The following is a 133,484-nucleotide window of genomic DNA, read 5'->3' on the forward strand; positions in this document are numbered from 1 at the left end:
TTTACAGTTAGAGCAGTTGATGCAGCTCCAAGGTGTAATTACATCTCTACAGTAATTGGGTCATTTGATACCTTGTCAACATGATAATCCATCAATAAGCAAAAGGAAACTCACATAAGGCACAGACAATGCCACAAAAGGAGGACACTTGTGTTTAGGGACGAAGCCCGTGGTTCCTAGGTACCGTACTGTGGATGGCTTATATAGTGTAGGCTTGACGCTATACTGGGAACTCCACCCATCACAAATACTCTCCTGTCTGTTAGAGATCACCACCATCTGGGCCAGAGATTTTTTAATATAAACAGGAGGTCTGCCTGATCACCCCTAAACACTTCCTTAAAGATGGCAGCCACACCCTGCTTAAGATTGCTTTTCTCGACTGCATTTTTTGCCTTGAAACCTCCTTCCACTTTAAAATTAGTTGACTAACAAAGCCAACCCCCAAATTTACCTATACCTTGAAGCTTCCAAATCTCTAATTTTGACCGCTTGCCCTCTGATTTTAGCTCGAAAGAATGATAACCGCCCAAAAGTCCCATCAAGCCGAGTCAGCCCTGCCAGAAACTGTGTCCATTCCCTCCCTCACTAAGATGACACTGAAATGCAGCTGAAGGATGTATTTGTCTACCGTGCAGTTACTGGCTAAAGCCTTTCTCCAACACTCCAGTGTGCCATTAGACAACCAGCACTGATCATGCAAAACCCTAAGCTCCACCTCCCCCACACCACTCTGTTTTCCCAGCTCAGTTGGCTGGGCATTTAGTACAAGGCATCCAACTTATTTGACTGCACAAGATAATTTCCCTTTCCGTTTCTCAGACAGCACCTCCCGAAAACCAGAAATGATCTATTTTAGAGGGGAAGTTACAGTCAAGTTACACAGAGATCCCTGAGATACAACTGACCGCTCCACGTCTTTCAAGGCTTCTGTGCCTTCCCACCATAGGAACTCTGACCTGCTCACAAGAGCAGGAAAACTCCAGTGGATTCCCATCCATTGGAGATTGACTAAAGCAAGGCCACATAGCAAACATGGGCTGGAAGAGTGACAGCTTAAGTATTAACCCGCCCGTAGTCACATCTATCCATTAGCATCACCTCCAAAATGGGAAACAAATCCAAGCTGGTTTGACCTGTGATTTTGTAGCCAATAACATCAGTTCTTGATTACACCACCTGCCAAAGAAAACCTGGGTGCTGCAGGGAGCAGTGATGGGAGCCTCAGCTGATGGCAAGCTCCGTGAGCAATGAATGCACAGCCCTATGTCAGCACTGCAAGGAGACAGCACAATCAAGCAAGTTATTTTTTGGCTGACAGATCCTGACCGCTTGTGGTCACTGAAGAGTCTGCTGCACTTTATAGAAGGCTATGGGTGTTAACCCTAGTGTCCTGGCTAAATTCCAGCTCAGGTGATCGTAATCCATCTACCTAGATTTCCACTGCACTTAAACACTGGAAAGTTATCTTCACTTCCTGCTGTGTTGCAAGGGCAGCACTGTGTCATTTTCTACTGCTGAGATACCGGGGCTTCACCAGGAAGCAGAGGGATCTACAAAGCTGCAGTTTTTCTAGAAGAAGAGATGCTAACAGAACAGTAAAACATTAGTCACTGAGGTACCGAATGCAGGAAGCCTTCGGTCACTGCCACTTCACACACCTTTAATATTCAGATGCCATCTTGCCATTGTTAGGCCTAGTCTAGGCTTAAAAATTAGGTAGACGTAGTTACAACACTCAGGATCTGAAAAATCCACACCTAAACACCGTAGCTATGCAGACCTAACCCCCAGCATACATGCAGCTAGGTGGATAGTAAGAATGCTTCTGTCAACATAGCTACAGTTGCTCAGGGAGGTGGCGCTCCTACAGTAACAGAAAAACCTCTTCTGCATAGTTGGAAAGGTATCTACACCATAGGTGTTACAGCGCTGCAGCTGTGCCACTGTGGTGTCCATAATGTAGACATGGCCTTAGGATCATAGCTCCGTGTATCCTATAAGCCTTGCTTGAGTCCAGTCACAACACAGAAAAAACCTGACAGAGTGGGGTCTTATGGTGCAGAGTTGACTAAACTGTGGTCCCAAATTGCACCTACAGCACTTTAGACGCCAAGGCTGTGGCACACTTCAGGATGATTAAGCCACAGAGCCAGTGTCCATGACAAGGCCATGTTGAAATCAGGTCCAAAAGCCCCCTGGATTTTGACAATGTCAACAGGACCAAAAAGCGTACACATATACAGTATTAACAGTCAACTACTGTCCAGCAACCTAGCCAACTGGTGATCAGCACTAAAATCATGGATGCTCTGGTTGAACAGCAAGTTGGACCCAAAGCTTAAAAAAAAATTGGTCTTGTCAGTTTCCTTGTAAACTACATTAAGCAGAAGAAATGGACAGTAATACATTCCTCCTCTAGCTCCATTCAGCCAGGTATGCTCCATACTATGCTTTGGCAAAACACATGCAGCTAATTAAGCATGGCCACAAGATTCCAGACCAGGGGTAGGCAACCCATGGCACGCGTGCCGAAGGCAGCATGCGAGTTGATTTTCAGTGGCACTCACACTGCCTGGATCCTGGCCACCAGGCCGGGGGGGGGGGGGGGGGTTCTGCATTTTAATTTAATTTTAAATGAAGCTTCTTAAACATTTTAAAAACCTTATTTACTTTACATACAACAATAGTTTAGTTATATATTATAGACTTATAGAAAGAGACCTTCTAAAAAGGTTAAAATGTATGACTGGCACGCGAAACCTTAAATCAGAGTGAATAAATGAAGACTCGGCACAGCACTGCTGAAAGGTTGCCGACCCCTGTTCCAGACCATCACATTTTCATCTGCACAATGAAGAACTCACTTGTCCATGGACTAGTTAACTTGGAAAAAACCCTCCACATTCTCTACTTTAGGCCTGAATGATGCTCACCATGTATAAAGATGGCCAGACTGCCCATTAATACAGAAACTTAAATGCACATCTAAGTGCTCCACAGTATATGGGGAACCAGAATAGCACCATGCACACGAATATTCTGATTTAAATTCATAAGAGCAATGTCCGCTAAGCAAACATCGCGCAAAGCAGGGTATTTTAACAGTAAGAAATGCAATGGATTTTCAGCTCTTCCTGTCAATCAAATCAAGTGCAAACCCATGAGCACACAAAAGGATAAAGGGTCCTTACCTTGCTAACATTGAGTGAAGCTAAAGGAGGAGGGGTTTCCGTGCGGTCATTAATTATTTCCACTTCTGAAACATACTGTAAGTTTACGAGCAGGATATCTGCGTGGTTGGGCTTTCCACTGGAAGAGGGACATTCTGGAGGAAAACAGCATTAAGGAAAACAAATCCAGGCAGACATACTTAACAAGTCTAAAAAGATGAAGTTTAGAGAACAAGTCAATAGAAAGAGTTAGATTTTCAGCAGATAAGTTCTTCTACCACACTAAACCCTATAACAATGAAACAATTGGTCAGCAGTAAAAACCAGAAACAGTGCTAGCAACCACTATTTAAACTCAGCTGCTGCTAGCCTGGTTTCCCTGACCATGGGACAGGATCTTTTCTTTTGCTAATAATTGTTATAACTACATTGTAGACAACTTAGGATGCTGTGTGATCTACAGCATGCTTTTCAGGGGTTCATACAACCTTGCCTATTCTAGTCAAGGTAGCTTAGAGGGGTTCATGTCACGGTTTTGACTGTGGTGGGGACAAGGCTTTGCTGATCAGCATGGATATCAGTCAATAAGCCTTTGCTTATCTACATGGAGAAACTGACCAAAATAAGCCACTGCTGAATAAGCTACTCTAGAACAGCTCTGGGTGGGCACTCATTCTGGAATAAAAGTGTGCGCATGGATAGTTATTGCAGGATAGCTATTGCGCTTTCATTTCATGCCCTACCTTATTCCAAATTACTTCCTCATGTAGACTAGACCTAGTGTGTGTCTGTTAAGGTTTGAGTCTCTACCAAGATCATTCCCTTACTGCAGATGCCACCTGATGCAACCTGAACACAGGTTACTCTATTAATGCTTTCACCTAGATAATAACCGGGTGACAAGCTCTAAAGATTCATAGAAGAGACTTTCCCATTCATTACCACATTTTCAACATAAACCTTACATGCATTTGATGTAGTTTGACACTTCTAGAATGACAGAAAAGTGTAAATTAGACACCAGTTAGCCACCCCCAGAAAAACCTTTATAGAACTGACATTAATTCCTGCGCAATCTGTTCCCGATGAAGAGGGGTAGTTAGTCCTCCTCTCCTTCATCTGTCTGCTAGAGTAAGCAGAGAAGAACATATCAAGGCAGAGAGAGATGGTGGGTTTATTAGTGTGAGGAGACTGCATTAGACATATGGATCTGTGCATTGCCTCTCCACTCCTAGGAGGGGAGGGAGGCTGGTCTCATCCATATAAATGAGACACCTGCAGCTTAAAAGCAAAGAACAATCAGATCTCCCTCCCACCAGACTAAGTTAATACTACAGCTGATATGAAACCCTCACCTGCAGAAACTCACATAAAAAGGGGAGAAACTTAGGAGAGAGAAAACTGGGGAAAGTACATCACTCCCCAGAGCACTGTGTCCAGATCACATACTTTTCTCTGGAAAAGGATCAAAACCTGGCCCACAAGCTAGACCATCTGACCCTACTTCTCAACCTCCCTTTGCTGTTCACATCCACATTCTCCTCAAACCCAGATAGCACTGCCTCCTCCATCAAGCCAGAGAGGGAGGAACCATTGTAACATCCCACAAAGCAACCTACTCAGATTGCCGGCACTTCCTTTTGAAGGGTTCAAGGCAGCACTCCCCAGGCCAGCTCAAACACTGTCCTGACACTGGCTAGCAGCGCCCAGAGGTGGGGAGGCTGGAGACAGAGCTCGCAGAGGCAGTGGTATGGACTTTGAGTCTGGAGTTTCTCTCTCTCACAGACCTGAGGAGCCTGAGCACACCGACCTTTGGGGCATCTTGCAAGGCCTTTCCTGAGCATGTGGCGAGAGGCCTGCATGGCCCCTTTTAGGCTAACTTTTTAAGTGTGTCCAGAGCCGAACGATGGGCTCATGTATTGCCAGTGTCTCCATTCCCCACTTCTACCTCTATGTAGCCAACAGTGTGCCACCCAGAGAAGCAAGCACGTATCACACTTTCTGCACGCAATCTTCCCAGAGCATCTACCTCTTGCCCTTAAACCCGCCCCCCCAACACACACACACACAAACACGTGTCCCCAGGCACGATCAGAGTCAACCTCCCCCACCCAGCAGCTCCATTTTCCCTCCAAAGCCGGCCAGCATTGCCACCCCCAGGCTCCTCTCCCCCCACTGCAGTGCCCCAGGTAGATCAGACACCACACAACACACACACACACACACGGGGTGTGAGATCACAGCCCCTCCTCCCACCCCCCCAAAACCAGCCCCCACCCTGCCCACACACCAGCCTCCCCCCCCACGCTGCTCTCCCCGCTCCGCCAGGCAACTCCCAGGCCGCAACAGAGCCCCGGACCTCCCCCCTTCCCGGCCACAGGGGCCCCCAGCCAGTGACCCCACCAGAGCAGGTTCCCTCCCCCCCCGCCCGGCCCCCACCTAGGCCCGCTCCCAGCCCCGGGCTCTCCCCACCTCGCCCCGGGCACCTGGCCCGGCAGCCCCGCTCCGGCTCCCCCCCGGCCCGGCCCCGGTCGGATACTGAGCGCCAGCATCTTGCTGGGGTAGTCGAAGGCCACCACCTCGCCCTGCAGCCGCTGCTCCTGGCAGGTCCGGCACGACACCTGGCTCCCCACACTGAAGTACTCGCCCGGGGCCGCCATCTTGTCTCAGCAGCGGCCGCCGCGGCTCGGCTCGGCTCAGCCACAGGGAGCCCCACGCCAGGCACGGGGGGGCGGGGCGCTGCCGCGTCGCCCCGCGCGGCGTCTGGCGTCACGACGCAAAGGAGGCGGGGCCGGGGATCGGAGGAGAGAGGTGGGGCCTGAGAGGCAGGAGATGGGGAGGGGCGGAGCCGGCTAGGCGAGGCGGAAATGTGACCCGGTGGGTGGGCGTGGTCAGGAGGCGTGGGTGGGGCCATCTGGAGGGAGGAGGCGTGGCCAGCCGTGCGAGGTGGGATTGTGTGACCTTGGGAAGGGATTTCTGTGTAGGATGCGGCAAAGGTTCCACACTCATTCACCCTATACACACACACACACACACACCCTCCTTACATAAATGTAGGTATATTATATATATATATATATATATCTGTACACACCCACTTACAGAAATGCATGTATATTATACACACACCCTTACAGAAATGCATGTATATTATATATATATATATATATACACACACACACTTACAGAATTGCATGTATATTATACACACACACACCCTTACAGAAATGCATGTATATTATACACACACACACTTACAGAAATGCATGTATATTATATACACACACATACACACACACACACTTACAGAAATGCATGTATATTATACACACACACACACTCTTACAGAAATGCATGTATATTATTTATATATATACACACACACTTACAGAATTGCATGTATGTTATACACACACACACCCTTACAGAAATGCATGTATATTATATACACACACACACACACCCTTACAGAAATGCATGTATATTATATACACACACACTTACAGAAATGCATGTATATTATACACACACACACCCTTTCAGAAATGCTACATTAAATACATCCTAAAGTTGGTTAATGCAAATTAACAACAAAAAATACATTCTGCATTTATTATTTGCCACCTTTTCTGCAGCTCTCCCAAGTGAGTCAAGCACTTTACTGACAGTTCCCCAGCCCAGAAGTGCGTACAGCCTAAACAGAGATCCCATTCAGGCATCCTGCAATGTGGAATGCATATGATGCAAATAAAGGCCCCAATCCCTGCACGGGGATTAGATTCCCGCACTTGAGCAAATCTCACTTTAGGATCCAGGCTAAAGTTTGCTGTGTGGCATGTGTGCAAACAAACAAACAAGCCCACAACCAACCAAAACCCAGCACACCCAAAAAAAATGACTCTGAGCCTTAAAAAGATGCTATGATGCAGAATAAAAGGATCAGCTCCCACACAGTTTCCTTATCCCTGGTGAAGCATTTTGTACATCATCATTCCAAAGTAGCCAGGTCTGCAGCAATCTGGGAGAAGCAAATTGCACCATGACAGGATGGATCCCAAACTCAATTGTTTTCTAGATTCTCGTGAAAGTCCCTTGAGGAAGCACCAGGCATCTTCCTTACTTTTCCGTAAAGGGTTTTATTTATTCTCCCTTTGTATGCAGCAGTTTAGCAAAAAGAGGAATAGTTTGTTACCACTGATGAAATTAAAGATGACCTACAAATAATTTTTTGTTTTAAATTGGGCGTGCTCCTTTTTGCTTCTTAATCATGGAGAAAGACAGCCAAAAAGGGTGGAAGGTTTACTCCCCTACTCCCCCCTCCCCGTTTAGCAATATCAAATATTGTCTAGTTTGCCAGTCATCCACAGTGTTTTCCAGGGTAGGAAATACTTACATTTTTAACATCAAGAAGCAGCTGGGAGGACTTATTTTTTTTGTTTTGTAAAAAGAGGTGGAACCCCCCCAAAAAACTTCTTTAAAAATCCCAGTCCAGAGCAGCAAACAATGGCATAAACCCACTTCCCTCCCACCCCTTTGCAGGTCACCTTTAACAGTAAACTTCCCATTGGGGCTACTATGCACTATAGCGATACATAAATAATAGCATAGACATGCACTTCACACAAGGTTTCTAGGATCTCCCAGTGGCTTTACAGGTTTCAGAGTGGTAGCCACATTAGTCTGTATCAGCAAAAACAACGAGGAGTCCTTGGGGCACCTTAGAGTCTAACAAAATTATTTGGGTTTTACGTTAACACATTTTACTGTTAACACGTTGGTTAACTCCCCTTCACAAAAAATCTTGTTTAGATTTAATCTACTGCTTTACTGGGTTTGAACCAGCGGTCAGCAACAGGTCCGTGGTAATGTTTCAAGAAACGTTGACTAACTCCGAATGACATAACCCTCCCACACCCAATGTCCGTCTCTAAGTATGGTAATTTTGCCAAGGTGCCGACCCCTGGTTTGAACAAGGTGAAACTGAAGGCACATAGTCTCAGGCATGGGAGTAACTAGGGTGACCAGATATCCCGATTTTATAGGGACAGTCCTGATTTTTGGGTCTTTTTCTTCTATAGGTTCCTATTGCCCCCACCCCCGGCCTAATTTTTTCACATTTGCTGTCTGGTCACCCTAGGAGTAACAGCGGGATATATGGGATTGAGGGCCCAGATTAGAGCATGAGATTACACGTGCAGGAGGTGCATGGTGAGGGATTGGAGATATGGGGGAGGAGGGAGGATGGGGGTGGGGCACAGGAGGATATAGGGGCAGGGTTGGGGTGTAGGGAGGGAGCCAGGGTGGGGAGGGGTGAGATTTGGGACACAAGTAGCAGGAGAAAGAGGCCTGCGGGATCTGCGCCAATTTAGGGGATGCATCTGGAAGGAGGGGGGGCTACAGGGTGGGATGGATGAGTGCTGGGGGGCTACAGGTGGAACTGGGGGGGCAGGCGTTGGATTTGGGGCCAGGAGCTGACTTAGGGGGCGTGGGACGCGACATCGGGGGCACAGGAGCAGCGGCCAGGACGGGGCGTGGCGTGGCAAGGGGAAGCCGCAACCCCCAGCTGGGCTGGGGCGAGGCCGGCCACACAGCCGGGCCCGGGGGTCAGGGGAGCAGAGAGAGCGCGTGGCGCGCCGGCGTGTCCCCGCCTCCTCCCCGTAGGGCCGCGGCGGCCGCTGAGGCCTCTGGGAAATGTAGGCGGGGAGGGGGCGCTGTCGGAGGGGAAGGGCGGGAGGAAGGGAGCGTCGTCATCCGGGAGCTGCCGGTAACGGGGCGGCGGGGGAGGGCTGGCGCGCGGGCCGAGGGAGGGGGGGAAGCGCGGTAGAATGGCCCAGCGCGAGCGCGGGGGGGCTCGGGAGAGCTGGGTTCGAGTCCTGCGCCAGCCTCACGCTGCTGGGGGGGGGGAGGCCGGGGGAGAGCCCCGGGGGGGGTATCAGTGATGGGGGGGCAGGATCCCCTGCCCTTCAGGTGCCCCCTGCATTAAAGGGGAGAGGTATTAGGATCCCCTGCCCTTCAGGGGGCACCTGTTTTTCCATCAGCCTCTTGTTCTGCCTCAGCCCAGACCCCCCCCCCCCAGTCATGCAAACTGGGGGTGGGTTTAAAGTTGTGCCCGAGGCCACGGCAGGTGCAGCCGTGCAGCTCCTGCACCCGATCGCAGGTCCAGGCCCCTCTAACGCTCTCCTCTGTCCTTTCAGCCTGGCCGCCATGGACGCCTTGTACAGCCGCGGAGTCCTGTTTGCCCAGATGCTGCAGACCGGGCCGCCCTGGCTGGAGCGGTTCTGGCTTTCAGTGACCTTCCTGGCCGATCCCAAATGTATCTTCGTCATCGTCTTCCCCCTGGCTTATTTTCTGGACCGGAAGGTTGGGGTGGCAGTGCTGTGGATCGGTTTAGTCTGCGAGTGGCTCAATATAGTGGCTAAATGGTGAGAAAAGGTCTCTTCCGAGACATTGGGATAGACACATACACAGCTCAGAGGCTGAATCCCCTCTACTGCCCCAGGTAGCAGACTCACTGGACCAAGAAACCCATGTGCTCCGGATGGTATTACTAATGAAACCCATCTTCCCAGTGATCTGGTTTTATGGTGTTCTAGGAAAACGCATTAAGGCACACGCGGGCTTGCCCAGCATCGCCGCCTTTACGTGAAGCGTGAGTCACTACTCCTGCAAGAAGGAAGCAGCGTGAGACAAAGCCACTCCCTCCCAAATCATGTGCTTCCCCTTAGACATAAAATCTGCTCACTGCGTGGTTTCTTCTTCTGAAGCAGCCAGAATTGGCCACCGTCCGAGGGGGGAAACTGAGCGGGATGGATCCACCAGTCTGATCCATTGTAGCAGTTCCTACACTCCTATGTTCTATTGACACTTAAAAGTACCCACTCCCATTAGCCCAACTGTGGGAGAGTGAGCCGGAGCCTGTTTCTGCCTCACGACAGATGCATCAGCTAAATCCCAGCTATGAGATCTTTATTACTAGCGACAACGGCAGAGGCAGAAAGATCCCAGCGTGGCTCCAGATCCCAGGTGGAAAGTGCAGCAACAGCAGCTAGAAAAGTCAGCGTGATTCCAGGGCCCTGCTCCTGCCACCTCACCCCACTTTAATACTCATGGACAGGTGTGTGCTAGCCAAGGAGCAAAGAGTGTGGAGATCCACACCCAGTGCTGCCAAGAGCCATGGAAGCTCTGAAGTATGCTCCTCTCCACTTTATACACGCTCTGAGAACTGACTCAAAGCCCACAGGAATCAATGGGAGGCTGTCCATTGACTCTACTGAGCACGATCCTATGCCCATCAAAGTCAATGAGACACTCCATTGACTTCAGTGGGCTATGGGTCAGGCCCACACAGCCCATAAATGTCACCTAACTCGCCTCTACTTACCTGCGTTCTCTCTTTTCTACTCTCTCTCTTTCTGCCTCTTCCTCTGCTTGCCTCCCTTCTCTTCCTACTCCTTTTTTAACCTTCAGGCGTTCTCTTAATAACCCAGCAAATAGCAATCGCAGGCCCGCCGAGCCAGATCCTGATCTCATTTACACTGGTGCAGACCCAGCGTCGCAGTTACTCAGGCGTCACTCGAAGCAGACTGGCTCACATGCTGGACAGTGTGCTGCTGGGAGATCCCTGTGCAGTGGTCACAGGCCTGCTGACTGGGCAGACTTATCAAAACCAGGAACCAGAATCAGCTGACCCACTTCCTCAGCCATCTGGAGGGAGAAAAGGACCTGGCTGGCATTGAGGTCATATGTCAGCCCTGATGCACCCTAAGTCAGTGATCCCCAACCTTTTTCGTCTGGCGGGCGCCAGATGACGAGCCACGGAGGACCGTGGCGGCGGACGAGCATCCACCGAAATTCCGCCGACAAGTGGCAACGTCAATAGGCGTCGCCGCCGCCGAAATGCCGCCGACAAGCAGTATCGTCCAGAGACGTCGCCACCAAAATACTGCCAAAAATCGCCGGCATTTCGGCGGATGCTCGTCCGCTGGTCAGTACGCGGGCGCACTTAGATGCCCCAGCGGGCGCCATGGCACCCACGGGCACCAAATTGGAGACCGCAGCCCTAAGTCATGGATCAGGCTTTGCCCTCAACTGTGTCCCACGGGGCTATTGGCTCCAGAGAAGATGTGGCTTCTGGGAGACTTGGGCTTTTTGTTTTTTAGCCTTCACAGTTCTGTCTCCTCTTTCTGTCCCTAGGCTCTTGTTTGGTGAACGGCCATTCTGGTGGGTCTATGAATCTGGACTCTTCAGCAAGGAAAAAGTCCTGCTTCGCCAGTTCCCTGTCTCCTGTGAAACAGGGCCAGGTTGGTTATTAAGATGGCTAAAGTTTCAGCTTGTATGTCTTCAGAAAGTACCACAACGGTGTCCTATATTCCCATAGCACTTTCCTCCCAAAGGATTGCAAAGTGCTCTTCAGCACGTGAACATACACAGGAATCACGTTACCAACCACTGACGTGCAGTCCCCTCTGAGGGGGGGGACGTGGCTGATTAACAGTGCATAGCATTGCTACATAAGAGTTCAGGATGGGAAGTGACGCATGTGGTACTGAATTGAAACTGCAGAAGGAATTTAGGGAAGCAGAAGGCAACACTCAGCATTGGAATTTGGCCAGGACAGCTGATTGACACCCCTGTACCATCACTGGAAGCCGAGTCCCCTCATTACAGAAGGCCTGCCCACTTAAGCTCCTGGTGCGTCAGTTTCCCCATCTGTAAAATGGCCGTGAGGATTCCTACTCTCCTTTTGTAAAGTGCCTTGAGATCCACAGATGAAGAGGGCAATAGAGGAGGGCATTGTTGATGGTTGTATAACAGGCGACCCTAAAGGGAGGCCAGAGGGGATTTCTAATGGGACATTCACAAGCTCCTTCCCTTCTGGTCTCTCGGTTGGCTAGTTACACAAAGGCAGCCTCAGATCCACCTCGATTTCTGAGGACTAAGCGGAAATGGGCTCTCGGGGCCTGATCCGACTCCCACTTGTCATGAAAGGGAAGTGGCCTGATGCCGTCCGTGAGGAGGACATTACCGGGCCCTGGGCATTTATAGAATTTGGCCGTCTGCAGGCCCTGGCTGCGCTGCTGGACTGACTGTGCTCAGCCCACTTTGTCCGGACAGTGCCTCAGCCTTAAGTAACCAGTCAGCTGGGGTCCTGGCACGGGAGAGACAGCTCAGCTGTAAGGCCATTAATTAGCCTGCGATTCTCAGCAGAACACATTAGTGAACGGTGGGAAGTGAAGTCTGTGCCACCGACCTTGGCAAGTAATAAATATCACTGCCTGCTTCTAGGCCAGGAAATCCCTGGGAAGGTCGGCTTTCTGACAGCAGGCAGTGGGATGAAGGGGAATCTTGCTTGGCCTTTCCAGCCTGGCTTCTCCCTTACCCTAAAAGTCCAGCCTCTAGCTCCTTTTCCTGGGATCACCATTCCTTCCCCTCTGCCCTGTGAAGCCCCAGTCTCCTGCCCCGGTGGCTGAGTGCCAGCCCCCGAGGGCAGATGGCTCTAAGGAAGGTTCTGTTTCCTCTCCCTGCATCTGGGGTGTGGATACTCCTGCAGTGAGAACCTTGAGTGCCAGCAGCCGGAAGAGCGGGAGACCACCCGCCTCCCATGACATTATAGTGACGGGGGACGCAGGGTAATACACAAGCCACAGAACCCAGCAGTCTGCCCAGAGCGGAGTCCTAGAAACAAGGCAACTTGAATGCAGCGTCTTATAGTACCGTAATCTCCTGGATACTGCCGCCCTTCTCTGGGCTCAGTTCCCCTCTCATGCCAGGGTAACGCTAGCCACTTCCCTGAAGCTACTCCCCGTTTACACTGGTGTTAAGTGAACAGAGAATCGGACTGTGAGGGCCAGCCCCTCTGTTGGGGAGCTACTCCAGGATTCACCAGCTGAGGATCTGGCCAGGAGGCCCTAGTAGGGGTGGTTTCAGCACAGGCTGGTGGATCTTCCTGGGGGCCAGCCTCGCTGTGTGACTTTTGGTTACGAACACTCTTGCCAAACGGGTCAGTAACCCTTCCTTCATAGCAAGCAGCCAACTAACACTTAGCTCTTTCCTGGCACATTTCATCAATAGATCTCACAGCACCTTACAAAGGAGGTCAGTGTCATTCCCTCTTGTTTCATAGATGGGGAAACTGAGGCACGCACTTCTCTCCCCCCCCGCATGGTCCCCCTGCAGGCCAGTGGCAGAGCTGGAAATAGAATCCAGATCTCCTGGTTCTCAGTGCCCTACCCGCTAGGCCATGCTATCTCCAGATCCTAAGTATCCTCTCACAGAGACAGGCAGGAACAATATTTAACCCCTCGTGTTCCCTTTATGCAGGTAGCCCCTCCGGCCATTGCATGATCACAGGGGCAGCCTTGTGGCCTATCGTCACTGCTCTCACGGCACTGGCATCCCGACACTCCACTAGGTAGGTACTGCAGGGGTCCTGGGACAGGCAGTTCCCCGACACCCCATTGCTGGCAGGGTGGGCATTTGCATGGAGGCTGTCGTAACACAGCCGAGCCACCCTGCACAGATATAGCCTGCGGCATGTCCTATTCCAATGGGTACAACTATTACGCTATTGGTTATACTTCTATTTATATAGTAGTGCCCTGAGACCCTCCGATCAGGATCAGCCCCCCAGGGCCTGAGGCTTCATTGTCCCCAATGTTGTGTCATCATTTACATATAAGTGCAAAGCAGGTCGAAAGCACGGCCATTCAGGTCTGGTAGCATCTCATACCCAGCTTGTGCTGTGCAGGCCAGCGAAGAATCGGCCCCCCGGGTGGCTAAAAAATGCCATTGCTGGGGTGAGCGATGCAATGCGTCGGAAGCACAGAATGTTCAAAGAGGATTATATTGAGACGCTACGGACATAGGGAATATTCCGAGACTATCGTGTATCTTTATCGGCTGCCTAGCGATTGTTTTCCTGGCCTAATGGGAGAGCGATCGTGCTATAGTCCGTGCCTCCGAAGCATTGCATCTGTCACAGCTAGTTGTAGTCAAACCCAACATGTCTGAAAGGTGTTAAACCTTGTCTCTACTCGGTACGAGGAGGGGCTTAATACCATGTTAGCTAATTGTATTATTCAACTAAGCCCCGATTCAGCTGGCGGTCCCTATTCAGCAAAGCATTTATACATGTGCCTAGCTGTTCACTGAGCACTTAAATCTCCTTAAACGTGCATCTACAGCTAAGCATGTGCATAGGAGCATTGCTGAGCAGGGATGGACTTAACCAAGGGCTTCAAGCCCAGATATTTAAAGGTATTTAGGCCTTGCTGCGCTCAGTGTTGCGCTGCCCAACTGATTTAGGAGCCTTACGTCTGGGCGAAGTGCCTAGATCCCTTTTGAAAATGAGCCATAAGGCTCCTAAATCAGTTGGGCATCACACCACTGAGCGCAGCATCACCGAAAAACCTTCCAAATCTGGGCCTTCGTGTTTTGCTGGCTGGGGGCCCAAGACAGGGTTTTAGTGAGCGACTGGGAAGCCCCTAAAATGGGCAGGGTCCCATCGAAATGGGACAATTTCCAGGAAACGTAGCATTTGGACTTTGGCCACGCGCCCCTGTCCCGCTGTGAGCGACTATTGCAAAAAAGGAAACAATCCTCTGAAAAAATTGGGGGAAGTTCCCACAACCCCAAGAAAAATCTCGGCAGAAAAATTCACCCTGTTTTGGTGCAGTTTTCTGCTCCCCTTCGACTGTCTTTTTTTGCCTCGCGTACAAGTCTTTTTGCCACTCCTCTTTGGCCCAATTCTCCAGCGGCCTGTTCCTGCCCCGGTCACTCCGGCCAGTACAGAGCGTTCCGAACGGCGGTCACGGTGCAGGGCAAAGGGGGTCAGACGCGCCGGTGACTAGGACCGAACCGAGCAGTGCTCAGGTACCCGGACGGCTCAGTAGGGTGGGGTGGCCGGCCTGGTGACGCTGAGGTGACAGAGCTGCCCCCTGTGCTTGGCAGGCAGGAGGGCGCGTGTTCTTTTCCCACCCAGCTGTATAACTCCCATTCCTTCCCCCCCCCAACAGCCGGCTGGTGAAGCTAACCCCCTTCCTGGCCTACTTTCTCCTCCTGCTGGCAGTGGGGCTCTCGCGCATCTTCATCCTGGCACACTTCCCCCACCAGGTGCTGGGCGGCATTGTGGCTGGTTAGTAGATCTGGGGGGGTGGCGGGCCTGGCAGGCAGAGGGAGGAGGCTGGCACCCAGAGGAAAGGCGGTGGGGACTGCATTCAGACACTGGCCCCATCTGGGCTGTGCTAGCCGAGCCGTTTGGCAGGCCCTCGTGGCTGGCACCAGCACGGTCTGGCCCAGCTCCCAGCACGGCTTCTATACTCGGTTTCCATGTGATCTGGCCCTGGTCGCGCTCGTCTGGCCAATTAGCCTGCAGCCTTGCCGCGAGCCTGCGCTAAGCCCCAGGGGGGAGGGTAGCCACCGGGGGCTCGTGGGAGAGGAGGCAGCCCAGGTGGGAGACGTCCTCAGGAGGCAGGTGCTGTCCGTGAAGGGATCTGGCTAGCGCCTCTCCTGCCAGGGCGCATCCAGCTGCCAGCAGGCTCGGGTAGGTCACTGCAATCATCCGCTTGGGGCTGATGGGCCCTAAGTGTCCGCTCACCCTCCCCTCTCCGAGCCCAACCCTCTGTGGCCAGCACAGCCCCACCGGCCCTTGCAAGGCGGATGGCAGGCAGTGGGTTACCCCCACCCCTCCCTGTGTGAGCTGTGACCTGGAGCCCAGCTGACCCAGGCAGTGGGAATCTGCTCCTCAGGACCTGCTCAGCTGGTGGCGTCTGAGCCTTTTCCCCCCATTGGCAGGGACCTGTGGCCAGCACCCTCCTCCCTCGCTGCTGGGCGGCATCAGACTCCAGGCTCAAGCTACAGCCTTTCCTCCCGCTCCCAGTCCTCAGGCTGCTGCCTGCCAAGGCTCCCTGCCCCTCTGCCCTGTGTCTCTTTGCTGCCTAGGAGCCGCCCTGGGCTGGATGCTGGAGGCCTGCGTCCCAGCAGAGAGGAAGCTGAGTTTCTACCTTGCCACTTCGCTGGCCCTGCTGCTGAGCGCCATTGGGCTGTACTGGAGCATGGTCGCTCTTGGCATGGACATCGACTGGTGAGCTTCTCACGGGAACGTCCCTTTGCACGGCTTCCCGATCAGAGAGACCCAGGCCCAGCACGGCCTGACCGGCTGCAGGACCCGAGCAGATAAACCCGCCGGGTTCTCACTCCTCAGGTTACTGGCAACTTACCGTCCTGTGGCATCTTCCTGCCCCCAGGGCTTTATGCACAGGAATCCCCACCCTTCCTCTGCATGCCACAGAGCCCATTCTGCAGTCACTCCAGCTGAGGGAGGCAGAATTGCCCAAGAGAGAACATGCCCAGGGACCGGGATCACACCCACACTCTTGGAAAGTGCCTTGGGGAGCGGCGACAAGGGGGCCCTGCCCGGGTGCACCACCGGTCTGTCTGCCTCAGCATCCCCCTGGTCCAGGGCTCTCTCCTGGCCCAGTTCAAGGAGCCACCTCTGGGCATAATTTATTCAGAACACAGACCAACAGCTCGGCCCTTTCCAGCCATCCAGCTGTGGCTCCTCAGGGTCACTCAGCTAGCCACTCCACCGAGCTCCCAGCCCTCAGCCCCCTGGCACTGGCTCGGCAGCTCCGGAAGGTCAGCTGATGGCCCCTCACCTGGGCTCAGCAATTTCTCCCTAGTCCCAGGAAGGGCCGGCAGAGCTTTCTGCTCTCTGCAGCTTCCCTGTCTCTCCCAGGGAGCTCTCCCCTGACCCTCTCCTTTCTCTTCCCTGGCGGCTCTGACTCTCCAGCACTCCACCCCTGGGGCCCCCTTTTAAGCCCATGTGGGAGGCAGCTAATCAATCATAGGTCCACAGAACCCTGCACCCTCTTAAAGGGCCGGTTCCCCTCTGGCTCTTTTATGACCCCAGAGCCCCTCCCTAGCAGTGCCCTAAGGCTGGGTTGGATGTGGAGCCTCCTGACTCACTCCCAGGAGGGCTGGCCCCTTCCTCAGGGCTGAGACGCTCAGAGCTGGGGCGGCAGGGCCGCTCAGCTACTGCCAGGGCTCTTCGGGAAGAGCTCTCAGGCACTGACATTTCTCCACCGCTCCTCTAGGTCAATTCACCTGGCCACTAAGTGGTGCTTGAACCCGGAGTGGATCCGCATAGAAACGAGGCCCTTCGCGTCGCTGTGCCGAGACACAGCCTCTGCCGTGGGCCTGGGCCTGGCCACCCACTCCTCCCTCTACACCCAGCTGAGGCACGAGAGACCCGGCTGGACGCAGCGAGCCGTGGGCGCTGGCCTGGCCCTCGCTGCCCTTCAGGGCCTGAACGACGTGGTGCAGCCGGAGAACATCGTCCTGTGGTACGGCCTGAACTTTCTGAAATACGCCAGCTTCCCGTGGGTGGTGGTGGCGCTTGTTCCGTGGCTGGTCCGGTCGCTCCCTCTCACGCAGAGCCGGCCACACTCCCAGTAGCACGTCCAGTGCATCAGTGAGCCAGACAGACGGCGGGTCGCTCTCCCTAGGGGGGGCGTGGCTGGAACTACCCGCGTACCCGTAAACTAAATCTCCTAGCAAGTGGCAGCATTTATCCTCCCAGCTTCCAATGTCACAGGCCAAATTCTGTTCTCCCGTCTGCTGGTCCAGCCCCCTGCGCGTCAGTGCATGAGAGCAGCTGGCTCTGGGCTAGAGGAGGATTGCACTGGCTAGAACGCCTTGCTGGAAAGCAGTTACTTAGCCCTGCTTTGGCTAACGCAGGTTCTCCTCTGGCTTAGACAGGGGGCCTCACGCTAGAAGGATCCAAATAAACCAGTGGCTTGGGTCTGTCCCCTTGAGCATTAGCACCAAGGAGGTTTAGCTGTGCTGGGAGCAAGGGCTCTGGGGTAAGCTCCAGACACAAGACAGGGTGTTGCAAGGTGGGCTGTTTGGAGGACCAGCTGGCCCCCTGTGGCTCCAACATTGGTACCTTCCTGTCTGGCCTGCCGAGAAACTGTTCTGGCTGGTAATGAAGACCTTGTCCTGGGCGTCACACCATCCCAGTGCTGGGGACAGTGGTGTGTGGATGCAGTGGGTGCCTCTGCACTAGAAAATGTGGTACTCTGTTCTCCAGCTGCACAGCTACTACTAGGTGGGGCTGGAAGGGACCTCAAGAGGTCATCTAGGCCAGTATTTCTCAGCCTTTTTGATACCAGGGACCATCTTGCTGCCTTCCTAAAGGCAGGGAGCTCTCAGGGACCGGGCATTGAGAAACACTGATTCTAGTCCAGCCCTCTGTGCTGAGGTAGGACCAAGTACATCTAGACCATCTCTGACAGGCGTCTGTCCAACCTGTTCTTAAAAACCTCCAGTGACGGGGGCCCCACAACCTCCCTTGGAAGCCTGTTCCAGAGCTTCACGACCCTGGGAGTTAGAAAGCTTTGCCTAATATCTAACCATCTCCCTGGCTGCCGATCAAGCCCATCACTTCGTGTCCCACCTTCAGTGGCCATGGAGAACAATGGATCCCCGTCCTCTTCGTAACAGTCCGTAACATATCTGAAGCCTGTTATCAGGTCTCCCCTCAGTCTTCTTTTCTCAAGACTAAACTTGCCCAGTTTGGTTCTTTTTAACCTTTCCTCACAGGGCAGGTTTTCTAACCTTTGCTCGTTTTTGTTGCTCTCCTCTGGATTCTGTCGTGTTTGACCACCTCTTTCTTAACGTGCGGCACCCGAAACGGGACGCAGGGCTCCAGCCGAGACCTCGGCAGTGCTGAGCGGAGCAGGACAGTTACTTCCCGTGTCTTACATACGACACTCCTGTTACTGCAGCCCAGAATACAGTCGCCTTTTTCACAACTGCAGCACACTGCTGCTTCATATTCAATTTGCGATTCACTACCGATCCCAGCTGCTTTTCAGCAGTACGACCACCTAGCCAGCTACGCCCCATTCTGTACTTGGGCGTTGGCTTTTTGCCGTCCTAAGTGAAGTACTTTGCACTTGTCTTTATTGAATTTCAGCTTGTCGCGTTCAGCTCAAGGTCCCTGATTTAACAAGGTGCTTTTGAATTCTAAGCCAGTGCTCCAAAGTGCTCCCCCCGCCCCAGCTTAGTGTCAGCTGCAACTTTTAGAAGCATATGCTGCACTCCACTCTCAGAATCATTGGTACTGGCCCCAGGACAGACGCCTGCAGGCCCCCCCGATACATCCTCCCAGTTTGACAGCAAGCCATTGGGAACCACTCTCTGTCTACGGGCTCACCCACCAGCTAGTAATTTCATCTAGCCCACACCTCCCTAGTTTGCTTACGAGACTGTCATGCATGACTGTGTCAAAAGCCTTCCTAAAATCAACATGTATCATGCCTAATGCGCCCTTGCTGTTCACTAGGCCAGTACCCGTCGAAGAAGGAAATGAGGTCGGTTTGGCATGATGTGTTCTTGACAAATCCATGCTGGCTAGTCCTCATCCTCTAGCTGCTTCCAATTTGATTGTTTAATACATTGCGTCTTTCCAGCTATAGGCTCTAGACTAACATCTCGCGTTTTGCTGGAGCATTTCAGCAGCAGATCTCAGAGCACTTTACAAAAGGCCAAGTCATCATCCCCATTTTTCGAGCTAGGGAAACTGAGGCCCGGAGCCATGAAGGGACTTGCCCAAGGTTACCCAGCAGACTAGTGGCAGGGTTGGGAATGGAACCCAGGGCTCCTGAATCTCCGGTCACTCTCTAGCCACTAGGCCACACTGCCAGGAAACTAGCAACGTTGTAAGTGCTGGTGCAGACTAGCTGGATACCAGGGATCAGTTGTGCTGGCGGAGACAAGGCCAAGGTGTTGGACAAGCAGCGTCTCATCACTTAGCCTTGACAGGGCCAAAGGCCTTGAGTGACGAGGCCACAGGCCGGCCTCCCTCCGGTGGCAGCGGCACGCCCAGGCCGTAGCTAAAATGCTTCTGTTCACGTACATTGTCCGTGTCATTGCAAATCCATTGGGGGGAGGGGGGAGTGATTCAGCCATGTGTTTGTCCAGCATCTAGCACAGCGGGGGCCTGGTCCGTGACTGGGGCGCCCAGGTGCTACAGGGTAACGGCCAAGTGCTGGCGGCGCGTATTTATTCCTGGTGTTGAGAACCAAATAAAGGACCCTGTAACTGCCCGTGTGACCCCTGGCACCTCATTCAAAGTGAACCGCCCTTCGTCCTCCCCACCGCTGGGCGGGGATTTGAAGGGGCGGGGAGCGTCGCCCCGCCTGGAGGAACTGGCCGTGATGAGGGGCAGAGGCTCCCCGCTACCCCACCGCAACAGGCAATGCCCATGGAATTCCCCAGCCGGGGCAAAGGGGGCTGGCTTTCTGCTAGCAACGCACCCCGTTTCCGGGTCTTGTGTCGCTCTCTACGAGAACCAGCCCTGGACCACCATGCACTTCAGGCCGCCGGCCCCGATGCTTCCCACACCACGGAGCTTAGAGAGTCATTTACACCAGGGGCCCTTAAAACCTTTCCAAGGCGAGTCATTTGCGGGTGTGGCTTTGGCACTTCGAAGGCTTCCATCCCTGTAGTGCCTCTACTCATTAACCCGCCCCAACCCCTGTGGGAGCTGGGGCAGTATCAGGTGGGAAACTGAGGCCCAGCCAGTTGAAGCGACATGCCCCAGTCCACACAGCATCTGGGGCAGAGCTGGGACGAGCACCCCGGTGGCTGGAGTGCCTGCCAGTGTCCTACTGACCAGACCAGCCTTCTGACCCGGCGAGTTGCCCCACAGCCTTTCTGACAGCGTAAAGGGCCCTTTATGCTGCGGGAAACCTCTGAAAATCAGGCCAGGAATCAAAATCCAAGGGCGGCCCCCAACTCCGCTGCGGGAGCCTTAACAGAAGTGAAGCTCAGGGCTGGTGCGGCCCTGGCAGGCCGGGCGGAAAGCTGCGACCCCAAACAAACCCACGCACGCCAGCGCCACCAGCGGGTATTGCCAGAAACAGTTTTATTTACACAAGGACAAACATTGTAACAGATTACAAAATACTCAACTGAAAACCAGAGCGAGAGCGAGACAGAGAGCAGGGCAAAAAACCAGAAAACCAAAACCAAACCCTCAGACAGAAACAGTTCCCACCCCGGAGGGGGCGGGGGGGTGGCATCTTGCAGTGTCCAGGGGACAGGAACGACAGAAACGGCACAGACCACCCCCAACAACGTAATACTGCCGAGACGGCGTGAAACTCAGAAACGAGAGCATGGGACACAATCCACCCATGGACAAACACTTACAGGTGTCCAATGGAGTCATGGCTTGGGGTTGTTTTTTTTGTTTTTTTGCAAATGAGTGAAGAACAGGGCCCTGGCAGAAACCTGACACCCCCATACTGCAACCGAGACAGACTGCAAAGGGGGGGGTGGCTCACTGCCCTCTCCCCCAAAATAAAGAAACTCATTAGCACGATGAGGAACAATGGGACCAAGGGGAAAATGCTTTCCTTCTCTCGGTTTCTTTAAGACTGGAGGGTTTTACGAGCAGAAAGGTGATACATCCTCCCTGTCCTCCCCCCGATCTCTAGGATCAGTGTTGGATTCCAACACAGTTGAGAACAGAGTTTGGCTTTACTTGGGCAGAGTGGGCTCAGCTGTATTCAGGTGCTGAGATCGGCCGGGCCTGACTCCCCCGTGCCAGTCGTTTGCACGAGTGCACTGAGGGTGTGAAACGGGCCTGGTCTGATCCGGTCACGTTTTACACCCAACTGACTGTGCGAGGTGCCGGGTGAGGGCGAACAGGGGCCTCTGGTTACTGGTACATCAGAAAGTTGAAGGGTCCTACCCATACAGCCGTGTCCGGGTGACGGTTCCAGACCGGCTGGTCCCTGGGCCGGCTACCCCAGGGCTATGTTGCGGAGCGGAGACGGGTGTTGGCCAGCGTTTTGGAACTGGGTTAGAGCGGTGCCATAGCCCCCGTGGCTAGAAAATGAGCCTGAGGTCCCGTCTCCGCTCCGAAACGAAACAGGGTTGTAACCGGGGGGAGGGGGGTGGCAGTTGTATCTCTAGAGCAGACAGGGCAGATGAAGGGAACTGTGCTACCATGGTGGCAAGATCAGGGCAACGTTTAGCCAAGGTGGGTCAGGGGGGAGATTCCCCACCCAAAGAAGAGGCCGGAGCAATTGCTGCTGTTGGCCCGAGGAGCGGGGGTGGCTTTAAGGACCTAGGAGATGGCTCCCAGGTGCAGCATGGTTTAGGGAGGGGCGATTAAGAACCAGCTTGAGCCATTCAAGGGGCTCAGCTCCCGTGCTAGTGCCGTGTTCAGGGCCTGCCACTTGGGAGCCAGCTGTGGTGGCAGAGCTGAGGGCACCTTGCTTGGTATTGCAGGCGGTTGGGATTAGAGCAGGGAACTCGGGCTCTGCCGGCCCACTGGGCAAGCCACGGCCGAGCCGTCCCAGGGAAACGGGGCTCATGTTTGGAGAGGGGTTCTTGGCAGAACGGACCTAGTGTGGCTTCTGGGTGGGTCTTTCATCAGGAGAGCGAAACCTTGTAAAGCACCCTGCTCCCGGATATGCCCCTTGGAAACCTGGCATCGACCTCCGGGCTGGTCTGGGAAGGGGACCTGGGAGCTCAGTGGAGACAGGGCCTCGAAGGGATCTCCCCTGGCTTCGAGTGACCCATCGGGGCCCTTCCTCCAGTGGGTTTGCCCAGCGGGTGGTGGCTGGGGCCAGCAGAGGGCTGAGATCCCTGTTCCAACCCCCTGAGTGCTCGGGCGAGCTACGCTAGACCCTTCTGTGCCCAGCCTCTCCCTGCCTCCGGGCTAGAGCCCAGCCGAGATCAGCGAGCCCCTCGTCCGGGAAGCCCTGGCGGGGTTTTCGCATCGCCAGCCTTGCCAAGGGGGACTGGGCCGCGGGCAAGCTTCCCCAGGGCCAGCTCCGCCCTGAAGGGGGCCACCCTGGCAGGGCAAAGGGGGATTCAGTCCTGGACATCTCTACCCAGACGGAGGAGTGGTGCCAGGTGGGAAGGTGGGTTTTGTCACATTGGGCAAAATCCACTCCCCGTATTGGTTCCCCGGGGCCGTGCCTGGAGACCCTGCCTCACTGCACGCCCGCCCGACTGGGTGACGTCTCCACTAGGGGTGGGCAGCTCAGAACTGAACGGAGCCTTCCAACGTTCAGCGCCAACTCGCTTTGTATGTCACGCCTCAGCGCTGCTCGGGGCCAGGCAGGGCTGGCGAAAGGCGGAGGTAAAGAGCCGAGCCAGGACCCAGGAGGACCTACTCAAAAGGTATTTAGAGACGAATCTGACATCCCGGCCGCGCAGCTAAACCTCCATCACTGGGACCCTACCGGGCACGGCTCCGCTGCAGGGCGTCGCCAGGACCCTACCGGGCACGGCTCCGCTGCACCACGTCACCGGGATCCTACTGAGCATGGCTACACTGCAACGCGTTGCCGGGACCCTATCGGGCACAGCTCCGCTGCAGGGCGTCGCCAGGACCCTACCGGGCACAGCTCCGCTGCAGCGCGTCACCGGGACCCTATCGGGCACAGCTCTGCTGCAAGGTGTCGCAGTGACCCTACCGGGCATGGCTCCGCTGCAGTGCATCGCTGGGACCCTACTGGGCATGGCTCCGCTGCAGCGCGTCACCGGGACCCTGCCGGGCACAGCTCCGCTGCAGCGCGTTGCCGGGACCCTACCGGGCATAGCTCCGCTGCAGGGTGTCGCAGCGACCCTACTGGGCATGGCTACGCTGCAGGGCGTCGCTGGGACCCTACCGGGCATGGCTATGCTGCAAGGCGTCACCGGGACCCTGCCGAGTATGTCTACACTGCATTGCAAACGCGGGTCTGTGGGACCCAGGCTTGTGGACTCAAGCCCGTGCTTTTGTGTCCACACTGCGTGGTAAACCTGGGTTTACAAGTGCTGGACCCAGGGCTCACAGCCATGCTAACGGGCCCACGCTGCACTGGGCAGGACTTCTGACTCGGGGCTGCAGCTTGAACTGCATCCGCACTGCAAAATGACAGGGCTTGGACCCGAATCACAGTGAAACTCAGGGTCATTCTCCTCCCCCAGCCGCCCCAGGTAGGTCCTAGGATCAGGGTCCTGAGTGCTTGCTGACCCACCTCAGACTGATTTGTGTGTGGATGGAAGGGGGGCTGGGCCCAAAGATGAGTCTGAGCCTGAGTTTACAGTGCAGTGTAGACAGACCCGTAGTCACTGCCGACCTGAGCTGCATTTGAACCAACAACGAAAGGGAAACACGCCGTACCCTAGAGTCACTGCTACACAGACCCTGCCACCGCTGTAGGTTTCCTCAAGAAGCCACCAGGGAGAAGCTGCTTAGCTGCCAATTAACAACCCCTGTCGTTTCCACCCCTGCTCCTTCTGCCTTTAACAGCTCTGACTAGACCATCCGACCTTCGCCGCGCTGCGCTCAAAGCTAATGGCCAGCAGCGTGCTGGAGAGAAGGGATGGGACGGGGAGCCGGATAAGCAGGGACGGAAGAACCCGCATAAGTCCCCCCACCCCCATCCCATGCTAGGGAGGATCAATGACCCATCTCTCTCTGTTTCACCTGAGTAAACTCCACAGCTCTCTCTGGGGCGCTGGTTTTCGGCACAAGAGAGCTGGGTTTCTTACCCCCGCGTAGCCAGGCCTCGTGGGCAGGGCACGAGTCTAGCCTACAAGTGAGGTGAGCTGGCCGGGCGCTGCCCCCGGCAGGTACAGCCAGGCGCCAAACGGCCCGGCCCCGGCTAAGGGGCCGTTGCGATCTCGCCAATGGAGCGGCGCTGGAGAGGCCCCTGCAATGGGCAGAGAACGGCCAGGATCGGAAATGCCCGGCAGCTTGAAGGGCACGGCAGCTCGGCCCTAGCACGCCCGGCCTTGGGACCAAGCTATCCGAGCACGGAGCTCTTGGGTATCCAGCGCTGTTTGGCACGGGCTCGCTTTCTGCCAGAAGCTGCTGGGGATCCCAGGGGAACTCCCTTCAGAGCCAGCCAGGAGGCCAAGGTCCCCTGGAAGGGTTATCGAGTTGCCCTCCGGGGAAGAACCAGGTTATCACCTGGCGGTACTGCGGGTGGCATGTGCAGAGCTCTAGGGAGCAGACCTGCCTTGCCAAGCGGCACCCTCTAGTGTTCACAAGTGTGTATTGCACTAACTCTCCCCAGCTCCGCTCAGTTAGTGTTGGGCACAAGAGCCGAGTGGCCGGCTCGCCTCTGTTTCAGTGCTGGGCACAAGAGACGAGTGGCCGGCTCGCCTCTCTGTGTCAGGGGCAGGGTGCTGCAGCTGGGCAGCAGGCGGGGAGCCTCGTGCCCTGAGAGCGCTTTGACGCTCCCTCTCGGCCGCACACCCTCGCGCTGGCCTGGGCTCGTGCCGTTGGGCCCGACGGCTACGAAACCGTTTGGGGGAGGGAGGCAAGTAAAGCCGTGAAAGGGGCCCGGCGCTCAGCCAGCCACTCGGGGACGCAGGGGCAAAGTCTGATCCCCACGCTCAGGCTGGAAGGGGCTTGCACTGGGCTGTGGGAGCAACCCCGGGGAGCCTTGTAGGGGAGGCCACAAAGGGAGGGGGATTCTAGCCCGCCCGAAGCACCGCAACCTGCAAAGGGGGGGTGAAGCGTCCCAGGGGTATCTCTGGGCGGGGCCATCAGCCCTGTCTGCTCTCAGGGCTTGAACCCCAGCGTAGACAGGGCCTTCGTGAGGGGAGTTCAGCACAGCTACTCCCACTGCGGGGTCGGGGAGAAGGGATCCGAGCCGGGGAGAGGAAGACAACTGACGACAAAGAAGGGTCCTCTGGCAGCGGGACCGTCCACCCCAAAGCTCAGAGGGGGCTGGATCCAGGGCTCAGGTTTGCTCATCAGAGGGGCCAGCGATTGCCTCTGGGTCTAGTACTGAGACCCCTACGGGAGGGACAAAGTGCAGCACCCGCAGCAGCCAAGGGTTCTAGATCCGCCCTGCCACTGCCCGGAACGGCGAGCGGCATGGAACCCTCCCGCATCACTTCCCGGAGGCCAGGGTGAAATTCACACCCCCCCCCCCACGGCCAATGCAACACGTCAGCCCCTTGCCGCCCTGCGCGGGGGCCCAGCACCAGACCTGAGCACCACTACAGTCTCCGGTCAGCCCGCGGGTTTACATGGCATCGTCCTATCCCTCCACACCAGGACAAACCTAATCCCGCCCCCCTCAATGACTTGTATCTCCTTGCTGCGCAGCCCCAGCCAGGCCACGGGGGTGTCTACGAACAGGGCAGAACAGAAAGGTGAATCCAAATGCTGAGATGATCAAAGAGGCCATTCCCCAGAGAGTCCCTGGGAGCATTAAACCCAAAGGGAACGGTGACCCCGACAGACCTCATCAGAGGTTTCAACCGAAGAGAAAAACCACACGACACGCAGGCTGACATCACCCGAAACTTAGAAATCCCGCCGCCGAAGAATCATTTAAAACAAAACCACCCAGCTCTGTCCTTGGTGCAAATCTCCGCCCCCACCCCACCACCCGACTTTCCAAAGGAAAAGCATGTGCGGTGCATTTAAAAAAATACTATTAAATAATACATCTGTAATAAAATTATATACCTTTGTTTTTTTTTTTCCTCTTTTAAAGCTAAAAATCCTTCTAAGTTCTCTTAGGCTGGTGAAGTAACAGGAAAAGAAAAATATTTTTTTTCCTTTTTTTTCTGTTTTTTTGTTTTTGTTTTTGTTTTTTTTTTACGAATGGACAACGGTTTGTTTTGTGCACACGAGACAAGAAATCAAATTATTTACAGCGAGACGAGGCTTTGTGAAAACCGAACAAAAAGAACGTCCAGAAAGCATTGGTCGTGAACACGGATGCACAATGGCTCTCTTAATTACAATGGGATTAATTACACAGTGCGTGTGGTAGGAGAAGGGAGGGTTGATTGGGGAGGGAGGGGGTGATTGAGAATCAGACTAGAAGTGTGACTCTCTTCCCCGGCCCCATATTTATATCTGTATAGCTCCCTCTGAAATGGTAACGCAAAAGAGCAAAATGAAAATCACAGGGAAATTAAGGCATTAAAAAAAATGACTTAATTAAAGGCACGAATATTTCCTCTCTCCTCCCCCAGAGACCGTCCTCAGCATTCAGAGTCACTTATGTCTCAGAAACACTTCAACACACTTGACAGAAAGATGAATTCAGGTGTGAAGGTTTAAAAAAAAAAAAAAAGAAAAGAAAGCAAGAAAGCAAGTCACGGAGCTTCGGTGTGAGCGAACCAGGGGAACGAGAAAAGAAGAGAGAGGGAGAGAACACAGGACGGTGTTGCCGTTCGGATGTGAAATCAGCCGGGTCGTCTCCTCTCTCCAGAGCACAGAGCGTAAAGGACCCCAAAGTGAAACCGTTTCTTGTTTCGCTGCTACCGTGTGTCGCCAAAGGGAAGAACGCCGGAGAAGTAAGACAGGAGAGGAGGAAATCGAAACCAACCAAACCCCTGAATCCCGAAGGTGCGGGGACAAGACTGAGATGCTGGTGGGGTCAGCTGCTCGGAGACGGACACAATCACACACACGGCTTTGTTGTGGAGTCGTGTGACTTTTTTTTTTTCTCCTCTTTTTAATAGAAAAAAAAATCCTTTGGGGGGAGGGAGGGGAACGAAATCACAAATGACCAAAAAACCCACAAAAAAGTGACAGCTACACGACGGCTTGGCACTTCACAAAACAGGCTCCGCCTCCATCGGCTCATCCACTTGTCTAGGGGCAAAGAGAGAGACGCCAGCTGTTAGTATGGGGCGGGGTACGGGAGGCCTTGATATTAGGCAGGCGGCCTGATCTCAGGTTGTGTTCCAGGGACGGATGGTCCCCGGCATTCAGCGCACGCAATCGGAGCCCGGACCGTCCGAAGAACCCAGCTCCCATTTAGGTACCTAAATAAAAGCCTGATTCTCAAAAGGCCTCATCACCCTGTAACTCCAGGGGTGACGCAGATGACTGAGTTTTCCACATGCTGGAAAATGTGTCCCTCTGCTAGCAAAGGAGTGAGGGTGGGGCTAAGTATCTGTATTGGCTGACCGTCCCTGTGTCTGTCTGGTCTTAGCGATCGCATGCTCTTTGGGGACAGGGACAGTCTGTGTACCATAAGTGTACAGCAGGGGTGAAAGTAACGTAAGGGACTTACCAGTACACAGGGCCGGGATCTTGAGCAGGGGGGCGGGTCCTAAACAAAGAGGGGCGTGGCCTCAACAGGAAGGGGCGGGGCCTTTAAATCACCACCAGAGCCCTGGGGCTCGGGGCCGCTACCCCAGGGCTCCGGCAGCAGGGCTCCGGAGGCGATTTAAAGGGCCAGGGGCTCTGGCTGCTGCCCAGGGCCCTTTTTAATTGCCGGCCTGGGGAAGCTGCCCCCGCCAGCACGGTCGGCTGTGTACACCGGACCGCCTTACTTTCACCTCTGGCGTACAGCGCCTAGCGCCACAGGGCTCATCGGTGCTACAGGAACACAAATAAGGAGACGTGCCAGGTGCAGGGAGACTTCACGCACTGGGGATTAGCTCCTGATTTCGCCAGAGTCCGTCCAAATGCAGCCAAGGGAAAGCTGAGCTTTGCGGCATTCGAGCTGACCCCCGGCCAGAGCTCCGCCAGCATCAATCCCTGCCCTGCCTCTGTGCCTGGGGGGGCCGCACGGTGACTGAAACTGGGGCTGATTCTCCCTCTGAGCCCCCTGCCCGCTCGCCCCCTTACACACGAGGCGGGTGGGGGGAGAAAAGGGGCAGAGGATGGGTGTGTTGGAATATGAGCCTCGCCATGGTACCGCTTCGCTTCCTGCTGCCTTCCGTCCTGCGAGCGGGCAGGAGAACATGGCCCATGATCCCCTGTCCTCCCCGTCTCCCCCAACACGTAGGGCCTTGGGCCCAGACACGCCGCAGCAGATCAGACCCCGCAGTGTTTGGTTGCTGGGACCTGTTTCCCACCATCCCGGCTCCGCCAAAGACCGGAGGAGTTTTGCTCGTGGTTTTGGGGCTCCGGGGTCTTTCCTCTGCGGCGTGTTATTGCTCACTAGCAATGCGAGCGGGCAGGAGCTCAGCCTGAATCCACGGCAGGAGGACAACGGACCCCACGGATTCACTTTTCCAAAACACAGCTACCCTGGGCCATAGGCACTGACTCCGTGGGTGCTCCGGGGCTGGAGCACTCACAGGGAAAATTTAGTGGGTGCTCTGCACCCACTGGCAGCCAAGCTCCCCTCACCCCCAGTCCCTCCTCCTCCCCTGAGCATGCCGCATCCCCGCTCCTCCGCCTACCTCCCAGCGTTTCCGCCCAGCCGCTGCCAAACAGCTGTTTGGTGGCGTTAGCACGCTCCAGGAGGGAGGGGGAGGAGCGGGAACCTGGCGCGCTCAGGGAAGGAGGCGGGGCTGGGATTTGGGGAAGGACTTGGAATAGGGGCAGGGAGAGGGCGGAGACTTTGGGGAAGGGGTTGGAATGGGGTGGGAAGAGGCAGGGTGGGGGCGGGGCCTCATGGAAGGGGTGGAGTGGGGGCGGGGCCAGGGGCAGAGGTGGGGTCGAGCACCCAGGGGAAAGCAGGGAAGTCAGCGCCTACGGCCTGGGCCGAGACTTGCCCAGGTGGCCTCAGTGGGCGAGCGAAAGGTGGTGGAGGGGGACGAGCTGTCTCACAAGCCAGGGCGTGCAAAGGAGAAATGAGGTGCCAGCGGGAGACACTGTCCCAGTGACACCCTGCCCAGGGCGAATTTCACCTGCAAACGCGAATCCCTCGGCACGTGCCGCGCTGGGCAATGAAGCAGCAGCAGCAGGTGCAGCTTCCGAGGCTCTGTGGGATGTTTCGGAAGGTTCACACGGCAGCAAGTTGGCCGGATTGATCAGTTCTGCACCACTGCCCTCTGCTGGATGGGTGCAGAATGGATCAGTTCTGTGTCATAGGCCCTGTACAGATATGGGCTGATGGAAATTGTCCTTTAGCTCAAGGGCCTGCTGTTTGGCTGGAGGAGGCTTGGCGCTCTATCCCCCTGCCACTGGGAAGTTTAGAGCCAGATCGAGACCCAGACTCAAGTCCGCCTCCAACAAAAATGCTCTCAGAGCGCGGCTCAAAGAGCCAGCCGAGGACCGTGCTCGGGCCCGTATTGCGGGGATACAAGCCAGGAGGCTAATCCGAACCGTAAGCAACAAGGTACAATACATCCAGGCTGCCGAGGACGCACAAAGGCCGCGGGTGCTGCGGGGGGTGTGTGGCCGTACCTGGGGCTGCAGTCTGTGCTTCCTTGTTCGGCATCGACCGAGAGCGATGCCATGGCACTTACTGTCTCTGCCTCCTCGGCTTCTCCCTTCTGCGCCTCCAGCAAGGAACAGCTGACCACCGAGGCACAGCGCTTCACAGAGCTCCAGTGTTTGCCTGCAGGCCCCGGGAGGGAGTTATTAGGGGCGCCTGACTACCCCACTGGGACAACCCTCCCCCTGCCCCACCCCCCTACAGCGCCCCCTGCTGGGAGAGGCTGGGGCTGGCGTAGCTGGGAGCTCCCCCCACAGCCAGCGCTCCTGCCCCACTCCCTACAGCGCCCCCTGCTGGGAGGACAGCTAAAGCCTCCTCATCCTATGACCCTTCACCCACCCCCAGCACATCCAGGACTCGCTTTTCCTATCCCCGGCTGAACTTTTGACTGGAGGTGAAACCAAAGGGCCTCAACTGAGGGGATTCCCCAACCCCTCCCCAGACCCAGCGCCCTGAGCTGCACCTCCCCCCCCCCCCCGCCCCACTTACTCTGGATTTCAATAACCTTCTCCAGCGTGGCCACGGCATTTACATTTGGCTTTTGCTGCAGGAGAGCTTGATCCAGGGGGCCCAGCTGGGAGAGACGGGGGGTGGGGAGAGAAGAGAGTCTCAGAACGAGTCGGGGGCATGTTCTGCATCCTCCCCCCCCCCCCTTGCTTCCTTCAATTCCACTTCCCCCGAGCTGCTCCCCCCCTTCCCACATGATTATTATACAGTGACATCGTCACAGAAAAGCAATAAGATGGGCCCACCCCCGGGGCTGCGCTGGGCCCTGGAGCCACACAGTGGCATCCCCGCTAGGGACGGCTTTTCCGATTGGCCTCAGTTTGCTCCTGTTGAAATCAATGGGAGTTTTACCAGCAACTTTGCCGGGAGCGGAGCGAGGCTCATGCCGAGCACGTCTGAAAACCTCGCCCCTTGCGCGGGCGGCGGGTTCGGGGAGGGGCAAGGGCTCCTTAGAGGCAGATGGGACCCGCCTGTGCACTTCAACTGCAGGATCAGGACCGTCATTAATTTATTTTTAAAAGCAAATGCCCTTCCCAAGCAGGGCCGGCTCCAGGGGTTTTGCCGCCCCAAGCGGCGGGAAAAAAAAAAAAGCCATGATCGTGATCGGCGGCGGCTGCACCGCGCCGCTTTCTTCTTCGGCGGCAGGTCCTTCCCTCCGAGAGGGACCCGCCGCTGAACTGCAGCCAAAGAGCCCGACATGCCACCCCTCTCCCTTGGCCGCCTCAAGCACCTGCTTGCTGAGCTGGCCCCTGGAGCCGGCCCTGTTCCCAAATGCCCCCTTCCCTTGGGAACACACTGGGAGGGGTTTATAGCTCCAGTCTCCTGGCCGGCTCTGTGTCCATTCTCTTTTTCCTACTTCCCTCCCTGGCCATGGTGATAGTCAGTTTCATGCTCGTTTCTAGTCAGTTTCACGGTTCCTGGTCTGTTACCTGGCTGAGCTGGGATCACTACAACTTTCACAGAGGTTTTATGGTTCACAGACTGGAACCAGCACAGGCCGTTATCTTTCACCCAGACGCCCCTGTATTAAGACTTTCGTTAGATCAAACCCGCCCTCGAGAGGCTAAACTCTTACGTGCCAACAGCAGGCAGGGAGCTGGAGAGACCTAAGGGGCTGCTGATGGCAGGGAACTGATCAGGTGAGAGACGCCCAGAGGATCCCAGCCTGTAATCCACACCCCGCGCTGCAGAGAGAGGTGAACCCCGCCCCCAAGTCCCTGCCAATCTGAGCAGGGGGAAAATCCTTCCTGGCCCCAAATCTGGGGCTCCGGGTGACCCTGAGCATATGCGCAAACACCCCAGACAGGCATCTAGCAAGAGGCTTCTCTGCCCCCTCCACCCACCCCCAGTTCAGTGTCCTGCCTCTGAAGCCTCAGAGAAAGGCAGAAAAGAATCCCAAGCCACCCAGGGTACGTCTAGCCGATGGTTAGACACGGCAGGATTGGATTTTAATCAATAACGCTCGATCAGCGCTGATTTCAGCTCCCATTCAGCAACGCACTTAAGCGCGCGATTAAATCCGTCTCCGGTCAGGACAGCATTTAAGCACGTCTGTGCAGAGCCTAGCACCCGGCCCACTGGGGGATCATAGGAACCCCTGCAGTAACAGTAAGAAGCCGTTCGGAGCAGGGGCCGAAGTCCTGCTGAGTGCAGTGGGTGAAATCTCGGGGGCTTTCGGGCCCAGTCTGGGGCTCGCTCTCCCCCTGTATTGCAGTCAGGTCTTTGGGGCAGTGACTGTCGCTTTGTTTTGTGTTTGCACAATGGAGGCCCTGCGAGTGGGGCTCCCAGACGCTGCTGCAGTGCAGCTACTAAATGATATCAACTAATAATCATATTTATTGTCCGTATCCCATTAGCACCTCGCGGCCCGGCCCAGATACAGTAACACACAGTCCCAGCCCAGAAGCGCTTGCAGGCTAAACAGCAGGTGGGAGGGGAAACTGAGGCCCAGCGATGCGCCCGCGTGGGCTGCGCCGGGCGGGAACTCCACTGACCTCCACGCCAAGCAGGGCGGAGACACAGGCTTCTGAGGCGTCGCAGATGGCGGTCAGGTCGTGACCCCCCTCCAAAGCCAGCACCACGCGCCCGCCGGCCAGCTTCATCAGCTGCTTGGTCAGGTGCCCGAAACCTACAGGGAGGGGGAGAAACTGCCGTGGTCAGTGTGGGACAAGACCCTCCCCTAGCAGAGTCCTGCAGCACCCGGGGGCACTGGGATAACAGGGGCCAGTGAGAGAGAGGCGTAGGCATGGGGATAAAGAGACAGCCAGCCAGACAGGCAGGCAGCTATGCCTGTATGCATGGAGACAGACAGACTAACCGTTGCTCACAACTTGGGGATTGCCAAGTGCTTTGTCAGGGGATTAAACCCCCATTTCACAGATGGGGAAACTGAGGCACAGAGCAGGGCAGTGACTCTCCTCCCCCAGTCACCCAGGAAAGCCAGGTGGGGGCGCAGCCAGGGGTACAGCCCGGGGAACCCCACCCTGTGGTGTGTTAAACCTTTGGGCGCATGGTGCCTAGAGCACTTCTCTCTGTATTAGCACCACTGCTACGGGGGCCTGCAGGGAGCTCAGGAGAACCGGGTGCAGCCCAGGTCAGAGGCCCTGGAGCTGCTGGGTCCTAGCGCGTAGAGCCGCCCAGGGCTAACGCAGCAGGAGAAGAGCCTGACCTGGGTTGGCTCCCGCCCCCACCTGGCTCCGACATCCATCCCCAGGCCAGGCCTGGGAATCAGAGCTCCCACTTCAGCGCTCAGGGTCCCTCGAGCCACCGAACCTGGAAGATGAAGTGGGAGCGAGTGGCGCCCGGACCCTGTGTCAACCCTCCGCCCGGGGAGTTTCACCCCCCAGGGGCTTTCCCGCCTGGGGAACCAGCACTTGGATCGTGGACAAATGGGCTGGTGAGAGACGCTGTGGGGACCAGGGAGCAGGCTGGGTGCAGCCTGACGCGATTCCCTCCGCCTGCAATTTTCATGGTTCTCGCGTCTCTGCTCCAAGCCACGACCCCAAACACTGCCCCTTGCCCCAATCCCCATGGGGCAATCCAGCCGGCTCCCAAACACAGGCCCTCGACCCCCACGGGGCAGCCCTGCCTGCCTCCAAACGCAGGCTGTTGCCCCGACCCCCATGGGGCAGCCCCACTGGCCCCCAAACGCCGGCCCCGCTCTCACATTTCGCCGTGACGGAGTAGCCGCCCAGGGGAGACAGGTGTCCCTCGACTGCGTCGAAGCCGGCAGAGACCAGGACCACGTCCGGGGAGAACTCGTTGGCTATTGGCATCACCACCGTCCTGGGGGAGGGGAGACCGCGAGTGAGGCCCCCGGCAGAGCAACCCTCGGCTGAGTCACCCGGGGCTGGGAGACCGGCTCCCTGGCCAGCGAGAGGGCACGGAACCTCTCAGCACCTGCGGGGGGGCATGGCCTGTCCCGGGCAACCCTCTCCCTTGCCCCCACCCCGCCGTCGGGAACCCTCCCCCTGAGCCCGTCCTGCCCTGGGCTCCTGGGAACCCCTGTCTCTGCCCCCCTTCTGCCCTGGGATCCCCCCCCTCCGTGCCTGACTCCCCACAGCAAAACAAAAGCACTTTCTGGGCCCAAGAGATTAAGCATTCCCCAGCCCCCTCCCCCAGCTGCCCACCCCAGCCCTAGGGAGGGCTCTCTGCAGGCCCCCTTCTCCACAACAGGGCCTCACACCCTAGGGAGACCTACGCATCCATGGCACACGGAGATGCTGCAGCCAGAACAGGCAGGAGGGTAACAGGACGGGCCCGCAGGACTCCTGGGTTCTAGTCCCTGCTCTGACACTGGCCTGCGGGCCGACCTTGAGCAAGTCACTTCCCTGCTCCGGGCCTCAGTTTCCCCCTCTGTGAAATGGGGATAATGCTTCTCGAAGGGCAGAGAGACGGCACTGCTGCTGCTAGCGCTGTCCACTGTGGCTGCGGTCATGCTGCCCTGGCCTGGCCCAACTGGGGTCAGTGTCACTCCAGTCCTCTTAGCCCCGAACCTCTTCCCAGCACCAGCCCCTCCTGGATGTCCCCCCGGCCCCAGATGGATGGAGGCCGACTGACCGGCCCAAGGACACCCAGAGAGTCAGTGGCAGGGCCCGTCTCTCCTTCCTCTCGGCCGAGGCTACGGCGCTACCTGCTAGCAGGGCGCTGAGGCAAAGGCCTGTGCTCCAGCCCAAGCTGTCACCCGGGGGGGGGGGGACCCCAGCCGTGGAGAGGAGCCGGCGGTGCCCCCTGGGGGAGCCCTACCTGAACGCGGCCAGGTACTCCACATCGCCGATGGGGGGGTCCACTCCGCCCGTCCAGGCTATGTTGACATTGTAGCCCACCCCCATCCCGCTGCCAACCTGCAAGAGAGGAGACCTGCATGGGACGTGCCTGGATCCGTGGGCCGGGCCCGGCCCCCACCGCCCCTGTGGAAGAGTCTGGCGGGGGGGGGGCTTTCCGGCTCAGGGCTCTGCCGTCCCAGCCGCTCCGATCACACCCCTTCTCCGCTCGCTATTCGGGGAGCGGACGGGGGATCACAGAGGGAGCCTTACAAGGGGGTTCAGGATCCTCCCCCTTCCCCCAGCACTGTATAACCCCCAAGCAGGGAATGCCCTTGGGTCAGATCCTTGGGAGCTGTCACATCCCAGCGCCACCCCTGAGGGTGGACGGGACCCACAGCCGCCCCACACTCCATAGGTCCTGCCTCAGATCCCCCTCCTCTACACCCCCACCCTGGGACAGGCTCCCTCGCTGGGGCCCACCGGCCCTCAGACAAGAGCCCCAGCTCCCGCGCTGAGCCCCGTCACCTCCCAGCGAGACGCCCTCCAGACCGCGCACACTGGGCCTCCCTGGCCAGAGACCCTGTGGCCCTGCAGGCAGCTCCGTACGGCCCCGTACGGCTCGCACTCACCTCCTCGGGGGCCCCGCTGCCTGGGAAGAAGTTGCCGTTGTCGTAGCGGTGCAGGGAGATGTACAGCACGTTGGGGTCACTGTAGAAGGCTTGCTGGGTGCCGTTGCCATGGTGAATGTCCTGCAGGGAGCACAGCCGGTTAGGGGGCTCCCCCGCTGATGGGGACAGGGGGACTGGTCGGGGTCTGGCCAAAGGCCTCCCTGTGCTGACGCAGAGACCGGCGGATACAAACAAGCCTCCATCAGGACTGGGACTGACTGGATCCCAGCAGTCACCCTCCCTCCAGCTGACTCTTTATGGCAGGGGTGCCCAATGGCTATACCCAATGCCCCAATGGCAAGCTCTGAACCTGCTTCCATGGGAAACAGCGAGCGACTTTCCAGCCCTTCAACCTTCCCGATGAGGCCACGGTGTAGGGCAGCGGCCGTGACCAGAGACCCCTTTTGTCTCTGTGGGGCGTTAACTCTGGAGGCTAATGATGGCAGGCACCGTGCACACAAACGCAGCCGCACGTGCCCTGGCTGCAGCCGCCCTTGGGAACGGTCGGTGACCTCGGCGCAGCTACACACTCCTGCAACCTGCGTTCTTAGCCCTCCCCGCAAACATCTTCGTACCAGGAGGGGGGAGCTGGCGGGGGCCAGAGGAGGGGGGTTGGGTGGGGACGGGAGTGGAAAGAGAAAGCCGCTACGGGGATTCTTTTGCCACATGCTTTGCTTTCCACGTCAGTCTAGTGCAGCGAACCTCCTGGGTTTATTTAGCTGAGGGCCTTGCGGTTTTGATGGCCATGTCAGTTAGGGTGACGAGGTGTCTGGTTTTCACCTGGAACACCCGGTCGAGAAGGGACCCTGGTGGCTCCGGTCAGCACTGCCGACCGGCCGTTAAAAGTCCAGTCGGCTGTGCCTCAGAAGTGGCCAGCAGGTCTGGCTCCTTGGCAGGGGGGCCACTGGGCTCCGCGCATTGCCCCTGCCCCGAGCACTGGCTCCGCACTCCCATTGGCCAGGAACTCGCCAATGGGAGCTGGGGGGGCGGTGCCTGAGGTCGAGAACCGCGTGCACTGTGGAGCCTCCTGCCTAGGAGCCTTCCGGGGCGCAGTGCGGTGACCCAGGACAGGCAGGCAGCCTGCTTTAGCCCCCGCGCTGCACCGCTAACCGGGAGCCGCCCGAGGTAAGCCTGCACCCCAACCCCCTGTCCCAGCCCTGAGCCCCCCCAAACCTGGAGCCCCCCTGCACTCCAAACCCCTCCTCCCCAGCTCCACCCCAGAGCCTGCACCGCCAGCCCAGAGCCCTCCCCCCTCCCTCAACCTGCAGCCCCCTCCCACATTCCGAATCCCTCGGCCCCCAGGGCACCCATCCTGGAGCCCCCCCTGCACCCCAAATCCCCATGTGGGGGGAGGGGAAAGCATCGCTGATCTGAGTGGTACAGAGAACCAGTAGCTGGCTGTTACCACCTGCAAAGGGAAAGCCACGTGTACGTGCGTGCGTGTAAAATGAGGACAGCGTCTGGCCGACTGGAGACATCTGGCCTGGCTGGACCGAGAGGAGGTGGGGTTTTATAGCCAGGGTGCGAACCAAACCAGGGCGTGGGATGGGCCCAGAGCAGCACAAGGGAGAAGGCTTCAGAGAAAAGTTCTTAGTTAGGGACTTGGCCGCCTCATCCTGTCCACACACCTCCGGGCTCCTCTCCACACAGCAGCTGTCCGGCTTTAGCCAGGGGGAGATGGTGAGGGGCAGCCCCCGAGCGTGGGTACGCTGCGGCCGGTACAGCTGTTTCCCCCAGGAGCACCGTGATACCGATCGACCTGCGCCCACGCTGGGGGCTGCTCTGCTATCCCCGCGTCAGGACAAAAAAAAAAATCACACCCGAATGGACAAACCCTGGCTGTGGGATCGCACCAGGCCAGGGGCTGGGTCTTCACTGCAAAGCAAGGTGCGGTTCCACCCCGAGAGGTAACTCGTCAGCTGTCTCACCCCAGGCGCCCTAGTTCTGACCTCGGGGTAGCTAGTCACGGTGAACCCCAGGAATCGGGGACAGGACTGACCAGACCTAGCCATGGCCGCGTCTGCACTAAACCCCTTTGCTGGCATAATCACGGCAATCGGGGGCGGGAAGAGGTGTGAGGCCCGATTGACACAGCTGTGCTGGCTAGAGACCCTAGTGTGGACGCAGCTACGCCAGCAAAACTGCAGGGATAAGTTACGCCGGCCACAGCTTTGCCAGCAGAGCCGCATCCACACTGTCAACCCCGCAACCCCCTTCGTTCTCCATCACGCGGGGCCAAGGCAAGCCGAAGGCGGGGGATTTTCTTTTTTCCTCTTGCGGGGCTGGCTGGAGAGAGAAGGACCCAGCCCCTGCAAGGGGAGCAGGAATCTGGTTCGCAGCCAACGGCAGGTAGGTTCTGGCTGGCCTGGCCACCTTCCTTACCCAGTCCACAATGAGGATCTTGCCGACGCTGAGCTTCTGCTGGAGCAGTTTGGCAGCGATGGCGACGGAGTTGAAGAAGCAGAAGCCCCTGAGGAGGCAGGAGAGGAGAGAGATGGGGTTACCGCTTCCTAGCCAGCGCGAGAGCCAGGGCAGCAGGGAACCGGCCCCACTGATCTGTCTGCATCTACGCTAGGGCTCCTCTGCTGTCTGTGCCCCGCACCGCTCCGCCGGCTCAGCGCCACGCCACCGGGGCAGCTCTGGCACCAAGCGTCCTCTCATCCTGCTCCGGACAGAGCGACGGGGCCTGGTGGGTAAAAGCCGGCAGCAGGGCAGCGCTCCGGGAATGACGGCTGGGGAGACAGCCCCCCCCCCAAGATTCCCGTCACAGAACTGCTCCCGCAACCAGCTAGGGGGTTGGGGACTGGGTGTGCGGGGCAGGGGGAGGGTCGGTGACGTGCTGGGCTGGGACACACTCCCTGTCCGCACTGGACAGAGAAAGCAGCCTAGAGCCCCAGCTGCTAGAACTAGAGCCAAGCCCTGATTCTCTTCTGCGCCAACATCCCTCAGCTCAGTGCAGGGGACCAGCTTCACCTGCAGGGTTTCCTGAGAGCCTCGGCACTGGTCTCCGCCTCTTGCCATCACTTAGAGCAGCTCACGGGCTGCTCTAACTTATACCAGCTGGCGAGGTGTCCGGGATCATAGCGACTGCTCCACCCTACCCCCTGTGCCAGCTGATGGGCCCTCACCGCACAGGAATTCTCAGCGGGTGGGACAAATTGGCCAGGACAGGAGTGAATCCAGACCCAGATGTGTAGCTTGAGCCCCCACCTCTCGTTTAAACACAGCTGCTGCTACCCCAGGTTCATCCATTGCCCAGACAAGGACTGGACGGCTTCTACCGTGACACTGGCAGGGGTCCCTTCTTATTCCCGCACCTCGGTCCCGAGGGAGGGGCCATGCCAGCCGCCACCCCCCCGTGACGATCCCCTGGAGACGTAGGGGCCCCCGCAGATCCCCCAGGACAGAACGGATCTAGCCTGGCTGGTGGAGATGAGACCAAATCAGGTCCTAGCCCCTTTGCTGAATCGTGCTGGAGCCGGGCAAAGAGGGATTCTGAGTGCGCCGCTCAGGACACCGTCAAAGGGGCTGGCAGCCAGAGGGCCGGTGCCCAGCACTTCCTGAGCACCAGGCCCCTTGGCGGCATCTCAAGCGGGGCGCCCCAAATCTCATCCCAGGGCTGGCGCGGGACTGATCTCGGTTAGAACCCGACAGCCCCCCGGCCACGTGACAGCGCCCTCCCCTCCCCCCCGACGGGGTGAGAACTCCAGGCTGGAACTAGGCAGACGCCAGCCCTTCTCGGTCCCTTTGCCACCGTCCCCTTCCCCTGGCCTCACTTACATGGCCGTGGATTCCTCCGCGTGGTGCCCCGGGGGCCGGATGACGGCAAATCCATTCTGCACAGAGAACCAGAGAGGCGGGGGGGGTTAAACGAGCGAGCCAGGTTCGAAGGTCCCTCGCCCTGTTCTAACGGCGCTCAGGGAAGGCAGGGCCAGACCCGGGGCCGGCCGGAACCGTCAGGAGGGGCCATGAGATCAGAGATGCTATTTTCACTTAGCTTGTAAGAGCCTTGCGGCAGGGACCGGCTTTCTGTCCCGTGCTGAGACAGCGCCTGGCACAAATGGGGGCCTGGCTCCGTCACTGGGGCTCCCAACCCAAAACAGATAATAAACGACAACAGAACAAGCCCTCGAGCGACACGGCAGGCGCTCCCCCCGCCGTTCCTCTTAGCCCAGCCGCCACTCTACCCTGCCTCTTCCGTCAGCGCCATTATCCTCAGAGTCTTGCTCATGGAAGAGGCTGGATTGCAGAAACAGCAGCGCCTTTCCGGGGGGGGAGATCGGTGCCTCGGAAGCGGGAAAGGGACTCGCTCGAGGTCACATGGCAAATCCTCGGCACAGCTGGGAACAGAACCCAGGAGTCCGGCCGCCTGCTCTCTTGCGCTAACGACAAGACTACACGCCTCGTTCCGAAGCTGAGATGAGACCCCGGGCGGCCTGCTGCCCTGCTCCTCCCTGCTCTAACCCCTAGATGATACTGTGATCCCCAGAGGCCGGTCACGGGGCTGCGACTCCTCTTCATTTCCAGTGGCTGATCAGTGTTAAAAGAAGCTCTGAAGACCACGCGGGGCCTGATTTTCCCAGGCGCCTCTTCCTGGAATTCCCTTCCCGGGTGAGCAGTTGCTGCCACGGGTGGGTTCCATGATCGCAGGCGGGAGACGCCCCCGCGTGCTCCGTGCCATGGGAATATTGGACACCTCCCGTCCCAGGCTGGGTCCCCATCTATTGGTTCCTGGGGGAAAGGGGAGCGCAGCAGCAGCCAGCTGATAGAGACAGCTCTGATCAAACCCGCTGCGTTTGAGCTGGACGGGACTGAACCCTGAGACACCGCTTTGACACAGCCCCGTTCCTGATTCTCCCTGACTCCTGGCAATGAATAATCCTGTGCCAGCAGGCCGGACGCAAATACACGAGCGACTGCGTTCGAGGGAGCCTGTCCTTTGGCACCCCGTTTCTCCGCTGCCACCACAGACAGAATCCCAAGGGTGGGATGGGCAGGGTCATGGGGACAGGTTGGCCAGATCCCAGCGGCATCAGCAAGACCACGCAGGAGACTCCGACGCAGGCAAGGCCACTTGCTGTATGGTTCCTCTGACACGGCAACTGGCCCCGGAGTGTTCTCCCCAGGGGTGACCCCCAGCAACATCTGCAACCCACCCTGCTGGAGCCCCAAGGGGGAATGGGCGGCGCAGGGTTTAAAGCAGGTTGGGGCAGGGATGTGGAGCTCTCTGCTGCCGTCAAGGAGGAGGGAGAGTGTTGGGGGAGTGCTCTGCACCCCCCTTAACTCCTTCTGATGGCCCCCTACACGGATCAGTGAGAACCCATCTCCACTGCATAGCTCTCTTCCCGGAGAGCTGAGGGCGAACTCCCTGAGTTGCTAGCAGCAGTAGGTTGTTATCCTCTATATGAACCAGCTCCATGTGAATTCGGGACCCCCAGCACCAAAATCACAATCCCCTACTCCCGGAGCTACGGCAAGCCCCTGGGGACAGGGACAGTCTTTTTGTTCCGCGTGCGGACAGCACCTAGCACCGGAGGCCGTTGCGGTGGCCATGCTCCGCCACTAGAGGGAGACGTGACAGAGCACCCCCGAACCCCTGGCTGTGCGCGGAGGACTCACCTTGAGTTCTCCCGAGGCCACCTTGAAGGCTAACTCCACCAAGCAGCCCACGGCCATGCGGACGGCGCTGGACGAGTGCATCTCGTTCCACACCGTGTCGCTGTCCACCTGCCCAGAAAGCAAGCCGGGCCGTTACCGGGGCCGCCCTGGGGGCGTGGCACAGAGCCCCCCCGAGCCCCGAGCCCCGCCCCCGAGGAGCTACTCACCCCGATGCCGCCGCAGGGCAGGACCGCATACATCTTCTGGCTGATGGGACCTGGGCAGAGCAGAGGGAGCAGTGACAGACAGCCAAGAGCCCACGCCCCTGCCTGGGGAGGGCACGGTCCCCCTCACCCCGCCCCTCGAGATCTGGACTGGGAAGAGGTAAAAATGGGCGGGATCTGGACACAGGGGCGTAGGAGTTGCCATGACACATCTCCCCACCGGGCCCACTGAGGTTGTGTCCCAGCAGCTGCCGCCGTAGGAACGGACTGGACTGGGTCTAGTGAGTCCAACATCCAATCGCTCACCGTAGCAGAAAGGGTCCCCAGCCCCCACTCTGCCCCCCAGGTCACCCTCTCTTTCAGAGCCAGTAAAAGAACCCAATGCCCCTGCTCTAACCCATAGGGAACACTCCCCTCCCAGACCCAGGAAAAGAACCCAGTCCCCCTGACTCTCAGACCCCCCCTGCTCTAACCCCTATGACGCACTCCCCTCCCTGAGCCAGCGATAGAACCCAAGAGTCCTGACCCCCTGTGTCCCCCGCTCTAACCAACAGGCCTCGCTGCCTTCCCAGAGCCAGGAAAAGAACCCAAGAGTCCTGACTCCTTGGTCCCTGCTCTAACCATTAGGCAGTGCTGCCTCTGCTAGATTAAAAAAAAACGCAGCCACCGTGAAGAAAACGTTGCCCCCGCCCCGCACACTAGGCAGGGAGCATGAACAACCCCCTCCGCCTCCCGCCGTAGCCAACAGTTCAACGCCCAGGGACTTGGTGGGAGCGGGCAGGGCCCTAAATCACCCAGACGGAGCACCGCCGGGGCTGCCTACCTAGCAGCTTCTTGCTGTCGAGTTTCTGCCGGTTGAGGGGGCTGGTTCCGTACAGCAACGTGTGATGCTCCGAATGGACCGTCTGGATTTCATCCAGCGTCGCTTTCCTGCCCCGGATCCGCTAGCAGAGAGCGAGAGAGCGGGGTGAGTGGGGCCGGACAGCCCCAGGAGCGTCGCTTTATGGAGGTAGCTGGGCTGAGAAACCTGTCTAGGTGCTCGGGGCACACGGCCAGCTGCCCACTTCGAGGGGCGCAGGATCAGCCCGGGGGTCCTGGGTTTTCGCACCTCAGAGGTGACAACCCTGGTTCTGAAGGGAGTGAGCTGCAGCCAGGGGGCGGCTGGATCGTGGATGCTTCAGCCAGGAGGCATTTAGCTCTGGTGCTGGGGACCGGTCAGCCCCGTGGGGATCCACGCAGCAGGCTGGGGTCCCTTCCCGTGGGGCAGGGCTGCAGTGGGTGTGCTCCTGTATTCGGAGGCCATGCAGAGCCCTCTCCAGCCCCGGCGGTAATTCGGAGCCACCCCAGAGCTGCTTGAACCTATACTGCACTTCCTATCGCCCCCTACAGGCCCTGGGCAGCAGAGAAGAGCAGCAGCACAGAACTGTCCAGCCACGCCCCCACCCCACCATACCCCTAGGCTGGGAGGGGCGTGGGTTTTTCAGTGGGTCATTGTGCCCCCCTTGCAGGGCAGGCTGCTCCACGCGGGGGGAATCCGATCTTACTGACACCTCTAGCAGGCAGCTGGCCGGGCTGGATGAAGCTGGGGAGGGTCCGTCCCCACCCAAGTCTCTTGCGCTAGGAAGGGCACTGCCCGCGGCCACCCCCCAAACCCTCTCGCCCGGATCTGGTGGGGCTGGCAGAGCTGGGGCTCAGAGCTTTCACTCGGGCCGGCAGCCTCACTTGGCAGCGAGAACACAGGCTAAATCCTTTGCACGCTGAGTCCTCCAGTCATCCCGCAAGCCCCACCACAGGCCCAGACGGACACACGAGTTCTCCCACAAGGCACCGGGGAAGAATCACAGAGCGGCTCAGGGCAGGGCAGCCCCAAGAACCGGGGACTGTGCCCCCAGAAGTCCCAGCGACACACCCGGGGAACACAGAGCCAGCGAGGGCCCCGTGACTTGGCCAAGGCGCTGCCCCGACGCTGCTCACGCGCGGGCGGGTGCCGATCACCGGGGCTACCTCTGCAGTAGAGACAGTAACCCAAGGCCTCAGCCACTCATGGTCCCTTGACGCTTTCTGCATGAGGTTCAACCCCCGATTGCTGCCGCCTGAGCCCCCACGTTCCCCCAGCCTCCCCCCTGGGATCCTCACCTCGCACTTGCTCAGCAAGCCGGTCTCCTGGAGCCTGGACCAGATGCTCTGGATTCTCCCAGCATGCTCTGGGTGAATGTTAGTGTTCCCGCACATACACTGGTGCTTTAGCATGAACGTGTCGTAGATCACGCCTGGGGGAGAGACGAGGGAGGGGACAGGAAGTACGGGCTGGACGGCAGGAACCCCAGGGCGGCAAGACCCCTCTGGCTGGGGGGCAGCCCTGGGGGCTTTCCTGGGGGCAGCGGGCGGGTGTGACCCGCCCTACGCGGCGTGGCGGCTGGGAGCAGAGCTACGCTTGGCCAATGGAGCTGGGCCGCATCACCACGTGCGTTGGGAACCAGAGGCCCCGGGGTTCATTCCCCCCCCCGCCCTGACTCCGCCCCCTCCCTGCCCCTGTTGGACCCCTTCCCCAAATCCCCGCCCCGCCTCTTCCCCGAGCGCCACCTTCTCCCTCCTCCCCCCTCCCTCCCAGCCGAGCCGGCGCAAGCGCTGGGGGGAAAAGGGGGCACGCGGCGTGCTGAGGGGAGGCGGCGGAGGCGAGCTGAGGCAGGGGGGGCAGGGCAGGGAGCTGCCGCTGGGTGCTGAGCACCCACCAATTTTCCCCCGTGGGTGCTCCAGCCCCTGAGCACCCCCGGAGTCGGCGCCTACGTTCCCCGCTGCTGCCCCACGGAGACGGGCTGCCCCATCTAATCACCTCCTCTGGGTGCCGCTACGCTGCAGTAAAAGACCCGCAGCGCGGCCGAGGCTGCTCCAGGCTTGCAGGGCTATAAAATTGTAGTGTAGATGTGTGGGCTCTTCCCGGGCTCCGAGACCTGCGAGCGGGGAGCGTCCCAGAGCCCGGGCTCCAGCCCGCGCCTGAACCACAACACTGTCATTTTCTACTCGCAGCCCAAGCCAGCTGCCCCGGGCTCTGTGACCCGGTGCCACGGATTTTTTACTGCACCGTGGTCCTGGGTCAGCAATAGAGCAAGTGGACGTCTCTTTTCTAAGGCAGATCGTCTGGAAAAGCCGAGGGAACTGGGCTGCCTCGGCCAATCTAGGCTCCTCCTGCCAGATCCTGCTCCAGAATTTGACATTTTCATTTTCTCAATCGTTTAAAAGTTTCTAGGCCTGAGGGCTGCACAAGAAACCGTCCAAAGCTGACCCGGGCGCGAGCCACACCCCGATGTGCACCTGAGTCTGCAGCCAAGCACACGAAGAAGGCATGAGCTGCCCCATTCAGCTGGGCGGGGCGTTCACTCTGAAGTCTAAGGACGACGGGCTGGATTAGCGGTTCCCCAGCTGATCAAAGCACTCGCGAAAGGAGAGGGATGATCACATGATGCGGTTCCGCAGGGGTTACTGAGAGTGGCGCCCCCACTTTGGCATTGTGGGGATGGAGCGTGGGCTGTGGGCGTGGCTTGGGCTGGTTTCCCCCCCAGGTGACCTCGGGGCACATGACTTCTTACCGGTAGTGAACAGGTGTTTGACCGGGGGTTCAGCCGCCGTGTTCTTGATGCCCGCGGTGGCGGGCGAGGACTGGGTCCGGCTCAGTGCTTGGTGAGGCAGGGTGGTGATGGTCAAGGAAGCTGGGAAGAGCTGGATGGGCTGCAGCTGCTGAGCATCGGGGAACACCTGCCAGAACATGGCGCGGAGAGGGGATGTTCACAGGGCGGGAAATTCACCCCGGCCGAGCCCTCCACAGGCAGCAGAGGCCAGCGGCAGGGCAGCAAGCTGGGACGCAGGTTCTGTTCCCGGCTCTGCCACTGACCCGCCCCGGCCCCGCTCTGTGCCTCAGTTTCCCCTCCCACCCTTACTCTGCTCTGCCTATTAAGACTGTATATTCTGTGGGGCAGGGATAGGGTCCGTGCAGTGCCCAGTGGAAGCCTCGGGTCCCTCTGAGCCAGCTCTGGGCACTCACACACGTATCCGAATCTGCCCCATCCCGCCTCCCGCCGAAGCATCCGTTTGGCTTTCGATGCCCCACAACACCCAGGCTGCAGCATCCACACTCGCCCGGCGGCCAGGCTCCCCCAGCCCCTTTCCTCTGCGCTGTGTTTAGAACCCTGTAGGACACCAGCCTGCAATGACCCAGGCACCCCGGGGACGAGGTTACGGGCGCGGGCTGGCTCGGGGGTGCAGTTCTCCCATCTATCCCTATCCTCGTGCCGAGCCCCGACAGCCCCACAGTGCGGCGTTGGCACTGCTGAGACGCCAGCGGCTTCCCACCCGCCCGCTCCCCTCTTACAAACCTCGTCCCCTGCGGGGAAAGAGACTCATCCCTCCGCGCCGCACGTCCCCACGCACCCCCGCCCGCACAGTGATCAAATATTCAGCAGCCGGGATGCGAGAGGCTCTGGATGAGTCATGCCTCAGAAGCCGCAGCAGCTGGGTACAATGCGGGGGGGTGGTTGTGCCGGGGCCGGAAGTGGGGAGCAAAGAAGGTGATGCAGGGGGGTGGATGAGTCACTCGCCCCTCAGAGCCGGCTCTGATGAATGGGGAGCCGGCTTGGCAGGCAGCAGACGCGGCAGAGGCGGAGTTGAAAGCCGCAGAGAGCTGGGAGGAGCTGGCTTGAATGGCTGGAGCTGGGCCGGGTGGGCAGCGGGTGCCGGGGCCGTGCCAGAGGGCGCAGAGCTTTGGGAGGGTGCGATCAGGCGTGAGAGCGCCCTGGGGGCGCGTGCGGCTGGGCACGCGATGTGGGCATCCGCACCAGAGCGTGGCCGGGCATGCAAGCAGGCCGGGACTGCGGCCACGCGTTTACCCCTTCGCCGGCTGTGACTCTGCTCTTCTCACGCCCCCAGCCCTGCAACTGGGGCCACTTCCCACTGTCGGCCCGGGGGGTTTGTCAGGAGCCAGCACTAGCCATTTCCCAGGTGCCCGATGATCTCACTAGCCCGGTCTGCGTAAGTCAACATTTGGGGTGAGCATCTCCCACTGCTGCTCCCTCCTCCCAGGAGTCACGCCTATGGTGGCACATCCCCCGCTAGCACAGGGTCGCCCTCCAGTGGCTGAGGCGCAGAATAGGATACCAGGACAGAACAGGTACCAGCTGGGGGAGTCACTCCTTTAGACCAAGCAGTAGAGGCACATGGCCTTAGTGCTGACAGCCCTGGGTTCGAATCCGCCTGTCGGCCTAAAGAGAGGGGCTGGTCTCCTGGCAGAGGGGGAGTAAAGTAGAGGAGACCCTGGCTCATTTAGGGGAGCAGTGGGAGGGGCTCACCTGCTTGTAAGCCACGCCCAGCTCCTCCACCTCCGGCGAGTCGATGTGCTCGTCTTCATCCCCGCTCGCGCCCTCCTCGTCCTTCACCGGCTCGCCGGCCTCGTCCTCCTCCAGCTCGTCCTGCGTGCTCTCGCTCTCCGGCGAGCCGTCCACCACGAAGGCCACCGGCCCCAGGGGCACCGTGTCCTCCAGCAGCGCCCCCTGCTGCTCCGTCAGCTCCTCCTCTGTCTCCTCTGGGTGCGTGGTGGGCTGGCGGGGCAGCTCGCCCGTCTTGGTGATGATCTTTAAAGAGAGGGGCAAAGGCTCTTGGGGGCATCTAGGGGCACAGGGGGTTGGCGCCCGGGCCACGTACAGCAGATGATACGCCCCCGCCCCCCCGGCAGGTGGCACAGGGGGAGGGTTTCTCTGGTGATTGACAGGTTCAATCCACCCATGCCCTGCAAGCCGCCCGCCCACCCCATTCCCCCTGCCAACCTTGCCCAGCTGAATCTGCTGCTGTTGCTTCTGCTTCTCAAGGAACTGCTGGTGCTGCTGCTGCATGACCAGCTGCTGCAGGGCCTGGGGGCTCTGGGGCAGCGGGGACGACTGGGTGCGGCTCAGCGGGCGGTGCCGGGGCAGCTTGTTGACCGTCCGCATGTTGGTGGAGATGCGCTCGCCCGTCACCAGCGGGGACTGGCCGTGGAGCGGCACTGGAAGGAGAGAGCACCCGGGCAGGGGTCAAGCCTAGGGCAGGAAGCCTGATCCAGTGGTACGGGGGCTGCTGGTCACGGCACTGGAATGGGAGCCAGGACTCCTGGGTTCTCTCCCCAGCTCTGGTCCCTGCGTAGGTCTGGTGCTTACGTTTCCCCTTCTGCGCACCGCAGCTGAACACGCCAAGGGCTATTCCAGGCAGCAGGATGGTGGCACGACCGGGAACAGAACCCTCCGCCCCAGCTCCCTGCTGCAGCCTCAAGGCAGTCTCCCTTCCCAACAGGCTATCCAGCCCACCAGCCCTCTGGCCTGCCTCCAGCGTGGCCCTCCCAGCCTGCGATTCTTTCGCAGAGCGGTGTTGTCTAGTGGTCAGAGCTGGGGACTGGGCGTCCGAGCACCGGGCTCTGTCCCTAGCTCAGGCCTAGTGGTTAGAGCTGGGGACTGGGCGTCCGAGCACCGGGCTCTGTCCCCGGCTCAGGCCTAGTGGGTAGAGCCGGGGACCGGGCGTCCAAGCGCCAGGCTCCGTCCCCAGCTCAGGCCTAGTGGTTAGAGCTGGGGACCGGGCGTCCGAGCACGGGGCTCCGTCCCTAGCGCAGGCCTAGTGGTCAGAGCCGGGGACTGGGCGTCTGAACAATACCGAGCCCCATCTCAGGGCAGCTGTTCCCAGGGTCCCTCGGCGAACGGCCCCCTGCCCTACGCCCGCACGGCCTGGGCCCCCCGCCCGCACTCACCGGCGATCAGCGTGTTCTGCTGGCGGGCCTGCTCCAGGAGCAGCACGTGCTGCAGCAGGGAGGCGTGCCCGTGGCTGTTGGTCTCGCCCTCCAGGGCGACCCCCAGCAGGCAGCCGGGGATGGACGAGGTGCTCATAAACTTGCCCGTGAGGGCCCCGCCTTGGCGCAGCGACTGGATGGCCTGGCGCTCCGCCTCCTGCTGGGTGGAGAGCTTCGGGGAAGCCTGCGGGGGAAGGAGAGAGAACAGAGTGTGTCTAGGGGGGGGCTTTGCAGACCTTTGCCCTGCTCCTGAATGCTGGCCAGGGACGGGAGGGGGGGACCATCACATCCCCCCGCCCCTCCCCAAAACACACCTCTGGCTGCTCGGGGCTCCCAGCCAGGGCAGTGGGCAGCAGGGTCTCCTGGTGACCACACACCCGCTGGGGTTCCCAATGGGGAAGGGGGGGTATTAGGACCATGAATGAAGTAACCCCCCCCGGCCACATCCAGCTCTGTCCCCATCTCTGCCCCTGTCCCCAGATGGCCGCAAGGCCCCGCCCCAGCGCAGGTGGAGCCGACAAAGCTGAGTTACGCAGGGGCTGAGTGCTGGGACCTGTCCCATGCCCTGCGCTCCTTGGCTGGCGGCAGCGCCCTGCAGGCAGGCACGGCTCGAGGAGCGGCACCGCCCAGCCGGGTGCCCGTCCCCAGATCCGCCTGGAACCGCCCGCATTATCGAGGGTTAAGCCCTGGGGTGACACCCCCAGCCTGAGCTGAAGGGCCCGCTCTGCCGACCGGCGTCACAAGCACTACCACCACCGGGGAGGCCCCCGCCACTGCAGTGCCACGCCCGGCGTGCCCACGCTGCCGCATGCCTGAAATCCTGGGCTCTCCACGGTCCACGCCAGGCGTTTTCAGCCTTTTCCCCTCTGGAAATCTTAGAAACAGCCTGGGCCCTCAGGTCTCCACGGACCCCAGGTTAAAAACCCCTGTTCTAGACAGACCCTGGCTGGACAGACGGACTCACTCGGCTCAGTTACTCTGGAGTGACCAGCGGCCTCTTGGCTCCAGCCCCAGGAACTGGCTTTATCTCCGGGCCGGACGAATCCCCCCCTCCCCGCCAAGCCCCTTCCCATCCGAACAGCTGCTCGGTCCCTCGGCTCACGGGGACGAGGGCTCCACTTTGTCTAAGCTGCTCATGGAAGCAAAGGGTGTGGCTGGAGCACGCAGCAAACTCTGCCAATGCACCGTCACACCAGCCTCCGGTGCGTCCGCATGCTCCTCCGCACCCACCGCTCTGCCAACGCCCCTGAACCCCGCCCTGTGGCCCCCCGCCCCTGCTCTCTCCCGGGCGTCGCCCGAGCATGGGAGAATCGGAGCCGTGGGCCAACACCCGCTAGAAACGAGGCAGCGAGTGCCCCACTCCTCCCAGCTGTGAGCCCAGGACCCATTCCGCAGCCGGGACCTGGGCCCCCCTCAAGCTGGGCTGTTGTGTTTTCGGGGAACAGTCCGTTTCTCTAGTATTATTCTTTGCTCGGATTTGCTAATTACGGTTTAAAACCAACCGCGCCAGAAGCAGCTGAGGGAAGCCAAAGGTGACGGACGCCCCCGTCTGATGGGCTGCAGACAGTAACAGAGGGAAGCAGGGGGCCGGCTGGAAGGACAATCACTTCCAAACAAGGTGGGGGGGTTAATCAGGCAGTACGAGGCATGGTTGGGGATCTTTGGGCCAGACACAGATCTCCAGCCAGGAGAACCTCACTGCCAGGAATCGGAGCAGGTCTGGGGTTCACAGAGCCGCCAGAGGAGACCATCAGATCATCTGTACAGCCCGGGCCGGAGAGTTTTACCCGCTTACCCCCGGGCTGAGCCCAATGATCTTAGGGCCCTAAATGCCACCAAGACTCAGGCTCCAAAGCGCCAGGTTTGCAAAGGCCTTTCTGCACCGGGTTCTTCAGTAGCACCTGTGTGGGACGGGCGGGTGTTTGGGGAGGGCAGCGTGACGGGTGGGGCGTGATGGCTGGGGGGGTGTGTGGGGGGGTGTCTGATGGACCTGTGGGTGTGTGTATGTACGTGGCGGGGGAGAGGGGGCAGACCTGTGTGTGTGAGAGACAGAGAGAGAGATGGACATTTGTGTGTGTGATGGACCGGTGTAGGTCTGGGTGCGTGATGGACCTGTGTGTGTGTCTGATGGACATGTGTGTGTGTGTGCATGTGTGTGATGGACCTGTATGTGTGATGGACCTGTGTGTGTGTGTGTGTGTGTGTGTGTGTGTGTGTGTGTGTGTGTGTGTGAGTGAGTGTGTCTGATGGACGTGTGTGTGTGTGTGTGAGATGGGGGGCATCGAGCAGGAGGGTGAGCACTCCTCAGCCTCCCTGGCACAGCTACATTTGGTTCGACCCGTTGTCGGAGGCAGCACCCCAACGAGCGGAGCCGGTGGGACCAGCACCACAGATCTGAAGTCGGCCCCTCAGCCCAGGGCGTGCGCAGAATCAGCCGGGTCAGAACCGGGTCCCCAAAGCAGCTTGGCCTGTCTGGATAAAGTGCCTCCCTCCTTCGGGACAGTGGGACAGTGGGGTCCCGGAGAGACGCAGCCAGTCACAAGGGGCTTCTCTGTCCGGAGTCCAGCTCACTCCTGAGGGCACATCCCCAGGCCAGGCGAACAGCCCCCCACCTCCCTCTGCGAGCTCACCCCTAGCAGGGTCACAGACCCATTCGCGGGCAGCGGTGGGTGATCAGAAAACTCCCCACCCTGACTGGGTTGGAAGTCCCCACACCTCGGCCCACTGGCCCCACACATCCCCAAACTATGGTGCCAGTTCCAGGCTGCACTGAGTCCCAGGGCTTGCAGCTCTGCTCTGGGAGCAGGGCGGGACCTGGCCGTGCCTGGCTGTCTGGAGGGCCGGGTGGCAGATACAGAGAAAATCGTTTAAAAACCACCCCCAACAATAATGAGAATAAGCAAATGAAAAGATTTCACAGTCCGTTCAAAAGCATCCAGCGGTCCGGATTTGACCCCCGGTCTGCCTATTAATGACGCCCACTGCAAGGTCAAGCTTATCTCTAGTGGTCGGGGGCCCGGACTCCTGGGTTCCTTGCCGGGCTTCCCCACCGTCCTTTACACCCGTGCGAGGTGGGTGCGAAACGGCTCCCGGCTCAGACTGGCGACAGGCTGCCCCCGCCCCGTGACGCAGCCCCGGTGAGCCCCGAGGGTGCGCCCCCCGGCTCGGACACGGCCTGCCTCGCTCTCCCTAACGCCAGGCGCTGCCGCCCTGTCCGGAGCGCTGCTCCTGTCCCCCCTGCTGCCCGGGAGAGGGCGGGTTGCCGCACGTTTGCGCCCGTACTCACGTTGAGGTGCGAGTTGGTCACGGTGACCGTTGCCTGCAGTCCCAGGGAGATGTTGGGCAAGGACGGGGAGGTATAGAGGCTGAGCTGGCTAGCGGAGCCGTCCAGGGCCAGGGCTCTGTGCTGGGGGAGCAGCTGCTGCAGAAAGGAAGGAAGGAAGGAGGGAGGGATGGAGGGAGGGGGGTGGGGAAGAAAGAGACAAGGGTAAGAAGCTACGTAAGCGAGAGAGGAGGACGTGGCAGCAGCTCAGGTGCGGCTGGTCAGCCCCAGCCCGCCAGGAACAGGACTTGCTAGGACAGCACTAGCCAGCAGGGGGCGCTCTCTCCTACCGCAGGCGTCAAACAAGCAGACTAGCCCGAAGCTCGGTCCTAGCAGGGGGCTTGGGGGGTGGTGGGGGGGAAAAGCAGCGTGTGGCTGGCGACTGGTGGTCCCTACGGTCGCGGCTCGGAGGACAGGGGGAGCTTGCTGACCCCCATCACAGCCCCACAGCCTGGCGCCTCTCGAGCTCCTGTCCTTGGATGGGCTGGGATCCACCCCCCAACTCCCACTACCGAATTCCGATACGGTGGGTAACACGTCAGCTCCGGCACCCCAGGGAGAACCGGCCCGGCCCTGGCACCCCAGGAGGGCGCATGCCCCGCCCCCTCCCCCAGCATCCCAGGAGCACCTCCCCCTACTTCCACCTCTGCTCAGCTCTAGCACCCCAGGAAAGGTGCCCCCCAGCATCCCCTCCAGTGAGCACCCTCCCGACTTGGCGCTGGCGCTCCAGGAGCCAGACTTCGGTCCACGGCCAGTGAGTTTCACGGATTTGTTCAGCCCACGTAGCCCCCAGGCGAGGTGTCCCCTCGGCGCTCCCAGCCTCGCCCCCTCCGCTGGGCACGGAAGCCCCCATTGACGCAGCAACCCGCGCCGGGGAGCTGAGCCCCACTGCAGAAGCCTGGGGCGGCAGCTCAGGCTGATCGGGGAGAAGAGACGTCTCTGCCGCGGCCATGGCTGACCCCAGCAACGTCACAGTTAAACCCGCCGGATGGGTTCCCTGGGCGGGCGCACACAGGGCCGGTGCAACCCATTAGGCGACCGGCACTAGCATGTGGGGGGCGGCATTTCGGGTCCTTCGGCGGCCACTGTGGCGGCCAGATCTTCGGCCGCCCTGGTCGTCGGCGGCATTTAGGCGGAGGGACCTGGGGCAGGGGGGCGCGGGCAGGGCCGCCTGCAGCAAGTAAGAGGGGGGCGGCACGCCCGGGAACTGCTCCTCCCCTGAGCACGCCGCCCTGCTCTGCTTCTCTACCTCCCAGGCTTGTGGCGCCAAACAGCTGATTGGCACCGCAAGCCTGGGAGGCGGGAGAAGTGGAGCGGCGACGGCGTGCTCGGGGAGACGGCGGAGCAGAGGTGAGCTGGGACGGGGAGCTGCTGCACGGCTCCCCGGGCCGGGGGGAGCTGCTGCTGCAGGGGGGCGCCTCAGGGTGGAGGGGGGGGGGCGGAGAGCTGCCACAGGGCTGGGGGGGGGCGGGCACAAAGTGGAGGGGGGGTGTCCCCATCTCTCCCAGCAAAGCCCCTGGATCACGACCAGCTACGCCAAGTGACAGCCCAGGGACCGCCGTCAGAGCAGTGCCCTCGTGCGTTCGTTTGGGGAGGGGGGGAAAGAGAGATGCAGAGACCTGAACAAACCTATGGCACAAGCGGGTTGTATTCGGGTTCGGACCTGGATGTTTGCAGAGGATCTTGCAGGCTGTGGGACCAGGACAGGGCACCCCATGATGACGAGCAGCGGGGCCTAGCTGACAGGCGGATGGTGGAAGCCTAGAACCCGCGGCCCCCTGAGATCCGGCCCTGAGCATCACCAAAGGGCCCGTGGACACAAAAACCCGCTAGCTGTGCTCCGAGGCCGACGCAGGGCTGTGTGCTGGCGAGGAACTCCGTGCCCGCAAACCAGAGCACGCCCAACCCCGCCCCATGTCGTGTGTGCTGGACGGGGGTGTTCCACTCACAGATCGGGGGGGCCTAGCTCGGCCGCCCCAGGATGGTCCCTTTAACTATTTAAATCAGGGCCTTCAATCTACATGTGGCGATTGCACCGGGGATCTGCCCACTGAAAATGCCTCCGAGCGGGAAGGGTAATTGACCAGCTTCCAGCTGAAGGAAATGGAACAAGTAAACAAAGAGGAATGAGGTTTAAACAACCTCCCGACTTTGGCGAGCTCATGTCACTCGGGTCCCGAGGAAGGTATCTGGGGGGGCGTAGTTTGGTCATTGGCTGTTTCGGTTTATTTTAGTTTTTAGGCAACATATGTTTTGTTTTCTCCAATGGCAGCATCCCAACTGCGGAGGAAGAAAAAGCCCCCGTCGCTGTCCCAGCCCCAGCGAAAAATAACCTCCAGATCCCCAAAACTCTTCCCCCCGCCAGCCCTTTGGGAGTCACCCCACCGCGGCGAGCGAGCGAATCGGCGCCATTTCCACTAGCAATTCCACCGTCCCACTAGCATCCGCCCAGAGACACGCCTCGCACGCGCGTGCGCTTCGCTCGTGTAACGCGCCAGCGACATGAAGCCCCCGGCGAGCCCCACCACACGATACCAACCCTTTCCTCCGGGCACACTGCAGCCCTCCTGTAGCCGGAGAAAAGGTTTAGAGACAAGACAGAGGAGAGGAAAACGTCCTTGACATTACAAGCACGTATCAGAGCAGCTTCGATGGAGATGGGGCAGTCCCACCGAGGAGATGAGTTTTCAGCTCTCTGGTCAGGGCTCGTGCTGAAGAAAGCAAGCGAGGACTGGGGTGGGGGAGGCACAGTGCCCCCCCGGGGGAGGGGCTCCCTCTGCGAACCTTACCTCGGTGTGGATGTTGGGGGCAGAGCCGGTGAAGCCATTCTCAGCGATGGTGCTGTGGGAGCTGTTTGGGGAGCTGGGACCGGACCCTGGGGCGCTGTTACACACAGAGGAGACTGCAAGAGAAAGGGAGAATTGCACACACAGCCCAGAGGCCCGTTCCCCGCAATGCTCCCGACGGCCAGGCCGATCCAGATGTCGCTCCCGTGGAGCTAAACCCTGCAATCTTCACTGCCGTTCCCCAGCGGGCTCGCCCTGCCCTGGGCATCCAGCACGGACCCGAACCAGCCCTGAGGGCCAGGCTGGCAAAGGCATCGATCCGCACCAGCAAATTTGGCACGGACGTCTGCACAACTGACCCGCCGGGAGTCTGGGAGGAAGGGACGCTGCCTTTGGGCAGGATTTCCCCAGCGTCAGAGCACTCCTGCCACACTGGGAGAGGGTTGTCTAGATGCTAGCCAGGAGACTCCGCAGGAGTTCTAGGCCCTGCTCGGGGAGCGTTCAAGTCACTGCCCGTCTCCATGCCTCAGTTTCCCTGAGCGTTGCTTCTCCTCGCAGGGGTAGGGCTGCAAGGGTTACGTTCTACAGTGTTCGTCAAGCACTTTGCAAGCCCTGAGTGGATGGAGGTAGGAAAGGATGAAATGTAATTTCTAGCAGCTGACCCCAAAGGATGGGCACAGAGCCGGGATCAAGGCATGCGAAATCCCCGACACAGGACCCATTACAACGAAGGCGGCTTGACAAGCGGTTGCTAGTATTCTCGCTCTGCATGGCTCCCTGCGTGGGCCGGAATCGGGGGGGCTGGCCACACAAGCGGATGTGACCATGAGCTCTGCGGTCCCGCACAGCTGGAACGAGATCACCTCCCCTACCCGGCCCTGGCCCGGATCCCCCGGGGCTGTGCCCTCGTACGCCCCAGTGCAAAGCAGGGGGAAGCCAGTAACATCTGGAGCAAATGGCTGCGCGGGGGAGATGGCGGGATTTTAACACGACCCCAGATCCAATGCACCAAAAAGAAAAAAAAAATCCCATCTTCCCACATGGCAGGGTGGGCATGGCCCCCCGCCCCCCCGCGAGTAACCCCGTTCCCTGGCTGTGCCTGCCCCCGGCCATCGGGCACCCCAGGTTAGAAATCCAGGTCAGCACAACCCCCCATCCAGACAGGTACAGAAACAACCGTTCCCAGCCTGCTCTGCACCACCCCCAGCCACTGTCACTAGGGCAGTAGCGGTTCGCCAACCACCACCTCCATGCCAGGATCAGCAGACAGGGGGCGGATCCTCCATTGCCTTCAACGGGATGCTGATTTACATCAATGGACTTGCCCCAGCTGCGGATCTGGCCCACCGACGCGCCGCGGATTGACCCCACCCTGTATCTCAGGAAGACAAGTACCTGCCGCTGCCCTTGACATCTGCCACCGCTAGCGGCCCCGGACCTCGGACGTTATGTAACAGCAGCTCAGAGGCGGCTGCTGTATCTGCCCCCGCCCCCTCCCCGGCAAAACATTTCCTTCGAGAGCAACAACAGATGCTCCTGGATTATCCTCCCCTTCTCCCCTCCCCCCCCACACAAAATGGCCCCGCACAGATTACGGGGCCTCTGGATTAATCTCTTCATTCGATATCAACGCTTGGTGCATAACAGCGAGCAGGCTGCAGCCTCGCCAGAGGAGCTGGGGCGACTGGCTCATCCCTCGTGGAGCCGGGATCCCGTCGCCGGGGGCGGGCCGGCCTGGGTTTCAGAGGAGATGGACGGGCCCGATGGCCAGCAGGTGTCAATCAGTGCAGCTCTGCCTGCGCCTGTGCAGACTCCAGGGGGTCGGGCGCAATGTTCAATCCAACCAGGAAATCAAATACAAGAGGGAAGCAGCAGCTGAGCCCACAAACCCCCCAGCAATTCTGCAGAGACTATCCCTAAAAATCCCCATCACAGAATCCACGTTCCCCCCCGCCGCCCACCCCAGCGCAGGCGAATGGGCTTTGCAGCATGCCATGATGGTCCCCAAATTTAGGCTATTTCCAACCAGGGACGGGGGGCATGAATTTCAACATCCAGGGGATGCCCTGTCAGCAGCTCCCTCTCTCATAAACCCCGGGTGGGTCAGTTCGCCCGCGGGGATGGTGGCAGGCGGCCTCGGACAGACAGGTTCCACGCCACACAGGGGACAGATTTTCAAAAGAGCTGAGCCACCTTTGTAAGTCAACAGCACCCACACGCAGGGCCCAAAGCTCCATTCCCGCTCGGGTGCTGACGTCAGAACCAGGTTTTCACAATGGGCCCAGCACCCAGCAGTTCCCATGGTCACTCAACCGGCATCTGCCGCGCTTTGGAAAATCCTAGCTCAAAGCCAACATGAGGACACCAAAGCCTCTCCTCTTCCATCTTCGCTCTCCACATGGAAATTCACCACCATGCCCTGGTCTGCGGGGGAAACAGGCAGGCGGGGGCTGGATCGGTCACCGGCTCTGGGCCAGCCATTTACCCTGCAAGTTGCAAACCCGAGTAGCAAACGACAGACACACACGCACAGTCAAAGGGATCGACACAGCCTATAATCCGTCCTCAGATCCACCAGCATCACCCAGGCCTTGGATACCCAGGGAAGTTTCTTTGCTATAACCCAAGACCTGGTCTGCTCTTAAAATGTAGATTGACCCAACTCTGTCGCTCAGGGGTGTGAAAAAATTCACCCTCCCGAATGCCGTAGTTAAGCCGACCTAGCTGCTGCAGCTCGGGGCGGCTGATTTCACCTCCACTGATGAAAACCCCCTTCCGTCGACATAGGAAGCGTCTGCACTACGGCGCCGTTAGCCACCGCAGGCAGTGGTAGTGACCGTAGCGTAGCTGTAACCTACGGCGGATAGTTGTACAGGCACAACCTCGTGGGGACAATCTTATTCCAGCATAAGAGGATCACGTAGGGAAGGAGGCTAAACCACGCTGAGAAAAACCACTCAGGGCTGAGAAGGTCCATACAGGGATTATATGGGTATAACTAGACCTGTACGATATCGGTATAACTGGGCAACCGTACCCATGTAGACCAGCCTTTAGGCTCCTAAATAATAATAATTGGAGATCTACCAATCTCCTAGAACTGGAAGGGACCTTGAAAGGTCATCGAGTCCAGCCCCCTGCCTTCACTAGCAGGACCAAGTACTGATTTTTGCCCCAGATCCCTAAGTGGCCCCCTCAAGGATTGAACTCACAACCCTGGGTTTAGCAGGCCAATGCTCAAACCACGGAGCTATCTCTAGAAAGTTTCACTAGCGTGCACAACCGACCAGCCCTAGTGTGGACACGGGCAAAACCATCCTTCCAAAGAGTCCTGCGAGCGGCTTCAGCGACTCTGGCAAAAGAACTCTCTTGCCGTGTCTCCGCTAGGGAAGTTTGCTCTACAGGTCTCTCCCTTAAGGGAGCATCAGCCACCTTGCCCGCATCCACGCCCCAGGAGCTAACGGGACGCTCCCAATGCAGAGCCGACTGTGCACACAACACTCACCACCATGCACGCCAACCAGATGTTTCTCTATTTAGTCTCTCCGGGCAGAGACCAGCAAATCTAACGGAAACACACACACATACACACACACACACACCCCGAAGCTCAACCAGGTGAAATGACAACAGAGAGCCCCCCCTTCCTGAGCAAAAGGAGCATGCACTTTGCGCTTGCATTCCTGACGACTGTGTGTTCAAATCAGGTGCATGGTTGTGCACACAGACAGCCGGCGATCTCGCTGGACGCAGGGATGATGATCCTGGTCTCTGGGAGGAAATGTTGGTTAATGCTTAGAGCTGGGGAGCTAGAGACACAGGGATGATATCCAGCGACCCAAAGCAGGCCTCGATTCCCCCGCTAGGAGCAGTGCGCCACCCGGCGGATGTTTGTGGGTAAAGCAATGAAAGGACACAGTCTCTGTACTTCTCTCTGCTTAGGATCTACCACACCCTTCCCTGTCCTGTCTGAGCCCCACGCAGAAATTCAAGGTCACCATGCGGGTCTAATCAAAGGCGATCTCTCCCCGCCCAACCATTCCTTTCGGAACGTCACGTTCTCACCCCTCTTGGGTTCAGGTTTCGTGCAAAGTAACAATGGACTGGAGCCCCGGCTGCGAGCACCTCCGGCCCCCAAAGGCTTGTGCCTCACGGTGGCTGTTTGCCATGCGGCCAAAGAACAGTTCTGCCGGAGAACACGCTGAGCACCAATTAATAACACTTCCCCCGCTGCAGCAGTTTTCAGCCATTGACCCCCAAAGGTTTTATAAAGAGAGGCAGCAGCAGCAGCATCCCCCACACATGGGGAAACTGGAGTACGGAGAGGAGAAGTGACTCACCCGCTAGAGTAAATCAGTGGCACAGCTGGGGTTAGCACCCAGGAGTCTGGGCTACCAGCCAGGTGCTCAAGTCTCCCCTCCCCTCTCTTCTCTAGACCAGACCAGACACAACTTCCGGTTAATCAGAACCAAAGCCCCGTGCTGAATGATCAAGGTGCCGACAGGCAGCCCCCGGCGAGTCCGTCCCGCAGGCCTCACTCACCCGTGATCTCGATGGCTCTCTTTTTGAACGTGCTGATGACGGTCCCGTCTTTCCTCCGCAGCAGGGGGCTGCTCCTGCGCTCGGCCACCTTCTGTTTTAACCGCGAGCGCACTTTTAAGTTGGGTTCCGAGGCTGGAGGGAGAAAGGAAAAGCTCCATGACCGGGGCCCACCCTGACTCGCTGCCTCCCAGCCCCCCGCTGGCAGCTCCGGGCCCCGGCCCGGCCCCTGCGGCTCCAGCAGCCTCCTGCCGGCTCTCAGCTAGAGGGGCTGTGGCTGAGATGACAGCAGCTCACCCTCCCCACCCCCACCCCCATTCCTGCCAGAGCCTGGAATATCCTTCCTCCCCCTCCGCCCGTCCCGCTGACCCTTCCCCCAGCAGGACCCCTGGGTGTCCCTTGCGCCCCCCAGTCCTCAGGGGCCTTCTCCACCCACAACAGGGGGCCAGCCCCTTCTAGACACCAGCTGTTTGGACTGGATTGGGGCTCGCAAGCGGCTTTGCCTCTGGGCGGGCGGGTCCAATCCAGCCTGGGGCGTAGTGAGCACCAATCGCTGCCCTCTGATGGCTGTTTGCTGGGCCTCTGGGGCAGGGGTCTGGTCCGTAAAGCGCTTAACGCCCTACCCTAGGGGCTTTGCAAAGAGCTCAGGGCCAGGTTTGCCAGGGCTCCGCTCCCCGAATGGGGCCAGATTTCCAGACAAGCTCAGCTCCCAAGGTGCACCCCGTGGGCTGGACTCTGATGAAAATTTGGCCTCTGATTCTGGTGCCTAAATGAGAACTGGGCTCTTGTGAATATTAGGTCCTATATTAATAATTACAGCCCTCCCCAGGCTAGGGTGAAGCAGTGCTAGCTACTGGCACAGACCCTCCCCACCTCCCTCCAGACGGCATCGGTCTCCATGGCTTGTTCAGACCTTGACCTCTCTTCTGGCAAGGGGGCCAATTTCGATGGTCATTTTTGTGACACCGGCCCAGCGGGAACTGTACTGAGATCCGCCCAGCTCATTTCACTCAGGCTCCCAAACAGCCAGCAGGTGGCAACGCGCTGCAGTCGGCTACCGCCCTGGGTTGGATTCGAACCAGTGGCCCGGAGGCAAAGCCGCTCCTGTTCCCCTGATCCAGCCGGCCAGCCCCACCGAGGGGGATTGTAAGTTTCCCTTCCCCGCCAGCGGCACTGACCCGTTTTCCGGAGCGGAAAGTCGTCTCTGCTGTCGTATGTGCCGAGGAGGGGTAGTTTGTAGGAGGGCGGTGTTCCCGGGCTGCCTGTCTGGGGAGGGGAACTCTGGTCCAACGAGGTATGATGGGCTCCCCTGCGGAGACAGGCCAGGAAGCAAAGCTGTTAGCGAGACCTACCCCGTTGTGCACCCAACTGGCCATAGAGAGACGGGCAGCCCCGCGCCTCAACCCGAGTGCAGACTCGCTCTGCCTGTGGAGGGAGATGGGTCTGGCTGCAGGGAGCTGGAGACAAGGTACCTAGAGTGGAGCAGGGCTGGGGAAAGGCAGAGGAGCTGGGGAGCTCCAGCCTGGAAAGCCCCAGGCTGCGGCCTAGCATTGGGCTAACAGGTACTGGGGGTTGCAGGGGGCAGCCCAGGGGTAGGCCAAGGCAGCAGGTCCAACCCCCCCTTGCCAGTGATGAGTGGCTGATACTGCAGCCTGCCCCAGGGCGCGGGGGCTAGACAGTGACTGGCAGTAGCCCTATACTGAGGCGAGGTGGGGATAGAGGGTGGGGGTTCCCTGGGGAGGGGAGACCCTAAGACTGAGGGGTACTGCCAGGGGGCAGCACCCTATGTAAAAGGGCACCGGGTCCAGGGAGGGACACAGGGGCCAGAGGACAGGCGGATCACCGGCCTGCAGAGGGCGCTCCGGAGCTGGAACGAGCTAATTCCCGGAAGTCACCAGCAGGAGGCGCCGCAGGGGTGAGTCCGCAGGTCTACAGGGACCTAAGTGACAACCCGACCCCCAGCTGCCTGGATGGGACTGAGGCGCGTCTCCCCTGGGTGCTACACCCTTGGGCCGAGCAGGGGGGCCCCGTGATCTAAACAGACAGACAGAGCTCGCTCCAGCCAAGGTTGTGACGTGGGACAGGGACACGATTCAAACCCAGCCCGGTCCTGGCTACGCTCCAAGACCCGACCACGTTCTAACCAGGGCAGGGGGGACAATTGGGCTGTGATGGGGTGGCAGGGATCGGGGGGGGGGGGGTTAACAATCTCTGTGGGATCCTGAGGTCCCCGGGCACTCCCGGGCCAGGGTGCGTGGACCCTGGTGAAAACACAAAACGTTACTGGTAAGCAGGAAGGAAGTGTGGGGGAGGGGGACGGCCAATCAGGGATCTGTTTTTAGCCAGCTAAGTGGATTTATCCCCTAAGCATCCCTGGACTCAGGAAGTGGAGTAGGTCACAGCAATGCAATTAGCCGCCGCGCGTGCCAGGCCCTTTCTAAAGCCAGAGGCGAAGAGAGACGTCACTGCCGCCTCCCAGCCTCGGCGCCGGGCAGGGGTCCCTCCTGGGGACCCAGGACAGGGCCGTTTTGGTTTGACTGGATTCGTGTTAAACGCTCACGGCCCTGCGTGATGCCCTGGCCTCCTGGGGAAGCCTGGCGCATCCACACCCCACCCAGAGACTCCCCATGGGGAGGTTACGCTGTACACGCCCCATTACCCATCCCAGAGCTCCGACAAAGACGCGCCGCAGGAAACAAGGTGTGTGGGGGGTGGCTTAGCAGCGAGAGGGACTGCGAACCCAGGTGTGCATGGCCCACCAGACCACAGCACAGGAGAGAACCCAGGAGTCCTAACGCCCGGCTCTAACCACTACACCGCACTCCTGCCCAGGGCAGAGCACAGAACCCAGGAGTCCGGGATCTCGGTCTTCTAAGAGAGGCCCCAGCCAGTTCATCCGGCCCTTCCCTGCTCCGCCGAGCCCGCCAGCCAACCTACCAGCATTTGGGGTGCTGTGGGAGGGAATGGTTGAAGCCGCCTGCGGTCAGCTCTTTTGACTTGCTGAGTAGGAACTCCTGGAGCTTTAGCTTCACTTCCGTGCTGGCGATGGCACCTGCAGACAGACGGGACATGGTCCACGGGAAAGGCACAGGCCAACCAAGCAACCGAGAGCCTGGCTGGGGAGGATTCCCTGAGCCCGCCAGGCGTTTAGCGCAGGCTAATGCTTCCCGGGCCAGGTGACCCCTGGACTTGGGTGCTAAGCAGGGCGGCACCAATGCCACCAGACCCACACCAAGGCTGGCAGACAAGGGGTTTGGGCCTTTTATTTAGACGCGGGTCAGGACCGAAAGCTCAGACCAGACCCGACATGAGTCTCAGGGGCTTGGGCCTCAGACATGCAAAGTGAGCCCCTGCCCTGGGCCATAGGCCCCCTGCAAAGCTCCATACTGCGTCCCTAGGGCCCCCTGGAGACACATTCCCCCAGCATGCAACGCTCTCTCTTGAGCCGCACTCCCAACATGCAACGCTCTCTCTCGAGCCGCACTCCCAGCATGCAACGCTCTCTCTCGAGCCGCACTCCCGGCATGCAATGCTCCGCCAGGATCCAGACAGAGCATTGCTGGGATCTGCCGAGCCCAGCCAGATCAGGCCGTGAGGCTTTCGGTCCCCTAGGCCCCCGGGCCTGCCTTTGCCCCAGCTGGGCCCAGGCTCCGCAGGGCAGGGGCCGAGCGCCTACCCCCGCCCCCCTGGCGGGCTCTTACTTTCTTTGCTCTTCTCCTTGTTCCGGAGGATGAGGAGCTGCTGCTCCAGCCGCTGCTTCTCCAGCTCCTCCTGCCGCAGCTGCTCCTGCTTGCGCTGCTGCTCCAGCTCCTGCTGCCGCTTTGCTGCCAGCATCTCCTGCTGCTGCTGCCAGGCAGAGGGGGACCGGGTTAGCGGGCCAGGTGGGCAAAGGGGACAGAAACTGGCGGGGGGGGGGCGATGACACCAGGTAAGAGCCGGGGGGGGGGACTAGGTGGGGGCAAACCAAGTGAGAGCCGGAGAGGGGACTAAGGAGGGGAGGGGACACCAGGTGTGAATGGGGGGGGGAAACAGGTGAGTGGGGGAGGGAGGGTGAACCCAGGTGGCAGAGGAGATCCTCGTTTGGGGGACCCACGTTAGCATGGAGGGGCCCCCTGAAAAGCACACGCCCCCTGCCTGCGGGGCCCGGTCACAGCCCAGGCTGCCGGAGCGCGACTCCCCAGCTCCGGCCCTCGGCACGGAGGGGAGACCCGGCTGGCTTCCCGGAAGGCCCTCACGCGGCTGGTGCAGCGGGGCTTGTTTCAGCTCAGAGGCCCCCGCCCGCAGGCCGGGGGCACTTGAGGTGGGGCAAGGAGGCATCAAGCCACTCGCCTGGGGTCAGGCAGCGAGCGAGCGGCTAAGCCGGGATTACACCCGGGACCCGGCCGGCTCTCGCACGGGCTCCTTGAGGAGAGGGAGCCCGGCTAGGAGCTGGCAAAGAGGCCCCCACTGGGGCAGCCCGTATGGAAGCCCCCCCACATCCTACGAGAGCCAGGCCTGCTCCACCAGCATCGAGGAGGGGTGTCAAAGGGGCGATGAGATGGAATAGGGGGCGGCTGGGAGACATCGGAGCCCTAGGCAATGCAGGGAGCCAGCAAGGGATGCTGGGAAAATCTGCACAGACTGTCCCACCTGCATCCCTTGCCTTCCATGGCTATAACTGGCCGGGGGGGCTTTGGGTTCTCAGCCTCCGGTGTGAAACCCGGACACTCCTCTCCTACCCACCAGTGCAGCTGCGTTGGCTTCAGTGGGTGAACGAGCAGAGAATCAGGCCCCCTGCACCTGAAGTCCGCGGGCCGGCCCCGACGGCTCAGCCTGCTGCAGTACGTTCCACCCCGTGCAGGGAGAGAGGCGGTGGCAGCCCCCCCGGGGCGTCTCACCTTGAGGTGCTTCTGCAGCTGGACCTCGTGCTGCCGCGTCAAGTGCTCGTGCTGCTTCTGGAACTCGGCGAAAAGCAGCTGCTTCTGCAACTGCTGCTGCTGCTTCAGGACCAGCAGCTCCTGCTGCAGCTGCTGCTCCCGCACCGCCGGGTCCACGCTGGGCACGCTGCCCCGGGCCTCTGTCCGCAGGTCCACCGGGCTGCTGCCGCTGCTGCCGCTGCCGCAGGAGTTCTGCATGCTCACGGGCAGCACCGGCTTCACGTCTACCGCTGGGGAGCAAACAGAGACAGGCCTTGGCAATCGGCCCCTGCCAGGGACCAGCCAGCAGGGAGGGCAGAGATCGAGGGTGGGAGGACTCCCCCTCTCAGCTAAAAGCAACAGAGAGTTCCCCTTCCGCTCTCCTGCTGGCTCGCTGGGCACGGGGGCAGGGAGCATCTGGGGGTCCACTGGGCCCAGCGCCCCAGGAACTGCTGGGGTGTGGGGCCCAGCGTCCCAGGAACAACCAGGGTGCCCCAGTGGGCCCGGCATCCCAGGAACGGCCGGGGTGCCCCGGTGGGCCCGGCGTCCCGGGAACGGCCGGGGTGCCCCGGTGGGCCCGGCGTCGCGGGAATGGCCGGGGTGCCCCGGTGGGCCCGGCGTCGCGGGAACGGCCGGGGTGCCCCGGTGGGCCCAGCGTCGCGGGAACGGCCGGGGTGCCCCGGTGGGCCCGGCGTCCCGGGAACGGCCGTGATGCCCCGGTGGGCCCGGCGTGCTTTAGAGAACGGGGCCAAGTCAAATCCATCCAGGTCATGGAATCTCCTGCATTTCCCATTCCCACCCTCCTTCCATCTGCCCATGGCCTACGTTAATGGAGCCCCAGAGCCTCCATCCAGTCAGCCCGTCCCGGAGTGTCACACGCTGGCTAACCTGGGGCTGGGTTGGATCGGCGTTAAACAAGCAGTAGATCGAGCTGGCTGTGTCCAGTGTTATCCCCGTCGGCCCCCGCGGACCCCTCACTCCTGGCAGAGACCCATGGCTGCAGACCCACCAGAACGCAGGGAGCTCACTCCCTGGACACGATGCGCGGGCATTGGGGGGGGCACCTTTTCCCCTCTCGGCCAGCCCTTCACTGCCCCCCGCGCCGGCCAACGTGTGCAGTGGGATCTGAGGGAGACCCTTGCTAGCGGGAAGCGGCCAGCGCTCCAGGCCGCATCCTCACAGAGTCACTTCTGCAGGGACCCGGATCGGCTGAGCAGAGCCGCTTCCTGGATGCAAGAGCCACCGTCACCCACTGCCAAGGCAGAGATCTGAGCCTGGGAGGCAGCTCCCAGCGCAGGCGGCCTAGCCAGAGCCCAGGGTAGGAGAAGAGGGATATTCCCCATCCTCTTACGACCCTTGGGGCTCGGCAGATCCAGAGTCCAGCTCCCCCAGCCTCACTGCCCAGCAGGGCGCTCCCATCATCACCCAGGGCACCATAACCCACCGTGCAGCCCCTTGCGCGCCGTAGGCCCTGTGGGCATGGCTGCGCCGGGCGCCGGGGCTTTGGCAAGCTGTGAATGAGTCGAGAGCCGTGGTGACTCAGTCGCTCACTCCTCTGATTGTCTCCCCGTCTGTCGTAAAACCATGTGCGCTGTCATTAACCCGCACAGGCCCAGATCCATCAGGGGCCTGTGCCGCAGTCATCCTGCCGGGGGTGTGCGTATGTTCTTGTGTGCTCTCATGTGTGTGTGTGTGCATATTTGTGTGTGTGCATGTGAGTGTACGTGTGTGCATGTGTGTGTACATGTGTTCGTGTTTGTGTGTGTTCGTGTGCGCATGCATGTGTTCGTGTGTGCGTGTTCATGTCTCTGTGTGTTTGTGTACGCACATGTGTGTGCATGTGTTTGTGTGTGTTGGTGTTTGTGTGTTCGCGGGGCACATGGCAGCGCCGGCTACTCCCACCTCTCCTGCAGCGAGGGGTTTCTCCAGGAAATTATCCCCTTTCTGTGGGTTTATTGTAACGAGACCGAGGCGGGGGGGGACCAACACACAGGGCTAAATATAGACGGAGCCTAACAGCAGCTGTTGTGAGCGGGGCGGGGAGGGTGGGGGGTGGAAGCGGGAGGTGGAGGGCAGCGCTGAAGGGAGCTGGCACATGAGCGCTGCTGCGAAAGGCAGGAGGAGGAAGAAGCTACAGAAGGGAAGAGAGAGAAAAATCGCTGACCACTGGCCCTTCCCCGTGAGGATCTCAAAGCACTTTCTGAACATTAATGAGTTAAGTTTCACCCCACACGCACTGCCGCCCACTATGAGATACTGTGTTATTTATGGGCATGGTCATAGCACCTAGGCACCCCAGTCACAAACCACGAAGCCAATGTGCCAGGAGCGGTACGTCTTTATTGCTACTAGGTAAATTACGGTAGTGCCTCGCCACTCCAGGCATGGACCTGGCCCCCATGGTGCTAGGAGCTGTACAAAGACAGAACAAAAAGAAGGCACCTGACCCACAGAGCTCACAATCTAAGGTAGATCAGTATCATTAACCCGATCCCACAGGTGCGGGGAAACTGAGGCACACTGCTCAAGGTCAGTGGCGGAGCTGGGGAGAGAACCCCCCAGTTCTCTGGCATCCCTGTCCAGCCACAGCAGCAGCCCCCTCCTGGAGGAAAGCAGACAGCCCCAGAGTCGCTCTGCCTGGTACCAGCGTTCCCCATGCGCCACACAAACCAGGCATCCCCTCGCTGCGACGGCCGGAGAAATAACAAAGCAGAGCCTGCGGAACGAGCGAGTCACATTTTCACTTTCCAGCTGGAATCAGCCCCGCCTGCCTGGGAACACGGTCGCGTGTGTGCAGCACCCGACACAACAGGCCCCCGAGGCCGACTTTGGGCGCTACCGTCACGTCGATATTTCCTGCTGCGAACAGTAAGACTGTCACATCCCGCAGGTGCAGAGGAAGCGAGGGATTTCCAATCCCCTCTGCCAGCTCTGCACTGCCTGGGGGGGGGGGGGGGGCCGCTAGGAAAAAAACATGGCAACCACTAGGCAGACTGGGAGCTGAGGCCACTGCCCCTCGTCCCAGCCAGTATGGTCTTCGCCCCAGTCTGAATCCACCTGGATTGTGGCCCTCTGGGGCAGGGACTGTCATTGTATTTTGTGTCTGGACAGCACCTAGCACAACTGGAGCTCCCAGGCGCTGCTCCGCTACAGCTAATAATCAGGGGCAGGCAAAGGAAAGATGCAAGAGGAAACCGGACTGGCGCCCGGGTACTGCAAGGATGGGCCCTTTAGAAATGCCAGAGAGCGGTGCCCGCCCACCCCAGGAGAATCCACCACCGAGCCGAGAATGCCAATCGGGGGACGCGTCTACACAGTTCGGTTTGGTAGCGAAAGGCCGGTCAAGGCTCAGCCAGTTTCCCACAAACCCCTGCACTTCCCCACGGCGAGGCGGGTGGCGAACGGCTCCCGTCTGCTGCATGACACAAACACCCCCGCCAACTCCCAGACACACACCACAGCCGAACCTTTGTGTTCCTTCGCCATGGCAACTCTGCTGACGCGGCGGTGACGTGGTCCCAGCCCGTGCGTAGGGCGAGTGACACACACAGACGACCCTGCTCGGTTCAATAATTTGACATCAGATCAAGAGTGTTTATCCTCTCGTCCCAGTCCCTCTGCGGAGGCGGCACCTGCCTCGGGCTTTTGATCTGACACTTCCAGCAAATGAGGGAGATTAAATCTTTATAAACCCGGCTGGATCGGGGCGGCGGGGGGTGGGGGGAGCGGGATTGCTTTAGGGTCGGTTTATACATATCGTTTGGTTCGGAAGCGGTGGGACTGGCTAGCCGGCAGGGGCAGGGGCCTGATTCTTTCCCACCCTGCACTGTCATTTATGCTTGTGTCCAGGGGGTGCAAACACGCCGTCGGGATCAGTTTCACAGCACAATCTGCCACGCGAGGGAGAATCAGGCCCCAGATACGTCATATAGCAATTCAACTGCTCCCTACCGCACCTGCACGGCCCCCATTACCACAGCGTCTAAGCCCCTGACAATCTTTACTGAGTTTATGCTCAGGGACAGGAATATTATCTCCCATGTTACACGAAGGGAACTGAGCCCTGATCCTCAAAGGTACTTAGGTGCCTAACTCGCCTTATTTGTACAGCATCTAACACCAGGGGGTTCTGGGTCCCTGCTTGGGGTGCCAAGGAGCTACCGCAAGACAGATCATAAGCAACAACATCCCCGTGCGTCCAGACACGGGGCAAAACAGAGAGAAGATGACTCATCTTGTAGCTGCGACACAGGAATGGGTGCCACCAGGCTGGCGGTCTGGTCCCAGCTCTGCCACTGACCGTGAGCAAGTCCCGTCGCCGCTCCGTGCCTCAGTTTCCCCTCCTGCTCTTTGTCTATTGAGATTGTGAGCTGAGTGTGGGTAAGTAAAACGGGGCCATGGTCACAGCTGAGCCCTTCAGAGAATGTCTATTCTGCACTGTAAACCAAGCTCTGTGGGACCCAGGCTTGTGGACTCGGTATTTCAAAGCCCCACACCTTGAGCATCCTCACTGCATTGTAACCCTGGATCTCTCAGCCGTGCTAATGCGTCCACACTGCATTGTAACCCTGGATCTCATAACCATGCTAATGCGTCCACACTGCATTGTAACCCTGGATCTCTCAGCCGTGCTAACGTGTCCACGCGGCCCTGTACAGACCTTCTGACCTGGGTCCGTGGCTTGAGCTGCGTCCACACAGCAAACTGACAGGGCTTAGACCCGAGTGTCTGCAGGGCTTGGGCTCTGACCTACCCCTCTAGCAGGGTCCTAGGACCCGGATCCTGAGTGCTTGCTGACCCGAGTCAGACTGATTTGTGTGTGGACGGCAGGAGGGGCTGGGCTTAGCATGCAAGGCAGACAGACCCTTAGGCGGCACTATCAGAAATGTCTGAATAACCATCTGAGGAGAGCGAGCTTCCCAACAGGAGTGGGGCAAACGGCCTGGATTAAGACGGAGCTCGAGCAGTGTATGAACAGGAGGATACGACAGGGCTGCCGTGAGATAACAGGAGCCTGATCTCATAGTCCCAAGGAATCCCCCCCAGTCCTATGTTATTGAGGGACAGCCTGAAATATTATTATACATATGTGACTGACTATATATAGCGTGCGACATATGGGGGGGAGCATGACCTTTCGTTAAAGCGCAGCACTGGATATCAGAAGAGGTAGAGTCTATTCCCAGCTGGGTCACTGCCTTGCCGTGTGACCTTGGGCAAGTCACTTTCCTCATCGTGCCATGCCTCAGTTTCCCCATCTATAAAAGCAGGGCAATCCTATCTGACCCGGAGCGTTTGACACTTCGTTCTCTTCTGTGATCTCCAACGCTACGGGCACAAGCCCCCTCTCAACGAAACACAGCACCAATCTCCCTCTCCCCCCGCTCCCACGTGCGCCAATCCTCAGCCCGGTGCGACTCAGAGGAGATTGAACCTCTGTCCGTATTCTCTCCCCTGCTCCCCTCAAACGTTGCTCTACTGACTGGATGACATTCTCCTCCCCGGCCAGGAACAGAACCCAGGAGTCCTGGCGACGGATCGCACACGGCCGGGCTCTTACCCACACCACAGCCCTACGCCGACTGAAGTCAATGGGGCAGCTTGCGTGAGTAGATGCCGATCAGCCGCGCCGCTCACCCAAGCCAGTGTCATTCTGAGGCTTTTTCAAGTCCTAAGAAGGCCTTGGGGTTTGAAAGGATGCCAGGATCCACGGGTCAGAAGAAAGCTGATCCCAGCCCCAGGACCCGGAGCATGCCTGGCTCCAGAGAGAACCCGGCCCACGTTCCAGGAACCCGGCCCACGTTCTCCCCTCCCACGGAGCCAGCGGGGCCTACCGGGCAATCCGGGAAGGGCAAAGGGGGGCAGACCCCCGCCCCTGGGTTGAGAACCCCTGCCCTAGTCCGTCCTCACGAGCGTTGAAAAGTCCCACTGGAAGTTAGGAACCTAAACGCCTTTTAGGCCTAGATACCCTCTGGCCTGTATTTCATAAAGCGGCCCACGATTTCCGGGGCAGGGGGGAGGAACTGAGACCCCTTATACATGCCTGGGCCCCCATCAGCTTCTGACGCCTTCAGCCGGAAAACGTGGCTGCCCGGCCTCGCCTGGAAATCAGCGCCCAGGTGCAGCCAGAACCGGGGCCATGCTTGGACGCGCCGGCCAAGGCTTTTAACCAGAGGAGCCTAACGTTCAGCGCTTAATTTCACGTTCCAGCCCTTGGGGACATGGTCTGTTCTGCAGAGAGGCCCCCTCCCCGCAGCACCTCCCGCAAGTCCCTGCGACCTCTATGGGATTTGCGGGGCCCTCGACCCTGTGCAAAAAAATCAGGTCGTTTATTGAGAAGCCTCCCTGAGGATTTAGGAGCCAAAAATCTCAGCCTCAGGCCCCAACTGGGAACAGGGGCACCAGCCTTTTGTGCTGTGTCCATCCAGCGCCTAGCACCAGGGGGTCCTGGGGCAGCTTCAGTGCATCATCATCACCAGCACCACATTCATTAATAACGGCGTCCCCTCTCCCCTCCCGTTTCCCAGCAAATCTCCACCCACCGGGCCGCCGGCTCCTTCTCCCTAGTGGGTTCCAAAAAGGAGCAGCGGAGACCCCAAGAGGGTGCCGGGTTCTCCAGTGGTGGGCTGCACCCGTGCCCACCATGGCGCTGATTCTCCAGTGCCCTGGCGCAGCCATTCCGGAGAACCCCGTTCTCCGATCCGAGCGGTAACCTTGCGCCTGGCTGGGAACTCCCGCCCGCGGTGCAGGGCCACGGGGGATTGGGCCCAGCAGGGCATGAAGAGCGCAGATTCTCTGCCTTGTGACCGAAGCTCTCCCAGAGCTGTCTTCCCCCTTCATTTACTGTGCTCGTTCCTCGGCCACACCCAGGCCGTAGCAAAATTACCCCTTGCTGACAACGGGTGCGGCTGCCCGGGGATGCCGCTGCGGCTTGGCAGGGCTCGGGGCAGGCGGCCAGCGGCAGGTCCGGACTCTGCCCATGCCTGCGCCAAGCGGCACGTAGCCGCTGTTCTGCGGGACGGCCGGGAGGCACCAAGCTGGCTTTGGAAGAGGCGGCCGAGGTGGAACCTCACCCGTCCGCCCCGCGAGTGCCCCGCACCGGAACAGGAAGTTACGACCATGGGTTTGGCTGTTCCCAGCCATGAAAGGCCGAGGACACCAAATGCACCGTCAGCTCCCTAACCAGCTGTCCGGGAGAACCAAGAGGCTCCAGCCTGGCCTCCGACACAGGGGATCCGTCCGCTGGCGAGTCTGTGCCCGCCTTTGGCGGGGGTGTGGTCGCCGGCTAGGAGCAGCCGGCTCAGTGGGACCTCCCTCCGGCTTTCCCGAGCCGGCCAGTGCATCCCCCTACTCGCCACAAGAGCTTCCGTGTAATGAATAGTCGCATTTCCCGCCTTCGCCGGAGGATCCCAAAGCACTTTCCGAGGCTGGGAGTCAGGACTCCCGGGTTCTATTCCTGACTCGGGAGGGCAGCGTGGTCTGGTCAGGAGAGCAAGGGAAGTCAGGACTCCTGGGTTCTATCCCCAGCTCAACCCCGACTTGTTTAGCCAAGTCTTGGGATCTCGCTTTCCCCAGGCCACCTAGGGGAAGCCCTTTTAAGGTGAACAGCACGACCTGTGCGCTGAATGTCAGTGCAGACGGCGTAAGCCCCACGCAGGGCAGAGAAGCCAGGACTGAATTCCCCTCGGGGCCATAGGCAGGGCTGACCCCACGCTGGCTAACGGCAGGCCCCAGCCTGCAGAGCTGCCGAGAGAAGCAATGTTCCCTGGCACTGACTCCCACACCAGATGCCAGGGAGTCGACGGGGCCGCTCGGCCGTGCTGTCCGGTGACGCCACCAGAGCAGTCCTCTGGCACCCGACCGTGACGCTGTGATGATCCAGCCCTTCGCTGAGCCAGGGGCCGAGCCTGCTCTCCATTGTGCCGGCCATTCATGCGGCACCAACCCCCTGCCAGGAGTGTGGATAATACCAGCTTTGCTGTGGCAGAAATCTCCTCCGTGTGCTCTGCTGCAGCGAGGGGGTGGAGGGGCAGCGCTGAGCTATGGGGGGCCTTGGAAAAAATGGAGGAAATCAAAACTCACTCACGTTTTGTTCCTCGTTTCATGAGCCAATTGGGCTGGATGTTGGCAGAGAATCCTACCTGGAAGCCACCCGGCATAACCCCCCACCCGGCTCTCTTCAGCAGGGGACCTCAAAGCACATTCAAGTGGAGGTCGGGATCATTATCCCCATATTACAGATGGAGAAACTGAGGCACAGAAAGGCAGAATGAGTTGCCCGAGGTCATCTAGCAGGTCGCGGGAATAGAACCCAGGTCTCTCCAGTCCAGTACTCTAGCCACTAGGCAACACTGCCTTAAGCATCCATAACTCCCTTATTCATATCGGCATCAGTACAGGAGGGCGTGCCCGTAGGGTGGGGAACTGGAGTCACGACTCCAGTTCTAGGAGCACAGCTCGAGCAGCCCTCTGGGAGTCCCCGGTTCTCTTCCCATGACTTGCCACGTGCTCTGAGGCACGTTACTGCGCCTCTCTGTGCCTCAGTGTCCCCTTCCAATGCGGATCCATTCCGACAGGAGACAACGAGTGGCAGTCAATCTCCGTGACAGGGCTGCATTTCAACGGCAGCGTGCATCTGACAGCACGTTATTACTACGACTAGTGTGGCCGTGCTTAAAAGCACCAGCCGAGATCAGGGCCCCGCTGTGCTAGGAGACAGTCCGCGCCCTGGCGAGCTCGCAGTCGGACAAAGCCAGCCCGGCAACAGGCAGGCTGTTCGTTACACCCACATCACTGACAGGGAACCAAGGGCCAGGGAGATTAAGGGATCTGCCCAGGGCCGTGCAGGGAGTCGGCGAGGGAGCCGAGAACGGGCTCGAGCTCTCCAGAACCCCAGTCTGGGCTGCAGGGTCTGCCCCGGAAAGCAGCAGTGGCGCTGGATGACGGTCACGAGAAATCTGACCCAGCTGCCGTAACAGGGATATTCTGCGCCCCAAGCCCTGCGAGAGGCATCAGTAAAGAGCCAGCGTGGGGAGCCCCCTTTTCCAGACGGAAAAGCCAAGGCGCAGAGAGCCGGGAGGCCAGTGTCTCCGGACGCCTCCGCTTCTGGAGAGCCGGCGTGGGGACACCTCTGGCCAGAGCGCTCGCAGCTCCCAGTGACCCTGGAAAACAGGTCTCAAGAGTCGCGCATCCGATCCCTAAAAAACTACCGGCCACTGCAGCCTTGATCTCCCGCCCACGGGGGCAGAGTGAGCACAATGCAGAACCCCAGGCGTCCGGGCTCCCAGTCCACCCCCACGGCCCCAGCCCTCACCCCGTACCACGCGTGCTTAAGCCCGTACGTCCCGTTGCCATGGGGCGGCCCCCTTGAAATTGGGAGAGGAGGGCCCCAGGCCGGCAGGCGCGCTGCAATGCCCCCTTTGTCCCCCCCCCGGAGCCGGGCACGGCCCGCGCTGCGGATGAATGGAGCTGCGTTGCCGCCGCAGTCGTGAGTAACCGCCTTGCAGACGCAACCCCATTTGTATGCGAGCGGAGGGGCCTGCACGCTTGAATGAACAACCTGTTCTAATCCAAGCAGGAAGTCGGGGGCGGCGGATGGCCTGGAATATTAATGCCCCCTTCTCCCCCTCTTGGATCATTCCTCAAGGCGGCCTGACGCTGATGGATGGAGGGATGGACGCGGCTCGGATACCGCACAGCCTCCCGCTGCGCCCGCCAGCAGCAGCACTGGCTGATTGGCACGCTGGGCACATCCGCAGCTCCAGCCCAGGCTCGCTCCCTGGCGCCAGCCCGCCCTGGGCAGAGGGAGGGCGGGAGGCAGCCGAGCCCGTTCCTCGTGGGGGCGCTGAGCCATCGCGGGGCTGCGGATGCTGCTCGGGCGTCCAGCAGCCGCACAGAATGCTGCGGGGGGGGCGTGTTTCCAGCCGCCCTCGCTTTGCTGCACAACGTGTGTGTGTGTACGTACTACACATGTGCGTTCCCGGCTACCCTCACTTTGCTGCACGTGTGCGCGTGTGTGTACTACACGTGTGCGTTCCCAGCTACCCTCGCTTTGCTGCACAATGTGTGTGTGTGTGTGTGTACATACTACACGTGTGCGTTCCCAGCTACCCTCACTTTGCTGCACAACGTGTGTGTGTGTGTGTGTGTGTGTGTACCACACGTGTGCGTTCCTGGCTACCCTCACTTTGCTGCACAATATGTGTGTGTGTGTGTGTGTGTGTGTGTGTGTACTACACGTGTGCGTTCCTGGCTACCCATGCTTTGCTGCACAATGTGTGTGTGTGTGTGTATATGTGTACTACACATGTGCATTCCCAGCTACCCTCGCTTTGCTGCACAACGTGTGTGCGCGCGCGTGTGTGTACTACACATGTGCGTTCCCGGCTACCCTCGCTTTGCTGCACGTGTGTGTGTGTGTGTGTGTGTGTGTGTGTGTGTGTGTACGTACTACACGTGTGCGTTCCCGGCTACACTCGCTTTGCTGCACAATGTGTGTGTGTGTGTGTGTGTGTACGTACTACACGTGTGCGTTCCCGGCTACCCTCGCTTTGCTGCACAATGTGTGTGTGCGTGTATATACCAAACGTGTGCGTTCCCAGCTACCCTCGCTTTGCTGCACAAGGTGTGTGTGTGTACCACACGTGTGCGTTCCCAGCTACCCTCACTTTGCTGCACAATGTGTGTGTGTGTGTGTGTGTGTGTGTGTGTATACACGTACTACACGTGTGTGTTCCTGGCTACCCAAGCTTTGCTGCACAATGTGTGTGTGTGTGTGTGTGTGTACTACACATGTGCGTTCCCGGCTACCCTCGCTTTGCTGCACGTGTGTGTACTACACGTGTGCGTTCCCGGCTACCCTCGGTTTGCTGCTCGTGTGTGTGTACACTACACATGTGTGTTCCCAGCTACCCTTGCTTTGCTGCACAACGTGTGTGTGTGTGTGCGCGCGTGCGCGTGTTCCCGCCTACCCCCCGCTTGCTGTGCGACGCATGCATGGGGTGTGCATGTTCCCGGCTCCCCTCCATTTGCTTCACCCTCTGCATTCGGCGCTGGCTGGGAAGAGGGGGGCAGGTGGGCTGGATCCCAAGCCCAGCAGCTGCTCTGGCCGCATCCAGGGGCTGCCATGGGCCCGGGCGATTCTCCAGGTGCTGGGGGACAGACCCACCATCCCACATCACGCCCATCGCCAGGGCGGAAAGGGGAGCCCGTCGCCGCTCACTCAGACCTGCACTTTCACCAGGCTCCAGAGCAGCCCAGAATCCAGACGGTGCTTTGGTGGCTCCTGAGAAGGGCAGCCCAGACCCAGGGCCAGCAGCATGAAACACCGAGGCGGCTTGGCCCCCGCTCCTCCCCAAGGAGGACGTCTCTCCCTTTACTGCAGCTGAAGCCCATCACAGGCTCCCCCGTCCCCTCAGCTCCCACTCCCGGACGTATGCACCCATCCTGCGTCTCCGCTGCCCCACACGCCTGCTCTACCCAGCTGCAAACAGCTGCACGAGGGGGGCCCCGAGCGGACGGCGTTCCCAGTCGGGCTGGGTCCCGAGGGCTGAGCGGAGACGGCCCCAGAGGAGGAGCGGAGATTGGGCCCCTGGGTGTCGGCTTGCAAGGAAGAGGGACGAAGGGGAAGGGGCAGGATGGCTCAGTGGTTAGGGCGGTAGCTGGCGACTCAGGAGCCGGGGGTTTAGCATGGGGGGAGGATAAACCACGGAGGACACGATGGGAATGGGGGGCAGATACCCTGCCGCCATAGTGGCGGAGATCCCCCCCCCAAGTCAGGGGAGGACTCTCCCTTCTATCAACAGCACCAGGGCAAGGAGTCTAAAAATAATCCTGACCGTGCAGCAGATGGAAGGGGGCAGCCTGGGCCAGCCCCTGCCAAATGCGCACGGAGCCCTGCTTAGAAGTGGCTTTCTCTGGCCAGAGGGTGCCCAGCCTGGCTGGCTCCCGAGAGAACCAAACACCCGCGGGGGGGAAGCCGCGAGGGGTGGCAGCTGGCATCCCACGGCGGGAGGGCGGGCCGGCCAGCAGCAGGGCGTACGCGGTGGGGAGCCGCCCAGCCCACGGCTCCATCGGACGCTGCTACAGGCTATAGCCTGGGGCGGGGAGGCAGAGAGACTGGCCGGCTCAGTGGTTAGGGCACCACGCTACGACTCCAGAGCCAGAGTGATCTGTGAGCTGCTCCGATCTCCAGCCAGGGAGCCGGATAACCACCCAGGGTAGACATCCGACACGCCTGCTCCACGGCAGGGCAGGCCGCGCTGCCCCCTTAACCTCCGCCGGCCGCACGGGGCAGCAAAGGATTCTGGGCGAAAGGAGTGACCAGCCAGGGGCTCCCACCAAATCACAGCACAGCCAAAGCCCGGCTGCCCTTCAGCTCCCAGGAAATTGCTTCCACTCCCAATGCCGCCATAAGGAAAGTGCTTGGCACCGTGCCGACCCGCACCCTGCTCCCGCCTCCTCCACTCAGAGCCCCCCTGGAACCCTCCCTATACCAATCACAGCGCCTGCTCTTCCAGAGATCCCATCCTGATCCCTAGTCAGTTCCTCCCCCTCTCCCAGCCCTGGACGGTCCAGTCCCAGCTGGCGCAGCAGCAGGGCTTAATGTGTAATGAAAGAGGCGCCGGGGCGCCGAACCGCCAGGCCCGGAGGCGCCGGGGCGCCGAACCGCCAGGCCCGGAGGTGCCGGGGCACTGAGCCACCAGGCCCGGAGGCGCCGGGGCGCCGAACCGCCAGGCCCGGAGGAGTCCTCTGCTGGAGGTGAGTGCACGTATTTGCTGAGATCCAGTGCCCGTCCCCGAGCAAGACTCCTTGGAAAGCACACGGTGACCGGGCGCTGATCAGAAACAAGTCCCGGCCACACATCACCACATCTGCGCTGCAGCTTCATCCCCAGCAAAAACAAACATCGCAGGCGTCAGAAACTCGGCTGAACCAAAACCCCAGGTCAGAACCTTGGGAACTTTCATCTCAGGCGCTCAACTTGGTGACCGGGCATCATCTTTACACCTAAGTACCGCCGCCCCCTACTGGATGAAATAGGGCTGTTTAATCGGTGTGTCATTGGCCCTATATGGCTAACAGAGAATCTTCTGCTCCAGTGCCTGTGCTTCTGGAGCAGGAGGCTCCGCGTTCTAGCCCCGCAACCCCCCAGTGGCCACAGAGCGTGGAACAGTGACAGCTGTAAAGTCCTAGATGTCCCCTGATTTACTATCATCCTCCCCTCCCACAGGGCGAAGCCTGCGGTTTGATGGCTCGCAGGGTGCAAAAAGCTCCGAGGCCCTCAGAAGTGGGGTCTGCACATGCTGCCTCTGCAGTCACTGATGCACCTTTCTGCCTGTCCCACGTGCAGCCGGCAGGAGAGGGGGGGCTGACACCCAAAGTAACCCTCCCCCCCTCCAGCCTCTCTGCAAAGAAGCCAGGTTGCAGGCTGCACGGGTCCGAGAAATTCACTTGTATACTAGCCCCACAGCACTTACATGGCATAACCAGCGCTCTAGGGTACGTGTCTGGGATCCTCCGGGTCCTCCCTACACTGGGCACTTGTGGCACAACCCTGGGCACCGGCAGGCTGGCAACGTGGTACAACCCCACAGTCACGAACCACGTTTCGTGCGTAGCTGAGCCCTGCAGAGGGGCTGGCGTCGCAACTGCCTCCATGGCCACTCTCCCCCCAGCACCCCCACCCCCCGGACTCCTCCGGTGCCGAGGTCAGCGAAGGGCAGGGCCGACCCTCCCCCAAGGGAAATTCCACGGCAAAGCCCCAGGGAGCCGAGAAGGGGCAGGAGCGGCCTCTCTCCCCTGACAGCCCCAATTAGACGCATGTAAAAATACAAGAGCCGGCGTTTGTGGTCGGGGAAGATGATCCACCCAGGCCCATGCCTCCCACACACACCCAGTCATTTTCCAAGGGTGTGACAGCAAAGCGTGCGCTGCCCTCAGCCATCTCCCTCTTTCGCTGGGAGGGGAGCGGGGAAAGATCCAGGGCCTTCCCTCCCTTCCCTACCGTTAGGTCTGACGGCAGCACCCAGGGGTGCCCCGGCGCCGGGTGCTGCAGAGACAGGCCCTGCCCAAAGAGCCGACAACAGTCAACACAGGCGGGAGGGGGATTGTCCCAGCTGTACAGGCAGGACACTGAGGTTTGCCCATGGTCACACACAGAGAGAGTCAAGCAGCCAAGCTGGGGTTAAATCCCAAATCTCCTGAGCCCCCGACGGGGGCTGGAACCACACCCCCCATCTCCAGGCCCCTTACTTCACCCCTCACCATCCCAGTGGGTGCAAATCTCTGCTCAGCCACAGACCCTGTGATCCTGGGCGTGTCACCTAGCCTCTTTGTGCCTCAGTTTCCCATCTGTACAATATACATAACAGCCCAGCCCTGCCCTGCCTCACAGGGGTGAGTGAAAATAAACACACTGAAGAGCGTGCAGTGCGTGGATATCACAGTAACAGGGGGCCAGCAAAGCACCCAAAATAAAGAGAGTCGAGCTGGGCAAACATAGATTACCGGACCCCTACTCCGGCGCTCTACCCACTAGGCCACGCTACTGCTGCAAGGGAATGTTCAAAGCCAGACTGAGGGGAGTAGCAAAACAGCCGGCAGTTTCATCCTGCACTGAGTCTATTTTCAGGAGTTTTACAACCCACCTCAGAAGTCCCCAGCGGCTGGCGTTTGCCAGGCTCTGGTTTTGCGGCCAGGACTCTGGGGTTTACGGCGGCCGTCACCAGAAGCGCTCTGTGTATTTATACCCTTCGGGCCCGACTCTTCTCTGCTCCTGGCCGTTTTGCGCCAGTGGAGTCACTCCTGATTGACGCTGCCGGGAGCGAGAATCAGACTCCGGAGGGCTGGGGCAAAGTTATTCAGTGCGGCGCAAAGCGCGTGTCACGTGCTGTCCGCTCAGCACGGCCGCGTATTGCACAGGGGTAACCGCTGCCCGTAAGGTGCAGGGCGACAGAAAATCCAGGCCCGGCGAGTTCAGCGTCACTCTTAGTTTAGAACGGTGTCTCTTTAAAAGAGCCCGGGGAAGGTCTGAAGGGGAAGAAAACAGCTTTGTAAACAAACCGTGCAATCAACCCACTGCTGTGGCCAGGGATTGCGGGTCCATCTGAGAGTGGAATCTACCTCCCCCGAGCTGGGCCAGTCCCTTCTGGAGACGGCACCAGAGCCAGGTTGGCAACCTCTGAAAGCAACAATGGCCACGATGATCTCACCCAAGGAAGGGCTGCTGGGTTGTGGAACATCTCGAGGTGATGGAAGTACGGGGGGGGGAAGGTCCCCATGCCCCCCTTGGGAAACCAGTGCAGTTGCTGCCACTCCTATAACTCCAAAGCCCTCGGAGACACTGCCCCAGTTTCTTTAAGAGAAAGGAATTTGTCTCCGACCTCAGTCTTGGCGTCTGTGTTGATTCAATCCCCACATCGAGAAACCCCCCCAGCCAGGATAATACTAGATTTGGAATTTTGTGCAAAGGTCTCGAGAGCGCTTTGCAAAGGGGAATGCCCGAGCGGCGCATCGGGGTTACCCCACCCTACTGCCCGGCGGGATCGAGCCACAGAGTGGGGGAGAGCCTTGGGCAAAGCTGGGAGGAGAACCCAGGAGTCCTGCTTCTCTGGCACCTGCTCTAAGCACGAAGCAGGAGCTGAGCCCCTGAAATAAAACCCGGGGGTGCTGACCATTGCACCCTGCGTTTGAAACCCAGAGCGCTCCAGGTCCTGCTCCCTAAAAGCCCAGGGACGAAATCCAGCCTGCAAGCGGCATCAGGTGCAGGATCCCGGTTTTCAAAGAGATCCCCACTGAACAGCCACCCGCAGAAACCTGTACTCGTGCTGGGCATAGTCACTTCTGCACTATCCCTTACAGCGCCCCCTACTGGGACAGCTCCCCCCCATCAGCGCTACCCTCCCTCCCACTGCGCCCCCTGCTGGGGGAGACAGGGACTGCGACAGGACGAGTTTACAAAGCTCAGATTTTCTTGAGGGAAGGTGCAAATCCCTCCTGCGTTTCTCCCTCCCAGGTCTGCCCCACCCCTGGACAGTCGGAGGCGCAGGGAAGTCTCGGCCGCGCCTGGACGCGAGGGACGCTCCTCAGGGGTGGCAGGTGCTCTGAGGAGAGGGATTTACGTAGGTAGGAAGCCCCTACCAACAGGCTCCCACTGCTTTAATTGGGACCAAGGGGACCTCGCACCTGACACTTGCGAGCCATTAATTTTCCACTCCAAGGAGATGGTGCAATTCTTCTTGAGCAGCAGGGACAATAGCCAGCTGCAAGCGCCCAAGGAAACAGCTCTGAGGACTGCTCAGAGAGGGGCTGCAAGGCCAGAGGGGAGGCTGCTGGCAGAAACCTCCTCCCCACGGAGCCGGGAGAGCAAGGCCGGAACCAATCTGTGCAGGGGAGCGAACCAGGATGCTCCTTCCTCCTGAAATTTCCCCCTCCTCCACAAGAGCTGTGAACACTGCAAACCCACGAGAGCCTGCTCCAGCCAGGCAGGCTGGGGTGTGTGTGTCGGGGGAGAGGATGGGGAGCAGATGAAGACACACACAGCATTTCCCCCAATGATCTGAAAGCCCCCTTGAGAAAAGCGTGAAAATATTATGCCCAGAAAGGGACTTGCCCCAGGTCACACAGCGCACCAGTGGCAGAGCTGGTCCAGCTGCCTAACTCTAGCCACTAGTCCACACTCTCCCACGTCCTGAGTCCCAGTCCCTCTATGAATAAGGCCGCTTATTTCTATGCTTAAATGGGAAATTTACCTCCTTGGAGGGAGGGGGGGGGGAAATCTAGCCCCAATTGTGGGTGCTGAACACTTAAGAAAATTCTGCATTGGATGGCCCTGTGCCTCGGTTTCCCCACCTGTAAAACAGAGGTGACACGGTGCGGGCAGCTGCGAGGTGCTCAGATACAACTTCCCACCCAGACAGCGAGTCCCATGTCGCTCACAGCGACCTGGATGGGAGACGGAGCAGGCCCGGAGAGCCGCTCGGCCATTTTAGCTGCAGCGGGAGCCCCTCCCCGCAGGCCCACCAGCCCAGCTGGGAGGCTACATCAAGCCGCAGATGCTCAGGTTCCTACTCAAGAAAGGGGGTTTCTTCCCCGCCCTCGCAGACGGGCCGGCAGCGGGCAAGGTCGGCCATGCTGAGCGTTCCCAGCAGCCCCCAGGGCCACCGGCCGAGGTGAGCCACGCAGCCCCAGAATCAACGCTGCGTCCCGATCGCAGGGAGCGAGAGCAGGCAGGGGAGGGACGCCCCGGGGGAGCCTCTGCTTGGAGGCAGCCACCCAGCGCCTGGGCTCAAAACAGCCGCCCAGAAGTCACCCAGCGCCCCAGCCATGTTGCTCTCCAAGCACCCACTGCTGGACTCCCAACATCCCTGTGACGGAGGAGAGTGGATCCCTCAGCTTACCCAAGGTCAGTGGCAAACCCCTGAGGTCCAGCCCGGGGCCCTCTCCTCCCTCATGGCTTGGTGCCAGTGAGGACTAGGAATCTCACTAGAACCCAGGGCCAGCTCCCTGGCTAGTGGCCAGCAGGGCCACCAAGAGCAGGTTCGTGCCCCGGTGAAAAAAAATTTTCCGGGCCCCCAGCAAGGGCAGACCGGCTAAACAGGGCCGACGAAGCTGGGGAAGCCGGGCCCCGGGCCCCCTTCCGGACCACCAGGCCCCGGTAATTTGCACCGGCTTCCCCCCGCTCTCGTCAGCCCTGGTGGCCAGAAGCACAGATTCACTTTAGCCTCCACCCGTCCGGGCTCTCCCCGGCCCCGCCGCTCTGCCACTGAAACGTCTCCCCTGCTGAGCGAAGGGCCCGAACCAAACCCTGGCCAGAACCCCGGCCCCCTCAGGGCTCTGAGCTAGGCAGCAGGGGGTCCCCGGCCCCCTCAGGGCTCTGAGCTAGGCAGCAGGGGGTCCCCGGCCCCCTCAGGGCTCTGAGCTAGGCAGCAGGGGGTCCCCGGCCCCCTCAGGGCTCTGAGCTAGGCAGCAGGGGGTCCCCGGCCCCCTCAGGGCTCTGAGCTAGGCAGCAGGGGGTCCCCGGCCCCCTCAGGGCTCTGAGCTAGGCAGCAGGGGGTCCCCGGCCCCCTCAGGGCTCTGAGCTAGGCAGCAGGGGGTCCCCGGCCCCCTCAGGGCTCTGAGCTAGGCAGCAGGGGGTCCCCGGCCCCCTCAGGGCTCTGAGCTAGGCAGCAGGGGGTCCCCGGCCCCCTCAGGGCTCTGAGCTAGGCAGCAGGGGGTCCCTGGCCCCCTCAGGGCTGAGCAGACACAGCTGATTGCAGCAGCACCAGCGGGGTTTAAAAACTGCAGCCTGGCCCCGGCAAGCCAGGGGCAGCTTCCCCTGGAAGGCTTCACCCGGCGTTACAGGGGATTTTACGCTTGCCTGCAAGGTGCCCCTGTTTCCAGCTCGGAGGCAGTTTTCTCCAGACCACAACAGGCCTTGAGGGCAGCCGCCGGCTCCCACTGGGCCCGTCCAGTTCCCTCCCCGGCTGGGACTGGATTCCCCACCCTTCACGTCCCCTGCAGCAGCCACGTCTGCTCAGGCTGGGGCGATACCTTCCCCGGCCCATCCGGGAGGCCTGAGAAACTCTCACGCCTCGAGCCTTGTTTACACCGAAATCACAGGATCTTACCGAGTCGAACTGGTTTGTAAACCGGCCGGCTAAGCGGGGCCGCCCTGCGTGGACACTGCCCTCCGGTGAAGAGCCATGTAGCTACGGCTGGACGGCCGGGAGGCAGTGCATAAAGCGTGGCTGGCCTTGTGGTTAAAAACCCTGGCCTCAAACTTGGAAGACGGCGCGTCCTATCCCTGCCACAGACTCCCTGCGTGTCCTGGGGCGAGTCACTTCACCTCTCAGCTCCCCGTACAACGGCTGGTCCCTTCTCCCAATGTTTAGATCGCAAATTCCCTAGGGCAGGGGCTGTCTTTTGCCAGGCGTATGTACAGCACCAGGCACACGGGGCCGTGATCTCGGCTGGGGCCGCTAGAGGTTACCCTGGGCGAGGACATGGAGGTTAGCGGCCCAGCACGGGCATCCGGAGACCGGGTGGGCTCAGGATCTTGTCTCCAACACGCAGAGTGGGATGATTAACTGATCTGTGTCTCCCAGGCCCCTACACCGGGCTAAAGAAATAACCCGTACAGCTAAGGGCGTGAGCCTGCTCTACCTCTCCTTCCCAGCCGGCTGCCTGGCAGGGCCATGGCACAGCACGAGCGCAGCTTCCTTCCCGCAACACACCCAGCTGCCAGGCTCCGCAGCGGAGCGGGATTAGAGCAGCGCTTGCTGGAGGGTGTTAAAGCCAAGCTGGCAGCGAAAAGCAGCTTAAAACTCAGCTCTAAAAATACCGGCCCGGTATTCTTAGCCGTTGGCATGCTTTCGACAGCGCCCTCCGTGAGCACGTCGCCACTGGGAATAGCCGGACTGAGAAATCAGAGAGAGGAGCTGCAGCCACCAGAGCGAGCCCACTGCTGCCGCTGGCACCGGCTGCCCAGGGAGCTCTGGCGAGGAGTGTCGTATAGATGGCCACAGAGGGCCCACGTACACCAGGGTGAGCTCCACCCAGGCCTCTGGACTCACGCCGGGGCGAGCGACAGGGGAATCGCACTCAGGGGATCGGTCTTTGTCAACCCCACCCCAACTGCCCCAGGAGCGCCCTTCCTGCCAGCAACAGGGGGAGTCTGGGGGGATCTGATGTCTGTGAGACACGAGAGGGTGGAAACTCGGGCGAGGAAGGGGGCTTGGGTCTCAGGAGACCTGGTGGCCCTGACCAGCAAGGCTGGTGCCAGTGAGGACTAGGAATCTCACTAGAGCCCCAGGACCAGCTCCCCGGCGGGTGGCCAGGAGCACAGATTCACTGCACGGGACGACTTCAGAGTCACACGAGGGTAGATTTTCACAAGGGCTGAGGCCTCATTCTCCAAAGAACAGGGCCTGCTGGGACCAGAGGTGTCACCGTGGCTGCCGCCGGGGGCTGAGGATTTCTGAAAATCTGGGCCCAATTGTGGGGGGCGGAGTTCTTGAAAACCCAGCCCTTAACCTCTCTGGGCCTCCGGGTCCCATAATCCCTCCCTGGTGTCCTCCCGTAAACTCCCGGGGGCCAGTGCTCTCACTACATCTCTGCAGTACCTGGCACGCTCTGGGGGGAGGCCCTGGGGGCTGCTTCGGTTCAAACCCCAATGAGAGCTAGTGAAAATCACCACGACATCTCTGCGGCAGGATGCGCTGAACTTGTCTAGCATAGTCCAGACTCCAGCGGAGAGAGTCTGGTACCTTGGGAGTGTTCTGGGGAAAGGCAGGAGGAGCTGTGACTGGTTTCCATTATAAATCCAAACCTCTCTCACTCACACACCGGGCTGCCCTAGAGACAGCCTGACTTAGACAGGCAAAGACCATCTCCCACGCCGCGCTTGTACAATGCGGCCCCGATCCCTGATCGGGACCCTGGGGTGGCACCGAAATACAAATTGTTAACAGCTCAGTGCACAGGTGGTTTTTCCCTCTCTCCCGTCTCTGCTCCTTCAGTCAGTCTCTTCTCTGCATTTCTCTCTCTCCTGTTTTCGGATCCATTTCCCCTCCAGCGATTTTTTTCCCCTTCCCCTGCTGTCACAGACCCCCGCTTCCCCGCCCCTGAGGACAACATGAGCCCAATAACATTCAGGGCGGCATCACGAGTACCCAGCCTGGGCCGGCTTTGCAAGCCAGCACCCCGGGGTGGCCGGGCCCTCGCTCTGACAGCTGTCGGGGGGGAGAAGAGCCATTTCAACCTGACTGGCGGCACAGTCAGAATCAGCAAGTGAAAGCGTCCAGGCTCCAGCCTGAAATAAACGATACACAACATCACCCCACAGCTAATGGGCTATTGGTTCAGCATGAGCCACGCAGCACAGCGGGCAGATTCCCCAGTTATCACAGCCCCCAGCTGGACATATCTAGGAGTCGCGTTACTTTTATTCCAGGAGCACCGCGGTCCCAGTCAAAGCCAGGGCACGGAGGGTTCAAGAGGCTCCTGCTTGAAAACAGAGTGGCACAGAGAGGTTAAAGTGACTGGCCCAAGATCACCCAGCAAGTCAGTGGCAGAGGTGGGACTGGAACCCAGGTTGAAGACCCCTGGTCTGGTTACCCTCCCCCTGACACGCCCACCTTTTCTCCCGTACAGGGCAGGGCTGAACCATGTGTCCTGCGTCCAGGGGACACACCCAGACAGCTCTGCGGAGGGGCTCGGATTGGCCTGATAAGCAGCGAGGATGACAGCGGACCGGACGGGTGCCCACTGCAATCCCACAGGCTGTGAAACCAGCGCAGGGATTTTCCCAAGGCAACAGCCCCGCACCCATTCAGCGGCGTAAAAGCCAGCCAGGTTTTCACAGCGACGAAAGTCTCTGCTGCGAAATGCAGCCCTTGGCTCCCTCGGCTGTGAAATGGGAATTTCATCAGCTTGGATGGTGGATCTTTCAGCACCGCCCGTTATGGGTTGGTTTTTTTCCCCTTTGCATCCACTAGCATCTCAGCTCCCCGGATGCTGGGAGAGAGCGGGCTACCCCAGGATACAAGCTAGTAGCCACTCAGATTAACCCTTTGCAGTCTGTACACACGTGTCTGTCTGTCTGTCTGGAAATTGCCATTATGAGTTAATTCCCTGCTTGCAAATTTCAATACTTGGCAGTTCTCCGCGGCAGAGATCAGAGCACTTTAGAAGGGTAGCTGAGTACCACTAGCCGCTATCAGGCAGGGGAGAGAGTACAGCCTAGTGGGCGGCGTACGTCAGGAGACCCAGGGTCTGTTCCCAGCTCTTCCACTGAGCTGATGAGTGACTTCCAGCAAGTCACCTCCCCTCCCACCCCGCAGCTGTCTTGTCTGCTTAGCATATGAACTCTCTGGGGCCGAGGCCACCTTTCGCTGTGTGTCTGTACAGCACCGAGCACAAGCAGGCCTTTAGGCACTTCCGTAACATAAACAAGAGATGGGGAAACTGAGGCACAGAGAGGCCAAATGACTTGCCCAAGGCCACACTGAGTCAGTGGCCAGGAATGGAACCTAGGTCTCCTGGTTTTTAGTGCTACACACCAGGACCCAGTCCCTGGCCTGCAGTACCTCTTATTGTCCACCATTCCCATCCTCTACCAAGACACTAACCCTGACCGGCAAGATGCTCCGCTATCCCAAACCTGCCTCGCGAGCTGTCTGCTCCTCCCAAACTAGCCCCGGACTCTGCCAGGAGCAGCCAAGATTCGGTGGGAGCCATCAGATCCAACCCCCTCCCGACTCTTGTGTGTCGCGTGTGAAGCGGCCTGCTGCCCTCCACCCCAGAGCTGGCTGCATTTTAGCTCTGATCGTTTCTGAAGCAGTTTGGAGTAAAAGGCCGTGGAAACGCCATCTCAAAAGTGCCTCTAGTTCTGGGGGCCTTGGTTCTTGGGTGCCCCGATTTAAGACACAGAGGGTCTCTCTACCCTGCACACTGGGCCCGGGTCTGTAAGACCCAGGTTTGTGGCCTTGGCGTTTCCGACCCTGCGCCACAGCGTCCACACTGCATTTTAACCTGGGTTGGCAGTTTCAGCCCTGCTAACACGCCCACACTGCACCACACGGACCTTCGGCCTCGGGTCTGTGACTGAAGCTGCGTGCACCCTGCAAAAGGACGGGGCTGGGACCCGGGCTCTGACAAGCCCCCTAGCAGGGTTCTAGGCCCCCGTCCTGCGTGCTCGCCGATCCAAGCCAGCCTGAGGCGCGTGTGGACGGAAGGGGAGCTTGGACTCAAACCCGAGTCTGGGCTTGGTGTGCAGCAGACGAACCCCAAGGGGGAACCGGGGTTAACTCTTCTGCCATCTTTCCTTTCACCTCCACAATGAAAGGGGAGAGGGACGGGCTATCACTTGAAACGTCCCATGTGGAGTCTCCGGCCTTTCCCCCGGCCGCGTGACCTCCTGTTTATCCCAGAAGGTTACAAGGTTTCTATTTGAAACATGTGTTTACATTCCACATTCCTCCCCCTCTAAAAAAAAAATCCTTTATTAGCAGCCGTGGCATGGGCCGGCGACGCTGGGCGAGCGCCCTCGGAGATGCCAAGCCGGTGAGATGGCCGCAGCGGCCCTGCATTCCCGGCCCTATGGTTTTGCAGACAGGGTGACTCACGGCTGGCGAACGGCGACTCGTGCTCCTTTTAAACATTCCCACCGAGGGGCTGACGCGCGGGCTTCCCTTGGACACGAGCAGCAAGACGGGGGGGTGTCTCCATGCCGCCCCCCGCCAGCGCTGCATGATCAGAGGCACCGCGTCCGTTTCCATGACCGGAGGGAACCCGTCCGGGACACGCTTTGTAACTTTGCCGCTAAGCAGGGCTCAGAGCCCGAACACCCCCCCGTTCAGCGCCTCCCCCGGGTGACACGCGCCGACCAGCCCACAATCCAGAGCCCGCAGGTTGCTGCGCTCTGGGGAACCGCAGGCTGAACAGTTACAGGGCTGGACAAAGGCCGAGGCGCAGGGCGGGCGTAACAAGCTCGCGGTGGGGCAGGGCAGGGGACTGGGCGCACAGACCTAGGTTTAATCCCCAGCCCTGCCACTGCCTTGCTGTGTCTCCCTGGGCAAATCACTTTCCCTCCTTCTGCGAAAGGGGGAGTCGGGATCTCTCTGCCTCTCTCTGAGGCCCGTGGATGGGCAGGGTCAGACCGTATTGACCAGGGAGGGCCAGTTAAACTGCTTCGATTTTGTTGTCCCGGGAACGTGCCTGACTGGTGGCTACTAATATTCTATCCAATAAAGCTCTAGGCAGGCTCCAGCTGGGACCACCTCCGCTCTTGGAGAAAACGGGGGGGGTCTCTGCGTTACCCCTGCGCCGGCTGTGAAACCACATCTGATCAGAGCCCCCAAGCCGAGCGGCATTGTGACCCGGCGCACGGGGTCGCTGGGCCATTCTGGTCTGGCCCATCCACCCCTCCATAGACGGAGAGGCGGATGGGCCAGACCTGACCCCGTGCGCCAGGTCACAACACCCGGAGCAAGGAACTGGGCCCTGACCCGGGGGGCAGGAGCTGCCGCTGTGAGGCGAGTGCAGATCAGGTTCGATCACTTTTCAGCACCCCCCACTACTGTCTCGTGTATATTGATGGAGCAAAACAACATTATTTGGTGACCTTTCTGTGGCTTACTGGTTCCCCCCCGCACCCCTGCCATGAAATTTACTAAAAAATACAGTGACAAAGTCATAACCTTGCCCAAGATGGATTTCTAGGCACATCTTTGCGTTCACCTGCACACCAGAACCGTCCCACTTTGAAAGGACCAGGATCGTGCCCACGCCCACCCCCAGCCCATCCTGAGAGCGTCTCCAGGCGACTCCAGTGAACACGTGGCCATGGGATCATTGCGTCCAGCCTCTTGCGCAACACAAGGCCACGGGAACATGAGATCGGCCAGACTGGGTCAAACCAAGGGTCCGTCCAGCCCAGTGTCCTGTCTTCTGACAGTGGCCAGTGCCAGGTGCCCCAGAGGGAATGAACAGAACAGGGAATCATCAAGTGATCCATCCCCTGTCGCCCACTCCCAGCTTCTGGCAAACAGAGGCTAGGGACACCATCCCTGCCCAGCCTGGCTAATAGCCATTGATGGACCTGTCCTCCAGGAACTTATCTAGTTCTTTTCTGAACCCTGTTACAGTTTTGGCCTTCACAACATCCCCTGGCAAGGAGTTCCACAGGTTGACTGTGTGTTGTGTGAAAAAAGCTCACCCTGCGAGTCCTGCATCAAAACCCATCACTTCCCACGGAGCCACCGCATCCAAGCGGAGTCCGACCAAGTCCCAGCCAGGCTGCTTTACAACCTGTAGTAATCAGGCACCCGAATCCTGACGCACACACACACACCAGCAAATCCTCCCAGAGCCAGGGGATCCGGCCAGCTGCAAACTCCACCAGGATTAGGTAACGCTGACATAACTACCTGCACTTCAGCCAGCCCTGCACCCTCTCGCTTGCTTATCCTTGTCACACACCTTCGCTCACCCATTTGCCACCCCAGGCACTGACGGGCCAGCGCGTCTCCTAGCCCGTTGCGGACGGCTCTGCGCCATCACAAGGCGACGGGCTTCTGTGTTTCTCTCCCGCACCCCCACACCCCTCTGCTGACCCCCCACCCCATTTTCCTTTGCCCTGCGAGCGCCAGCTCCAAATTCCACGTCCCGGCTGATACAAGGGCACGGCTTGTGTCACGGAGCCCTTCTTCGTGACGAGAGGGGAGGGCAGAGAAGGGGGGAGATTCTGAGAGGAGGACAGCTCCAGGAGAGCCGGGGGCAGCCCAGCGGTTCGGAGGCATCTCCCAGCCCAGGGAAGGAAGGAAGGGAGTTGTTGCTATTAACATCTCAGGTACCCGAAGGCAGCGGGGCTAAAATGGAAGCTGACGCTGCCCACTTGAGATCCGGCGCTGCCGGGGGCTCTGGCCAACTGGAAGAGGGGAGAAATTAGCTCCCTTCTGCCTTCAGAGGCGGATCGAAGATCTCAGGGAGCCAGAGGTGGGGGTGGTAAATCAGGGCAGAACGTCCCGGCATCCACCCCCCTGCTCCGGTCACTGACAGATCAACCCTCCCTGCTCCCAGGGGCCCATGCTGGAAACTGACGCTCCACCCGATCCTCATTCCTCAAGCGCCGCTGGGGAGTTCGAAAGCCAGAGCCCCTCACCCTGAGGTGGCCGGCAGCGAAATGAACCCCTTCGCGGGGAACGCCGGACAACGAGGCGCGCGCGTGAAGGGACGGGAGCCGCGCCCCGCTGAACACCCCAAGCCCCGGGCGCATCGTCCCTCCGCGCAAGGTCACGCGTCGCTCCCACCCACAAACTCAACCTCAAGAGACCCAGCCCCCTCCACGGACACGCCGCGACGGATCGCGCTTCTCCCGCCGCAGGGGAAACCGGGCCGCCACCTCTCCGGGCCAAAGGTCATTGAGTGACCCATTCGGCAGCTGCCAGCTGTGCCATCTCAGAGCCAAAACCACAGCAGTGGACACTGTTGCGGGCCACCACCCACCCAGGTCCCTATCCAGGGCCAGCTGTGTCCTGTGCACCCAATCCAAAGCCCACTGCAGTCACTGGGGCGGGAGGGCGTCTTGGGAGGGGCAGCGGGGGCTGAATCCCTGTCGCGACGAGAGCGCCAGCTGCTCAGTTGTAAGGACTCAATGGAGCCACATCGATTTACAGCAGCTGAGGATCGGGCCCAGGCTGACACCGCAGCTGGCTGGCTCAGGGACGTGGCAGGAGCTGGAATATCACGGGGCCACCATCAAAATCAACCCATGCGCTGATGGCTACTGCCAGGGAAAGGAAAAGGCTGCTTGGCAGAAACACCTGCTGGCAGGTAAGTCCGTCCCAGATTCCCAGGTTTTTACGCCGCTTCCGAGCACCTTAACCCCTGAGCAAAGACTATACGTATCCAAAGAAAAGCCACATGGCATTATGAAACCCTGACCATCTGCCTGGTATAAACCCCACCCCGAGCAACTCCTGCATTGCCGGGAGCCGAGCGGGGCTTGGCACACATGGCAGGATCGTGCCCTAGGACTAGAATTCCCACGAGAGCTCAGCACCCAGAATCGGGGCCAGATTTCCAAATGGGCGCGTCCGGCAGAGCACCCTTTGGAAAACCTGCCCCGGCGCACCGGCGCTGAGCCCTTGAAAACCAGCCCCCGGGCAAGCTGATAAACCCAGCTCCACGTTTGCAACACTGTGGGCCCAATCCTACGAGAGGCACAGTGCCCTGCACTGATGGAGTGGCCCCTTGGCAGGATCGGGCCCCCACCAATGCCAGAGGCGCCTCCCGCTCCATGCTAGAAGCTCGGGGCAATCAACAGCGTTGCCAGGGCTGTATTAACGATCACGCGGCACTCACCTGCCACAGGGAGGCCATGGAGCGGAGTCCGCGAAAGGAGCTCCAGCGACTGCTCGCGTCCGGATACCCCATCTGAAGAAAAACACGATTCGCTCTCGTAAATAGTCTGCAACATCGCGGGGAGCAGCATGCCAGGACCAACTCTGACACCAGCTACCGCAGGGGCCGGCAAGGCAATCCACGCTGGCTCCCTTCCCTGTCCCACCTTCTCCTTACAAGCTGGCGCGGGGCAAGGGAGCTTTCCTTCGCCCAAGGAGGGAGGGGTCCGTTGTGCCGAATTTCAGCCGAAAACCATCAGACATGCCCCCCACACACACACACACCCCCAAAAGAGCAAAAGGCAGTGGGTCTCCCAGGAAAAGTTAAAGCATCCGAGTCAGCGAGCAGCGTTCGACAGCAACCCCAAAAAGATTCATCTGCTGGGCCAAAAAAAAATAATAATAATAAGATTCAAATCTTGCAACAACAACAAAAAAATCCAGTCACTGTTTATGCCAACTGCAGACAGCAGAGGCTGGGCGTGGGAAGGGCCCGCTGCTCCGGAAGGGGGTCCAGCCGCTACTCTAGAGAAGGAGGGTTTCACATCTCAAGGCGCTGTCTGATTCCCTCCGGCAGGCAGCTCCCCGCCCGGGAGGCACGGCCCGGATCAGGCCTTTGCACAGGAACAGAGACGGGAGCTGGCTCCCGGCGTCACCGAAACACGCCCGAGCTAAGATGTCCTGCGAAGCAGAAGGGCCTGGGTTTGCCCGCGAAGCCCTTTGCTAATTGCGCCACCGACAATTCCCTGGATCTGATTTTTCTTCTCTCCCATCCTTTCCACCAAGGGAGACAGCAACTGCCCAGGGTGACCTGAAATAGAACTGGAGGGGAGGAGCCGGCTATAAATAGCCCCGTGCTCAGGGAACTGGGATTGTTCCTGCCGAAGAGGCTGCCTAGCAGATGAAGCCTTTACCAAGGGGGTCAGTGGAATAGATTCCCGGCGGGGGGGGGCGGCTGAGAGCGCTGCCAAACGGAGCCAGGAGAGAGACAGATCTGATTGGGGGGGGGGAGAAACACGAGAGGGGAGGGGCAAGGAAAGAGAGGGGCGGAGAGAACAAGTTAATTTCTATTCTTTGCCCCTAGTCTGAAACTGACTAGATCAGCGGAAGGTCTACAGGGGTTCCGACCCCAGAACAGCATTCGCTACCCCCAGACCCCAACACGCGACGGTGACCCCCACCTTCCCGCCCCCCGACAACCCCGACCAGCCCCTCTGCCCTCCAACCCCACCCTTCGACCCTGACCGCCACCCCCCAACCCCAAACCTGACCCCCCCCAACCCCAGACTGGGGGAAATGAATCCAATCTAAACAAATCCAAAAAATTAAACCCTCCCCCAGGTTCTGAGCCCCAAAAGGGGGCAGGGCCAGAGACCCCACAAAATGCACCAGGGGCTTGGCTCTTGATTTGATGCGGAAGGTGCTCAGATACCACGGTGAGGGGCAGCAACTCAGACCCAACAGGCAGAGAGGAGGGACTAACAGCAGCAAACAGGACTGGCTAACTAACCCTAACCCGGCTGCACTCCTGGGCGGTGGGTTTCATAGGCACAGGAAGGCTCTGCCTCCCCAAACAGCCTAACGTCCCCCGGCCCATGCTCCAGCTCCACCCCCAGACCCCAACCTGCCTGCCCGTCCCTTTGTGCCAGAGGCTGGGGAACGCAGCCTGGGGGCCGTGGTGCACCCCCGGGGCCGTGCCACGCCGTCCGTCCTCCCAGCGCGCCAGCCACACCTCCTGCCCGTCCACCTGCCCAGCACCGAGGTTGGGGGCACACTGGCCGCCCACCCACCCAGCGCTGGGGCTGGCAGCTGGGCCGGGGGCGCCTCCAGGGGTGGGGAGGCCAGCTGGCCGGGGGTCAGACCCGGTGGCGCGGCCTGGGGAGACTCGGGCATGCCAGCCAGGGGTAGGGCTGGGTGATGTGGCCCAGCACTCGGGCCGGGGGGACTGGGGCTGCACTGCCCGGCTCTCCGGGGGCGCTGGGCAGGGGTCAGTGGCCACAGTGGGGGCTGGGCTCGGGTGGGCGTGGAAGGGGCGGGGCTGGGGGGGGCTAGCCTCCCCAAGCCAGGGGTTCACCCCCCGCCCATGGCTGCACTTCGGGGCTAGCGAGGGCAGAGCAGGGCAGTGGCTAGGACCCAGGCCCTGGAGTTGGGGGAGGGGGGTTTGGTGGGTCTAGGTTGTTCGTTCTAAGCGATCATCTGATGGAACAAAAACGACCCTTGACAACGGGCCGGGAACCTCCGGCCCTAGCTGGGTCTCCAGGCAGGCACCCACAGCCAATGGCTGCTGCTGAAAACTTAGGAGCCCGGCGCCCTCCCCCCAGCCAGGATGCAGGGGAGAACACAGGGGCTTTGCCGCAGGAAGGAAGGTCCCCGTAAGGGAAGGCGGCTTTGCGTTCACTCCTTGCTCAGCAGGCCGAGCCCGGAGCCAAGCCACTCCCGGCTTCGTTAAACCCGTGGCCGGGCCCTTCGCCAGCGAGCGGACCCAGCCGCAGGGAGCCTAGGGACGCACCGGGGAGACGGAGGCTGCCCTGGGCCATGAGGGACGCAGCTGCCGAGCGTGGGAGCTCAGGAGCCGGCCTGGCCCTCAGCAGGGGCAGATCTGGAGCTCAGAGCATCCCCCACCCCGCGTGGGGCTCAGAGCAGTGGCAGCTCCTCCCCCATTTAGCCACAGGGAGCACCCCGCAATCTGCTCCAGGGCTTCGCCTGCACCCCCCGGCCCTGCCTGCCTAACAGCCCGGGAGACTTTACCCCTCACACCCGGACACCACTGCACCACGCAGCCTCTCCCCGCGGCCTGGGCCCGGTCTCCCACCTCCCGCTTCTTGGAGCCCGCGGATTGCTGCGGCAGGAGCAGCTCACGCCCTTATCACGGGCAGAAGCCCCCAGCTGGCAGAGCTCACGCAGCGGCCCCTCCCTGACCCGCTGTCGTGGCAGGCGGGGGTCTGACAGTGAGTGGGTTCTTCTTCCTCTGCTGCCAGGGCTGTGCACGGGACGCCCCAAACGCAGCTCCCCCCAGACTCCACCTCGACGCGGCCTCTTGCTTTTGTTTTGCTTTTGCACGGAAGGCCAGGCGGGCTGAGTGACTCAAGCCACCGCTTGAGGCTTGCAAAGGCTCCTTCCCAGAGGCCCTAATTGCCCCGGACATTAAGCCGCATCAGCGCTGCCAGAAATAACCCCCCAGGTTTTGCCGGGAAGGGAAAATCTCTGTGTGGGAATTAGGGGCAAGCCGGGAAAGCAAGCGTGCAGCTCTCGCAGCGGCTCCCACAAGGCAACGGGCCCCGCCAGCAACCTGCCAGGGGGATCGGAGAGGCATCTTCACCTGGCCACCCCTGTCTACAGAGCCCGGAGAGGTGCATGATGGGAAAGTTCCGCCCCACGTTTCGCAGCACGCCTGAGCCACAGGGCCAAAACTACTCACGGGGGTCAAAGAAATGCTCCTCCCCGCCCCAGTCCCAGGCTGAGGAGCCCCTGCAAAGCGCCCCCCGGGGGGGGGACGCATTGGGGGCTGGGCTCTAGCAACATCTCTTCTCCAGGGGTGAGCTACTGGCCCACGGGCTCCTGGGAATGGGGTGGGGACCAATCTTCTGCTGGAGCAAATGCTTGTGGAGCGGCACGTGTTTACACCAGCACTGAATCTGGCCTCCTTGGGGCTTGTCGTGGGGACTGACTGGCCGTAGGGGTTGCGATGCTGCACCGGGCCAAACACACTATGAATGAAGCGGCTCCCGGCAGGGCAAACGCTGGGATCCTTGTGGCACATCCCGCAGCACCTTCCCGTGAAGCCCGCAGGAGACTGGGCCGAGGCTCAGGGGGAGCCGCGGGGACTTGGTGCCTCTCTCCTCTAGGTCACCGCTCCGACGCCAAGCCGAAGGTGGGAGGGACCGAAAGTCGTTACCACGCACCGGCCGACGCGGTGTGCGAAATTAAGGTCTTAGTGGACCAGCATCATGAAAACCAAAGACACCCCGTGCCCCACATTGGCCAATGACTGCATGGGACAGGGAGACTTCACTCCCCCCCATCCATTGGGGTCCCCTCCAGGACCGAGGGCAGATATACTGGCGGGAGAAGCTTGCTGTGCCGCTGCCCCGATGCACCCGTCCTGGGGGACGCTGCACGCCACGCTGGCAGGCGGTCAACACAGTGCGATACTCACACAAGGCGCTGGGTGCAGCAAAGCCAACCTCAAAGTGTTGCTCAGATCAGGTTTGTGCAGCATCTGGCGCCAAGGGAGCCTGGCTCCACGACCGGGGCTCCTAGATGCCCAGGGTAATTACAAATCAATAATAGTACTGTGGCCCCAGGACCCTTCTAGCGGAGCCCTGGGTGAAAAATCCAGGTTGCCTACATCAATACAGACAACCCATCACCCTCAATACCCACTGATCCTTCCCATTCCCCGCTCCATCTTCCCCCCCCGACCCATCCCACGTTTCCTGCCCCAGACAACTGCCTAGACAGCAGATCCAGCCTTTGGCAAAGGGGCCCATGGAAACAGACCCAGGGATCACCTTTCAGGGCCCCATACCCCGCGTGCTCCCAGGCTTGCTCAGGCTCCACGTTCTGCGGCGGTGTTTGAATTTCTGACCCGGCGCAGCAAAGGGGACGCTGGTTTATTTCTCAGCGTGTTAATCCGAACCCTAGACTTTTAATAGCAGGGTTATTTATGGGCCGTTCGCCCCCCGCCCCCCCCGCAGCAGTGCACTTTTGGAGTTGACGTCAGCCGAGCTATTCCTGCGGCTGCAAACGGGCGGGAGGCCACAGGCTATTTTCTCCCCTCGGCGCAGTTGACCCCGCGGCTCACGTCAAGGTCCAGTGTTGCAACACCAGCGGCAGGCAGGGCGCTCGGGATTGGCCCCCCCGCCAGCTCTTGGGGGAAGGGGACGCCAGGCCTGCCCCGCAGCCACGCTTTGCACCTCAGCGGAGATCTTGGGAGGTTTCTCTCCTAAACGGCTCGTTGGCAGGGCAGAGCGGCTCCAGTCTAAACACTCCGTGCAGGGGAGTCTCGGTACAAGGGTGGGGGGATAATGCAAAGCAGACCCAAACACCAGCCTCCACGGCAGGCTGCTCTGTTCAGCGGACTGTGCGTAACCGATGCGTGCAGCTCTGGGGCAGGCTGCGTTCCAGGAGCTCAGTGCAATTCAATGGACGTCAGGGGCAGGGTCCACCCATGGCAGGGGCGAGCTTGGCTCTCACAGCAGCCACGTGCTCGGAGCGTCACAGAATGAGCCCGCCAAGCTGCGGCCGAGGAAGCTATGTGGCGCAGGGCGGGCTGACCTTTTAAGGGGCACTGCCTCTGGGTGACGGGGCTGAGGCCAGGGATCCGGCCATAGCCGGCAGGTCAGCTGGTCCTTGGATAAAAGGCCAAGACGCAGCCCAGCTGGGAGCGAGCCATGCAGGGAAGGACCCCCTAGGAGAGCCTGGGGCAGGGCAAAGGAGCCGATGGATGGGGAAACTCTTGTGAGCTGGAGAAATACAACTCACCCCTAAAGAAAAGGGCCTGAAATCCTGCTGCTGCTGAGGGTGTGATCTGTGGCTCTGACCGGCCCGCTGGCCTTACCGTTCCCACCCTTTGCCACCCTAGGACAGAAAAGCACCAAGCAAACCCACAGCTGCCACCAACTTCAACCTCTCAGGATCAGGCCCGCCGTAACTGATCCGCAGCGCCCACGAGCCGGGGGCCCTCCCGGCCCAGGGATTTTCAAAGCTGCCCACTAGGACTCGGGCAGCGTCATGAAGGGGTTAAAACATCCCCCCGCCCAACTCACTGCAGAGAGACCAGCTGTTACTGGAGGCGCCAAATGCTAGTTCCTTGGAGCTGGCGACTTGAGGGGTATCAGCGGCCCCCCCCCGATGGTTTCACCCATCCCCACAGCCCTGTATGCTACTTCCCACATACACTCCGGGTCTGCACGTCTTCTCCCCCTGGCCGGCCCCGTCCCGTCCTAACCAATTCTTCCCGCATGCCAAACACCCACCGGCCAGCTCATTCGCCAGCCAGAACGCGCTCTGGCACAAGGCACGGTTTGCCTGCGGAACTCACTGCCACTGGACACCGCTGCAGCCGACCTCCGAGCACAATCGCCAAGGGGATTTGAGAAGCGTATGCGGGAGGACAGCAATAGCTAGAGTCCTCACCATCCATACCGAAATAATCTGGCGAGCTTGGGAAAGGGCTGCACACGCTCCCGCTTCATGGACGAGGCGTAGGGGGTCAGGAGGTCTGCCTCCTGCAAAGCTCTTTCTTCTAAGCAGGTGGCACCGCTGTTGAAGATGGGCTGCATGAACCACGAGATTAGAAACACAACCCACACCGAACTGCAACAGGCTAATCCCCGAGCGAAGAGCAGAGCGCCCAGGTGGGTAGGTGCGGGGCCCTGGGATGCCACAAGGCTCTGGCTCTCGCAGCTGGGGAGCGAGAGAGCGCGCCCCACGCCGCTCCCATCTGCGGCAGGGAGAGGCGGCTTTCCAGACAAGTGGGATTTGCCTGTGAGCTACGAAAACAGTGTTCTAAAAATACAGCGCTGCGTTGGAAGGGGGAAGGGAAGAACCCGAACGGCCCTGGCAGGCCGCAAAGGCCATAGAGGACACCTGCATGGAAAAGGGACCAGCCCCTGCTGCATCGACCCAGCCCCCCTAAAAAAATACCCTGGAACTCCCAGCACCTGGGGGGCTCGCTCAGTCTGGAGCGGAAATACGGGACCGTGGGGTTTCTTTTATTTTTTTTCCTCTTTTGTGGTTTTATGGAAAAGCAACCACGGGTGCGAGCCATCAAATCCGGAGCCTGATTTGAGTCGTCCCAAACTTCAGAGGGGTTTGGATTGGAGAGCTGGCGTTCGTGGGGTCCAGGGGTTGGAGGAAGGGGGACTGGGAGTCGGGACTCTTGGGTTCTAGGCCCAGCTCTGGGAGAGGAGTAGGGTCTAGCGGTTAGCACAAGGCTCTGGGGTTCAGGAATGGAGTTCATGGGGGAGTGGTGTCTAGTGGTTAGAGCAAGGGGGCTGGGAGGCAGGACTCCTGAGTTCAATTTCCAGCTCATGGATGGGAGTGTTGTTTAGTGGCCTTATGGAGCCCTGAATTCTATTGCCAGAGGTCGCAATAGCCTAGTGGTTAGAGCAGAGGACTGGGCGTCAGGACTCCCGCGCTCTCTTCCTTGCTGCTCAACCTCGAGCAAGTCACTTCACCTCACCTCCGTGCCTCAGTTTCCCCAAAGCAGGGACGATGCCGCTGACCCACCTTGGAGAAGTGCTTTGAGGTCTACATGTCATTGCTGGCTTGGTGATACGTGAGGACACCAGTTAGAACATCGAATGAACGGCAGCGTTCGGCAACCTCTGACACGCACGTCTCTAATGCACACACCAGAAGGAAAGTGTGTTTGTTTCTGACGCATTCAGGGAAGTAGGATTCGTAGGTGTCGGTTCCTATTGGTGCGGGCCGAGTCTTTATGTTCCTTGACTACGCCATCCCAGGCCCTGCTTTGAAGTGCTGGTCCCACCAGGCTGTGTCGCTGGCAGCCCAGATGTCACTGGAATTCCCACTGGATAAATTACAGGGTGGGTTTGACGACAATCCAGTAGCGATGAATATAGAACGGAGGACAACAGCTGGAAAAAGCCCACAGCTAACAAAACAACACACGTTAGCGGGCGCTGGCTTGGAACCTACAGATCTCAAGAATCACTAGCTGGCTCAGCCAAATCTTCTGCTACATAAATTATGCCAGGACAGATTCTCCTGCACGCTGGGATGGATTGAAAACTGTTAAAATGACCGGCTCTCACTTTAATTTGGAAGGGGTTACCTGGTCCTGCTGGCAGGCTAGGGCCTCTGTAGGGAAGCAGCCGTGTGAGCAGAGTCAGTTTGCAGAGAGCCAACCTGGCGTAAGGCGGCGGGAGCTGCACCTCACTGCTTTAGGGAGCAGCCTGCTTTGTCTCTCTCTGATGGGGCTCCTGTGTGTTATCATTCTGAATTCTAAGAACTAAAGTTGTGTTATGTTCTGACAACATTCAGCAGCTTACGGGAGCCAGAGAATTCCCTGCATAGAAGGACGGAGGGCCAACAATTGGCCATATGCTCCCCCGGTCACCTGCAGCTCCCAGATCGGGGGCATGCCAGAGGTGGGGCCAGGTCACAGTACATCAGGGCCAAAAGGGGACTCATCCTTAGAGCACATCCCTCTGGAGATTCTAGGCAGTGACACAGCCACAGGCCGCCCTCGGGGCTGCTCTAATCTACGCCCAGACTGACCCAGAAATCCAGGTAGTGCAGAGATGCCTTCAAGCGACAGCCTGCTGCTTTGCCTCTAAGAGGCGCTGCACAGAATTGGGGCCACTTGAAAATGGCGAGGCTGGGAGGCTCAAGGGGATGGGAAGGGAACTAACAGCCTCTCCCCTCTACCTCACGGGTTGCAGGACAGCTCAGCACGGGTCAGCGACTGAACGCTGACCCTCAGCCTCCAGAAACCACCTGCGTTCAGTCGGAACAGCTCAGCCTTCGCGCCAGGAGCAAAACCAGACCGAATCAGTCCCCTCCCATGCCTCAGGGTATGGGCGTGAATGCAGCTGGCAGGATGCAGAGCACACAGCATGAGTTTCAGCACAAGCTAGATGGGCCAGTGTGGCCCCCGGGGTGTGTATCCGGCTCTCTGGCCCACGCCGAGCTTTCTACATGCGTCCGGGGCTCGTGGCACCGTGGCCAACACTGGATCCTGGCTTTTGTCCCTGTGACCGGTGCCCTGGTGTCATCATTTGTCCTCCCCCCGCCTAACCAATTCCCCATTTGAGGGGGGCAGGCCTTCGGCTTTGACAGGCTCCACCCACCCTCCCAGGGTTTACCAGGCCTGCACCTTCCACCAGCACAGAACGCCCACGGAAACGTACCAGACAGACAGAGGGGACAGACCAACCAACCTCGGAGCTGGCTGGCCCTGGGCAGAGTCCCGGGCTGGCTGATCAGATGGGGGCTTAGCCACGGCGAAGGATTTTAAAAAAACCCCAAACATGCAAATAAAGCCATTCTGCAATGTGATCTGGGTGTTGGAGCCGAGCTCAGAGGGTGCATCTGAACCTCAAGCCTCTATGCACAACCCTACAGCAAAATCCTTCTTCCCCCGGCCCCCCCACTTGTTAGATCCAATTACAAAGCTAATTGGCTTAGCGTAACTACTGCTTAGACTAGAGTCTCTCCTCTCCCGCAAAGCTCTGTCACACACACACAGCCCCCAGCCAGCTGCTCCAGTCCCGTCCGCAGGCAGAGTTCTATGTCCCTTCACTACACACCCAGGGATGGGGGCCCCCGATCCTGCCCTTCCAGCCCCCGGGGAGCCAAAGTCTCGCAATGGCCCTTGCCCAAAAGAGCTTCTGCTCTGATGGATGCCCACAGAGCAGACAGGATGCCCTGGGGCACCCAGGGGGAACCAACCCTACCTCAGCTGCTCCGGTGCTGATCTGGGGAAGCCAGCGGAGCCGCAGTGGTGTCAAACCAGAGCACGGTCCTCCTGGCATAATTCACGTGGCCATCACCAGACGAAAGTCGCGCCCTCTCCCAAGTCTACAGATGCCAAGGCTCACACGCTCTGGTGTTGTCCCTTAAAAGCCCCAGCTCCTGGAGTCCCGAGAGTGTCACGGAACCCAGGCTTTCCTTTTAAACATAAACACGTTTCTAGCTCTCGTGATTGTGGAAAAAGGCTGGACAATAAAACACGCCTGAAGGCTCCAAACCCAGGAAGCCGATAGAGAAAAAGAACCAAACGTGTTTTCATTTTTAGGAAAAAAAAAAAATCAATCTGGTTTTGAAGCCAATCGTGATTTGTGTGGAGCCTGACTCTGAAGTTGTGAAGCCTGGGGTAGAGGACACTGAGTTTGTGCCCTAGGGCCTTGTTCCCTGTGGCCTTCCTCCAGGTCTGGGGCAGCATCGCCCCACTGAAGCCAACACAGACCCAACTGGGGTAAGACCTTGGCAACACACAGATGTAGCATCTCAACCGGCCAGTGCAAGCTAATCCTATGGCAGTCAGCTTTAAACCAATATAAGCACCTCCACCCAGAGGCTCGCATCAGAGACCCAAGACATCTCCTGCCCTTGTTCCTTCAGGTCCTCAGGGAATTCCTACCAGCTGGTGGTTTGAGCTGCTCCAATCCCAATTCCTCCCATCTCTGTGTTTACCCTCCGCTCCCTTTCTGCTTCCTTGGGCGACTCCCACACGGCCTTTTTAGCTCTCCCGACATCTAGCCCCTGTGGGTTTCCTCCCGGTCTCACCTGGTGGCATCATTGAGGTGTGCAGGGCAGTGGGGAATCAGACCCCCGGGGCAGCTCTGGCTGGTGGATTTTGGATGGGACCGGTACAGCACAGAGCCGGACACAGCTGCAGAGCCGACACCCGGCCCCGGTTCGCCACAGGCACTCTGTGACCCAGCGGCCATTTCCCGTTGCCTCCTCAACAGCGACAGGGATTATCATAGAATCTCAGGGTTGGAAGGGAACTCAGCAGATCATCTAGCCCAACCCTCCGCTCAAAGTAGGACAAATCCCGAGATAGATTTTTTTCTTTTTTACCCCAGATCCCTAAGTGGCCCCCTCAAGGATTGAACTCACAACCCTGGGTTTAGCAGGCCAATGCTCAAACCACTGAGCTATCCCTCCCCCAGCCTCAGAATACTGCCTGGGCCGTACGACAGGCCCTGCTGCACGAACCCTCCCCACTCCTAAGGCCGCGTGCCGAGAAAGCCGGGCCCGGCAAATGGGGGATTCTGTTCAACAAGCCAACATGGTTCGGGCTGCTCGGCGAAAGAAACGGGGACGCCTAACTCGAGCGAACTAACTCCAGTCACAAAGCTAGTGAAGACAGGGCTGTGGGTGGTTTGCACATGGTCAGCAGGTTGAGTTCCACACGCGGCTTCCCCCCGCCCGCCCCCTCCCCGTAGCCTTGAAATTGACCCGCTAACTGGGGTGACACCACACTGCCTTGTCTTCACCCGAGGTACAACTTCAGCTTCACCCGCAGAAGCTGATTTAAAGGAAGGCGATTTAAATCACCAGGTGGAAGGCCTCAATGTAAATAACTGATTTTAATCAGCTCTAAAACGCAACCAGAGCTGTCCGGAGTGGAGCTCTGGTAAATATCTTAAACCCCTGAGGGGGGACCGCGAGTTGATTTCAGGAAGTCCGCAGGGCCCCGTGGCTGAAACTCTGAGCCCTGGCAGCATCCTCCCCCCTTGGAGCTAAACCCTCGAACCCTGGCACTGGCCCCCCACCCCATCCCCACAGGGCTAAAGTCCTGAGACCCCCCCACACCACAGCTGAAGCCCAGCACCCCAAAGGGGGGGGCACGGAAAAGGGGCTCCAGGAAATAATCTATGAGAATTTAAGCCTTGATTTTAATCAACTTTTCCATTTGTACTTCAGTTATTTGCTAAAGAAAGATGCCGTCTCACTGGTTGTCATAACCATTAAAACATGCTGATTTACAGCCAGAGCCTTTGCACTAGCAGTGGAACATCTTTTCACAGGCTAGGCGGGTCCCCTGTAACTACAGACCCATTTATTTAAGCAATTACATTGCTTCGCATTTTCAGATTTGTATGAATTGTATATGTTTTGTATGGTTCACCATGGTGAGACATTGCTTATTTACTAGGTAATTAACTTTGGGCTCACGATTGGTGTCACAGTGCATCAGGATGGGGGTGTGTGTGGGGGGGGGGGGTGTGTGTGGGGGGGTGTGTGGGGGGGTGTGTAAAAGGAGTTTAGGCCTTATCTTTTGTCTTAAATTCAGATTTCATTTTAAACAAGAAAAAAATATAATTTAAATAAACAAAAAAAAATCTGATTTAAAATTTTAAAAAACCCTCAATCTTTATCCACCCTGGAGCACACTGTTGCTAGCGAAGACAAAGTCTGAGACACCGAGGGCCTGATTTGCACCCACAGGTACGACTGACACCAGCAAGAGCTGCGGAGGTATCTCACGTCAGGTTCCTAATGCAGCCACCACTCTTGAGAGATGTTGGCCGGTCCCTTCACCCCCTCACACTGCAACCAGGATTCACGCTGGAAGGGTAGGTCGACCCTGCGCTCAGAGGGTGACCGCCGCAGTGTAGACACACTTCTGCTGGCTTGATCTAGATCAAACCTCTGCTTGCAGTGCAAACATCCTTGCTCCAGTCATTAAGGTGCTTGTTTGGGACTCTGGAGATCAGGTTCAGTTCCCTGCTCCCGGCGCAAGTCACGCAGCGTATGCACCTGAGACTGTGCAGCCGGTCTCCGAGACTCGCTGCTGCTTGCTGTGTAGACAGACCTTAGTCTCTCGGGGCCCGAGGGGCCCGTGTGGAATGGGGGGAGACTAGCCCGCCCTGCCTGGCAGGGGTGCTGGGAGGTTTATAGGTTGTTAGGTGCTGCAGTGCCCTGCTAACTGGAGTCTGGGCCTGTTTCAAGTCACCCACTAGGACGGTTTCTGGAGACGGGCTCAAGCAGTTGCAATCTAGGTTCTGATCCTAAGGTCAAGGATCAGGCCCAGCACGGTGGTTCTTGTCCCCGTGTTTATTTGTAATGGTTTTCTAGACTTTAAAGGCAGTCTCCCCCGTGCTTTCCTTTCTCTCTTTCCCGGTGCCTCTCGCATCTTTTCCCGAAACACAAATCCGCCTCTTCGATCCAACCTGGGTCACTCAACCTAGGAGCTCACAGCAGTGCAGTGTCTCCCCCTGCTGGGGAACAAGAGATACTCCAGTCCAAGGAGATTCTTAATACTGAACGGCATGCCCAGATGGAAACCTGAAATCCACGAGGCAGCTATAACCCAGGCAGTGCGAACATCCCCGCCTCTCCTCAGACCTCGGAAAGCCGGCAAGGAGCCAGGGGGTGATCCCAAGTTAGAGGAGCTTGCAAGTCTATTGGCCTTTCTGCTGAGATCAAGATGCCAACACCTCTCCGCTGACAGGCTGTCACAGCCTAGCCAGGCCTGATTCCAACAGGAAACGCAGGGGAGCGATGCTCCATCACCCAAAGCATGCTGGAAGGGAAGTCTTGTGGCTAAAGCCCTGCACTGGGACTCAGGAGCTGTAGGGTCTATTTCCTGCTCTACCACTGACTTGCAACATGTCACTTACATCTAGCTGTGACTTTGTTGACCCGTCTCTAAAATGGGTACAGTACAATAGTTACTGACTGCACACGGGGTTTAATTCAAGCCCTATGAAAAAGCACATCACAAAAATAAGTTACGGTCCCTCCCCCCGAGACATCCCCATTCCCTTTCCTTGCAGAATACCCGGCACTTACATGAGTGCTTCCTCTGTGCCAAGCACCCTACAAACGCCAATGGTTTCCCGCATTGTGCGGGAAGGACTAAGCATTAATCCAGAGGGGTAAACTGAGGCAGGGTGCACAGATGTGACTTGCCCCAACATCACACTACGCCTGTGGCAGGGCTGGGGGTTGGAACCAAATAGTCTGGCGCCAGGTTCAGACCACACCTCCGTCAACAGCAGAAAGACGTGATGTAGAGAAGTGGATTTCCTTCCACCCTTACCCAGCAAACACAGGGACCAGTTTGAACATCCAGCTTTCACCCCACTGCCCCTACACTTCCCAGGGGAAGGCCGGTAAGGCAAGAATTCACTGCTCAGCAGAGACACGCCAGGCAGCACCTTCCCATTAAACGAGGGTCTATCCAAAGCCCACTGAACTCAACAGGGTCTTTTCCACTGACATCAAGTCATTTTCCATCAGACCCCAAATGCACCCTGCCCAGGCCAGCAATGCAACCCCCTGATTTCTTCAACCAGCTGAATCCCTCACCTACATCCCCTATCCTGACAGGCCAGCAGCGAACTAGCCACCGTCTTCCGCAAGGGTCTGATCCAAACTCCACCGCAGCCAATGGGAGCCTTTCCACTGACTTCCAATTGTCTTTGGCGCCGGTCTCGGAGGCAGGGGAGAAGGTAACGCGCACGGCTCGGATGCACAATAGGGCCTCAGTCTTGGCTAGGATTTCTAGGTGCTTCCATAAGAACAGCGATAGAGCCAATCTCCTATTAACAGGAGCCCCTCCAGAAGGAACACGCACAAGCCTAATCTCCGATCACATGAGCCGCTTATTTAAGCAGATTTCAGCATTAAATAGCCAAAGATTAAACGCCAAAAAAATATAAAGCGCTCCCATGTGACTTACTCTCTGACCAGATGAGTCACGGGAACAGTGAGGAAGACGAGTGGTTGGAGCCAGAGACGGAGGGGGTCAGAAGTTCTGTGTTCTGCTCTGCTTCCCAATCATTGCGGCGTGACCTCAGCCAAGCGATTGCGCTTCTCTGCCTCAGTTTCCCCATTCGCAAACCAAGAATAATCCTGATTAACATACCTCCCGGGGTTGATACAAGCCTTTAATTAAATGCCAGTAAAGCACCTGCAGATCCTGGGATGGCCGATGCTTTAATGAAAAGCCGGCATTTTATAATCATGAATTTGCCTGGGATTTAGCAGGGCGCGTTCGGGCTGAGACTTCACAAGTTCCCGGAGCCAGGAAACAAAGTCATGTGGCTCCCAGCCGTCGTAACTTAACCAAGCGCGTGCGTTTTAAGGGTTTTCTATTGCTAATTATAAAGAGGAAATTCTCTGCCATGATCTATGGGCATTGCAGGAGGATTGGGGTTGCTGTGGGAAACAGAACTTGGCTCTCAGTGTTGTGTTTGTAAAACCTCAGCCATATGGACAGGGCGCTCGGGGTCTCGTTTCCTTGTTCTTTATTATTATTATTTTTAATAAAGGCAAACAAGGATTTGCCCAGTAGGCCAAGGAGCCACGTTCTTTTCTATCAACAGTTACATACATCTATTGGCTCAGACACTCAGACCAAACATTGAGAAACGGGTGCCAACACTTGGGCCTCTGGTTAGGCCCCCGCGTGCAAGCTCCCAAGAGCTCCCCAATGGGAGCGGCTGGCTGCTTAGCATTTTTGTACACGAGGCTTCACTGCGAAATTAAAAACCTTCCTTTTGTACACATAATTTTTTTTAAATCTTGGCCTCAAAATCCAGTGGTGAAACACTGGGCACTTCTCATTCATTGATCTCAAAGCACTTAGAAAATGGTGGCTAACATTAGCCCCACTTTACAGATGGGGAAATCTGAGGCACGATTTGCATTCAAGGTCATACAGCGACTGCGTGGCAGAGACAGGATTAGAACTCAGGACAGAGCACTGGACTGTGACTCTGGGGACCTGGTTATCTAATCCCAGCAGTGCTACTGGGTGACTTGGACAAGTCACTTCCCTGCTCTGTGCCTCAGTTTCCCAATCTGTAAAATGGGGACAGTGATACCGAGCTGCTTTGTAATGCACTTTGAGATCTATGAAGGAAAAGTGCATATAACAGCCAGGTATTCTTAGAACCCCGTGCTCAAAGCACTAGACCATGGCTTTCCTGCATCATTTCGTAATTTTTTTTTTTAATTAGTGAAAAATGACAGGAAGATCCAGAGTCCAACTTTCCAAGTGCAAAGCAACTCTCTGAAAATATCCAGGACCTGATTCTCCATGGCTCTGAACCTGCACATGGTCATTTACACCAGGTGTGAAATGCGACCAAATCCCAACAGCAGCGGTTCGCATCCATTCCCTACTGGCGCTATCGAGGTGCAGGGCCCTGGAGAATCAGGTCCTAAGTGCAGTGGGGGACCCTGGATGGTTTAGGGAACAGCTAGATCCAGAGCTCAGCAACAGGAGATACCAGCACACCAGGCTCCCAGAAATCTAGGAGGTCAGAGAGCTTGGGCGCACGCCTCTTCCCATTAGAGTGATGCAGCACAAGGCGGGAACAAGCCGCATTTCCCTTTCTGGCTTAATTAATTTCTTAAGACTAGCCCCAGGGCTCTTCGCTGACGCTCAGGGAAGGGAGTCCAGATCCAGGAAGGGGAAGGGAAAGCAGTGTGAGCTCCGCCTAGGGAGGGGCGGGGGGATGGAGAAGATGCAGTGGCAATTCCATGACACTTCCTTAATGCAGGCAGCCCAACTATTCCCGGCCCGACCACTGGAGAAGAGCCGGAAGGGAGCCGAGCAGCAGTGTTTATATAACCTACTCTGCTTTTGGAAGGGAGGAGGGGGCTGGGGACACTTGGTATCATCCGGATTTCTCACTGCCCAGGATGATAAGAATCCATGGACCCTGTGAATTCTGAAAGCTGACACCACCACCACCACCCCCCGACTCTAAAAATACCAGGCCCATCAAGTGTCACCTTGCCTGGCCCGCTGAGGCTAGGTTTCCAGCTGCGACTGCTGATGTGTTGACTCTGAATCCTAATGATGGCCAATTCAATGTCAGTTTCACTAGTATTTTTGTTTGTACTATGGAAGCCCTATTGGTCAAGGTGCTGTACAGAGAGTCTCTACCCCAAGGAGCTTCCAATCTAAGTAGACAAAAGGAAGGATTTTTCTCATTTTATACTTGGAGCGCTGAGGCACGGAAAAGGCCAGCGACTTGCTGGTCACCGAAAAAGTCTGCCGCAGAGCTGAGATTGAACCCAGATCTCTTGAGTTCTAGGTTAGAGCTCCAGTTACAAGCCCACCCACTGTTCATTTTCCCCAGCTATCACAGTGGAACTTGAAGCTGGGGGAGAACTTGATAGGAAGACCATCCCTCCCCCCACCCCAGCAACCCTTCCAGCTGTGACGATGGTTTACAGCAGTGGTTCTCAACCAGGGGTACGCGTCCGTCTGGGAGCACACAGAGGTCTTCCAGGGGGGAAAATCAGCTCAGCTAGATATTTGTCTAGTTTTACAACAGGCTACATAAAAAGCACTAGCGAAGCCAGTACAAACGACAATTTCATACAGACACTGACTTGTTTATACTGCTCTACAGACTATACGCTGAAACACAAGTACAAGATTTCGATTCCAATCGATTTATTGTACAATTATAGCGTCAAAGCGAGAAAGTCAGCCACTGTTCAGTCACGGCCGGCGGCTGTGACACTTTCGTATTTTTAGGTCTGAGTTTGCAAGCAAGTCGTTTTTAAGTGAGGTGAAACTTGGAGGGTTGGCAGGACCAATCAGCCTCCTGAAAGGGCTCCAGTCGTCTGGGAAGGTTGAGAGCCCCTGGTTTACCCGGTGAACGACTGGTGAGCGACTGTCCCTTTTGCCTCTTCCCAGGGCCAAAGCACCATCCCCAAGGGACATGTGAACTTTCCCCAGTCACAGGCTGTTAGCTTTAAAGCCTAATTAGGACCACTTAAATGCCAACTTGGTTAGCAATTGCACTGCTGTCTGCAGAATGTAATGCCCAGAGCCACACGCCAGCGCCTCCCTCGAAGCACCTGGCTGCAGAGTTCGAAGGCTCCATTCAGAACAGTTAAACAGGCAGTGCTCTTCGGGGTACTGATACCCACGGCCTTAGTCCGACAGGAAGAAAAAACGTTCCAGCAGGGCTGATTTCTCCTACGAAATAAACTTTCTTCTGCGGCAGCAGCAGGGGGAATTGGGTTTTCACACGCTAAGAAGTGCAGTATTTCACTAAGAGGGCACTCCCTCAGGAGGACAAGGCAGAAGGGAAAACTAAAGGATCCATTGTGCCTGGCGCTGGACAAACACATAATAAGAGACAGTCCTGAACCCAAAGAGTTTATAAGCTAGAGACAAGCCAGACAAAGCGGTGCAGGAGGGAGCGAGTGGTATTATTCGTGCCTGGCAGCCTAAAGGCTTGATCCTAGACTGAGATGCCCAGGCAGGACTGTGCCTCGGTTCCCCATCTGTAAAATGGGTACGGCACTCATCCCCAAGGTCACACAGAGTCTGTAGCCACGGCAGGAATTTTCTCCAGCCATCCTGAGTCCCAGCTCAGTGCCTCAGCCACAGGGTCATCCTTGGTCAGTTTCCCATCCAGCGGGGAAAGCACACAGGAGTCTACCGAATGTTTCTCGGCGATGAAGCCCTGGCGCCGGGGCAGCCTGCCCGGTGGGCTGCTCGGTCGGCCCTTCTCCCGTCTCCCACGCTGCGTGGTACAGCGCCCAGCACGCCACGGCCCTCAGCTGAGTCGGGTGGGGCCCTGCTTAGAAATGCCAGCAAGGGGCACGCAAAGGCTCCTCACCCCAAGCAAGCCGCTCCCCGTCCCACGCCCTCCACCAGCCCCCACAGCTCGGTTACAGCACAATGCAACAGCTGTGGGGGGGGGGAGAGTGGGGGGGGCTGAGCACAAAAAAGGATCGTCCCACCCTGGCCTGAGCATTTCCAGACGCATCAATTAGGCCTGCAGGGATCACAAATTCAACGGCAACAAACACAGCAGCGGCTTTCCAGGCACGTCTTCCAGAACCGCCGAGAGGCCTGCTCCCAGCCGGGGCTCCAGTGCCCACAAATGTGCTGTTGCCAAGGAGACCGCTCGGCTGCCATCTCGCTCCTCGCAACCTTTGTTTACAGCTTGCTTTTGCTTGCTTGCTTTTTCTTTTTTTTTGTAAAAAGGACATTCAATTACTTCCAACGAGCCTCTTTAGCCAGCTAAACTGCCTGGCTCTGTCACCACAATCCAGGCCTGGGAGCTGCGTTCCAAGGTCCTGCGGTGCCACCACCCCCCCCATACACACACACCATTATCTGTGTTGCACTTGAGCCAAAGGGGAATCTTCATGAGCACTCTGCTGTATAGTGCTTCTGACACACAGTCAAGCACTCCCAATTCCACCCAGTAGAGTGTAGGGGACACACACACTGCAGCAAGCAACCCAAAATGCTACAATACAAGGTACACCAGGCGAAGAGCTCAAAGAACCCCAAAACCCCAACAGATCCCCAAACGTATCTGCCCACATTTCTCAGAACCATGGAACTAACAGATCAACAGGGGGGTGTAACTTCATCCGGGCACCCCCCAGGCATAGGAGACACGTGCTGTGCCATTCTCAGCCTGCACTGACAATGCAACCCCCCAGGACCAAACGTGAAGAGGTTTATTAAATTTAAACAGCGCCAAATCCTGCCCTAAGCAGAGCACCTGCAGCTCTCATTGGCTTCAATGGGCCCTGCGGGCGCTCAGCATCTCTGAGCACATATGTTCTGGGGAACAACTGAGCAGAAGCAGGGACCAGAGGACTGAATGTGTCTTTCCCACTGAGGATACTCCCCCGATCCCCAGCAGGGACAACTGACATGGCCCTTGGTACCTCGCCAGGACGCAGATGCCCTGGCACCGGGAGCCTGTACACACAGGGCAGGATTTCACCAACCCAAGCCTCTGACACCACCGGCCTCCCTACTCTTCCGCGGAAAGTCAGCACAACACGGGACTTTGCCAGCCAACGAGGACAGGAGACACGTGGCCTCGCGGTGACACCACAGGACTCCTGGGTTCTCTTCCCAGCTCGAACACTGGCTGGCAAGTCACTACCCGTCCCCACGTCTCCGTTTCTCCAGTGGTAAAACAGGGATAATACTCCAGGCCTGAACCAACGCCAGCCGGCCCGGCACCACGGGTCAGCCCCCAGGCAGCACTATACCAAACCCCAGGTCGACCTGTAACTTCCCAGCAGCAGAGGGGAGACCCTGGGCTGGGACGTGCCTGCAGCAGAGATGCAACATCCCTTTACACTGCATGTGACAGACATGAGTTGAACAGAGCTCCCGGTGCCCCCTGGCCCAGCTGGGCTAGGGTGGCGGACAGAGGCCTGCGCTTTTGGGAACTGGAAACCACCAGTTCAGAGCTCTGGGGTGGAATTTACTGACAGCAGGCTCTCAAACACACCCCCCCGAAGTGACAAGAGATGGCCTCCTTTCTGCTCCTGAACGCTTTGCCCCCCCGAACAGGAAACCCCCGTCACATCAGCTCTCCAACCTGGCTGGAGCCAACCCAGCGACTACCCTGCACATCGCGACGCAAGAGCAAACAGAGACTCGCCCAAGTCGACGGCATTTCACCTTTCATCCGGGCCTAGGCCAAAGAACTTTCTTTGCCGCGACGGGCTCATTCACACACAAGTAGGGGGCTGCAGATCCCAGCACCAGTGTCTCTGCAGCACCCGCTGAAATGCAGCCACTTCTGGGGTGGATGGCAGCAGCCACCTCACACACACTCCCTCCCCCCGACTCGGAGCGAAGACTTGGAGGGTTTAAGAGAAAGCCGGCTGGAAGCCAGTCTATAGCAGAGCCGTTCCTGCTAGTGCGATGAGCACTTGGTTCCCAAGTAGCCGGAAACCACATATTCAAAGCACGCCCCTCTAGGCCACCTCCTGCCTCCCCCAGCTTCGAGCCACCGGCCACAGGTCCGAAACGCAACCCTGTCCCCGCCCGGGGCAGGGAGCCGACAGAGCTCCCCGCTCACCTGACTCGTTCTGGGAGTTCATGTTGTCCGGTAGGCAGGCGGCGTCCTGGCCAGGGACCAGTCGGCGAAGGGTCTTTGGGGAGCAAGCGGCTTGGCGGGCGTCTGACAGCGTTCCCAGGAGGCGTGGCTGGCTGCAGCTCTAGCGCCAGCCCAGGGTCTCAGGCATCCCTCGTGGCCAGCCCGTCGGAGGAGCCCTGCTGGAGAGCAACAACAGTCAGAGGCTTCGGACGCCCCCCAATTCCAGGGCTACAAGGCAAGACACCCCAGTTTTCCCCTCCCTCCTGCGGATTGGGCTTCTCCCCAGAACTGGCGAGACTGAGCCGGAGCCCAGGATCTGCCACTGAGGGAGCCCTGGGCACGTGGGAGGGAGACCTAGGTATCTACAGGCCCATGCGCCCGGCAGGCTCGATTCTCCCCTTGCGCTGGTGCAGGGCCGGAGTCAGTGATGCTGTGAGTCAGAGGAGAACGGGGTCCTGTACAGCATGTGTGGCTCTGCTGTCCTCGAGCACAGCTTCCTGTCTGCCTCGCTGGAGAGAGCCAAGCAGGTGCAAACAAAGCTACTGACCCAGCCGACCAGGTACAAGCAGGTGCCTTCCACAAAGCAAGCCAGGTGTGTCACCAAGCCCTCGCCACCACAAACAACCTGGGGGTCACTCAGCACTCGACCACGAGAGCTGGGATCCTCCTCTTCCAAATGCAAAGGCCGGCTGAGCTAGAGGAAGCAGCGCCAACAGCTAGCAGCAGTATAGGACTTCTGACACACAGATGAGCAGTTCCGCTTCCCTCCAGTAAGGGGCAGCAGAGACATTCTAGTCCAGTGCTATTTCTATGACCCACCAAGACCAGGGTCCCACTGTGCCAGGTCCTGGGCAGACATGGCAAGAGACAACCTCCGGCCCAGAGGATTTACAATCCACATAGACAAGACAGGAACCACGATGATCCCATTTTACAGACAGGGAACAGAAGCACAGAGAGATGAATGACTTGTGAAGCGAACCAGGCCTCCTGAGCCCTAGCACCTTAACCACAAAACCATCCTTCCACTGACCAGCTGGGTGACCTTGGGCAAGTTGGTGCCCCTCTGTGCCTCAGTTTCCCCATCTGAGGGGTAGTGATAGTGACCTCCTTTGTAAAGTGCTTTGAGGTCGACAGATGCAAAGCGCTCGAGATTTACAAATGATTATTATCCGGCACCCAGAGCAACAATGGAAAGTCATTTGTTAACTCCCAACATTTCTCTATGACAAATCCATCCACACAGCTCCAGGATCAAGCCCTGCTCCCCATCCAAGCCTCCCTTCATTTCAACAGCCGCAGGATCTAGCGCCTTCTCCCTGTAGCGCCAGGCCAGACGCTCCCCTGAAGGCAGAGCACACACACAGCAATGCAGAGCTTCACTGATACCCAAACACATCCCGCATCTTCTGGGCTAATCCTCTGCTAATGGGATTACCACCAGAGACGGGAGGCGACTGCGCTACCGCGCTGGGGAATTCAGCCAGTCTCCCATTCGGACAGGGGAAAGTCCATTTACAAACAAACCGAGATTCCAGGAAAAACCGATTTCCCGATGCACTCACTGCACTGCTGCAGCGTCACGGCCCGCAGCTCACTACAGCCGGCCCAGATGCCAGCCAGAGAGGGCCCTGCCAGCGCAAGCCAGCCATTTCAGGGGATAGCCGAGGAAGCAGGCAGGCAGGCAGCATCATCTAGTGGGTAGAGCACCGGACCGGGGCTCACGAGACCTGAGTTCTAGTGCCAACGGCCACCTGCAGCCTACAATCGCCTTCCCCACTCAGGGTCTCTGGCTCCCTTGCCCAGTTGGATGGGCCGTGTCTCTCTCTGACGCAGTTCATGCAGCTCCCAGCACCAGAGGGCCTCCAGGTACCACTGGCATAAGAGTGAAGACTCCAGATGTAGATTCTGGATGGGACTCCCCTCCTTGCTAAGGCAGGGGAAATGGGTTCCCCAGCATGGGGAGGGTGGCGGGTTAGGGGTTAGCTAGCAGCCCTGTGCAGACAGATAGGCCAAACCTATAGCAGGCATCCGGCTCTGCGCCAGCCACACTGCATGTCTCGCGTCCAGGGGCAATTTGCAGGGGGTGGTGATTGGTGAAGGGAAATATCCATCCCCCTGTTCCCTGGGGGCTTGAGTTCATCTCTCCCGCTCCCCCCAGCCCGTCCATGGCTCCACAGCATCAGATCGGTGCCTTGCTGCGGGAAGCCCACACCCCGGGTATAGTGGCTGGAAGAGAGGCCAGCACGGAGCGGTGCCCTCCCCGAGCCGGCCGCAGGCTCCTCCTGCAAAGGTGTGGGGATCGGGGGGGAGAGGGGGGAGGATGAAGGAGCAGGACCCACAGGGCACATCCTGAAGGCAGTGCCCCACACCCCGCACGTCTGCTCGTTCCCAGCTGTGACTCTGCCCTTGCCAAAGGGCCCAGCCCCCCAACCTCTTTGTCGGGAGGGGGGTCGCGTCGGGGCAGAGAGAGCCTCTCTGCCTGGAGAGGACGTGTGCAAAGGTGGTGCTGGCCCCACCAAGGCAGGGAGAGCCTCCAGGCCAGGAGAGCAGAGACAAGCCGGCCGGGGAGCAGACGGGGCGGCCGTCGGAGAGGGCGGCAGGCAGAGGAGAGTGAGGAAGGCTGACCCAGAAATCTCCATCAGCAGGGCCTGCTGCACTGCGATGGGCATCTGCAGCAAAGGAGAGCTGGGTCAGAGGGGAGCCACTGCGCATGGCAACGGGGTGGGGTGGGGGGTCCCCCCAGGGGTATGTAGGAACCAGGAGGACGGGCAATCGGAGAAGGTACCAATCTGCACATCAGCCAGGGCCTGGGCTGGCAGGGTTCCCACGCCGAAGCCAGCAGAGCTCTGCACCCCGCAGGATCGGGCCAGTGGAGAGGCAGCGTCTCTCTCTCTCTCTCTCTCCCCACCCAGAGCTGGGGTGGGAAGCCAGGAGGAGCAATCGCATGAGCCCTCCCCATCCGCTGAGCTCCGGCCCAGGGACTCGTGCATCGGGCCAGAGCGCTGGCAGGTCACGGCGCTGACTCCTCTCCACCTGCCCTAGCGAGCTCTGCCAAGTGCCATGCCCCCGGGGCAGGGCGACTCGCCCCCCTGGATAACCACATCAGCCCCACACCAGCGAGCCAGGGGAGGAGATCCAGCCACCTCCCCCAAGCCAGCCAGGGGCCTGCAGAATGGGCATTTTCCCAGGATCTCCTGGCAGGACTTTAGGGGCTTGTCAGAGCATCTCCTTCATGACCTTGGCATCCAGCCTCCCAGGTACCATCCCTGTTATCCCAGTTCTGAGCACCTCAATCCTGACACCCACACCACAGGCTCTCCCAGCCCTCCCCCCGCCCCAGGCTATCCCAGCCCCCTGACACACACCTTAGCCCCCGCACCCCCAACAGCTCTGCTTACCATCCCCCTGTGCTATTCCAGTCATGGTCTCCCCAACACACAGCTCTGCAGATCAGCCTTTCTGGTCCTGCTGCACCCCCTGCCCTAGCAGCCCTGGGATTCCCCCGCACACACACCCCCTCGGCCAGTGCATCTCGATCCTGCCCTACAGCCCCCTGCTGTCCCCACCCGGGATCCCCGCGCACAGCCCCACACCGATCTCCCCACAGAGCCGGTTCAACTGGGGGCCCCGTTAGCGTATCCTCACAGCCTGGCAGCCTGCACCCAAGCGCGTCTGTGTTCGGAAGGGAGCTGGCCGGCGGTTTAACCCCGCACGGGCCACATGCGGCACGGCCCAGCGCTCGAGGCGGGGTTCGCTGGCTAGGCACAGGCAGCTCTGGGAGGAAAGGGGACCGGCCGGGTCACTGCAGCAGGGCAGGGAGAGGATCAGCTCAGGCCAGGCGCACGGATCTCGCCCTCCGAATCAGAGATGCCAATAACGCCAGGAAGCCGCTCACGGGAGCTGGGAGGCAGCGGTGCTGGGCCTCACTGGAGATCCCCAACAAGTTCAGCCCCGCTAGCCATGCCCTAGGGGATTGCAAGGATCCTACCCCCCTCCCCAAAATGCCACACTTCCACCTCTGAGCCCCTCAAACAATGGGACTGGAAACCCAGAAAGCGGCTCTTGCTCAGACGGCCAATCGAGGGAGGGAAAGGGACAGACTGGGGCTTACTTTCACCCTTCAGAGAACCGGGCTTGAGCCACTGCGGACGTGAGAGAGAGATCACCACACAAATCCACCCCCAAAATCAGCACCGGGGGCTGCTCCGGAGGGGGCCGGGGCTGAGCTGCAGAGGGAGAGACGGGGGGAGCTGGCATCGGACTAGCAGCGGGTGCTGCGGGTCAGGATAGTGGGGCGTCGTGAAGGCTGTTCCGGGATCTCAGGAGCAGAATAGCAGGGAGGGGGTCCAGGTTGGGAGTGAGGTGCGTCAGCCCTGCTGTGGACTGGACCAGCAGGGAGGGGCTGCAGGTGGGCATGGCCGGGGGCTAGGGGACGGGGAATCTGCACAGGATGACACCTGCCTCTCACCCAGGCAGGGCTGTGATGCTGGTTTCCATGGGCCAGGGAGTCTCAACCTCTCCCCCCTTTGCTAGGCGACTGTACTAGGGAGACGGCGGTGGGAAGGCGTTTGGATCCTTCGGAGGAGCGAAGACCCCCTCCGCCCCGACGCTGTCCTCGCCTGCATCCCAGGCTCGCCACCCTCCAGATCAGCCAGCCGGATGGGGCCGCGCGGCTGACTGCTCTGCTCATTAGGGGTTTGTGCTGAAAGCTCATCCGAAGAAACGCAGCCTCGCCACCCCCGCCCCGCCTGCCGGTAAGAACGGCGAGTATCCCATTCCAGCAGCCAATCCACCTCACGCAGGGATGCTGCCAGGTCTGACGAGGCCAAGCCCCCTTAGCTTGTGAGAACTTGGATGGGAGACCTCCAGGGTGCAGGTAGGCAGTTGGTAGTGAATCGGTCAGTACTGATCCCCCTCAAGATTCTCCTGGTCAACTGGGGGTGCCATCTGTTTAGACAGATGTGGCCCTGACTCCCGGTGCTCATCAGTGATCTTCAGGCACTTTACTAGAGCTTGGTGGTCTCCTCTGGCTTGCCTTGAATTCTTTCCTTGCACTTTCCATTGGACAGAGCAAGCGTCTCTGCTCTCCGATCGACGTTGTTGCTGTGTGCTGTTAAACAACTGCTGCAATTCCACCCCAGAGGTGGCTGCATGTCAGTCTTGGGTGAAGTGAGCCACAAGGAACACTTACCTTGCACTTTCCATCAGAGGCCCTCAAAGCACTTCACCGGCATTCATGCACAAAACAACCCTTACACCCCCCCTCTGAAGCACACTCTTCTTTCTCCCCATTATACAGAAAGGCAAAGTGACTTGCCCAACGTCATACAGCAAATCAGTGGCAGAGCTGGAAGGCCTGATGCCTACAATGGCTACATGCTCTCCCCTCTAGATAACACCTTGCTGTATATAATCCCTGACCTACTCCACAGCGGGGTCATCAGGCTTAATCAAATTATGTCTGTGAAGTGCTTTGAGATCCTCAGATGAAGAGCACCAGAGTTATCTCTTATTAATGCTACCGGACCAGATCCTCAGCTGGTGCAGATGAGCGCAGCTGCCACAATCCCTAACTCTGCACAGGAGACACCAGAGTTTGCCCTGCAGTTTGGGTAGCCTCATGCGCCAGCCTGCGTGTGTGCCGATCACCACCATTCTGATTTGGTGCAAATGCTCAGGGGGCAGGGCAGCGGAGGGCATCGCTCCCGGCACGCGTCTCTCGCCTGGACAGATTGATTGCAAAGAGCGGAAGGAGCTGGAATAGCAAGGCTGGCTTGCAGGATTGAGGACACCAGCGGCAGAGACCTGTCTGACAACCACAGCCTATTTAAAGACTTCCCAAGCCTGATGCAGAGAAGGTGTCCGACCGACCGCAAGCCACAGGGGAGGGTTCTCACTTAGGGATGCATCTGGAGAGTGGAGGAAAGCTCTCCGGATTGAAGCATCTTCCAAGCTACTAGAAAACGCTGCAGCTCAGCGAGAAAGTGCTTTAAACTCTCCGCAGCCAGCCGTGTGCCAGACGCCGCTAGCAGACGGCCTTGGCACGGAGGTGTAAGCAAAAAGATCCTCAGCTAGCGTAAATCGCTGTTGAAGTCACTGCTGTGATGCCAATTTACACCCCTGAGAATCTGTCCCAAAGTTTGCAGCATCTGTCTTAGCCGGCTACAGCCCGAACGGTGCAGAGGAACTGAGTGTCCTCGTCTGCTCCATCTGGGGTTCAAATACCCCCTGGAAGAATTTGTGAGAGGCAGGGTTTGCCCCAGGAACCTTGGTCCAATTCTCCTCCTGCCCACTGCCGGAGTAGCATGCTCTGAACTGGCCGCTGCCCTCTGCCCAGAGGGGGCTGCATTTCACAGCTGTTCTGTGGGGCGAAGGGTGCCATAGAGAGGTAAAGGCTCATTCTTAAGGCTCATCATGGGGGGAATTTCCCTTTCACCTTCTGGGGCTCTGTATCAGCTGTTAACAGGCAGGCAAGGGGAAGGGCTCTCTAGACAGGCAGTGCTCACCCACACACACTGGAGCTGGGCACTCAGCAGCTGCTCGCTTTCAAGAGCGGGTCCAGATTTAAAAAAAAAACGGATTCCCCCCCACCCGCTCCACACAGCTAATAACTGCCAGTGTCATGAAGCTGCCGCTGGCCCATGGGCACAAGCATTTAGGAAGGCAGAAGGCTCAGGGATTAGAGCTCAGGGCTCCTGGGATCTCTTCCTACTCCTGCTGTGGACGCATTTTGTGATTTGGGGCAAGTGGCTTCACTTCTCCGGGCTTCGTTCTCCCCACAGGGCTGACGTTAACCGGCCGCAGAGGGAGCAGCCGGGCTCCGTTCATGGAGGGAAGCTGCATCAGCTAGAGAAGGATGAAGCATCTTCATCTGCTACCAGCCCGGCCTGCTCGGCGCACGCTGCAGAGACAACAGCCGGGCCCTTGGGAGATGCTCAGATGGCTCCTAGTGCCAGGAATTTACCATTTACAGGGACCCTGGCTACCCAGTCGCCTCAGAGAGGGGAAAACAGGAGGGGAGCCGTCTTCCCGCTAAGGTTTCGTCTACATGGCATTGAAAACCCTGGTCTGTGGGACCTGGGCTCGGCCCTCCCAAGCCTGCGCTCGCTTTACAGCTACCGGAGCCAGGTGCTAACACGTCCACACTGCACCGCGCACACCTGCTGACTCGGGTCTGCGGCTCGACCTCCGCCCGCACTGCAGACTGACGGGGCTTGGACCCAAGTCACCCCACATCTCCGGCGCTGACACCGGCCCCCCCCGGCAGGGTCCCAGGACCCAGGTCCTGAGCGCCCCCTGACCCGAGTCAGACTGAGGTGGAGGACAGAGGAGATCACACGTTGAGGCAGGGAGCGATTGTGGGTCCCTTGTGTTCTCCATTGTCCCCGCGCAGACACAGGCTTGGCCCTGTAATGACTCAGCAACCCGTGGGTTGACCCAGGTCTCCCCTTTCCAGGCCCATAGCGGTTATCTACCCTGGTGACCCTGGGGGGGGGGAGGGGGAGATGGTGCGAACACACAGATAAAGCCACCGGCTCTGCACTATCACCAACGGGTGAGAGCAAGTGCGCTGAAAGTGACTAATCAGCACACGCAGCCAGTCAGGGCCACCCTTCAGCGACACAGGGCTGGATCTAATGGCTCCCTGGCCGCCCGACACCCATGAGCCTACGGGCACGGAGCAGCCGGGAACATACATGAAGCAGGCTGGACTGTGCTGCAGCGGCAGTGCAGTCTAGTGGGTAGGGCACTTGCCTGTGACTCAGGAAACCTGGATTCTGCTCCTGGGTCTGACCTGCTGGGTGACCTTGGACAAGTCACGGCACCTCCGTGCCTCAGTATCTCCCCTCCCACCAAGCCATTCGTGGCAGAAACTACTTCCCACTATCTGTGGGAACAGCGCCCAGCACAGGAGGCAGCCTCTAGGTGCGACAGTACCACGAGCAACGACCACTGTCTCCGGCCAATGGCAACAGCACACAGCCCGCCTCACCTTCAAACCACCGTGCAACCACGGGCTCGTTAAGCCCCACCTGCTCCCGAGAGAGAGGCGGGATGGCTATCCTCATCTTACGCACGGGGGACGCCGAGATGCAGAACCAGGTTAAACGAAGGCCCTGATTTCACTAGAAACAAGTCAGGCAGCTCCAAACCCACAGGGCCAATCAGGTCCGCGCACGGACACAAGCCCCGGATCTTGGTGCACGACAGCGGCGGTCGCACACGGACGGAAAGCGGGGCAGGCCGGACCTGCCCTTTCAAAACTAAACAGACCCCGAGTGAGCGGCGCAAGGTCCCGGGGGAACGAGCGACACGGCCAGGATTAGGAGCTGGGTGGCTCTGCCTCCCGCTCTTGTTCGGTAACCACTAGGCCTGGCCGAGCGCAGCTGGGCTGAGAGGTGGCCTCCATTGCCGCAGGCAGGGAAACAGCCCATGGGAAGCACACGAGCGCCAAGCTCCCCACTCCCCACCTCTGGTGTCAGAACAGTCAGGAAAATAAGGAGGCCTGCTCAGGCCGGGTGACATAGTTACCCCAGTATGGCCCCCAGTGTGGGCCCAGTTATACCAGTATAAAGGTGGCTTATACCAGGACAGCTGGCTTCCCTTCCCACACAGGAACAGTTCTACTGACGTAAGCACCTTTATACCGGTATAACTGTCTACACTACAGCTCTATACTGGTATAAATACGTCCCTCGGGGGTGTGAAAACGCCACGCCCCCAGCGCCGCCGGAACACCAACCGGACCCTCAGCGGAGGCAGCCCTAGGTCAAGGGAGGGCTTCTCCCGTCGACGCAGCTACTGCCTCTTGCCGAGGGGGATTAACGCCGCACAGGAGCATCCTCGCTGGGGCACTGCAGCGTTCTAAGCGCCGACCAGCCCTCTGGGGTCGCACAGCTTTGGTTACACCGGGATCGCTGGAGCTGTGCGGCTGTCCCACGGATCCAAGGCCGAAGCAGGGCGGTGGGTCCAGGGCTCTTTCCTGGCGCTGCTCCCCAGCTCAGAGGGCACGGGGGTAGGGAGGGTGGGGCTGGCACGGAGCTCCTATGGGTGTTGGCACCACGCCTTCTTCCCCCCGGGACAGCTACCGCATAGGCTGGAGCGGCGTTTCAAAGGAGCGTTCTCGGGCAGGGACTCTGCCTCGCCCTGCCCCTCACCTGCCTGTCTGGGTCTCCTCTCCACCCTGCTCCTTTCCCGGATCTCTGGTCCCACCTGCACCACCCCGACCGAAACATCTCCCCCCACCCCCTCCCCCCCGGCCACCCCACCCCCACAGGCCGTTCCAACATGTCTCAGCCTGCCTACACGCATGTCTTGGGCCTGCCTACACGCTTTCACACCGTGGCACGGCTCGGGGAGGCAACCCGGTCCCGTGCTCGCCGCCAGGCCAGACCACGCTCTAGCCGTGTCGTGGGACAAGCGGGGCCGCCCGACTCAGTGGTTTTCGCAGCACGGTTGAGTGCTAAAGCAAATGCAGCCAGCAACCCATCGGGCTCGACCGCAGGGAAGGGGCGGAGAGCAGAACCCAGCGTGGGAGGGCGGGCTTGGGGCAGATCAACGGAGCTCTCAGGAAAGAAATCCTGCCCCTATGGCCAAGGGTTCACAAGCCGGTCAGAAGATCACGGCCGTCCGGCCTTTCCCATATTGCTAAACGAGAGGGGGGTTCTGCCTACCACTGGCTACGCCGCACCGTACAAAAACCTACACACAGACGAAGGGATTTCCAGAGGTGCCCAGAATGGGCCCGGCGGAGAACAGCTGTGCTAGGAGAATGTGGGTCTTCGCCCCTCTAGTGCATGGTCGTTACAGGGGAAACCCTCCAACATGGGCGCTGACCTCGGCAGCGCAGGCGAAACCTGCCTCGATTTCCCCTTTGGCCACCCACGCAGAGGCACGTGTTAGCAGCGAATTCAAACCCCTTTGTTCATACACGGTGCCACAGGCCCCCCCGCCCTCCTGCTAAACACGGTTCCTCCCCAAGCCCCGGCGTAGGACGAGGTTACAACGCAGCACCTCTTCAACGCCACTGAAAGGTGGTTGTTCCCAGGGCACCCACCCCAGAGTCATTAACCCCGCGGTCCCGTTTGTGTGGCCCCACTCCGTAGCCCATTTCCCCTGGGAGCGCCAAGCCCGCTTCTCTCCCCGAGGTCACCTCAGGTCTCCTGCATGCGGCTTCCAGGCCTCCGCACCCGACAGGGGAACCTCCCTCCCCGGCCAACCCCTTGCCTCTGGGCCCCACTCACTGCTCTCCTTCCTACAGGCCTCTGCATGAGCCTTCCTGCAGCGTGGCAGGACGCCCCAGCTCAGTCCTCCCAGCAGCTCCCAGTTTCTGGTGTCCCAGGTCTCCCGCAGGCAATTCTCTCCTGCTCCTGCTCTCTCTCCTCTGTTCTCAAACGGCTTCCACCTACCCCCTTCTGACCCTCCCTCCCCCTGGGTCTGTCTCTTTGTATGACCCAGGTACCGTCTCACCCCAGCTGGCACGCAGCTGACCAGTCACAGATGAACTGCACCCTCCCCGAGGGCCAGTCGTTCTGCGACACCGGTCCACAAAAGAGGAGAAAAGGCTCCCGCAACGGCAAGCTAACGGTGCTCCGCCTTCAGCCAGCGCAGCAGAGGCCTGCGATCTTAGCCCTGAAGTTGCTGGGTTCAAACCCCACTCTGGACCCACGCGGGTGGGTCGCACCTGAGCCGTGGCTGCTGCAAGTAACCGAGGCACGTTCTGCTCCCAGTTCTGCTAGTACAACCCTGGCTGGAGCACTCCCTGATCGACTGCTCTCCTGACTAAGGGGCCAGGGTTATCAGAAGCCACAAGAGCCAGGAAGGCCTTTCACCCAGGAGGCCTGCAGAGGGAAAACCCACTTGGCCTTCTAGCCAGCTTCTTTGCTTTTTAGAAGGCTCCCTATGCATTGCAATGGATAGCACAGGCCCTTCCACTGCCAGCTCCTTATGTGATGGGGCGGGGGGGAGCTGCCATCTTGGACAGCACGTGGGGGATTTAACTGGAGACCTCCAGAGCTAAAAGCACAAGCGGCTACAGCTGCAGCTAAGGAACCAATTCTCCTAGATCTGGGGCTGTCGCAGACTCAGATCCCCCATAGGCCAGGCACCCGGAGGGACCGCAAAAGGACTCACTGGTGGGCTACAGAAACAGCTTGCAGAAGGAAACTGAGGAACACCAGCCAGTTTCCCCCTGGAAGGCTGCTAAGGGAAACCGACTGCAACACTGGACGGTTTCCCTTGGCCAGCTTCACTGGGCTGCCAGGGCTTTTATATGGCTAGAACTGTCCACAGTCGGGCTTTTATCAGCACAGCTATGTAAGAATCCCATCTCTAACCAACACAACTATGTTGGGAAAGTGTAGACCAGGCCTCACAGTCTAAATACACCAGGCGGGAGGGGAAACTGAGGCACAGAGCCAGGAAGTGACTTGCCCAAGGTCACCCGACAGCTCAGTGGCAGAGCTGGTAACAGATTCCAGGCTCACTGATCCCCAATTCTACTTACTAGATCACGCAGCCCCCTGCCCGGTTCCTATGGCAGGTAAAGAACACACTGGAGCTATCCCGATTTACACCGGCTGGAGATCTGGCCCAAGGAGAATAACTCCAGGGGCTTGGCCAAGTATCTTCCCCACCTCATCCCACAAGAAAAGGGCTCGATGTCCAGGCCTGTACCTCATTGCTACACTGGCCAGTATCCTGAAATCCGGCCCACACGGAGCAGTCCCTTAAAACGCGGTTCTGCTCACAGAAACGATGGTGTAAAGAAACCAGCCCCCTCCTACCCTACAGAGCGGCTCACTCAGATCACAGTCAGACCTATTGATGGTAGCAGCCAACGCTTCTCGTTCACACTAGCCCCACAGAGCTATGAGACAATGGGCTGAATTCAGCTCAGACTCCCACGTCAGCAGCGGAATCCATTAACTAAGTTCCAGTTCCGGGTGCACTTGGAGGCAGCAGGGCCACACAGGTGTCACCGAGGGAAAGATTCTGCAGGCCGGATCCGGGTGACTGAGGACGACAGGTGAGAAGGAAAAAGTCCAGCTGGATGCTCGGATGAGCTTCCAGAGCAGACAGCTTAAAACAACAACCACCAGCCCCATCTTTTCTCTAGGCAACTGCACACATTTGGTTGAAGTCACAGAAACAACCATGGAGCATAGCTGTATTTTCGAGATAGCTTCGTAGCCATTAGCCCGGGGTGAAATCCTGGCCCTGTTGAAGTCAGTGGCAAAACGCCCATCCACAACCACAGCACTGGGATTTCATTAAATGCTCCCTGGAATCACAGCTTTAAATCCGAACAGGCCTGTCTCCAACGATCATCCTTCCTGGAGAGGGAGTGTCTTGTGGTTAAAGCTCTGCATTGCAATGTGGGAGATCTGCTCCGCCACACACTCCCTGTGTGACCTCGAGCAAATCCCCTCATGCCTCAGTGTCCCAACAGTAAAATGGAGATAATTCTTCCTTTGCCTTGTGTGTTAGACAGTTAGCGCCTGTCTCTTATGATGTGCGAGTACAACGCAGCCCAGATCTCAGCAGGGACTTCTAGATGCTCTGCACAGCAAGAGCCCATGGGCCGATGGCTCTGCTCCAGTCTGCTTAGACAAAGTTTACCCTCCATGCACTAGCTGCTATTTCCTCCCCCACCCCAGAATCAGCTGCATTTAGAGTCTCTGTACATGCAGCAGCCCAGAACGCGCCTGTGGATCCTTTCTGAGTGAGCAGCGCTAGCTACATAATTAATCAGGAAAGGCCCTTCCTGAAATCAAATCCCCTCTGATCGGATCAGAAATCCGCTGGGCCAAAGCTTTGTCTACCGAGCCACGCACAGGCCCTGCCTGCAGCCCGGAGCCTCACTTTCAAGCATGGCAATACTAAATTGACAACAAATAAGGCTCCGATTTTCAAAGCCACCGAAGAGATCAGGCTGCCAGAAGTCATGATTCCAAAATTAGCTACAAACGTCCAAGATCTGAGGCTGCAGATTTCTGTCAAATTTCGAGACAAGCCAGGGAAGATCTGAATTTGGGACCGGGGCTGTCTCTTCATTCAGCGTTTTGTCCAGCACCAAGCAGGACGGGTCCTGGTCCGTGACTACGGCTCCAAAGTGCTACAGCAAGAAGGCTCATAACTAATACTAATTTCTCCAGCTGAATCTCTCGTGAGAGGTTCTCATGCCCCACAGCAGCTTGGCTCGGAGAGGGGATAAAGTGAGGTCTTTAGGGAGCCCCATCAAAGGGTAACAATGGGGTACCAAGAAGAGGTGGCCTGTAAACATTAAAAAAAGGGGGAACTGGAAACCCCCTGAGGATAATAATGTAAAGCAGCTGCCTCGCACATGGATCTTCCTCCGAAGCAGACACTGTGGAGCTGGATCCGCCAGAATGCTCAGCAACCAGATGTCCCCATTGAGACAATGGGGGCTGAGAGCTTTGGAAAATCCGGTCAGTGGGACTGAATCTAGGGTGACGAGAGAGCAAGTGTGAAAAATCGGGACAGGGAGTGGGGAGATAATAGGACCCTTTATAAGACAAAGCCCCGAATATCGGGGCTGTCCCTATAAATCGGGACATCTAATCACCTGAACCGAATCTAACGCCCATTGAAATCAACGGGACCCTTTCCATTGACATCAGTGGGCTCTGGATCAGGCTCGTCGTTAAGAGCACCCAGCACTGCCAACGCTTGTGACTTTACTGCACAGCTTGCGACCTGTGGCTTTTTTCTTAAAAGCAGCCGTGTGATTCCGGGAGGAGCATCTCACAGCCTTCATCTACCTCAATAATTCTCTGCTCCTCATGGTTGCAAAGAAAAGCTTGAAAACACGAAGCTGCACTGGAAATCAACTAAGAAGAACCTCACGTTAAAAATGAATAAATAAATAAAATAAAATAAAATAAAAAGTCATGAGATTTATTACGCCCATCTCGTGATTTCTGAACTCTTGGGACTAGCAAATGTTTCATCTATAAAGCCAGAAGGGATTCCTGTGATCTTCTGTATCAAACAGGGCATAGGACTTCTCTGAATTAATTTCTGTCCGAATTACAGAAATATAAAGCACGAGTCCTGTTCACCCTCGTTCTAACCCTCCCAATTCCCCTCTCCCCCCAGAGCTAGGGCTAGAAGCCAGGAGTCCTACTTCCCAGTCCCCCCCTGCTCAAACCACTAGACCTAACTTCCTTCTCAATGCTGTTTTTGGAACCTTATGTTCCTCTTAGTGTTCCACACCCCTTGTCCCCATTCAAACCATATGCTCCTTTGAGCATGGTAAGTTGGTCCAGCTCTCAGCACAATGAGACCCTGATCCCAGTTGAGGCCTCTGTCATTATTGTCCCGCCTCCCCTTGGATAGGAGCGACGGCATCTGGAAGCTCCCACCCCGTCCCAGGCACAGCTTGAGCCCCGAGAGCGAAGGGCTCTGACTCGGGAGGAAAGGTTTAAAGAGTTAACAATGGGCAGACAGAAATAGTAACGTTCCGCAGACATTCGAAAGGGTGTAAGCACGCAGGGAGGAGGCATTACTTATTACGCAAGGAGGACAGGAACGGAGAGGGGAAAAAAAACCAAGGATGAATACTAGGAAATATTTCCCAGCAGCAAGCGACGTGAGGGCATGGAAAGACCTCTCCAAGGGCAGAGCGGGGAGTCCCGCCGTCCATTCCCCCATGGGCTGAATGGCACCTGACCAATCTCTCAGCGCTAACCTCTCTGATCCCACCAGGGTCCTCCGCAGTCACCACCAGACTGCGTATTGCACCGCGCATCCCAGCCCGCGGCCTAGGTGCTGCTCTCGGCTACACCCGCATCCCGCCACAGTAACCGCGCTGAAGTCAACAGCGTTACTGCGGATTTACACCGGCGTGGCCAAGAGCAGAATCCGGCTCCCCGTTTGCAGCACTGGGACGTGCTGGGCCTGGCGAGCCGAAGGGAACACACAGACAATCCATTAGCAAGCCCCTTTTCCCGGAGGGACGTCTTTCCTGCCATGGCCCCATTTTGCAGGTCACCTGCAAGGATAACAAGGGACAGACGGAGAAGGAAAGCAGGGAGGGGAGTGAATCACACACACACGCACCCCAGCATTGTCATCCCTCCCAGCCTCAGCAGGCAAACCGTCTAGCTCCGAAAGCAAAAGGAAAAACGAGCCCCGAAGACCAGCGGTTGCTCTTGCGCCTCATCCACCAGCAGAACGGTCCAGGGACCATGCAAACAAAACCCATCGCCCGGCGACGAGCGCCGCAATATTCCAGCCAGTCCTCCTCCAAAGGATGCAAGTCGGAAGGATAAATTATTTAAGAGCAGCTGCTGCTCGGGAGCCTTTTCATTCCCCCTGCATGCACACACCCCCTCCCCCCGCTTAGTATTTATAGCACACGGCTAGCGTGCAGTACGAGGCATCAGCAAACCTTTGTCTCACGGGCAATAATACTGTACACACGTTTTCCTTCTCCCACCCCAGCCCTGACGGTCCAACCAGCGATGGGGAAACGAAGCGCCGAAGCCTGAAGTCAAGGGACGAAATTTCCATTCAAAATAATGGGGGATTTGAGGCAGGGGGCGTTCATGCATCCGAACCGGCTTCGCATCCCCTTGGTCTCCACGGCACAAAGTTTGAGCCCTTACCAGGCGGGTTTCCAGAGAAAGGGATCCAGGGGGTGGATGCAGGGCTGCACCCCACAAGTAGCCTCCAGAAGCTGCAAAGGCCAGGCACCGTTAAGGGGATGCAGACCGGGGGGAGCATGCACTCTCTTGGGGAGCTCCAGAACAACCCCCCCTTTAAAGGCCCCAGGGGGAAAAACCACCCCACCACCCTGAGCCCCAAGCAGTGCTGCCCATGTGCCCCGATTTGCTTCCAATGAGTGCGGTGTGATTGGCGCACACACCCTGTCTCACACCCCCAAGCACATACCCACCTACCAGACACACACACACAACACAAGCTGGAGCTCAGCCAGTCCTGATGAACAGGAGGCAACGTTCCTGATGCCAACCCCCCTGCACTGGATCCCCCGCCCCCCATACATGCAGGCAGCCTGGGCATTCTGCGCTGCCATTTCATAACCATCCAGTCTCTGCCTTTTGTTCCACTGCCTGTCCTGGCAGCCTCTGCACACCTAGGTGCCTGGATCCCCCCCACACACACACCACAAAGACCTGTACCCGTCCAAGGGAAGGACAGGTCATCTCTGGTTGCAGGATGCATTAGCAACACCAACCCAAGGATGCACACACCTTGCAAATGCACCAGGCAGGCGGTGCCTGCCTCCACCACCTCCCCCCCCTGCTCAGCCCAATTCACCCCCCCATCTCCCAGCGCTTCCTCTCCCTGCAACATTTCCTAAGAAAGCCCTGAGCCACCAACAGCTGCTGGACACCCCCACCCCTCCCCTGCTGCTCTGGGCATGCACAGGTAGGTTACCTGTAACAGGTCTGGCTTCCCCTGCAGCAGGTGGAAAGCCTGTTCGGGGGGGGGGGAGATGGGGGAGGAGGGCTGCACCCTGCACCCCTCCCCGGTGTCAGCAGCCCCGCATGCAGCCGCCGGGCCGGCTCCCCTTCTCCTGGGCGCTGGCATGGTGCAGGAGCCCGGGAGTGGCTTGTGCACTGTGTCCCCTGGGTGGACGGACGGGCCCCTCCCTTACCTGCAGCTGCTGAGATTCACGCTGCTGCTGCTGCTGCTGCTGCTGCACGGGGTGGAGTGGGGTGTGGGGGGGGGGGCTGCAGCTGGGCCCAGCCTGGCTTGGTGCCCCCTGGCTCTGCCCCACCTATGCCAGGGATCCGGCTGCCCCCGCTCCCGCTCCTTCACCACCGCCACCAGCTCCTGCTCCTGCTCCTCCTCTCCTCCATCTTTGCAGCTGGCTCTGCTCACTCCCTCTCCCCACCACCAACAACAACATTTGGTGACGTCACTCACCGTCACGTGACGGAACCCTGGGCTAAAAATAGCCTCTCCCCCCCCACTCTCCTCCTCCCCCCCCTTGGCCTGGTCCCCGGGGGGCGTGGCCTCCAAGAAGGAAGGCGCGTCACCGACACTGTCTTAAAGGGCCAGAGGAAGATGAGGGGGGAGGGGGGGTTTCAGGGCTGGAGCCGGGGGGGGGGCAAGCCCCAGCTTTGGGCCTGGCTGCAGGGTCGCCCCGCCAGGGAAGGATGCGAACAGAGGTTGCAAAGCCCCGCGCTCAAAAGTTAGCACGTGCCGTGAATGCCGGCCCCCGGGCAACCTGGATTGGGCCCCCTTGTGCCCCGGCTCTCCCGTCCCAGGCAGGCGTTCATGGCAGGCTCACGCAGGCCTTCAGTCCGTGACTCATTCAGTTATTCCGTGTTGCTTTTCCCCCTCGGTCAATATGCAGCCCCGGGCCCTATCTACCGCACGCCGCCCAAGCCTCGCGCCGAATGCAGCGCCGTTAATTTCTTCCTGGGTGTCCCTCTCGCCGTGGTTTGTCTGAGCGTGTCACGGACACTTGTGAATTTAGCTTCACAAAACACCCCTGTGAGAGGGCCCGCGAGCCCCATTTTACGTGATGGGAAACTGAGGCACAGAGACACAACGGGCCAACGTTTGGCAAAGGCATCCACTCATTTTGGGTGCCCAGTTTGAGATGCCTTGGGCCGCTGGGTTTCACGGCTATCTGCTGGCAGCAGAGGACTGTGGAGACTCAGGACTCCTGGGTTCACTTTCAGGTTAGGGAGCTGGACTGTGCTCTAGCAGTTTAGACCAACCTGCCCCTGTGCCTCTGGCCTGTCCCATCCCCCTCTGCCACTAGTCACTCCTCCCTGGCTCCTGCCCCTGCCCCCCCTCTTCTCCTATCTACTACTTTGCCCAGCTCCTGTCCCCCTCCTCTGCACCCATATCCTCCCCCTTCCCTCCACTCCTCCCCACCTCTGGCTCCTGCAATCCCTTTTCACATCCCCTCCCCATCCTCAGCCTCAGGCCCAATCAGCCTTCACCTCCCTCCTTCTCTTCCAGGCTGCCTGGGCTCCAGCCAGGGGAGCACTGAGAGCAGAGCCCCCCTGCCATCGCCTGGTGTTGCAGCAACCCCTGGCAGCCAGACATAGCAATCGCAAGGGAAAGTCCTGCTTGGTCCCTGCAGTCCTGGGCTGGAGCATGCTAAATTGCTCTGTGGGGATGGCACATCACAATCTGGTCTCACGTAGGAGCGGTGAGGGGGGTGGAACATGCTCAGTGCAGATGGCATCATTGGCAGAATTTATCATCCAAGCTCTAACAAGTCTCTACAGAGCATGTGCAAATTTAATTTTTGCCAAGGCTTATAACTTGGCCAACTGTGGGCACATTTTCAGAGAGCTGGCAAAAGGCACAGGCCTGACTCCAGCCTCGCCCTCCTGCCAAATTTCAAATCCATGCTCCAAAGCATGGAGGCCCTAGAGCTTCTTGAAGAAATGGTTGCAAGAGGGTTTGTAACATGAGCAAAACAATTGCTTTTCCCCTAATCTCGTTCTATGAAATGGCTGAACCGTTTTAGGTGAAACTTTCCAGAAAAATTCAGCCCGAGGTCGATACCTGGCATGGAAAACATCGTCCCCACCCGTTAACATTTGGCAAAGTTAAGCAACTGGGAACAGGATATTCTAATGGGAAGTGACAGGCAACCTTCACGGTAAGGCAGCGCTCCCAGCCCTAGGACGCAGGAAGTGAGAGTCTGATCTCACGTACACCAAAGCGAATCCAGAGTGAGGCCAGGTGTAAATCCAGAGTAATTCTGGAAGGGAGCAGAATCTGGCCCACACTCCTTATGCACCAATTAATGCTCCTCTAAGTAGAGTGACTGGACAGCAAATGTGAACAATCAGGACAGGGGGTGGGGGGTAATAGGAGCCTATATAAGAAAAAGACCCCAAAATCAGGACATCTTGTCACCCTACCGCTAAGCCATCTTGAATGAGGTCTGGCTGCTTTTTACACATTTGTCTCTCTTTTCCGGTAATCCCCAAGATGCTACTTATGCCATTTAAGGGATTGATCCTGTATACACTCACTCCAGAGAACAGAGCCCACTTCACCATTTTCTGTCGCCCTGGCAAAATGAGTGCAAAGGAGGTGAAAACGCGACAGTCCTGGGCCCCGATCCTGCACCCACTCGCTTAACTTTGTGCACCTGCGTTGTCCAGTTGGAGACAACTTAATATTAAAGGAATGCCCTCAGCTTTAATTTAGCTCCAAATTCAAATGTGGCCGGAACCAAGCTAGCCTCACACCGGTGCAAAGGCTTCCGAGTTCCACGATTCAAAGAAAAATCCCGACAACTAGTGCAGCCAGTTGCTTTTAAACAAATGAATGTCCGAACCCCAGCAATTGCAGCCCTGAGAACCTGAAAATGAAAGCGACTCTGAGCGAAAGTGAAACCGACTAGCCACCATGAAAACCAGGATGCAAGACATGTGTCAGGTAAACACAGAGCATAAAGAATGGCAGATAACTTGGGTTTTAAAAATTCTCTTGCTTTTAATTACCTACAGTCTCATGCGTTAGGAACTCAGGTGCCGATCCTGCAGCTTGAGCCCGCTCCCAGAGAGCTCATGGCAGGATCAGGGTTATAGATTATAGATCAGCACAAGGGGCGGGGAAGAGAAGCAGCCAGAGCATGTTGTGCTCCCGCTATGCTCTGCTGGCAGATGGGCTCTTGGGGACCATTGCTAGTTGGTGTAAGTTAGAGCAGCCCCAAGGTGGCACTACACTGGAACTGGGAGGACAATCAGGGAGCTGGAGCCAGCTTCCCAACAGACCCCCACCCCTGCTTCGCCAAAGGGGACCCAGTGCTTGGTCCTCACCCCCCGCCCCAGCTTGTCTTCTCAGGCGGGAGGGAGAGGACCATGCCCTGATTCTTCAGAGACAGCAATGGCAGCTTGGCTGTCTATATCCTGGGCACTCAAATCTTCAGGCCCCTTGGAGAATAGAGTAATGTGGCAGCAGTGTTGACTAGTGGCCTGGGAACTCCTGAAGTACCAGTCTTACCTCTGCCACAGATTTGCTGTACAGTCTCAGATAAGTCACTTGAACACTTTGTGCTTCGGTTTCCTCATCTGTAAAATGGGGATAATACTCTGTCGAGGGGTGGGAGGGTCAGAGAGAGAGCACTGCCCTCTACCAGATGGAATCAAAACTTCTTACCTGTGTGTCATAGGCCCTATACTGACAACACAAAGGAACTTCTCCTTGAGCTCAAGGGAGAGGAGTCTTGGCTTTTGGTGCATTAGCACTATGTTTAAGATGCAGCTATCTCAGAGTATTTTTTAAGTCATGTCTAAACCCCAGAGTTCTTACGAAGACAATCTGGGTCCCACTTGGACCCTGTCAAGGTTCTTCTGTCTGCCCCGGAAGCCTGTGGAGAAGCGCCAAGCTCTGACACACACTTGGACTCTTTTGCAGGTTGTAATATCTTGACAGAGGAGTTCGGCCCAACCTGAAGCTCTGTCATCAATTTACTATTAAAGCCAACTGGGCAAACAGCACATTAGGGAGTCTGGAGCAGAGGGAACCAGGCCACCGCGCTCCCGGCTCAGACAGGGGCAGGCCAGGTCATCATGCTGTGCACAGGGTACTAAGAGACCTCACTCACCCCCTGAGCATTTAGGGCCCGATTCCCAAGGGCTCAGAGTCAGCGCCCACAACGAGGGCTGGGTTTCCCAGCGCGCTCTGGCCTCCCCGTGCACCACAGGCTGAACTGCTGCAAAGACCCGGCCACTTATTTTGGTGCCTAAATGGATCAGGGGAAGGGGGTGTCCACTTTTTTAAGCCACCTGTAACAGGGGACGCTCACCTCTGGATTTACCAGCCTGAGTTTCCACCACTCCCTGTGGCTACTGCCCTTCTCATCTTCTGGCCAGACTCTGCAGCCCAGGGCAGGGCTTATACTCTCCCCGAGAACTCCTCCTTCTCCCTAGGGAGTGAGAGCAGAGCTCCTCCCGGCTACAGCCCCCTCCTGCTCTCAGCTTCCTGGCTTTAGACAAGCCCAGCCTGCCCTTGCCCAGCTGGGCTTTCTCCACCCCGGCACATGCAGCCTATGTGGGTCATTGGCCCTTTCCAACCTGCCCAGGCCTTGGGTGGGGTGGACACCCCATCTCCCCACCTACGAGACGTAGCCCCTTTTTCAAAAGCAGCTGCCAGCCCAGATCCTCCAAGGCCGTTAGGCGCCTCCCATTTAAATCAATGGGAGTCAGGTGCCTAAATACCTTGGAGGATCTGGACTTTAGGAGTCCGCATCTCATTGAAAGCCAGTGAGATTTAGGCTCCGAAGGGCGGTGTCTATGCACCTAAATACGTAGATGGGCACTTCGTGGGGAGCAAGTTAGATGCCTGGCTACGTCTTTAAGCACATAGGGGCCTTTGAAAATCTGGCCCTAAGAGACTGTTGAAAATGGATCTTAGGCTCCTAAGTGATTTGGGCACATCTGGAAATCTGGCCCCTTGGTATTTGTAGGATATCTCCACAGCACAGCCGGCAGAAAGAGAGAGAGTGAGTGTGTGTGTGTTTAACTGGTGACCCTGCATTGTCCATGGAAACTCATCCAGCGGTTAAGCAGGTTTCTGAGCAGAGATAGGCGATCCCCTGGGGCTTCCCTATCTACCCCCTCTGCGTGACCTCAGGGTAAATTAGCTCAGTGCGCAAGTCAAAATATTTTTTTTCCTCTTAAACTGCTCCTGCTCCAGTTTCCACCTGGGACTGGAACATCCAGCTTCCCCTTTCGTCAGTCTTGCCTTCAGAATGGAGCTGGGGATTCTGTTGCTGCAGCAGGGCCAACTTATTGCTGTCGGCAAACAGAAGGTCCCAGTGGTCATGGGAGTCAGGACTCCTGGGTCCTAATCTGACCTCTGATCTTGACTCCCTCAGCCGCCTTGGGTGAGTGACAACAACGCTCCATGACTCAGTTTCCCTATATGTGAAATGGGCGTAGTAAGACAATACACCACTATTATCTTTCCAACTCTGTGGTACGCCTCAGAGACGTGGCAGATGGGGGGGAAGTCCCCAAGAGGAAACTGAATGCATTCCACCGGCATAGGTTAAGAAGACTCGGGAATTCATTGGCAAGATCGCAGAACCTTCGTGGAAGTGCTGCCCCATACAGGTCAGCAGTCTGCAGACTCAGTCATTAGACAGAGGAGGCTACGGTGGTTTGGCCGTGGCGACAGACTGCCCCATGGCAGACACCCAAGGCACATCTTGGATGGAGTTCCACCCGGGGGGAAGAGAAGGCGTGGAGGACAAAGAACGACAGGACAGGACAATCGAAACTGTCATGGAGACAGTTTATGGTGGAGTCAAACTGGCAGTGGGGAATATGCCACTAGACACAGGCGATTCTAAGGTTAGGTCTA

The 133,484-nt window shown here is 58.8% G+C and overlaps 3 protein-coding genes across 10 annotated transcripts in view; 1 reads left to right on the forward strand and 2 right to left on the reverse strand.

The window, feature by feature from the left end:
- The window catches only part of LSM12 (LSM12 homolog), a 17,949-nt gene extending 12,009 nt beyond the window's left edge, over positions 1-5,940 (reverse strand). Inside the window, exons 1-2 of the mRNA XM_044999847.1 lie at positions 5,713-5,940; positions 3,195-3,328 (exon numbers count right to left, since the gene is read on the reverse strand). Coding sequence (XP_044855782.1) covers positions 3,195-3,328; positions 5,713-5,833 — 255 coding nt within the window. The 5' untranslated portion in view covers positions 5,834-5,940. The remainder of the gene's footprint in view (positions 1-3,194; positions 3,329-5,712) is intronic.
- Positions 5,941-8,884: 2,944 nt separating this feature from the next.
- G6PC3 (glucose-6-phosphatase catalytic subunit 3) lies at positions 8,885-27,324 on the forward strand. 4 transcript variants are annotated; one of them, XM_044999748.1, is made up of 8 exons: positions 8,885-8,937; positions 9,368-9,595; positions 11,367-11,473; positions 13,494-13,584; positions 15,188-15,306; positions 16,113-16,254; positions 17,267-17,515; positions 27,186-27,324. In XM_044999748.1, coding segments are annotated over exons 2-8 (927 nt in total). In that variant the 5' UTR covers positions 8,885-8,937; positions 9,368-9,377; the 3' UTR covers positions 27,187-27,324. The 4 variants fall into 4 exon arrangements, with proteins under 4 accessions (XP_044855683.1, XP_044855682.1, XP_044855681.1 ...); XM_044999747.1 differs by lacking the exon at positions 27,186-27,324 and adding an exon at positions 26,305-26,527; XM_044999746.1 differs by lacking the exon at positions 27,186-27,324 and having other exon boundaries at positions 17,267-17,785.
- On the reverse strand, positions 26,547-91,600 carry HDAC5 (histone deacetylase 5). 5 transcript variants are annotated; one of them, XM_044999744.1, is made up of 25 exons: positions 90,782-91,600; positions 63,920-64,188; positions 62,744-62,888; positions 61,980-62,094; positions 60,221-60,351; positions 59,046-59,177; positions 54,507-54,619; positions 51,682-51,813; positions 48,357-48,579; positions 47,410-47,624; positions 46,936-47,217; positions 45,184-45,349; positions 43,733-43,866; positions 42,420-42,540; positions 41,600-41,649; positions 41,394-41,501; positions 39,555-39,610; positions 38,157-38,244; positions 35,736-35,855; positions 35,087-35,184; positions 34,008-34,126; positions 32,836-32,969; positions 30,824-30,908; positions 30,304-30,457; positions 27,578-27,810 (listed from the first exon to the last, which is right to left on the reverse strand). In XM_044999744.1, exons 1-25 carry the CDS (start codon positions 90,909-90,911, stop codon positions 27,771-27,773), a joined length of 3,360 nt encoding a protein of 1,119 aa, XP_044855679.1. In that variant the 5' UTR covers positions 90,912-91,600; the 3' UTR covers positions 27,578-27,770. The 5 variants fall into 5 exon arrangements, with proteins under 5 accessions (XP_044855680.1, XP_044855677.1, XP_044855675.1 ...); XM_044999745.1 differs by lacking the exon at positions 90,782-91,600 and having other exon boundaries at positions 26,547-27,810; positions 62,744-62,885; positions 63,920-64,185; XM_044999742.1 differs by lacking the exon at positions 90,782-91,600 and having other exon boundaries at positions 26,547-27,810; positions 51,682-51,816; positions 62,744-62,885; positions 63,920-64,185.
- Between the last annotated feature and the right edge of the window lie 41,884 nt (positions 91,601-133,484).

Source organism: Mauremys mutica, chromosome 25, assembly GCF_020497125.1.
Source record: "Mauremys mutica isolate MM-2020 ecotype Southern chromosome 25, ASM2049712v1, whole genome shotgun sequence".
In the NCBI taxonomy this organism is placed as follows: domain Eukaryota; kingdom Metazoa; phylum Chordata; order Testudines; family Geoemydidae; genus Mauremys; species Mauremys mutica.

Bases quoted from the DNA above. Each gene is read 5' to 3' on its own strand.
- G6PC3 (XM_044999746.1), top strand. From the start codon at position 9,378: ATGGACGCCTTGTACAGCCGCGGAGTCCTGTTTGCCCAGATGCTGCAG. The intron at 9,596-11,366 runs GTGAGAAAAGGT...TTCTGTCCCTAG, and splicing joins CTCAATATAGTGGCTAAATG to GCTCTTGTTTGGTGAACGGC. The intron at 16,255-17,266 runs GTGAGCTTCTCA...CCGCTCCTCTAG, and splicing joins CTTGGCATGGACATCGACTG to GTCAATTCACCTGGCCACTA.
- HDAC5 (XM_044999744.1), bottom strand. From the start codon at position 90,911: ATGCTGCTCCCCGCGATGTTGCAGACTATTTACGAGAGCGAATCGTGT. The intron at 59,178-60,220 runs GTCAGTGCCGCT...TTCTCCCTCCAG, and splicing joins CTTTCCGCTCCGGAAAACGG to CCTCGGAACCCAACTTAAAA. The intron at 34,127-35,086 runs GTAGGGCTCCCC...CCCCTCCCCCAG, and splicing joins GAGTACCTGGCCGCGTTCAG to GACGGTGGTGATGCCAATAG.